Source organism: Odocoileus virginianus, chromosome 21 (genome assembly GCF_023699985.2).
Source record: "Odocoileus virginianus isolate 20LAN1187 ecotype Illinois chromosome 21, Ovbor_1.2, whole genome shotgun sequence".
NCBI lineage: Eukaryota > Metazoa > Chordata > Mammalia > Artiodactyla > Cervidae > Odocoileus > Odocoileus virginianus.
The window spans coordinates 40,989,717-41,111,612 of record NC_069694.1 but is presented as its reverse complement, the minus strand read 5'-3'; the positions used below and the strand labels follow the sequence as shown (position 1 = coordinate 41,111,612).

The 121,896-nt window shown below is 40.4% G+C and overlaps 1 protein-coding gene across 4 annotated transcripts; it reads right to left on the bottom strand.

Moving 5' to 3' along the window:
* Positions 1–898: 898 nt before the first annotated feature.
* Positions 899–120,604, bottom strand: NFKB1 (nuclear factor kappa B subunit 1). Of its 4 annotated transcripts, none has more exons than XM_020901945.2 (24): positions 120,516–120,604; positions 95,310–95,355; positions 91,493–91,568; positions 87,140–87,180; positions 82,833–82,931; positions 50,913–51,061; positions 38,967–39,130; positions 36,821–36,979; positions 35,356–35,460; positions 33,138–33,229; positions 31,284–31,422; positions 25,171–25,314; positions 23,393–23,482; positions 21,270–21,455; positions 19,662–19,803; positions 16,313–16,427; positions 10,435–10,636; positions 9,648–9,817; positions 9,223–9,325; positions 7,269–7,393; positions 5,791–5,857; positions 5,290–5,462; positions 4,311–4,482; positions 899–1,868 (listed from the first exon to the last, which is right to left on the bottom strand). In XM_020901945.2, exons 2-24 carry the CDS (start codon positions 95,346–95,348, stop codon positions 1,711–1,713), a joined length of 2,910 nt encoding a protein of 969 aa, XP_020757604.2. In that variant the 5' UTR covers positions 95,349–95,355; positions 120,516–120,604; the 3' UTR covers positions 899–1,710. The 4 variants fall into 4 exon arrangements, with proteins under 4 accessions (XP_020757604.2, XP_020757605.2, XP_070308295.1 ...); XM_020901946.2 differs by having other exon boundaries at positions 87,140–87,177; XM_070452194.1 differs by lacking the exon at positions 82,833–82,931.
* Positions 120,605–121,896: the final 1,292 nt, after the last annotated feature.

Genomic DNA, 121,896 nt, shown 5'->3' with positions numbered 1-121,896 from the left:
TCCCTGGGACACAACAATATTGAAATCAGGCCCATTAAGAACCCTTTAGTGGCCTGTAAGTGTTTAAGTGAAAAGTTACGCCTCTCCCTTTAAATCAAAAGCTAGAAATGATCAAACTTAGGTAGGCACATCAAAAGCCAAGGTAGTTTGAAAGGTAGGCCTTTCGCACCAGCTAGCCAAATTGTGAATGCAAAGGGAAGGGTCTTGAAGGAAAATGAAAAGTGCTACTCCAGCGAACACCCAAATGATAAGAGAGTGAAAAGAACGTTATTAAGGATGTGGAGAAAGTTGTAGTGGTCTGGACAGACGCGCAAACAGCTACAACATTCCCTTCAGCCAGAGTCTGCTCCAGAGCGAGGCCCTGACTCTCTTCAATTCTATGAAGACGAGGGAGGTGTGGCAGGCTGCAGAAGAGAAGTCTGAAGCCAGCAGAGGCTGGTTCACGAGGCTGAAGAAGAGACGCGTCTCCATGGCATAAAAGTGCACGGTGAGACAGCAAGGGCCACAGAAGCTGCAGCAGGTCGTCCAGCAGATCTGAGAGCCAGAAGGTACAAGGTAAATTCCTGCTGGAAGGCTTCCTGTCGCAGAGCCTCTGTTGTGCTGATGTCTCAGTGCTTCATCGCAGGAGGCATGGGGAACACACAGAGGCCTGAACAGCACATGAGGTGGAGGAAGATGAGGTGATATGGCCTACATAAAACGAGCCTAGCAAGGATTTGACAGACTGAAAGCTTTCATCTCCAGTTGAAACACTTCTGATAATTTCTGTTGTTGTTGTTCATTTCTGGATCAAAAACTTGATTCTACAGCGAGCTGTGAATCTGCAAACCAGGCTGTGGAGTGATCCTGTGATTATAAAGAATAATCTTAGAAAAGTATTTATAGGGATCAAACAAGATGAGGTCATTAATTTGCTTTTCCTTTTATTATAAAAGTAGAATAAAAAATAGCATTTATAAATCCAACATTTTTTTCCTTTAAAAGTATTTGATCTAAAAAAACATATTTACAATGGCTAAATGCAGAAAAGGGAGGAAATACCATTTTCAGCATTGATTGTAATCATGTTTAAATATTGACATGTACATGTTCCTTTCTCAAATCACATTAGAAAAAGCATTGAGCTTTTTTTTTTCCTTTTTCTTGCCACCTGGCTTGTAGAATCTTATCAATAGTTCCCCAAGAAGGGATGGAACCCGTGCCCCCTGCAGTGGAAGCTCCAGGTACTAACCACTGGGCCCCCCAGGGAAGTTCTCAAAAGACTCAGGGAAATGAGTCTTTGTATGATTTTCAAAGTCAGTCTCATTTTAAAACATCCCTTTCCATAATCCTTGATCTGAGTGCACACCTGTGCTGTGGACAGCCAGCAGGAGGGCCAGGTGGGGGTGTGACAGCTTGTAATGAGAGCGGGCAAGCAGCAGAGGGGCAGCAGCAATGCCGACAGAAAGCAGCTGGTAAAGCTCAACAAGCTACCGCGCTCCCAGCAGGGCACCAGCCCAGCCGCAGGCTGTGACTGTGGATGCTATCGTCAACTAAAATTCATTTCAGAACCAAAGAAGAAATCCACGTTTAAAAGGCCTGGAACTACACCCAGAGTGAGCCAGGCCGGCCTGTGTTCCTCGGAGCACCCTCGAGTGCAGCTCCTTCCTCTGGGCGACACGGTGGAGTTTCCGAGCTTTGGTGTCCTCGGTGTCGGAAACTGCCAGCGGGCTAAATTTTGCCTTCTATAGGTCCTTCCTGCCCGTAGTCATGGGGCACTTTGTTAAGAGTTAGCAAGGAGGTGCCGCTGGTCAGAGACTCCGTGAAGCTGAGTTTGCGGAAGGAGGTCTCTACACCGCTGTCACAGATGCTGTCGTCCCGGGGCTCGTCTGCGGAGAGAAAGCACGGGTCATGGGGCTGCACCCCGACATGGCCAGGCCTGGCTGCAGGGTGCCCCCACCCCACGGGGCTCTTGTGCGCCAGGCAGGCTCATCCCCGCAGCCCACACAGTGGGGTGGGGACAGAAAACACCAGACATAGCCAAGTGTTTTCGCCTCTCTTTCTTACAGTCTAGCCTTGTGTTTGTCAGAATCCTTTCTGAATTCTCTTGACTCAAAGTGTACTTTTTTCTTAGAAATCAGGCGTATTTTTCCACCCACTCCCTATTGTATAGCAGAGGAAATTGCTGAATGTAAGCAAAATGGTGACAGAAGTAGGAACTAAAAATGACCTCTTTGGGCTACAGATGCTATTCAACACCATATACTGCCTCAAGAACATTTTGGTAGCAAAAAAAAAAAAAGTGAAAATGCATTTCTACTAGGCAGTTAGTTCCGATTTTCCTTTGAGAAGTGTCTCTAGGGAGCTGAAGAGTATGAATGATTTCCCGTAGAGAGAGAGGGACCAAGGAAAACAGAAGTTTACCATACCCGAGTCAGAGAGCTCTTTCTTGTATGTTAAATTCCAATGCTGAAATAGTAAGACCTTCATGGCAGTGACATGGCTATGGTTACTGATGGCTTTATTCAACCACTCAGTCTTTATGGGTTTCTGTTATGTGCTAGAAACTGTGAGGTATTTTAAAAGTAACTATAAAATGAGGGCTTGATGCTTTTTAAAATAGAAGTATTTACCTACTTCTTAGTGTGGAAGGAGCATCAGGTCGTGAGACAGGAGATGAAGGTGCTTTTCTGGGGGTACCCTGTTCTCTTCGAAAGTGTGTGTAACACCTGTCCTCACTCCCCTAGGATGGCCACCCCGACAAGAAGACACTGGTGTTGAAATGGATGGCAAGAAGCAGCCCGCCAAGCAAGGACCTGTGCGGGGAAGGGGAAGAGAAGGCTCCCAGGCTCTGGGCCTGGATCAGTGTAGCGAGCTGGGGGAGCAGGAGCGCAGGGCAGGGGGTGGGAGGGGGCGTGTGAATGCCATGTAGGAAAGAGAGAACAGACAAGCCCCTGCCGCCTTCGCCTGCAACAGTGCTGGGCAGGCAGGATGCACTCGGGGGACGGGCTGAAGGGGTGCATGAACCGGAGGGCACACAACCAGAGGAACGTCATTTTTAAAGAGAATCATGCACTGCAGGTGGTGACAGAGTGACAGACTGGAAACTGGGAGACCAACTGGGAGCTGCCGCGGGAATGGAGGTAAGAAGTGGGGGTGGGCGTCGAGGGTGGTGGTCAGAGAGAGGAGGAGGCTGGAGGGAATGCTGCGAGGTGCTGGGACCAGGGAGGGTTCACGGCGTCGTGACCTCTTGGAGCACTGCCTTGCTCATGAGCGCCGTGGCAGTGCTGAGTCTGGGCGTGAGGGGCTCCGAGTCCTGTGCCGTGACGAGGGGCTCTGGAGGCTGAGACCAGGTGGGGGTGGGCGTGCCGTGCAGAAGTCCAGGGGGAGGGGGCCTGAAGCAGGAGGTGGGGGTCACCTGTGCCCCGGGGCAGCTGAGCAGGGTGGTGAGCAGATCCGAGTGGACACTGGGCCTCGTGGCGAGAGGAGTCCTGGCGCAGGGGCTGACCACAGAGGGTCAAGGAAGGACGTCATGAGGGGTGAGGAATAGCTACAGGCTTCTAGGAGGCTTGGCTGAATCAGAGAAATTGGGCTGCAGCTAAAGGGGGTGGGGGATCAAGGGATGTTTGTTTTCTGTTATTTTGAAAAGATGAGGGGAACCACACTCTGCTTGCCGGGGGATCCAGTCGGGAAGGGAGAAAAGGCTGACCTGTGAGAGGTGGGCTGGGGGGCTTGCTGGTGCAGAATGAGGGTTCCAGCTCTTTCTATGTTCTCAGCGCAATGAGGCGAGGACATTGGGTGAGAGTAAGGGGCAGGAAGGGGCGCTGGCGGTTTCGGAGGAGAAGCTGAGACAGAGGTTTTGGGAGATGGAGGACTCGTGCTTACGTGTCTAGGCGGGGTGACAGGTCAGCGTCGTGGAGGCTGGCGGGGAGAGGCAGCAGGAATGAGAGGACCCCTACAGGGAGGAGGCTGAGCAGCTGATGGGAACGTCGGGGTGTCAGCCCACAGTCGGGCGCTTAGTCCTGGTTCCACAGACATTGGTCTGCTCACCCCTCTCATAAATTTAAGCGGTGAGTGATCGGGCTTACCTTCACCACCCGTATCGTGTTGCTTTTGTTGTTGCGGACCTCAGTAATGCATGTGTCAAGGTGCCTGTGCTGGGGACAGCCCCTCCCTGAGCAGTAGCGGCGGGAGGGGAGGATAACAGCACCTGGGGTCCAAGAGGACACGGATGCAGGGACCGTGTGTTCAGGAGTGATGGTGGGGAGGACAGGCCACAGCCCCAGAGACTGGAGGCATGTCTCAGCTGCTTTCTGTCTGTTTTTCCGTACCTATCTGTGGCCTTTTGGAGGCGGGGGAGAACGGCAGCGAGTGGGCTTGGGAGGCGGTCTTGGCCGAGCTGGTGTCTGTGGTGCAGAAGGCTGCCTGGATCACGTCAATGGCCTCGGTGTAGCCCATCTGTCTCAGGGCCTCCACCAGCTCCTTTATGGTGCCCCCAGAGACCTGAGAAATGAAGGAAGAGTGTGCTTCTGTGTTCCAGCCTGTGCAGGAAATAAGCAGGCTGTAAACGCGACACCACACCCCGTCCCCCTGCCAGGCTGCCTCCTCCACTGAGACGGCCAGGGGGCATGGAAGGTCTGGTGGAGAGCCTCTAAAAAAAATCAGGGAGCCTCAACATCGTCTTTGAATCAGGTTTCCTGTTTCAGCTCAGAGACCACTCAGGAAATCACAGAGAAGCACTTCATAGTGAGCAGAGAGACTGCCGAGGCAGTGATGCTCTAGAGTGAAACCTGCACAGGCTCCCTGAAGCTCTGAAGACCACTGAGAGATGAGCAATGATGGAATTTTCAAAAGAAAGTAACTTCACCCCGTGGTTTTTCGGCATTTATTTTAGAAATTAAAAGCATCACCAGGTAATGGCTCTGCTGGGAGTGACCTCACAGCTGCTTCTGGGATGTGCTCATATGAGACCAAGGCCTGTGCTGGGGTAGAGGAGGGCACGAATGTGGAGCACAGTCTCCTGTTCAGGAGACCGGCGTTCTGTGACCATCCTGACCCTCCAAGTAGCACTTCTGCAGCACACCTCAAAGTATCTGAATGCAACCAAGGTGGGCTTCCTCCTGGCCTGGGTCACCCTCCCAGGGCACGGGGAGTGACTCCGATTTCGCTGCTCAGAGTTAGGGGCAGGGGAGGGACTGTGCTCTGGTCGGTAATGTTAACACAGTCAGATACACACAGCCCAGGGGGTCGCAAAGAGTTGAACATGACTTAGCGACTGAACGACAATGACAATGTAAGGTGACACATTACCTCGTAGTTGTCCATGAGGGTTTTGGAAGGAGCAGGACTCAGCCGGAAGGCGTTGTTCAGTATCCCCAGACCTAATTTCTGTGCCAGAGTAGCCCAGTTTTTGTCTGGATCAGGAATTTCTAGCAACTTGTAGAGCTGCAGCTTTGCATCTTCAGTCAGCTGTTTCATGTCTCCTAAAGGAGATAAAGAAGAAACATGACCATCCTAACTGATCAGAGACTCTCCAGAGGGACTGGTCACTGCCACACGGCTCCGCCTCCCACCCCGGGGAAGCAGTCGCGCTCTTGCACCAGAGAGTCAGCAGCCACCCAGGTGAGTAAGAACAGCCCACGCTGTGGTAGATCACAGCTGGACCTTCTCCGTGGCAGGACCCCCCTGCTCCTGAGAGAAGCCCCCGCCTTTCACAGCAGAGTCTGGGTAATGCCAGCTCTCCCTCAGCCCCTTTCAGGGTCAGGATGGAGGTGACGCTGGCTCGGGGCACCTGGTTCTCCCACAGCTTACCTTGTGCCAGCAAATCATCAGATGTAAACTCTGGCTCATAGGGTTTCCCATTTAATATGTCAAACACCTGTTGGGAAGAAAAGTGCGGGGGTGTTACAGGGACCACCAGAGAAATCTGGTGCTTTGTGGTAAGGAACTCAGCCCGTCCTCCTCAGGAGGGGCTCGTACCCCTACGGTGGAGTGGGAGAAGTCGGCACCCTGGCCTGCAGACGTGGCTGCCCTCTGGGGCTCTGGGCCCAGGAGGCTGTGCCCCACAAGTGCTGTCTGAGCCACATAGCAAGATCCCACCCAGCCTCACAGAGAGCCAGGCCACAGCCCTTCTGAGGGACAGAGGTGGCCCAGGCCACCCAGGCGGCCACGTGCTGGTCAGAGTCGACGGTAGATGACGTTTCCCTGAGAGTCAGGGCAAGGACTGAACCCACGCCACGCTGTGAAGCTGTGCTCCCTGGCAAAAAGGCTCATAAGAATGAGTTTTTTGAGCTTGCTCACACTGAGGTGTACAAATGCTCACAAGGCTTGAGGATAGCCTCTTGGCACCATCCACCTTTTAACTGAGGGGCCAAAAAAGCCTTAGGATAAAAGAAAAGAAAACAGATAACTAATAGGAACCTGCTGTAAGGACAGGGAAATGTAGTCAATACTTTGTAATGACCCATATGGGGAAAGAATCTAAAAAAGAGTGGACATACGTGTAACAGAATCAGTTTGCTGAAACTAACACAACACTGTATATCAGCTATAGCCCCAATAAAAGTTAAAGGAAAAAGAAACTCCCGTAGCTCTGGAGGCTCTTCTGCATTCTCTGCAGTGGTTGCTGGCTGACCTGGGTGAGGACCCCACGGGGTCACCAAGTGGCTTATTTTTGTGTTCTGTGGTAAGGCTTCTGGGAAAACCAGGCGCTCGGGGTAGAGTGCCGTGTGGTCTCTGCCAGGGTCACACGGGCCCTGAGCAGCCCTCAGGAGTTTAGTTAGTTGGGCTGGAGCTGTGTGCTGCCCACCTCCTCCTGTGGCTTCCCCTCCCTGGGCCCAAGGACCTGGTAACCGCTTTCACCTTTAGCTCTTGGGTCAGCAGAGTTCTGAGGAAGACTTTAAGTCTGTTCTGTTTACACTGATGAAAATCCTCAGAAGAATCCCCATTTCTTCTCAGGTTCAGCAGTTACTTACCGAAGTTCAGGCAAACCATGGCATGTATCTTGGCTTCAGAAACTCAGATGGGAAGGATTCTGATGTGAGTTCTAATGGGCAACACGCTTTGTGAATTCTGAGTTTCTGTCATCTCACTCTGATCTGATTAGGCGTACGCTTTTATGTTCAGAACTCTGCTGACCTAGATCTTTAGCGGATAGGCTTTTCAAGATAAATACAGCTCGTGACAAGCAGCCTGTCTTTAAAAACACCAGGTGCGGGCTTCGGGGAGTAAAGACTGAGGACCACTTGCCGCCTCAGAGGCAGCCAGCACGCTGGCGGAGCGGCACTCACCTGCCAGCTGGTGGCCATGTCCAGAGGAGTGGTTCCCGGTACAACCCCTTCGTCCTCTCCATCCTCATCCCAGGAGTCATCCAGCTCGTACAGAGGCTCGAAGTTCTCCACCAGGGGATCTGCTCCTGCGGAGCCAAGTCACACAGCATTAGGTAAAACCCACATCTTCTCAGCTCCTAACTGCCTGCAGAGACCAGATTCTATAAATATATAAAACGCATTTCCACTGAAATACCCAGAAACCTGCCTTTAAATTCTAATATATCTTGACTGTAAAGGTGACCAATGATACCTCTGTATAGCCAAGGACACTTTCAAAAACAAAGACCTGGACTGACTCTCACATTTGACTCTATAGGATGGTTGTCAGTGAGCGATGCACCTTTGACCTGAGGACTAATGGCGGCAGTTTTCAGGGCCTACCTGGTGCAGGAGATGCAGGTTCGATCCCTGGGTCAGGAAGATGGAGAAGGAGACGGCAGGAGAAGGAAATGGCAACCCACTCCCGTTTTCTTGCCTGGGAAATCCCACATACAGAGGAGCCTGGTGGGCTCTAGTCCATGAGGTCAGAGTCGGGCATGACTTAGCGACTAAACAACAAGGGTGTACCCTTAGGATTAAGGTCCTATCTGTTCAACGTGATGCCTAGCACCTCATTTTTCTCAGTGTCCTCACCTGCATGCTCAAAAGAGCAAAGCTGTTTTCTGTCTAGTGCCAACCTGTTCTGCTTTATTCCTGGGATATGGCACTGATCCTTAAATGCAAAACACTAAGAAAACCTGCTGGTAGGATGCATAGTTATTGAAAGGTTATAGCTTCTAGTCTGAAGGCATTTCATAATCATAACCAGTGACTCCCCAAACTAATCATAAACACTGCAATCACCATCTCTTGTTCATGGGAATGTTCAACTTAACAAAGAAGAAAAGAGAAGGCTGCTGCTTATTTGGGATATGATGTCAGAAAAATGTGGTGCCAAAGAAAAGGTTCTTATATTTTCCTGGTCTCAGTTGTTTTTTTTTTTTAAGAAGGTATTTAATCTGCTATTTCCTTGAATTTGTGAGGCATTTATTTTCTAAAAACAATTTAATAACCTTATAAGTAAATCAAGTATGCCAGGACAGGCTTGAGATGCCAGTTACATTAAACATGTTTGAGGTTCTAAATGTATAAGGCAGTGGAGATTCAAGGATGAGCAGGAATAATTTTCCTATATTTCACAGGATGAAAGGGTTGAATCAGAATAACAGTCTACATCCTTGAGCAAAGCAGGGAAGAGAAACATAGAAGAGTCTGGAAGTTCAAGGTGACAAGGTGTGACTCAAGCTCTGCCCCTTACTGGGGCCCGGGAACTGGGATGCAAAAGTCTCACAAGTCTGTTTCCTTGGCTATAAAATGGGAGTAGTAATGGGATTTGTCTCAAAAGGTTACTGCAGATTAAGTAAGATTAAATGAGACAGTGTGAACTATCTAGCCCAACAGAAGCTAGCAATTTTCAGGGTTTGGTACATGACAGTACTTACTCACACTGGGCCCATGTGTTTGTTCCTATCATTTTGGCTTCTCAGAGATCTTTCTTACAAAAGGAAGTCTTTAAATGCTTTATTATACCAATAAACTTTTCCTTCTGAGGACCTGTGATGGGACCTTACGGCTGATAACTGCTCTGAATTCTACAAGGAATTCAGTTCAACCTTAAGATCTCCTGTCATAGGACTCAACTTAATCCAAATCCAAAACAGGTGAGTAAAGACTAACATGACCATCAGCGTGGCACCCAGGATTACTAATACAAACAGAGCCTTCGTGGCTGCTAAGTGGGATTCGCAGCAAACTTTTTATTTGTGCCTTTCTGCAGCACGTCTGTAGGTTAAGGAGGTGGCCTGGCTGCTCGAGTGAGTCTGGGTTTGCCTTCCTGATGACATTTTCTATGGCTGACCACCAGCTGCCTTACCTGCTGCTTTGAGAAGAGCCGCCAGCCTGGTGGACCCTCTCCCGGCAGCTATGTGCAGGGGTGTAGTTCCATCATAAGTGGTGCTGTCCACGTGGGCATCACCCTAAAATCCGCCCACACAGGAAAGGGTTAGTTCAAGGTCCTCTGGCCCTTTTGTCCCCACCTCCCCTGTGTGCATGGCTCTTCAGGTCATGCTCCCAGCCCAGCTGTATTCTAGGCAGGCTCTGCCAGTGCAGAGATCCTCAGAGATGCCGGGCAGGGGAATACTGGAGGGCTTCAGCGGCTATTCTTGAAGCCTCCAGTAGATACTACACAGGTAGAGCCAACGATAGGGAGATGAGCTGTTAGCGAAGTTGTTCTTTGAAAAGATTTTCCCAGATGCCCTTTGGGAATTGAATGAGAAGGCAGGTAAGTGCAGCCCTCACCTCCAGGAGCAGGCAGCCAGCCAAGGAGATGTTGTCATGCTCCACGGCCAGGTGCAGCGCCGTGCGCCCTGACTTCCGCTCCTGGGCGTTGACATCGGCCCCCGCAGCCATCAGCAACAGCAGACACGGCAAGCTGTTGCTCATCATGGCTACATGGATGGCATTCAGACCTACGGCCCAAGCACAGGGATGGTTATGGGGACGGGAGGCTGTTGGGGGTCAGCATGTTCCCTAGTCCAGTCTGTACAGGTGCTGTAAGTCAGCTGCCCTGCACGTAAACCCCACACTCCTTTTGTGTTCTCAGGAGACAGTGTGAACACATAAACATTCTCTGAATAAAGGATGCTTTCCACATATCATGGGGGCTTCCCTGGTGGCTCAGATGGTAAAGAATCTGCCTGCAATGCAGGAGACCCAGTTTGATCCCTGGGTCAGGAGAAAGGAATGATAACCCACTCCAGTATCTTGCCTAGAGAATCTGCAGCCTGGCAGGCTACAGTCCATGGGATCACAGAGAGTCAGACATGACTGAGCAGCTAATGCTTTTTCTACATATCAAGAATGGTGTTTGCTTAGGCCTCTGCTTTTCCCTCCTAGTGACTATTCCAGATCATCTTCAAAGGAATCAGCTGCAGCCAGCAATGGAAATTTCCGTAAGAGATGATGAATTCCAGGTGGTTAAGGAAAGCACTTTTGGGCACAGATCAAACACACATATTTATCTGGCAGCTACTTATTGTTGAGAAAGCAGACAGAGGTTACACCATGATGCGTGATTGTCCCTTACCTTCCCCGTTGGGGTGGTCAATAAGCTGTGCTGCCTTTTTGTGCTTGAGTAAAATACCGAGAATTTTATCATGTCCTTCTTTGGCAGCGAGGTGCAAAACAGAGTTACCCAAGCGGTCCAGAAGGCTCAGGTCAGCACCAGCCCGCAGCAAGTCCTCCACCACAGCTTCCTGTCTGGTGATTACTGCCAGGTGCAGGGGGGTCTAGGGGGTGAAGGAGAGGCAGATGACAACACTGGTCAGTGGCATAGACACGCTGCAATAGGTGGAATCATACTGAGGGGCCATTTCTCATTCCCAGATGAAGTTCTCACCTCTGCAAATGAGTTACTCTCCATTCCATATCATATGCTAATGATATATATATACTGGACTGACATTTAGTTATCAAAATTACTTTTTATATTTACAATTCTTTTAAATTTTATTTATTTTTTTTTACAATTCTTAATAGCTTTGTTTCTCGCTACAGTCAGTTGATTTTTGACGGTTAACTCTTATTAGTAAATTTAGTTTTCTTGAATGTCTAGTAGGAGTCTTAACTTTAGCTTAGACATCATGTGTTAACGAACCAAATCAACTTATGGTTTTACTGAAAAAGTTTAAACAAACTACCCAGCAGAAACCAATTGACAAAGGTACTGTCATTCTATAATAACGTGCAAAAAAATTTGGTAAATTAAAAAATATTGTTCCATGGACAAGCTCCATGAGACCAATCAACAGAATTCTGCCACTACACATTATAAAAGGATTCTCGAAGGCATAATAGAACAGGAGAGCCACCTCACAAAGAAAGCTCAGATGGACAAACAAGCCAGGTCCATTTGATTATCCTGCCCACAAAGCAGCACCTCAGTGAATGCAAATGAGATGTTTTGAAAACTGCATTTTCGAGATGAGTAAGACAAACACACTCAAGAAAGTATCTTTCAAAGAACTGAGGTCACTGCCAGAACAGGAGTATATTTTTATACAAATCAGTCTTATTTCACAGCAGCCTGTGAAATCCAGCCTCTCTAATGACAGTTTGCCTAGACTTTCCTGCTCAGTAAGCAGTTACTGGCTGTAGCAGTGACAGCAGGTGGACCACCAGCATCCTTGTTGGGCACACCAGGTGAGAATGGGATGAAAGATACCGTGCTGTGTCATTACAGTGATTATTTAATGTAACAGAAACAAAACGGGATTCTTTCCCCCAAATTTCTAGTCTCTTTTTTTTCTACCCCCGCACCTTTTTTTTTTTTCCCCCATCCTTTAGAACTATAGCCTGGCTTGAAATGAATCATGTCCTTGGAACTTCTAGACATTATAGCTATGAGCCTTCCTCTCAAAAAATAAACTGTGTTTAGTAATCAGATATGTCATTTGGGGATATGGGGAAAGGAAAGAGAATGAGATTGGAAAAAAGACCTAAAATCACATTATACCATTCAGAGATTTAACATTAGCTGTAGTTTTAATATAATTTTTATATCATATAAAATCTCTTACCATTAGTTAAAAAATTTACTAAGTTTTTTTTTTCTCTCTCTATGGTCCCACGGAAGGTTTTCTATGATATTTTAGGCTTTAGATCCTAAACCCCAGGATTATATCTTAAGTAATTATACAATGTAGGAATCTAGGAACTTTTAATACCGTGCTTGCTGGCATGTGGACTTAGGCAGACATTTCGCAGAGCCAAGTAAACAAATACCCCAGCAACCCAATTCCTGCCTGTATATCTGAGGCACACAAATCCACAAGGACACGTGAGTGAGACTTCACTGAAGTACTGTCTGTGGAGGTAGGAAGTGAGAAGCTGGCTAAGTGTCAACTGTTGGGAAATAGGTACATAATAGAGTGAAGATGTACACAATAGGATCCTCTTCAGGGGTAGAAACAATGAACTAGTTATATACACAGGTGCATGGATAAATTCCACAAACAATGAAGGCAGAGAGATCATGACGCATAGGACAAAGCCACCTATGCAATTTAAAAATACATGCACGAAGAACTGCATGAACACACACACGAGTGCATGTAAAACTGGCAAAACCCAAATAAGATCTGTGGATTATATCAATTTCCTGGCTTTGATACTGGACTAGAGTTATACAAGATGTTATCATTGGGGAAACTGGGTAAAGGGTACATGCAACCTCCTAGTACATTTTTTGCAACCACCTATGAATTGATAATTATATTAAAAATTTAAGAAAGTTTTATGCAAAGCAGAAGCAGTATATATAATATACCATGGATTGCATGTAAGAATAAACTTTTCTAACACCATACACAAAAATAAACTCAGATGTAAGGCCAGAAACTATAAAACTCTTAGAGGAAAACATAGTCCAAACACTGTTTGACATAAATCATAGCAAGATCCTCTTTGACCCACCTCCCAGAATACTGGAAATAAAAATAAACAAGTGGGACCTAATTAAACTTAAAAGCTTTTGCACAGCAAAGAAAACTATAAATAAGATGAAAAGACAACCCTCAGAATGGGAGAAACTAATTGCAAATGAAACAACTGACAAAGGATTAGTGTTAAAAATACACAAGCAGCTCACACAGCTCAACACCAGAAAAACAGCCCAATCAAAAAATGGGCAAAAGACCTAAACAGACATTTCTCCAAAGAAGACAAGATAGATGGCCAACAAACACATGAAAAGATGCTCCACATCACTCATTATTAGACAAATGCAAATCAAAACTACAATGAGGTACTGCCTCACACTGGTCAGAATGGCCATCATCAAAAAATCTACAAACAATAAGTGCTGGGGAGGGTGTGGAGAAAAGGGAACCCTCCTGCACTGCTGGGGGGATGTAACTGATACAGTCACTATGGAGACACATGTACTCCCATGTTCACTGCAGCACTATTTACGACAGCGAGGACATGGAAACAGCCTAGATGTCCAGCAACAGATGAATGGATAAAGAAGTTGTGGTACATATATACAATGGACTGATACTCAGCCATAAAAAGGAACACATCTGAGTCAGGTCTAGTGAGATGGATGAACCTAGAGCCTGCTCTACAGAGTGAAGTCAGAGAAAAACAAATATTGTATATTTGTGCATACACATGCAATCCAGAACAATGGCAACCATGAACCTATTTGCAGGGCAGGAATAGAGACCCAAACAGAGAACAGACTTGTGGACACAGCAGGGGGAGGAGAAGGTGGGACGAATAGAGTAGCAATGAAACATATATATTACCATATGTAAAACAGATGGCTATTGGAAAGCTCCTGACAGGGAGCTCCACCCGGTACTCTGACGAGGTAGAAGGGTGGGAGGGAGGTTCAAGAGGCAGGGGACATATGCAGACTTACATATGCTCATGCTGTTGTATATGTTGCTGTGAAACCAACACAACATTCTAAAGCAATTATCCAATTAAGAATAAATTTTGAAAAAGTATATTAAAATATCTGCCTACTTTAAAGTATATATGTTAAGGTAGCAAATACCTAGGGAAATACTTATAATTGTTATATTTGGGAGTGGGGCTGAGAACTTGTATGCTGCTAGGGAGGGTAACTTTTATTCTCTAATACATATCCTTACTTACCATTTTAAAACTACGAACATAGCTATGATAATTAAAACAAAAAATAAAGGCACAAACCCCCCACTCATGTTTTATAGGAACATATGCAAATAAAATTGATATCAAATAAACTAGAGTGGTGGTTTATGTTGGAGGGAGAGGAATTGGAGAAGAGAAAATAGTTTAAAAGGAATAGATTTCAGAAATATTTTCAGAAAAATCTTAACCCTGTGTACTTATATTATTTTGAGTGTGGCTTTCTCTAGAGGGTGGGTGGAAGAGAGATTTCATCACGACAGATGGCCACAGAAATGTACTAAGATTAGTGAAAGGTATTTTGGGAGCATGTTTCAGACAATTGCCAAATAATCCAAATTACTTAGGGAACTGTATAATTTCCCATCAAGAATAGCTAACAGAGAACCTTTACAATAGAAAAATGGAAGTTTAAATATTAGTGGGTTTCTAGTTCCCAAATAAAAGTCGCCATTGGGTGTGTGTGTGACACCTTAAAGGCCAGCCAGGGGGTCCTGAATCCTTGCCCATCAATGAAAACGATGGTAAGGGGGTGCGAGAAGTGGACCTGCATGCCCCCAAGAGTCCCCATACCAGAAGGCATGGAAGCGTCAAAGGTGGTGGTTTCAGAGTTTTGTCCCCAGCACAGTGGAGAGTCTCAACAGTTGTACCCGAACGATACAGTGAGGAGTTTGGCACATAATAAATCACAACTACTAAGCCTGTTGTGCAGTGTCCTTTGCAGGTCCTATTTATAAACAGAAACACAATTCCCTGAATCTGACATACAGGCACTGAACTTAAGCACTCTTTGGAAGAGGGACTGATAAGTGCAAGGTCCCATTTCCAGTTTTCTTTGTACACTTGTAATGGTGAAAGGAACAGTTGGTCCTAGAGCCTGAGAGACTCAGGCTTTATGGGCCAAGTGACTTTCCAAACACCAGCAACACCCAAACTGGTATGAAAATGTGAAGAAGCCATCCTTTAAATATATATACCTAAAATTAGACCTCATCCTAGTTATGAGTCAGTGAAGAATTCCCCAACTTCATTTTCCGTTTGATCTTAAGTATGACGGCCAAAGACGAGGCCTAATGCCTTAATATCCAGTGGGAAACTTATTTTCCCTTATCAGGAGACACAGATCAACTTGATCTATCTATTCACAGATAAAAATCTACTGGGAGCTACATGTAAACATTTCAGAGCAATTGCTTTTAGGAAATGACTCACATCACTGCTTTAAAAATTGAGAACTGGGACAAGCACCTTCACTGTGTAAATAACTGTACATGGTGGTTGCCTGTATTTTTAGAGGGAGGGATAGGCTTGAGTCAGGCATCTGGGCATACCATGGAGGCCAGGGAGGCCTGAGAAGTCATTTTGAGTCAAGGGAAAGCAAAAACAGAAAAGCGGAGAAGGGCACGGGATCAGGAGGCTGTAGAGAAGGCTGGTGGGGCCGGGAAAGGCAGCAGGAAGGGAGAATGCCAGGGGAAGAGGGAGGGAGCAGACCCTACTCACCTCCTCCCAGCATGGTCCCTTTGCCTGGGAGGCTGGTCAGGGTCTGCCGGCTCCCTGCACGGGCATCCCAGCTTTGATTCTGACACCCTCAATCTCCTTTCCTCACCTGAAACCTGCGTGTACCCACCAGGCAGCCTCACTGAGTCTCCAGTCAGCCTGCTCTCTGAGATACTTGACGACCTCTGTAACAGAGTTCCTCAACCTGCTTTTAAGTATACCTAATTTCTGGGTGAATCTGATTTGGGCAAATCTCTTTAGTGTTCCCTGTTTTCTTCACCTTGAACATTATTATTGTATTTTGAATTTTCTGTTTTTTTGAAAGACACTTTTTCCTTTTCAAGCAACCTTTTTAGCTTTCTGTATTCTTGACTCAGCACCCTTCATTTGATAACCATTTAATCTAGATGCTGTCAACATGTTCAGCACACTTCAAAATTCTTGTAAATCACTGGCTTTTCAAACTGAAAAGTTTTTTCAATTCTGTTTTTCTCGACAGGTGTGATGTATTTATCCTGCAGTAGACTAAGTGCTTTGGCAAGTTTCTGAAGCTTCAAGTTTGCAGTCTCTCGGCAGGATGCTAAATTTCATTGTGGGGTGACTGCTATTATATCCATAGATCAAAGGATCCTCATTCATAAAAGAACATTCCTATGTGATATTACCTACAGAGACATGTTATTTTATTTTTGCTACTGTTAATATTATATGCTATTATTAATACACACACAAGCACATGTACACATCATGGATTTTTCTTCAGTCATCTCCTTGATATTTCTGCTTACCTGGTAGAGATCATTTCTCATGTTGATAATTTCATCAGAAATCAAGCCAGATGTGACTTCCAGCAGATCTCTCACAAGCTGATTATGAAGGTGGATGATTGCCAAGTGTAAGACACTGGAATAAAAATATAGTGGCAATAATCAGCTGAAGTGTTAATGGGGGAAAAAAAAGGAAAACAGGTTCCCACGATAGGATTAGATTTGTGAACTGAATTTGGCTCTCTAGTTTCCTTTGGCGCGCAAATGTCTGGAATCTACGAAACATCCTGAATCCAAGGTGAATGTGCTCTATCACCTGCTCACTTACAGAGCCTGCCTGGTCTCTGGGGGCTCAGTTCAGACTCCCTGACGTGTAAAGGAGCCTGGACTTTGAGGCAGAGATGTCTCCAAGTTCAAATCCTAGCCCTGCCTCTGTGCTATGGTTTCAGGGCGTTTTCTCCTCTAACGTTTCCCTGACTTACCTGGACGCAGACAGATGATATGAGTTAAATTCCTGAACTAGGATTTGTTCAGAAAAATGTAGTTATCTCACCTAGCCCTGCCACCTCTTCCAAAATACAAGGTGGTGGCTTTTTAAGATCTTTCTAGATCCCAAGAGGGGAGAGTGGAGTTAGGCTCTTAACTACAGGAAGAAGACTTGAAGCAAACTTCTGGAGGAAAAATGTGGTTGTATTTCTCCCCTGAATTCTTTCCTCTGCCTGGAATGGTTTTGCTCTTCTTGTCTGCCTCACCAGCGCTTCATCTTTCATGCACCAGTCTAAAACTTACATCCTTGGAGAAGACTTTCTCAGTTTCCAAGGCAGAGCAAGCTGTCCCCCACTCAAGTTTCCTGCTTGGTTGAGCAACTACAGTTTTCTGTACATCCTCTCTCTCTGTCTTCTAAGCCTCTTGTAAGGCTGGGTCAGCCTTACAGCCCTGGCACACAATTTAGGCACTAAAATAAGGATGACCTAACAAACAGGGCTTACAATAATGAGGCTGAAAATATTGGCAGGTGCCAAGCATCACTCCTAGGAACAAAATTTTTTTAATTGTTAAAAAAAATTGACTATTAAAATTAATTGGAAATGACACAAAAAGAACAATGAAAAATGGCTACTATTCGTTTAGAGCTTCTAATACCAGACTACACTAAGCATCTGACAGAGATTATCATATTAATCATAGTCTTACAAGGTAGGTAATATTATCCTTATTTTTGGTGATGAAACTGAGACATATAGGTAGAACTCAACCCAGATCATATATTAAATCCATGACTGTCTTGCTCCAAAGACATCCCTTAATTCCTTAAGGCCTCCTGCTGCAGGGGCACATGAGCGCTGCTCTGTGGAGTGGTGGTGAACATCCAGGAGGATGACCCCTCCGAGGTATGGACAGATCACGACGCAGAGCACACCCAGAGGATCCCATGGTGGCAGTACCTACGGGATTTGAGCATAGGCTGCATTTTCTCTAAACATAGCAGGTGTCATTTTATTCAGGCCACTTTCTTGGCAATAGCAGGTGTGTATTACATGGGATTAACACTGACATAGGAGAGCCTGGAAAACTAGACTGTGGCATCATTATTTGAGAGAGACTTAAATGAATTATCTCAGGGTTTCCGTACTGTCTTGAAACCTAGGACTGAAAGAAGACTGATGAAAAGGTCCTGAAGTCTGATGCAGACATGATGTACATATACCAAGAAAAAGGTCGTACTTCAAAATCTGCCTAAAAATTTCCATGTGTAGCTCAGCATTTCATAGCAGAAGTACATTCCCCCTCCCCCATAAATTTTCACACCCTCATGGGAATTTCCCCAGTACCAGAAGTTTTTATTATTTTTTCTCATTGTATTTTCTGTGATGACTAATGGCCACAGGATTCGGATTAATAGCCGAATATAATAAGCTCAGTGAAAACAAGGGACCTGAGCTATGAAGGCTCAAAGCTATTCCTGTCTGCATTCTTATGAGGACTCTTCCTCGGTTTCCCCCAGTCTCACCTCTCTGGCTTCCAGCTGCGGCATGAGAATATTTGGGGACCTGGGAGGGGACTCTGAGGATTCACTTGCTTAGAAGTGCCTGGGCAGGGAAGGCTTCCTCCGCAGCCTCTCCATATATATTCCAGGTCCTCACATATGTTCATACCTTCGCCTCCATACCCCCACTTGGATGTGTGTGCCTGTATCCCTTTCCACAATCCTCCCTTCAGACACCCGCGGTCCCTAAGAACGTCATCTGAAATACTGCTGTCCTGTCCTGCTTAACTGCTTTCTCTTGTGGTTCTATGCTACTGGATGCTAACTGGATTGTTTAATCCTGTAAAACACGTTCTGCTGCTGATGACATTACAGACTGTGCTGGTTCCTCCCCTACTGTATAACAAGGCCAGTGGTTACACCACATCCTTGGTTACACTGCAAGGAATGAGAACAAAGGTCTCTCTTTGAAACCCCGAGGCTGGCACTTTCCTAAAGCATTTGGTTCAGTGTTTAAGAGACAGCACCCATGAGCTCTTCCAGAGAGAAGGATTTCTCACTGTTGATGCTATTTTGGGGAAGGTTTTGAACAAACCACTTGACTTGGACTTGAGCGCTGCTGTCGCTTGCTATTTTTATAGGCTTTTGAGATTATTTTAGAAGTCTCAGTGAAAGGAAGAGGAGAACTGTTTTAGAAAGATGCCAGGTGTCCCGGCACATATGAGCTCTGTAACCCCAGAAGTGGGAAGCATGGTGGTGGAATGGTAGATTCCCACACCACATGGGCGAGAGCAGTCAGAAGAGTCTGGTCCAGTCACAGACTGGTGACCATTAACACAGGCAGTAGAGAAGGAACTGTTAACTGGGAGAGAATGATGATGGCCTGTTAATCATTTTGTCATTGTTGCCCTTGAGCTATCTCTATTGGGCTTTTCCTGGAGATTACTGTTATCACAGGTATGCAGTTGGGATAATAAGCACTTTAGACATTTGGCAAGACCAAACTTTATTATGTTATTCCAATAAACAAATATTATTATTCCAATAAACAAAATGTTTACTAGATATTATTCTAAATCTTATTCCAATAAATGAAGCAGGGCTTTTCAAAGAGTACCATTCCCCATCTCGGTTTTCTAACCCAGAGTGTTGTACTCTTATATGAGTAACCAGCTATTTTAGAACTCAACAGGTGGGAACCACAGGATAGAGAAGCAGATCACACCACTTAGCCTTACTGATGCATTCTTTTTCTTGAGGGAATGCTTCAGTTGCAGGATCCAGTGACTTTAATCAATTCGTCTCATCTCTAGCCAGCATGCACACAATTCTTTTCTCTCTTTGCCCCTTTAAAACGCCTTGTTTACAAAAGTCCTGACTTACCTGTCCCCGTTCTCATCCTGCACGGCAGTGAGATGGCGCTGGACCGCCAGCAGCATCTTCACGTCTCCTGTCACTGCGTAGTCAAAGAGGGCGTTGGCGTGCTGCTTGGCCAGCTGCATGGCCTTCTCCAGAAAGAGGTTATCTGCAAGGCAATGATCACAGTCACAGTTGAGTTTCCTGTACTTGCTCTATGGGAATGGCATGCTTGAGGCCAACACCATCAGCATCTGACCCTGAGACACATCGATTTAGTGGAAAATGCTCCTTTCAGGGGCTTCCCCAGAGTAGTGTGAGTGGCAGAATCCACCTGCCGACCCCAGGAGACACAAGTTCGATCCCTTGGCTGGGAAGATTCCCTGGAAGTGGAAATGGCTATACACTCCAGTACTTTTTCCTGGAGAATCCCATGGGCAGAGGAGACTGGCAGGCTACAGTCCATGGGGTCGCAAAGAGTCGGATGAGACTGAGTGAGCATGCGTGCACACACCTGTCAGTGCTTTTGGATCATGTTCACTGCGGAAAGCACAGGTGGATGCTGGCTCACTGACAAATATAGAGGTTGATCTCAAAAAACCTGTCTACAATTTTTTTGGGGGAAAGAAATTCAGAAGTCTGTTACTTTAAGGGGAATAATCAATCTCCAAATAATGCTCACTGGATTTTGCCACAATTGTAAATAATCAATCTCTTGGGGAAATAATCCTTCACTGGAATCTTACACGACTCTCTGGTTCAGCAGGAAGTGTCAAAAATCAGTCTCTGCCACAGACAGACAGACTCTATGAGCCACTGGTGTTTCTGTGTTAGGTCTTTAATTTCATCATCTGTGACTTTGTTTTACTAATTTTTATTGGGGTATAGTTGCTTTACAGCCATTGGTGTTCTTGTAAACTTTGCTTCCGGAAGGTCAGTGGGAGGAAACTTGTGGCTTGCCAGCCAAATCCTGTGTGTGGCCTGTTTTTTTGACCTCCTAGCTAAGCATGGTGTGTACATTTATTTAAAAAAGAAAAAAAACATGCAACAGAAACCCTATGTAGCCCCCAATTCTACTTATTAACTATCTCTTACAGAAAAAGTCTTCCAAGCATAATCTGGGATGACCTAGACTCGTGACACATACCCTAATGGGTTCCAAATATGCACTGTCCCTCCTAATTCTCCAAGGAAGGCAGTGACATAAAGGGGAAAGTTCTTATTTTCAGGCAAAGTTCCACCTCAGTGTGACAGTCAAGCTACAATCAGAGAAGGGAGGCTGTCAAAATTATGCAAACTGCTCTCTATTGTCTGTGGTGGAAATGATTTAGATTATCTCTCCTGATACCCTAAAACTGCATGACATGACTGGAGAAGCATATGTAGATGTCTGTACTTTATACTCAGAGATAACACTGGGCAAATGGAAACCCCAGTGTGAATAAAACAACCCAGCACAGACTTTTCAAAAGGCATACGGGGCTCTGAAGAGCACACGGAACCAGATGTGGATGTGTCATCTTTAGTCCTTAGGTCAACAAGATAAACCTGTCTTCTGGAAACAGGTTCTCCACCCAGACCTGACCCGGCCCTCCCCAGCCAGCACCACGCAGTCCCCCGTCCTGCACGGCTCACCCTGGAAGCTGCAGTTCTCTTCTCTTACTCCTACCGAGCACGTCAGGTTAGCCTCAGTGCCCCCCTTGCAGGACTCTCCATCTTGTTCTGTGGTTTCTGTTACTTGCTCGGAGAGATTTACAACCTCTCTGTCATCACTCTTGCCACAACTTTCAGGGTCATTTTTAGATGGGGTGTCTATGGTTCCTAAGATAAAAGCCAGAAAAAAAATCAGCCTTTTCTCAGTAAAATCTATTCAGTTATAATTCACTGTTTCAGCAAAGGTCAGCTAAAGGTAGAGGCAGGCTTACTGCAAAGGGAAAAAAACAGTTAATTTAAAATTCCTTTTAAAAGGATCTGTTTGCCAGGATATGTTAACACCTACAATTTCACTAACTGTTGACGTTATTTTCTATTGAAATTGTGGGACCTAGGGAGCTATTTGCTCCTTTTGTTTATTTTCATTCTTATTTTCCTGAAGAAAGAAACTTTGTATAGCCTTCAGTGCAAAGACTTCAGAGCCATTCTTTGTATTATAGTTGGTTGCCTCTTGGCTGTATAACTTCTGAGTGCAAATCATTGAGCTCTTTAACACGGTATTGCAGAGAATAAATCATAATGGGTAAAAATTGTTCAAAAAATGGTCATAAGTAAACCATTTTGAAGCTACTTTAAAGTCACTTCCAAAAAACTTTTTTTTAAATTGAGGTGTAATTGACATATAACATTGTAATAATTTTAGGTATACAGGATAATGACTATTTATATATGTTGCAAAATGATCATTACAACACATCTAGTTTAACATCTATCAGCATATATAGTTACAAATTCTTGTGATGAGAACTTTAAGAGCTTAAAAAACATATTTTTACATTTCTAAAAATGTACATCTTATCCTGTTTATTTGGAAAGGAGGAAAATGAAGTAAAGCTCTTCTAGGAATTACAAGGAAGTGGCATTTAAAAAATTCTTGAAAGCAGAGCAGCTATTTCCCCCCACCCAGTGCTCAAGCAGATTGTGAAGATGTGGTCTGAATTCACATTCTTCACTGTGGGAGCTATCCTGTGCAGTTGCTGATCATCCTCATTGAGGTCCTACTATACTATCTGACAGCTACTATGAGAGCACTGAGGTTTTACAGGCAGACCTGGTTCAAATTCTGGTTCTGCCACTAACAAATATGTACCTTCAGTGAGTGAACAGTCATCTGTGAACCTTGATGTGCTCTCTCTATAAAAACGGAGAAACTAATATTTTCCTTACAGTGGAATCAAGATGATTAAAACATGTAAAAGTATCTGACATGAAACAGGTGTTGAACACATGAGAAGACCTTTTTGTATTCTTTTTTCAATAGGTACACTGGAATGGTACATTGAAGAATTGATGCCTTTGATCTGTGATGCTGGAAAAGACTCCTGAGATTCCCTTGGACTGCAAGGAGATCAACCAGTCAATCTTAAGGAAAATCAGCCCTGAATACCTGTTGGAAGGACTGATGCTGAAGCTGAAACTTCAGTATTTTGGTCATTTGATGCAAACAGCCGACTCATTGGAAAAGGCCCTGATGCTAGGAAAGGTTGAGGGCAGAAGAGGGTGTCAGAGGATGAGATGGCTGGAAGGTATCACCAATGCAATGGACATGAACTTGGGCAAATTTTGGGAGATGATGAGGGACAGGGAAGCCTGGTGTGCTGCAGTTCATGGGGTTGCAAAGAGTCTGACACGACTGGGCAAATGAACAGCAATAACACTGGAATGGACATGTAGTATGAAGCATAAACACATGAACAACTGCTAATTAGAGGGTACATTTGATGAGGAAAGACCATGTCTATAAAATTCTAAATGTCTCAAAAGTGTAGTATTTGATAAAAAAAAAGAATAGGTAAGTTTGGTGACTTAATGTTTGAACAATCAAATCTCTCTATGCTCCTTTCTAATGTTTTTTTTCTTTCCCCTGTTCACGCCACGTACAAAGTATAAATATAAACAGAGTATCAGGAATAGAATTTCTACTGTCCACAGGAAATACTAGTTTTGGGGAAAGAAGTTATTGTCTTAATTTATTTGCATTTATCAATTTTTTTCAAGATAATGTTGTGTAAGTAATGACTGGAAAAAAAAAAAGTGCTACTTACCATGCTTCATCCCAGCGTTAGATTTAGTGGTTCCAGGATGGAAGGTAATTCCACCATACGTGGGGAATCCATAGTGGGGGAAGCCATACCCTGAAATGGCAGATGTAACAAATGAAACCTCATGACAATTTTTTTAAAAAGGCCTCAGCAAACCTCAGTGTCCCTCCGTCAGGTAAGCACAGGCTCCGGTGTGCCTGACACATTGCTTCTGTTGTGAGTTAGTAAGACGCATCACGTCATGGGGGGGTCGTGGGATCATGAACATTCCATCCTGGCCAGGCTGACAGTCTGGCCACTTGGGCAGAAGCCAGGCTCTGGGCAGTGTGCGGGAGCTCACATCTGTCTCCCACTCCTGCATGCTGGGGAGAGCCGAACGGCGAGGGGCTGCCACCCAGACTCGGACTGGCTCACACACACAGTGGACTAACCTCTGGAGAGAAAAAACCGAGCCAAACCAAATACATATCCTGACCCCTCAACAGAAACACGCCCCCACTGGTCACTCTCATGCATGTTTTGGTGGAGGCATAAGCTGGTAAAACTCTTTGGGGTAGCAGTGGGTATCAATCATACTCTGTGACATCGTAATTTCACTTCAAAGAATTGAATTTACAGAAATAAACTGGAATAAAAGAAAAGCAATGTGGATAGCGGAGTTTAGTGCATTTTATATAAAAAAAATAGGAAACAATGTTCAAGTAATTTATACTATGGTTTGTTCACTTGATGAAATATTATGAATCATTAAAATGATGCTTAAAAATTATGCTGATGTAAAATTTATATAACCATGGAGAATGCTTATGTTAAACTGTTAGGAAAAAACAGTATACATAACTCTATACACAATCATGTGAGAATAATGAGTAAGTCATATGACTAAATGGATTAAAATAATATAAACAATGAGGAACACAGCTGTGCTTGGAGAAATGTATAAATATATATTATAATGTATATACACAAAAAATTAAGTAGCTAATCTATGATGGCAGGATTTTATATATTTTCAACTTTTCTATAGTATAGCATAAATATAAAATGAAACCTTTTCAACATTTCCAAAGAATACCAAGATAACTGTATCTGCCTCCTCTGCCCCCACCAAAAAAATACGAGGTGGTATATACCAAAATGTTAAGAGGTATTCTTTGGATAACTGACTTCAAGACTTTTTTTTCTTACAGGTTTTGGTATTATCTATCTACATATTCGCAAAGAGCCAGACATGACTAAGCGACTGAACTGAACTGAACCGATCTACATATTATAAATTGAACATGTGTTTCTTTGAAAAAAAGTTTACTGGGAAATTTTCCCTTTTTTGCCATGCTGCACTGCACGGTTTACTCCGACCGGGGGTCAAACCCATGCCTCCTGAGGGGGAGCATGGAGTCTCAACACTGGACTGCCAGGGAAGTCCTGGGAAATTTTAATGAATATTAATATATCATGTTCAATGGATTTCCCTGGTGGTTCAGCAGTAAAGAAATCTGCCTGCCAATGCAGGAGACATGGGTTCAGTCCCTGGGTGGGGAAGATGCCCTGGAGAAGGAAATGGCAACCCACTCCAGTGTTCTTGCCTGGAGAACCCCATGGACAGAGGAGCCTGGAGGGCTACAGTCTATAGGATCATAGAAGAGTCGGACACGACTTAGACCCTAAACAGTAACAACAATCACATTCAGTAATGTCACAAGTACTCAATGCACAGACAAGGGAATCTAGGAGAAGGAAATCCACCCTCTCTGACGTGAAAGAACAGCCCTGGCTCATACCTGGGCCGGCACTCCCAGCGCCCCCACCTCCACCACCGCTGCCAAACATGCCCCCGCCTCCAGCTCCAGCGCCGCTACCACCGCCAAAACTGTCCGAGAAATTGGGCATCAGCTTCTGTCGTTTCCTCTGCACTTCCTCTTTATCTGCATTTAAAGGAAGGGAAACCAAAGGAGAAGAGATTGATTCAGTTCCACTACTAGCCACAGAAAGAATATTGATTCTGATGGTATTTTTAAACATCCTAAAGGGAAACAGAAAACACCCAAGGAGGAAGAGATGCCAAATTTCAAGAAGCATTGTATTTATTCCAATGAATACGAAGACCAAGAACTAGCCTCAGAGAGACCACAGAACAGTACACACCCAATTCTCTCTGGAATGGATTAAGTCCCCCATGTCACTCAAGTTAGTGAGACACTAGACTGCCCATCAAAGGTGAAGATACTGAAAAAACTGAATGAGAAGAACACTACTGAGCATTTTCACATGGTCATACAGAACAACTGTCACTAAGCAGCCAACATTTATTATGCATCTACAGTGAGCTAAGTGCTGTGGATAAAGAGAAGTATGACATCATGTCCTTGCTGTCAAGAACCCGCCAATATAATTTTAAGGTTTAGGGGAAAGACAGAGAGGACATGATAATACTATATATGTTAAATTCATGGTGCCAACTAGGGTTCCAGGAGTTTATGGGAAGACTTTGAGGGAGTACCATGAGCTGGAAATTCAGGGAAGGCTTCCAGAATCAACCTTCCATTAGAAGGGGGCAAAGGGAAGATGCTCTGGGGAGGGGATGCAGAGAGAAAGAAACAAAGGAACCAATGTACGCTGCATGCTTACGAGAACAGCAGGGCATCAGTTTAGCTGAAGTGGAAGTTTTCTATCATGAATTGGTGAGAATCAGGGCTGAATGGGACCACACTGTCAAGCCCCTGGACTGTGAACCTAAGGGGTTTAATTGACAGGCAGGAGAGCCATGCACTGTTTCTGAACTGGGGACGCCTTGTACAGGGTGGTGTTTCAGGAAGGTCTGTCACCGGTGCATAGGTGAGAAGCAGAGACAGCACAGACAGAAAGTGACAGAAGCTGTTTCTCCGTGGTCACCATGAGAATAAAAATGGGTGGATCCCGCAAAGACAACAAGAGAGGGATCTGCAGCCGTTGGTGACTCATGAAATATGTGAGGCTAAAAAGTTTAAGACCACTAATTGACTAAAATACAGCGATGCCCGCTGAGATTTTTGACAGTCCAGCTCTAGATACTATTTAGACCTTTCCCCCTCATTCCTTATGTGATCGCTCTATTTTTCTTTCGCTTCTCACCAGCCCCATGGCCCCTCTGAGTTCTGCCAGCGCCTTTGTGGTCTATAGTTGCATTCTTGTTTCTTCTTTCTGTTTCCCTTTCTTTACCTTCTCTGATTTTCCCACCATACTTTTTTTCTCCCTTCTCTCTTTTGAAACAAAGGAGTGAAGAAGCTGTTTGGGTTTTGTTTAATAGGGTATTCTTTTTTTCTTCAGTCAGCAGCGCAGTACTTAACAACTGTCCTGTTTCTGGTTCTTCAGGTCAGTTCTGGTCATTGTTTATGTTCAGAAAGATCTTCAAAATTTCTAATTCTGTGGTTGTTTCAGCCGTCTCAGGGCTAGGAAGAATGCTGTTGTTTACTGATTATCTCGTGAACATCTAAGGGCAGTTGAAAGATGAAGCAGGGGAAAGTACGGTAGCAAAGTACACTTAAAAAAATCATCTTTTAAAAACAAATCCTGTTCAGATTCAGGAAAACAAAAGCCAGCATGGGTCAACTTTGACGAAAACATGCTCCCACTAGAAAAGGGTGACTTCAAAGTGGAGAAACTTAAAGCAATTTCCTCAACAAAAGGCTTTGGACAGATTTACAAAATTTCTCCATGGAGAAATTTGTATCATGACTAACAGTCATAATTATTACTCATCCTGTAAACTGTTGATCTTACATGAGACATTAGTTCATCAATAATATGAAATATAAGAGCAAACCAGACAACACATTCATCTTCAGAAATAAATATTATCCACTGACATGCTTTCTAGCAAAGAGATCATTTGGTATTTGCTATATATTCCTTTTGACTTTTAAAACAGAGATATTCACCAGTTACATTCATTGTAAAATGGGAACTTTTAAGAGTCAATTTAAAAAATAATAACTATCCTACAGTCATTAAGATGCCAATGACAAGAAATAGATACAGTAAACTCCACAACAAGCTTTTTTAAAATAAAACAACCTGTGGTCTGAATTTCCATGGAAGTGAACATGGGGACTTTCACGCTGGGTTCACTCATCCTTGTGGTCTATTTTCAATGGTGGACCATGGGATGTACTATGAAACATCAACCTATTCTAAAAGGGCTCAATACAAGCTCTTCTGTGCAGAAGAGGAAACTGAAGCTAGGATGTTAAAGGACTTGTATGAGGTCAGGGAAAGAGTGAAGATCAGATACAAGGTGTATTGAGCAGTCCATTATGTCATCACTTTTTGGGAAACACTCTTAACGCATCTTCACTTCCTTTAATAAAGGATGCCTTAAGATAACAGCTTAGTTCACAAAATGTCGATACACCTTTTAGCCTCTACCACCTTTTGCTCTGCATGTGCCTTAAAAGTACCTCATTCTTGCTTTCCGGGTTCTAGTTTGCTAGTAAAGAAAGATGTCTGCATTCATCCCGACCACACCTTTCATAATTGAAAGATTACAATTCTAGTTCTTCCTAGTCCCCATCTTTTCAGACTGAGAAGTCATTATGGTCTCTCCTTGCTTTTGTACAACTGCGCCTCAACTATCTTCTTCCCTTGCCAACCATTCCTCTCTTGATTATTTTGATTGTTTCCTTGGACCCGACCACCTCCATGACACTTTAATGAGACACAGTGTCAGTGGCCATAAAGGATGTAGAGTTTAGGACTGGATGACTGTCTGCAACAAGTGGAGTATTACATACTGCTTTGTCTAATGTCCTACTTGGTGGCACCCAACAAGTTACTAGTGTTTTGAATAAGGATAGCAACTGAGTGGGTCAATCAGTAACTTAGGTCTCAGATCTTTAGTAAGCATCTTCTGTGTGACATACATTGTTTGAGATGTAGCAATAAACACGAAAGACCAAATCTGTGATCTCAAGAACGTTCTTCCTACTAGAAGTACAAATAAGACAACAGACACATAAATTAATAGGTAAGATAATTTTACATATTGATAAAAATAAGTGAAGAATATGAAACAAGGCAATGAGATAGGGAGTGACTCCAGGAGCTGGGGGCAGTGGAAGGTATGTTCAATGACTTCTGAGAAATGAAGACAGTGATTCTTTGGGTTGCACAGTTTGGATTTGTTTCCATATAGTTACTCTGATGCTAAGTGACCTGCTACTTTTCTGGCCAGTCACAGGTCTGGTGTGATTATATCCCCTTGTGATTATTTCAACTTGGTATTTTATAATCCAGAAGGTTTTATAGACTAAGGTAAGTTGTTATCTTCAATAAAAAAGTTCTAATCTTACAACAGGGCTTCCCAGGTGTTGGCAGTGTTAAAGAACCTGCCTGCCAATGCAGGAGACACAAGAGATGTGGATTCAATCCCTGGGTTGGGAAGATCCCCTGCAGGAGGGCCTGGCAACCCACTCCAGTATTCTCACCTGAAGAATCCCATGGATGGAAGAGCCTGGCGGGCTACAGACCATGGGGTCTTAAAGAGTCAAAAACAACTGAAGTGACTCAGACCACGCACATAATTTCACAACTCAATCCTGGTACGTGTTGGCCATTCTTTCTGTGGAGCTCAACTATTAATTCTTATTTTTCCAGGTGGCTCTTTTTATACTATTTGTATAGATGGGGTTTTTAGTCAGTGATAGCCTGGAAGGTAAGTGCTTCTTGTATAGAGGTGAAGTTTTGAACTTTCAGGAGACCCCAACCCAAGACAGCTCCTACTATAATAGAGTAGCAACGAGAGTAATAGTCTGATGTACCCCTGCTGTATCCATACACAGATACCACTGGGACTCAGGCAGCCTAGAAACCAAGTTCAGCTTTGAATATTTCTAGGCTCATACATGGGTAGGTAATCTGAGTTGCCTTTATTTAACCAACTCTCTGTATTAGAAAAATTGACATTAATTTGAAAATGTTGTAAGAGAATAAATCTATTTTTTTCCCCCTCAGAAAGTCCAAAAAATTTGCCCTGTTTCTGTTTTGTGTCTACTTTTATAGAAGGATGTTAATCCAAAGCGGGGAAGTGACCACTCCTGGGGAAGCCAAGTGGGCAGGGCTTGCCACCTCATTTTACACAGAGCTGCTCAGCTTTATACACTGGAATTTCACATGAAACTTCATGTGGAGAGAAAAAAGTCTCCTCTGCTGACAGTGTTTTCAAACCATCAACAAAATGCACTGTGAACCTGACCCACCCGTGGAGATGTCACAAGCTCAGAAAAGAAACAAGAATGCACAGAACCATTTTCTAGATGCTCCTGCCACAACACGAATTCTAGGAAAAGCAAGCCCTCTTAGAAGACCAGCCATCGCAGGCTGCTGTCACAGGATCAGCAGGCATGTGCACGGCTGCCGTGGCACCTTCGCGGGTTCCAGCCTCAGCCAGGACCTGGGTGCCTTGCCCTCCCCACTCTCACTTCCCCCTAGTCCAGGGCCTTCTAATTTTGTCTGTGCCACAGCTTCTTTTGCAGCCTGGATCTCTTCTTAGGATCATGGTTTTCAGTATGTAAAATACAAAATAGGATCACAAAGAAACCCAATTGTTTTAAAGTACATTTCTAGCCATGGACCTGCAGAGGAGTCAGTGGACTCCAGGTTAACAAATACTTTTGGGGCCTGTTATACTCATCTTGAGAGGATTCTCATGGCTGCATTTCCCATTCTGCCCGCTTGGATTCCAGTCCTGTCTTTCGAATGGCCTATTAGGAATCTGCCACAGGAACTTAAAATGCAACATGATTTAAACTGACCTCTGCCTTTGCCCACCCAAATCTACTTCTGCTCCACTGATCCTTCATCAATTCATCCACCTCACAATCTTCCCAGGTGAGGATTCCTAGGGTCATCTATGACTCCTGATTTTCTCCTTCACTTCTTACCCCAACCAACAGCTGGGTCCTCCTGACATCATCACTGCACTGCCTCATGGATCTACCTTCTCCTTTCACACCACTGCACTAAGAGCTTCACTAACCTCACCCTTTCTTACTGGGATTCTTGCATTATTCTTCTGACTCACTGCTGCCCAGACAGTCTCTTCAGGGTCTATGTAGAGAAGGCAGAGGCATCATTCTAAATCTAAACTGGCCTGGTCCTTCCCGTTTCCAATTTCAAAGCACAATTCTGTAGGCTCCAGTCATAGCACCCCAGAGCCTGGCCCTGCCTTCCTGTCCTCCTTCAAGAGTCCCTCTGGGTGCGCCTGAGCCTCACTTTTCTCTGAACATACACTAACTGTTCCTAAGCCAGGGGAACCCTTTCCTTCTCTGCGGCACACTCAACCACTGAAAGACATGCACAACTTTCATGACCTTGAAGAAGCTTTCTTCTTGTGGCTTCTTCAGAATCTAGGGTTCTCTCTCCTTGGCATTATCCTATGTTTTCGTGGCTGTTTTACTTTCAGAATTACCAAAATAATAATTTGCATTATAACAATTTAAGGAGACTATTTTCTCTCCTTCTTGGTGCATCCTTTGTGAGGAATAGAGTTCTGCCTTTCCATTTGTATGGCTCTGCACTGCACGGTGGCTGAGTCTTCTGCTCAACTGCGTGAGGCCAGCGGCTGATTCTCCTAGACAGCAAGCCTTATGTTTTCATCTCAACTGCCTGACCCCCAAGTTATTCAATAAATGATAGACTCTCAAATTCAAAGAGAAATTTTAAATGCTCAACCTCATATAAAACTTGGTGGAAACATGACCCTAAAATCACATATTCCTTCTTTCATCTCTAAAAAGAAGTACCATGGACCCTCGAACCAGTTACTAAGGAAGCTGGTCAAAGAGCGTGACTGCCTGACCTTTTCTCAACAGCCTGGCTTCTTGTTAGAACAAGTGCAAGTTTTAAACAACCGAGTTACCTTTGATTTCAGGATAGTAGAGGAAAGGTTTTGGTTCGCTAGTTTCCAAATCAGATTTCCTCCGAAGCTGGACGAACACAGAGGCTGGTTTTGTAATGTTGACATCTTTATACTTTGGAGTTTTGAAGACAATGGCAAACTGCAGGATACAAAGATCCAAATGTTGGAGTAGGACTACATTTCTTTTACAGCAGTGGTACTCATTAAATACATTCTTTATGCCCAATGCTTAGACACAGTGTATTAAAAAAATACAATGCCCTAGAGAAAGTTACAACCTTGGAATTCTATACCCATATATTTTTATTCTATTGCCAATGTGAAATTAAAATATAAGATTATGCCAATGTACTGCAAATCCTCATCAGTTCACTCATCTAAAGTTTCAAATATCTTTCAGTGTAAATAACCATGTGAATAAAATACATTGCATACATCCACTTTCCCAAATTAGCCTTAAAAGCCTCCAGGATTATTTACTGCAATATCATAAAGATATAATGGAAAGAGAGAGAGGAGGATGGTTGGTACCATTGCGGGCCTCCTGGCCAGCCAACAACCACAGCAAAAAGCTAAACCCTTAAGGGAGACACAGTGACAGGGTCAGCATACTGTGAGGGGAGGATGGCCAAGGCTCTAGACATATACAGGCATCTGTAACGCCTCTAAGACAGCCTCCTTGGTGTCTGCTAGTATAATAAGCAGATTTAGTTTTTTTTTTATTTCACCCACAAAATTAATGTTTAATCTAACAGTTATGCACAGAACCTTCCAGAGTTTCTTTATGCTATGTAAACATGAACACAGAATCTTTTTTATATACACTTTGTTTCATATCTATCTTTTAAAAAATTTCAGTATCTTTGAGATCTTTCCTTGTTAGTCTGTATTCATTCTTTTTTTAATAATTGTACAATATCCCCTCACATTTACTTAACTGACCACTAACTGATGGACATTTGGATTGTTTCCATTTTGTGTGTGTGTGTGTGAAAATTGTATTCCTCAATCACTGAGAGTAATTGTTAAGATGAGGATTCAGCATTTTCATCTCTTTGTCATATACTTAATTGTTCCTGGGAGATCTTGATTTATCATGATGATATCAGCCTCAACTAGAAGAATCCTCCTGTCAACACTTTTCATTAGAATACCCTTTTAACAGCTCTCCTCGTGTTACTCTGGGAGAATACCATTACAGACTAATTGTGTTTCCCCCAAAGTCGTATGGTGAAGCCCCCGTAGTGTGGCTGTATTTGGAGATAGGGCCTTTATGGAAATAAGTAAGGTTAAATGACATCATAAGGGTAAGGCCCTGATTGGACAGGATTAGTGGTCTTAAAAGAAGAGGCGCCAAAAAAGGGAAAAATAAAAAGAAAAGACACCAGAGGGCTTCTTCTCTCTCTGCCATGTTAGGACATAACAAGAAGGTGGCTGTCTGCCAACTAGGGAGAGAGCCCTCATCAGGAACCAACCCTGTCAGACCTTGATCTGGGACTTATAGGCTCCAGAACCATAAGCAAAAGACTGCTTATCTTTTATTCACTCAGTCTATCATATTTTGTTATCAGTCTGAACAGACGAGTGAAATATGCAACACATTTCTACTTACGGGTTTGAGGGTCACTGGCTTGCATCTAGGTGATCACATACCTGACAGCATAATTCTATGGTAGGTAACTTTTCTGGAACACTTCCAAGACACAGTGTTCTTTGATGAAAGTTACATAAATATTTATCATTTTTTCTTTTTTTATACTTGGAATCTAAGTACTGAATTTCAACAAGGCAGAAAACATAGTATCATCTTCCTTACCATCCACTTACTTATCGCCCTTATCATCACCCACTTACTTGTCTATGAACATCCGTGGGGGAAAAATCTCCAAATCCTTCCCAAATTCCACCGTTTTCCTCCTCTTCGTAAAATCGAATCTGGATGTCATCTGTAAACAGTCATGTTCAGGTGTATAATTTCACACAGTATAATAACATTCATAAATGTGATGAAAAATAAAGCTGGTTCAAGAGTCCACCTGCTATGTACTTAACCTTTTATGAAAGTAATTCATATAAAATAGACTTCTGAATTACTTAAAATTTTTAGTAAAATTTTTTTGTTACCATAGTAATGGGCCCCAAGTTTTGTTTATAAGGACAGAATTCTAGATTTACCTATTCAATCTGAGTTTTCTCTTAATCAATCTTTGAATAACTTCTCCATCCTTAAGCCAGTTCACCCTCCAGGAACATGAAAGTTAGTGAAGAATATCAGAATCCCAAAAGGTGGTTCACCTTGATACAGATTTACGTAATAAAATTTAACTTAAAGTTTACTATTTGGCAGACACTGTTCTAAGTGATTTTATATGCATATATTAACTGATTCCTTCTTCAACTCTGTGATGCAAGTGTACTATTAATATCCTCATGCTGCAGAAGAGAAACTGGAGTTCACAGAGGTTAAGTGACTTATCTAAGGTTGAACAGCTAGTCAGGAGAGACCAGGATTTGAACATGGACACTGAAGGTTCAGACCCCAGGCTTTTAAACATCCTCCTATGCTACCTCTCTACAATGCTCTAGTAGTTCCTATTGAGAAACCGCTAAAATTACATGTTGGTCTAGTCCCTTTGGGTTAAATTAGAATGTCTTAATTTCACACTTCAGTCATGGATTCTACTCCTGCAGAAATATGACAATATAACTCAGGTTGGCATCTCCCTGGCTTCACTTCCTAATTCACAGGGAGGAGTACACTATTGACTTGCAAAAACTAAATGTATATTTCTATTTAAATAGAATTTTAGAAATATTAGGGTTGAGTAAGACATTCATGGGACTACCCTGGACCTAGTTATTCAGATTCTTTAAACTAGGTATCAAACTTCTCTTAATTAGCCATTTTAATGTAATGATGATGACTAAGAGTCACATTTACAAATAAAGGTACTTAGATTGTGTTTACTCCTTGTATGCACACCCAGGAATCTGGAAATGCACACTGCTTGGATAGAACTGGTTAAAAGAAAGCTGATACCAGAATCTACAGAGAAAGTGTAAACATTCTGGGGACAAAGATATACACCTTTACCTTAAAATCTGATCTCATTTTTTCTGACTTTTTATCTGAGAGCATTCAGCCTCAAAGGAAAATTTTCTTTTTTTAAAGCCATAGTTCTTTAAATAGGAGGTACATTTCCAGTTATACAGCTGCTTGCTCTGAAAATGCTCATCAGAGTAAGCAGCTAGGTAACTGCTTGTAGTGAGTGTATCTTTATTATGGTATACCTTTTATGGTTTTATTTTTAAAATGAGTAAAGCTTGAGAAAATAACAATCTCCTGCTTATCCTAACTTATCACTCTTGTGCTATATTTAGTGAGAGATAAATGCCAAGACCTTTTCTGAAAGTGAAAATTATAAGAGAAATATGCTCTGAGAATTTCCTTATAGCCCTTATCCTTTCTTTTTCTTAAATGACATCATAATGCCATGTGAAGATATCCAGAGAAACTCTCAGTGTTGCAACAAAGCACTGTCAGAGAAAAAAATTAACAATTTTACACTATGCAAAACATTTATCATGCGTGTATGTGTAAGTGAAGCATGGGCTATTACTCATTTATTTAAAGTTCACATATCAAAGTTTAAAGCATAAAACACTGAAATATCACTGATTACAATGATCACTATTTTCTTATTTCTCTTTACAATGTGGGAGACCTGGGTTTGATCCCTGGGTTGGGAAGATCCCCTGGAGAAGGGAAAGGCCACCCACTCCAGTATTCTGGCCTGGAGAATTCCACGGACTGTATAGTGCAGGGGGTCGCAAAGATTTGGACACGACTGAGTGACCTTGACTTTCACTTCACTTCTGCTGAAAATTTTAAATGAATTAGTTGGGTTAAGAAATAACATGGACAATTTAATTTTGGAAGAGATGAAATGTATAAATTTTTAAAAGGAGTTCTACGCCAGAGGAGAGATGTTACTGGGCTCATTGCCAAAAAGTGACTCATAAACACACTCAGAATTACATTTCACATCTTGAGATCAGAGCATGTATTTACCTTTCTGAACCTTGTCACAGAGAAGATAAATCTCTTCCCCTCCAGTTACACATCCAGCTGTCCTGTCCATTCTTACTATTTTCAAGTTAGACGCATTGGGGGCTTCTGTTCACAGGAGAAAAACAACAAACATCATGATTTATCGTCAGCTTCACACGCTAACCTTCTGTGAGGGACCCTAACCAAAGCATACTTAACCAAAAGGAAGTTCAAATAGATGCTTTCACTCATATTGCTATTACAAAAATATGGATAAAAAGTGCCTTCTGAAATCCTCACAGCGCTGCTTGGGCATGGCTCATTCATTATCCCCAAAATAGATGAGGCAGAAAGGAGCAGTATTCATTTCTCCCACGAACACAGTAAGAGACATTAACAGAGAAAGAGAAAGAACTTTTCTGATGTTTCAGGAAGTTCCAAGCTAAAGGATGTGTGTAATTTCAATTAGGTCAAGACTTCAACCCCAAACTTACATCCATGGTACTGATACACCATTTACAAGAGTCCTAGAAATTTAGGAAAAGTACAGTATTCTGAAACTATTAATTTTTATTCTACAGAAAAGAAAAATGAAGATATTATATTTCCTTTTCCCAACTAAATTAGAATTCTGTGTGGTTAAGAGGTAAAGTTTTGTGTGGTAATAGTATAAAAGCTTCCTTTTTTTTTTTTATTCTAACAGCTGCATTTTAAAGTGATCTTTGGTATAGGAGCCTAAAACATTTTATAAAGCTTTCAGTTCCCTTTAAACCTGTTTAAATTAGAGAAATCAGTTAGTTGTTGTACTTGGGGCATGGAGTTTTCTACTTAGACTAAACTCAATGACCTTTTAATGAGCTTTAATTCTGCCCTTACAGACAGTTTGGAAATATCTATCTGTTTAATAAAGCCCATGCATACCAAATAAGAAATCTGCATGGTAAATGCCAAAGACCACTGTAAAACTCTTTTCAAAAACTCCAGTAACTATTCTATTTCCAGATGGAAATAGAATTTTGAAGCCACAAAATATCAAAGTATCTGTACTGCTCATTTAGTTAACCTGAAGTTCCTAAATGGATAAAGCTGTAACATGCAAGAATGAAAATGGGTAAGTATAAGAGTTATCTTTTATTAACTTCTCTTCAGAGCCCCAACTATTTTTCCCATCTAAGAGCACCAGCAATATAGCCTCATAGTAAAGAATTCATAAATAATAAGAAATTTGGCATTGCATGTAAAAGGCTATAACAAACATGAGGAAGGAGATTTATTGAGCACCTCACCATATTTCACTTTTAATCTTGACATCAACTTTTTAAGCTAGACTTCAGTATTCCTATTTTGCAGATGATAAACATGAGGCTCCAAGGGATTAAGTTACTCTCCCCAGGAACCAGAGCTAGTCAGTAACTGCCAGGGTAGGGATGGAAGTCTGTTCCTGACTTTGCAGCAAGCTGCCTCAGGTCAGCAGTCAAGTACTCACTGCTGTCATAGATGGCGTCCGACACCACGGGTTCCAGACGCCTCGTGAAGCTGCCGGTACTGTCTGGAAGGAAAGCTGTAAACATGAGCCGTACCACGCTGAGGTCCATCTCCTTTGTCTGCTGAAGAGCTGCCTGCCGGATGATTTCTTTTTCCCGATCTAGGACCAGACAACACAAGGTGTTCATGTCCAGGGAAAGGAGAAAAGTATGAATATTTTAGATCAAGTGCTTTTATAAAGCCCCAATTAAGCACATCAAGTTAAAGTAAAAGTCATTTTTCTCTTTTGAAATTCTTCATATTGCTAATAAAATTTTAAGAATTATCTACGTCATCCCAACACAAAGGCATCAGAAGGAGGCAGGCATTGTTTTTGGATCACAGTGAAAACTATCCTGTATGTGACAAATGGCCTCATTCCTTTCCTATCATCCCCTGACCTCTCCCAAGACACAAAGGGTGTGATGGAAATGGAAGGGAGTAGCTGACTATGCCTCAGTTGTGTTGAGGAATGTGAAAATTAAATATTCCAGCAGTGATAAATATATATACACTATCATGTGTAAAACAGAGAGTGGGACGTCCCTAAATAACACAGGGAGCCCAGTCTGGTACTGTGACAATCTAGAGGGGTGAGGGTGGAGGCAGGGGAGACAGGCTCAGGACGGAGGGGATATGCATGTAATGATTTGCACTGGTGTACGGCAGAAACCAACACAAAACTGTAAAGCAATTTTCCACCAATTAAAAAATAAATTTAAACATTTTAAAGGAAATTAAATATCCCCAAAGCCCTATTCATCCCGTAGTGCCCAGCACAGTACCTGGCACATAGCAAGCAGGACTCAAAAACTGCAGTTAAGGAGCCAAATAACTCAACTGCATTTGGCTCCTGTCCCCGTGACGGAGCTTTCTTATTGATGGATGTGACTGTACTTAACTTATAAAATCATAAGAGGTGATAGTTCAAGTGAAGAATATTGCAAAAGAGCTACAGTTGAAGTGATACAAAACCTCAAAGGATGGGAGAATCCAGAGGCTTTGGAGCAGAAGAGACACTGCCCTGAATCTTGAAAGGATGGTAGAACCTGAACTCAGGAAGAGAATGAATAAAAACATCCCAGGAAGAGAAAGGATGTGCCAAGGAGTGGAAGAGAGAAATCATGGTGCTTGTATGGAGCGGTTCAGTTTGACAAGAAGGGGTGTTGTGGGAGACAGTTGGAAATGCAGACTGGGGTCAGCTCTCAGGATGCCTAAAATGCCAGGGTCTGAAATTTGGATTTTGTAGGCAACAGGGAGACCTTGAATAGTGGTGATGTGCAGCCTGTAGTAAGGTCCGTCTGGTCAGAGGACATAAACCAGATTAGAAGGAGCGAGGGACACAGACAGCAACAAAAAATCGGCATGAGGAATGGAACCCCACAGAGCACAGAAGAGCTGGATCACAAACTGGATGGAGAGGCAGCAAAGCTGAGAAGGGGGTCTCAAAGATGACGTGAAGGTTTCGAGGATGAATATCAGAAGATAGAACATGTTTATGGGAAAATGATGACTGCTTTTGGAGCACCTGAGTGTGAACTGATGGCAGGATGGCTAGACGAAAGGACAACACAGAAAAGCAAAAATAGCATGTGTTGTGGGACAAACATTGGGGTTGAAAGAAAAACCACAAGGCAGGAAAATATAATATAGCATTTTTTTATGATAAAGAGGATAGCTGAATAATGTGCCTGAGAGCCCAAAGAAAGGAAGATTCCTTATGACAAGGTGAGCTGGAGGAGTTATAACAAAGGAGGTGTTCTTTGAATCTTGAATTCTGAACTGGTTTTGACAGGTTGAAGAGGGAAGGGTGGTATTTTAGGTAGAGGCAGGAGTGCATCAGTGTTTGAGGGGGTGATGGGAAGAGGTGGGTACCAGGTGGAACCTGAGATAAAGCTGGAAAGGGGGCTGGAGTCAGGCTTCGTATGCTCGGCTACGGCAGTACAGAGGTTGTTCTAGAAGTAGCAAGATGCCATCAGAGGCTTCTGAGCAGTTACAGGGCGGGAGCAGCCTGGGGCACAGATGGAGGGTGAGATGAGCTCCAGGTCTGCACACAGGGGAAGGAGGACCAGAGCGCTCACGGGACCGCGGCTGGGAGGGACACTCACCTGTGAGCTGCCGATCTCCTCCGCCTTCTGCCTGCAGATAGGCAAGATCAGGATGCACCAAAAGCCCGGGATTGTAGCCCCTTATACAGGCATCTGTCATTCGTGCTTCCAGTGTTTCAAACACTTTTTTCTTTGTCACATGAAGTATACCCAGGTTTGCAAAGCTGGAGAAAAAACAGTAACGGCAACAACAACCAAAAGTTAGGCAGACAGAGGCTGGAGTCCTGTTTTACTCTAACAAAGAGGATGGAGAAAACACGCACAGACCCTCAGTCATACTGCTATCACCAGCTGCAGGTCAGGTCAGGCTGGGCTTTGCCACCAAATCAGTCTGTGGTGAACTCAGAAAAATCTTCTGGTTTTCAAAGCTTATTAGACTTGCAAATTGTGATTCAGGGACTGGGGTAGACATACCTTAATGAGAAAGTTTCACCTAAACTCATTTTAAAGTATTTTCTAGGAGAGTTGTATAAAAGGAAATTTAAATTCCAGATATACTAACTTAACAAACTTTTAAAAAATAATACATGAAATGCTATATTTGGAAGATTATTTTTTCCTTGTGGATCGTCCTTGGGCCTTGATGGGATTTAAAGTCTACCTAGAACCCCGTCTCCTGGGCTATCTCTAAGGTTGGAATTATTTATGATCACCAGAATGTCTACTCTCCACATGCACTCAGTCTTGAGGTTCACCTTTAATCAGGGAAGGAGAACCTTTTATATGGCAAAGGCTACATATCTATAGAACAAAAATATGCTCATTAAAGCAATTCAAGGAATTTTTAAGAAAATATATGAAGTGCTCCAGCAATTCACTTTTTAAAATAAAGTATGTGAAACAAAGAAGTGTGTTCAATAAATCTAATATAACAAATAGGCTAAAAAAAAAAAAAGTGTACCAAGGAGACTCATTCAAATTCAACAAGTATTTATTTTGCTCTGTAGTGCCAGGCAGTGTCCTGGGTGCTTCTGTCAACAGTAGAGGAATCCCTAACTTCACAGAGTTCATATGCTACTGTAACATCAGAGAGAAAACAAGTGCAACAAAGAGAAAAGAAACAAGTAAGTTTTATAATTTAAAAGGTAAGAAGTGTTACCAAGAAAAACAAAGGAATGGGAAACGGGAAGGGCAGAAGTAGAAGGCCTGACACTTAAAAATTTGGAGACAGGACATGCCTGATGGTCTGGTGGCCAGGACCCTTTGAGTTCCCAGTGCAGGGGCTCAGGTTCTATCCCGAGTCGGGGAACTAGATCCCACATGCCTAACTAAGAGTTCACATGCTGTGACTAAGACTGGACACAGCAAAACAGATATTTCTAAAAATAAAATAAATTTCTAAAAATTAAAAAGTATTTTTTTAAATAGAGAGAGGCCAGAAAGGGCCTCACGAAAAGATGTCAACTGAGCCAAGACTTGGAAGGAAATGAGGGTTGGGACATGGATATGTAGAAAAAGCATGTCTAAGATGGAAGGACAGCAAGTGCAGAGACCCTGAGGTAGGACCATGGCTGGTGCCCACAAGACAACAATGGCAAGAAGGCCACTGTGGTTGGAGTGCGACAAGCAAGCACTCATCAGCATGTACAGCTGTATGTAAGTTCAGAGAAATAAGCGGGACACAGATCTTTTAAAGTCTTGTAAGCTTCCGTAAGGACCCTTCTTTTTCTCTGGCTTTTACTTGGAAGGGAAAAAAAATATTAGTAGAGGAAAGACAGAAATATTATGACAACTGGATCAAATGAAATAAAGAATAAGATAATGTTGGAAGGCCAGATAAACTAGACAAAGAAAATATATGAGGTAAAGGCAGAATGAGATGAGCACTCAGATAGAGGCTCAGAGATGAAATGAGATGGGGGTCCACACAGTGATGAAAAAATGTAGGACGGCTGAGACACACAGCGAAAAGAAAATACAAAATATAACCTCCTGGAGAGCAGAGAGATCTGGTGCCAAGAACAGCGCTTGACACTGGGTGTTTAAGAAATGTCTGTTGGATGAGTAAACGCAGGAATTAATCCAGCACAGAAAAATATGCACTATGGCAAAATGATAAATGTGGAGGAACAGTCAGATTTTCAGAAAGAGCACCTCCATATTCTGGCCTGTTAGTCCTTCCTACTATACAGGACATCTGTAACTATGGGAAAACAAGGCTAATGCCAAGGTAACAGCATTGACAAACATGGGGTCGCACTTCACACTTCACCATCCATAAAGGGCTTTTCATGTATATTATCTAATTTAACCCCTGTGAAAAAGACATCATTATCATCACATGAAGTGTCAGTCACTCAAGTCGTGTCCGACCATTTGCGACCCCATGGACTGTAGCCAGCCAGGCTCCTCTCTCCATGGAATTTTCTAGGCAAGAATACTGGAGTGGGTTGCCATTTCCTTCTCCAGGATTATTACATGAATAATGGATTTACTCTGGTAACAAATGAAACAATACAGAAGTCAGTCTTCTGCTTTAGGTAATAGAACAATGAAGACCATGTAAGCTTCTCACTTTAAACAACAAAAAGCAGTTTTCATACCCTGGACAATAGATGGCTTAGGACAGTGAACCTAGAGGAAAGGAAGACCAACACGGTGAGTCTTAAAATTATGCTTCACTGATATCGAGAGAGAGCTTCCTGGCCACAGCGTAGGGAGACGCAGCTGAAACACAGTCTGCTGCTCTCCCTGAGGAGACAGAGGAGACCAACAAGGACAGAATTCACAGGCAGATACCAGTGAGGAGAGTCCCACACAGAGGGACACTAGGAGCATGAGTGTGGGGAGATGACCCACAGCTGGGAAAAGAACCATCAGAAGCACGGATAAAGCTGCTCCTGGAGCACACACGGGGCTAGAATAATGCAAGAAGTCTTGTGAAACATGAAGGATTTGAGTGGACACTTAGAAAGACATTGCCTTAGTAATGGTTTCAAGTTAACCCTAGATTAAAGTCTGCTCTGGTCTCCCTGAAAAAGCTTAAAAGTCAGTTTAGGAAAGGCCAAACTAGTCTCAAATTTAACTTTATCCCAATGCTCAAAAATATTTGCAATATTCCCCCCAAAACCCTGTAGAGATGGAAATTATAATGTTTGAGAAGAAAAATACACTAGATGAAATTAAGAACAAATTAGACACTGTAGACAAAATGTTTAGTGAACTTGAGGACACAGTAATAGAACTATCTGAAATGAAACAGAGAAAAGTGAAAAAGAAAAAGAACAGATCATTCATGAGCTGTGGGACAATTTTAAATGGCCAAATATGCTGATACATGAGATTAATGTTCTAGAAGAGAAAAAAAAGGAGTGTACGGAAAAAGTATTTAAAAAATAATGGCTGAAAAGTTTTAAAATTCAATAAAAGTAGAAACTCAGAGACTCAAGAATCTCAATAAATCACAAAGAACAAGAAACATGAAAAATATGACACTAAGGCTTAACATAATCAAATTGCTGAAAACTAGCAATGAAGAGAAAAAGTAAAAAGCTGACAGAGAAAACACGTGATACATTATGTACAGAGGAGTAAAGATGCAAGAATGACGGGACACTGTTTTTGGAAACAATGAAAGCCAGAAGACAATGAAGTAGTGTATTTTAAGGACATGCAAGAACACCCTATGATTCTATACTCCTCAAAAATATCTTTGAAAAACAAAGACAAAATAAAGACTGTAAGATGTACAAATTGAAAGAATTTAGCAGTGCACCAGTAGTTAAAAAAAAATCAAAAGAAACTCAATACAAGGCTAAGTATAAAATATTTTTTTCCTTATTTAAAAATTTCTTTATAACTGATAATTTAAAGCAAAAATTTAAAAAAAATTATATGGTGAGATTTATATTAATAACATATGCAGATATAAAATATATGACATAATAGCTAGAAGTCCAAAAGAGGGAAAATGAAAGTATACTGTTAACATGCTCTAAGTAAAGAGGTATAGTGCTATTTGAAGGCAGACTAGGTTAAGTTAAAGATGTATAGTATAAACATAAAAAGATTGCTAAAAAATACAAAGAGGTATAAACCTAAAAGGAGATAAATGAAATAACAAATAATCAAGTAATCTAAGAGGCAGAAAAAGAGGAAAACAGAAACAAAGAAAAGATGTGACAAGCAGAAAACAAACAGCAAGATGGTAGATTTAAACACAGCCATTATCAATAATCATATAAAAATAAAAATCACTTAACACCCACTAAAAGACAGAGAGTGTAAGACTGAATAAAAAGATCCAACTATATGTAGTACAAATTTATTTTTAATATAAAGACACAAAAACACTAAACTAAGCAGATGAGAAAAACATTTTAAGCTAACATTATTCAAAAGAAAGCTGATGTAACTATGTTAGTCTCAGTCAATGTAGATTTCAGAGCAAAGAATATTACCAGGAATAAAAAAGGTCATTTCATAATGATAAAGGGATCAATTCATAAGAGGACATAAGAATCCTAAACATTAATGCATCAAATAAAGGAGCTTCACAACATAAGAAGCACAATCTTAAAGAACTGAAAAGAGAAACAGATGCATCTATGAATATAGTCAGAGATTTCAATACTCTTAATAATTGATAGAACAGTAGAGAGAAAATTAGTAAGGAGACAAAAGTCTTGAACAAACAACCTCATTGATATTTACAGAACATGCATTCAATTTGATCATGCTAAACACTCTTTTTAAGTGCACAAGGAACACATATACCAAGAGAGACCATATTCCATCCATAAAGCAAGCTTCAACACATGTAAAAGGAGTCAACTCATACCAAATACTTCCTTACCACAGTGGAACTCAATCAGATATCAATAACCAAGTTACCTAGGTAAGAATGTATTTAAATCAAGACTGGCCACGTAACAATTAATCGTTGAAGGTGAGTGATGGGTACAATGAAGGCTCATCATGCTAGTCTTTCTACTTTTGCATATGTTTGAAAATTTCTATAATAAAATGCAAAACAAAAATGAGAGCAGACATTATTATTATTAGCACATGAAACAGGAAAAACTGAGAGGATCATAAAAGTTAACAAATGAGAACACAAAAGGGTACAGTCACTTTGGAAAGCAATTCAGCAGTTTCTTACCAAGATGAATGAACTCTTAGCACAAGTCCCTACAAATCCATTCCTCAATATTTATCCAAACCAAGAAAAATTACAACTCTGTTCACACAAAAAGGTGGCTTTGTTCTGAAAAACTAGAAACAAATCAAATATTCTTCAACAGGTAAACAAACTGATACACCAACACAATGCAAAATGTAACATTGCCTAATAATTACAAAGAATAAACTACCTATGTACACAGCGACCCAGAGGAATCTGAAATACATGATGCTATGTGATATAAGTCAGATTCAAAAAGGCTACACACCGTATTATTGCATTTGAATGTCATCATGGAAAAGGCAAAACTATAGGGGAAGCAAACAGACCAGAGGTTGCCAGAGCCTAGAGTTGGAGGAGAATTGAACTCTAAAAGATCACATAGGGATTTTCAGGAGGTGATGAAACTATTCTCTACCTTGACTGTGATTACACTAGTATTTATCAAAATTAGAACTGTACACTTTAAAAAGTGAATGTTACAATATTTAATTTCAAAAATTTAACAAGGAAAAGTTATCACTGATTGGACTGGAATTACAATCCTGCTTCTTAGTCAAAATGCCATACATAATTGGCTTTCAAAGTGTACTCTCTAGGCCAGCACCATTACCTGAGAATTTATTAAAAAGCATATTCTTGGGCCTTATCCCAAGCCTACTGAATCAGAAACTCTGAGGGGTGAGGCTCAGCCATCTATGCTTCAGCAAACCCTCTAGGTGATTCTGATGGCCCCTAGAGTTTGTGAACCACTGTTCTGCACGATGACCAGGCAATGAGATCAGAATCTCTGGACACAGGGCTTGGCATCAGTATTTTTGCAAAGTGATCAAAGGTGTCTTTATTCAGCAGGCAAGTTTGAAAACTGCACTATGCCAGACGTTTCCATCATTATAATCATCTGGGAACTGCCTCTGCCCTCTGGCTAGGATCAACTCCCCAAGTCCTTGCATTGGAATTCTAAACTAGCTCCTCCATCTGGCCTCTCTTCCTCTAAAATACTGACATCACAGCAGGCCAGAGACTTAAAAGCAGCCCAACTCAACTCACAATACACACCCAAGTTTGGAAATTGGATACTACCAATCTCAGTCCAGATCTTGTCCATTTTCTCCAAATAGCTACTTTTCTGTGTATTAAGGTTGAACCATATGAAACAGCCAACAGTCAACTGTTTCTGGGTCTACAAAAACAGCAGTTTAATATGGTCTGCCTTACTTCGCCTCATTTTTCTTCTGCATTTTCTATCTAGGTATCTACTTTGAGAGCTTGCCATTGGTATATGCTGGAAATATTAGTTTAAAAAAAAAAAGAAAAAGAAAAAAACTTCACATCACTCTAAATCAGGGCTGCCAGGAAGCAAGCAGAGGGTGTGGTGATTATTGGTGAGGAAGGTGGTTTAAAGCAAAATCAAGTAATAGTTTCCATTGAATGCATATTTCAGAGAACTAAAATGTTGTTGAAATGAACTGCTGATATTTAGGATTGAAAATAAAACACCAAACTAAGATTATTTTTATGAGGACAGGCACTAAGGGCTGACTAAAGGAGTAGGAAATACTGACAAAAAGTAAAAATTAAAGTTAGTTTAAAAAGTTACAAGGACTCACCCCTCCACATTAAAGCAATCAAACTTACAATCATGACTTAGTTATCTAAAACATGAATATTTTAATATAGGTAACAAAATACCTTTGAACATAGAAATTAAATTTTATTGAGAACTCAGGCTGAGAGTTAAGAGAAACACTCCAAGGAAAGGTCATTCTTTTGGCTTTGATAATTTGGTTTTGGTAATAAAGGCTATTTATCTTTCCAGGGTCATTTTCCATATGTCTTTTTGATTATGTTGGATTGATGCTCTGCTTATGAATCTATCCTCTTAACCTAAACTGTTCCACTGGAAACAGTTTATCAGGGTTCCATTTCTAGTATTGACAAGTCTGAGGAGTAACTCTGGCTATCTTCCTAAATTTCTCTATGTGCTATTCTTACCTACAAGTTAGAACTAAATAAGAATAATCGATGACATCCTTTAAATACACATGTGCAAGTCAGTTCATGTTATTTCATAATACTACCTAATGTTAGTTCAGTATACAATTTGGATGTTAAGGGCCTGGAGGTAGATTCTGTGGCCTAACTCTCAGACTGCATAGAGAAAAAATTAATGTCCCCAAGAGGTCATGCATATTACCCCTACTCTTGCAGGTGAAGGTGACAGAATTGAAAACAGAACTCTCGTTTCCAGACCACTAGCATGAGACTCTTTCTACTAAAATGTGATATTAGAAACTTAACAAAAATTAAGCGAGACAAATGAATCATGAAGGAAATACTGTATTTTGGGAAACACTCTAGGCAAAAGTTGCTCTGTTAAAAGTCAAATTATAAAAGGAGTACCAAGGTTTCACAGCACTCTGAACAGGAGAGGGTACTGAATCTACATGGAACATGCAACAACGGACTGTTTCAAAATTGGGAAAGGAGTACGTCAAGGCTGTATATTGTCACCCTGCTCATTTAACTTATATGTGGAGTACATCACTAGAAATGCTGGGCTGGATGAAGCACAAGCTGTAATCAAGATTGCCAGAAGAAATGTCAATAACCTCAGATATGCAGATGACACCACCCTTAAGGTAGAAAGCGAAGAGGAACTAAAGAGCCTCTTGATGAAGGTGAAAGAGGAGACTGAAAAAATTGGCTTAAAACTCAACATTCAAAAAACTAAGATCATGGTATCTGGTCCCATCACTTCATGACAAATAGATGGGGAAACAATGAAAACAGTGATAGACTTTATTTTCTTGGGCTCTAAAATCACTGCAGATGGCAACTACAGTCATGAAATCAAAAAACGCTTGCTCCTTGGAAGAAAAGTTACAACAAACCCAGACAGTGTATTAAAAAGCAGAGACATTACCTTGCCTACAAAGGTCTGTATAGTCAAAGCTATGGTTTTTCCAGTGGTATGGATGTGAGAGTTGGACCATAAAGAAAGCTGAGAGCCAAAGAACTGATGCTTTTGAACTGTGGTGTTGGAGAAAGACTCTTAAGAGTCTGTTGGACTGCAAGGAGATCAAATCAGTCAATCCTAAAGGAAATCAACTTTGAATAGTCATTGGAAGGACTGATGCTGAAGCTGAAGCTCCAATACTTTGGCCACCTGATGTGAAGAGCTGACTCATTAAAAAAGACCTTGATGCTGGGAAAGACTGAAGGCAGCAGAAGGGGACGACAGAGGATGAGGTGGTTGGATAGCATCACCGACTCAATGGACATGAGTTTAAGTAAACTCCAGAAGTTGATGATGGACAGGGAGGCCTGGCATGTTGCACTCCATGGGGTCGCAAAGGGTCAGATACAACTGAGCGACTGAACACCACCACCACCCGAACCTAACATAACTCTCATGGCATCCTCTTGATTACAATGTTTTAATTTACTTAATTGTTAATTGAAGGATAACTGCTTTACAGAATTTTGTTGTTTTCTGTCAAACATCAACAAGTATCAGCCATAGGTATACATATGTCCCCTCCCTTTTGAACCTCCCTCCCATCTCCCTCCCCATCCCTTCAGATTGTTACAGAGCCCCTGTCTGAGTCAGAAGGAGAAAGATAAACACCGTATACAAATGCATAGATATGGAATCTAGAAAGATGACACTGATGGATTTATTTTCAGGGCAGCAATGGAGAAACAGACATAGAGAACAGAGTTATGTACACAGGGGGAGGGGAGGAGACAGAGGGTGGGCTGTATGGAGACAGCAACATGGAAACTTACAATACCATATGTAAAACAGAGAGCCAATGGGAATTTGCTCGTGATTACATTTTTAGTAAAAGTGCATAGTATTAAAAAAAAAATCCCAAGGGGCTATGACGAGACATCTTTATGACCATATTTATAAGTTCAGACGCTCAAACTGTTTGTTGAATGAATTCTTCCAACTACTGAACCCACTATGTCAGCACTAAAAGAGTAAGTAATGCATTTCCTCACTTTCCTCGGAGACAGGGAATTTACTTTGACTCTTGCTGTAGGCCCCAAATTAAATAAGTATTAGTTCCTTCTAAAAGCCTCAAAGACTACTAAGGCAAATCACAGAAACACCAAATTACAGACAACATACTGGAATATTTATAATAACAAACATTATTAGTAGGGAACTTCATCTATAATTTCCTCTGAAGCATATGATTATCACACAGATTAAACAGGACCAAAGAAAATAAATACTTCAGACTGACAGTAGCCTATTGGAGTAAATTTGTAGAGATACTAAGTGACCGATTTGTCTGAAACTCTTGACATTTACCCTGCGTTTCAAAGCTCTCCAGAGGGCAGTCAGGAACTGTAAGGGTATTCCAAAACAGACCATGAACCAACTGTGACACACGACAGGAAACAGACCAGTCTTTTAAGAGGATGTTGAAACAAGTTCATTTAAAGCACAGCTGAATTTTTCAAATCAATTTAGGCTTCTTCCTCCAATCTAGAGTCTTTTTTTTTCCCGGACATCAAAAGATTCAGATTTTAGTGACTTAAAAGAAAGCTCTCTCTCTAGGTTTTTCACACTTGAAAATTTTAACAGTCAAACAAAGAAATACCCAGGAACATGAAAACTCAACCTCCCCAATAACCACCAACTTGAAACCTGATCGGAATTCAAAGCCTGAAATGTTACCATCAGCTTAATTACAGTTCATTTAAACAATTCTTTTCTTTTGAGTGAATAGTTGAGATTAAATGGGATTTTTATCATAAACTATTTAAACCAGTATTAGGAAGCCCTGAAAGATATTCCTGAAAATTAGACAAATTTAATTGAAAATTTCTTTTGAATTGAATTTATTTCTGTAATACTTCATTCATTAAAAATGGCTGGTTTGGGGGCTTCCCTAAGTGGCTCAGTGGTAAATAATCTGCCTGCCAATGCAGGAGACATAGTTTGAATATATGGTCTGGAAAGATCCCACCAGAAGATTTTTTTAAAAAAGAAAAAAAATGGCTTGTTTTATCTGTCTGACCAACCTTAAGTGAATATGTCACTTTGTGTTTACATTTCAAGTCTACTGAAAGTCAAAACAAATTTGTAATCCTTGGTTGTGCACACTTTTCCAAAAAATTGAAGTATGGTTGCAATATTATATGTTACAGATCTACAATATAGTGATTAAAATTTTTTTAAGGTTGTGTGTGTGTGGTATGTTAGTTGCTCAGTCATGTCCGACTCTATGTGACCCCATGGACTGTAGCCCACCAGGCTCCTCTGTCTGTGGGATTCTGCAGGCAAGAATATTGGAGTGGATTGCCATGCCCTCCTCCAAGGGATCTTCCCAACCCAGGGACTGAACCCAGGTCTCCCACATTGCAGGTGGACTTTTTACCATCTGAGCCTTAAGGGAAGACCTTACTTATAGTTATTATAAAATATTGGCTATGTTCCCCATGTTTTACAATATATCCTTCTAGCTTATTTTATACCTAGTAGTTTGTACCCTACCCCTATCTTGTCCCTCCCTCTCATCTTCTCTCTCCCCACTGATAACCACTAGTTTGTTCTCTATAACTGTGAGTCTGTTTATTTTTGTCATACTTACTAGTTTATTTTTTAGATTCCACATATGAGTGATATCATACAGTATTTGTCTTTCATTGTCTGACTTATTTCACTTAGCGTAATACCTTCCAGGTCTATCCATGTTGCTGCAAATGGTAAAAGTTCATCCTTTTTTATGGTTGGGTAGCATCCCATTGCGTGTGCATGTGTGTGTACACAGCACATCTTCTTAATCCAGTCATCTGTTGATGGACAGCTAGATTGTTTCCACATCTTGGTAATTATAAATAATGCTGCCATGAACCCTGGGATACATGTTTCTTTTTGAATTAGTGTTTTTGTTTTTATATAACCCAGGAGTGGAATTGCTGGGTCATATGGCAGTTCTAGTTTTAGTTTTTTGATAAACTCCCATACTGTTTTTCACAGTGACTGTACCAACTTACATTCTCACCAGGAGTGTTTGAGAGTTCCCTTTTGTCCACATCCTCACCAGCATTTGTTTTTGTATTCTTTTTGATGATAGCCATTCTGATAGGTATAAGTAGTACTTCATTGTGGTTCTGATTTGCATTTCCCTGATAATTAGCCAGATCAAGCATCTTTTCACGCACTTGTTGGCCATTTGCATGTCTTCTTTGGAGAACTATCAGGTCTTCTGCCCATCTTTTCAATCAGGTTGTTTGCTTCTTTTGATGTTGAGTTAAATAAGTTGTTTGTATATTTTGGAAATTAAGTTCTTTTGTGTCATATCATTTCTGTGCATACTTTCTAAGCAGCACAGAACTGAAATAAAACCCACTGTATGAACAAAATGTTCACAGTGCAAATCTATAGTCAATAGTTTATTAAATGAATCATCAAGGGTATGATTTCTGCTATAGCTAGTTTTCTTCTAATTTGTTCATATCTTTATTTCTAGAAGGAAAATACTGCTAAAAGTGGCACAAATGCCTCATAGGTCAACTGACTGTATAATTTATCATCCAATCTGGGCTACTTTTGAGAATGAAAAAGGGTGCTATAAATAATTAGGCCAGGACAACAGGTATAAAGTGGATTGTCTCAGGGGAGTCTCAGACAAGTAGGCAGCTTACTCCTTGAGTGCAAGTGACAGCTCAAATTTTCATATGCTAAGACTCTCTGAGGTTCTTGGAAAGACCCCTAACGAAAAGGCCCTGTCCAGTCAAAGTCCCCAGGTGCCATGTTCAATCTGCTGCTCCCTTCTGAAACAACATACACCCTCACTTACCCGACCACCATGTCCTTGGGTCCAGCTGTCACAGTGCAGATGCCGTCCTCACAATGTTTTCCCACCAGGCTGTGTGCATGCAGGTGGATGTTTTTTCCATTTGTGACCAACTGAACAATAACCTTTGCAGGTCCCACATAGTTGCAGATCTATATAAGAAGCACATTTCAAAGTTAGCATATCTGACTATATCACAACATGGGAAAACGCTTAAGACAAGCTAGTAAGTAGAAAAAGTATGATATCAAATTAGGCCTATCTGTATGTATACAGCCACAGCTTGGTTGTGAAAAAATATGTGATGAACAAATGATGGGATGGGAATAAAACACTAGTGGTATTTGTTTCGGGTGTAAAAGATACTCTTCAAGAAGCAGACCATTTAAAATACATACATCTTGTTAAAGTTGGAAGGAAGAGCACATAGCGGAGGATGCTGTGGAGCCACTAAGCACCCTCTTCCTATTAACCAAGAACATATTTTCATCTGCAACCACACTGCATTTTAGGTCATAAATGCTGAGTACAAGATTAGTGAAAAGGGTACTGGGATTGACTGACTGATGGAAATCAAGAGACGGTAAGAGGTGAGTGGAAAGAGTCCTTTCTAATCTGCCATGAGATTAGGCAGGAGAGAGAGTCTTGCCCAGGGACCTGGCCGCAAGGGTTGGCCATGGACACCCAAGCCCACAGCCTGCAGTGATCTGTTTAATTTTAAAAAGTGTACTCCCTAAGTACAAATCCTTAGATCCAATACCTGTTTAAGCTCTTGTTTTATAAAATCAGATTTCTCCATTTAAAGTAATTTATATTTTAATTGTTATACCTTTAAAATGATGACAACAGTAATAGAAAGGAAATCCCATGGAGATAATGACATTTTAAGTAACAAGAGCTTGGACACTATCTCTCCTCTAGCTGGTCCTCCAGCCTCCTACAGTAGAACACAGATTCTTTCCTTAAGAAAACCCCAACACTAAAATCATACTAACAGAAAACATCAACGACCTTATTTTTACCTTCTTGAATATTATAAGTCAGAATCTGGGATAAATTCACCTAAACTGTTGGAAATGCACTCTGTCTCCTCAAAGGGTGAGCAACCATCCTGGTTTGCCTGGGACTAAGGAAGTTTCCTGGGGTGCGAGACTTTCAGTCTAACATTGAGAAGAGTTGGTCACTCTATCTAACTCGTATTATTCCTTTTGAGGAAGCATATGACTGAAATTGAGGATTTCCCAACTATGCAATCATTAGAAGTATTTTAATCTGTACAAGCAGCCCTTAGCTCAGAAGAAAAACTAAGTAGACACAAATCTCATGTGGCCATGGATCCTTGATGGATGTCTTTCTGATACAAACTTGAGGAAGAACCTATACTTGCCAGTACAATTTCTTGGAAAAGGACCGAATCCCCTTCAACTCATCTATTTCTACTATAAATACCATCTCATAGATTTACATTCCACTGAGGCATGATTTTGTTAGGATTTTTTCAGTATGGATTTTTTCCCCAATCCAATCTTCCATTGCAGGGTTGAGTAAAAGTTGATTAGAGCTGGGGTTATGCCCCAGATGCTTCTGGGAGATAGAAGTTCCCTTTCTAAGCAAAGGACAGACTCCCTGTGTGTCTGTAGTGTAGCTCCACTGGAAATACAGGGCCTCTCTGCTTGAACCCTGGCTCAGAAGTGTTGCAAATCTTGCTTTCCAACCCTTTCCAAGGAGCAAGGCGATCTGTGAGAATGGCCTCCAGTCCTTGCAGAGCAAGCTAATCACAAAGCATGTTTAGGATTAATTAGGTTTTGACCCCCTTGAAGCACAAATAAATAATTTCTTAAACAGGTAAGCACTTAAATAAGCCCCCTGGGCATAAAACCAATTATGAACTCGGTGCTTTCCCTTTTATAACAGGTAGATAGCCTTTGCCCTGGGGGCAGTACAGGGAATGAAGAGTTCTGGGTTTGCTCCAAAGTTGGCTGCTGTCCCTACATACTCCCTGGGTTGCTGATGCCAGTTCTGTGTCTTGGTATCGACATCTGAAATCAACCTTTGTTATGATGACATATTCCACAGGGACCTCTTCAACAGTAAATGAACAGTGAAAGCATTAAATAGACTATGTAATTTCACTTTTAAGTGCACTGAGCACAGGAATGCAACAGTGTAAGGCATGACGAAACGCTTCACTTGGGTGAAATCACTTGGGTAGGCTTGCCACTTAAGAAGGACACAGAAGGAATCTAGCAATTAAAGCCCAATCACAACTTATTTCAAATAGAACGACACATTCTAATTTATATTCACTCAAAACTTCAATAAACTTCCATGTATGTTAGCATCTAGTATTACTGCTAAAAGTCTGGAAAGTTTATTATCTTACAGATCTTAAAAAAATTTGAATGTGGCTTAAAATTTCTAATCCAATTCTGAGAATATAAAGAAATACTATGTTGTTAAAAAAATGAAATTCACATGTGACACAGTATTATTAACTTTTGTTGTTGTTTGGTCTCTAAGTCATGTCCACAACTCTTTGTAACCCCACGGACTGCAGCATGCCGGGCTTTGCTGTCCTTCACTATCTTCTGGAGTTTGCTCAACCCCATGTCCATTGAGTCAGTGATATCACCCAATCATCTCAACCTCTATTGCCCTTTCTCCTCCTGCCCTCAATCTAAAGTACAGATTTTGTTCAAATTTCACAAAATTTTATGCTAGTGTCCATTATTTGTTTTCATACCTTATTCAAGACTCCACATTGTATTTAACTGCACTGAGCAGCTTCAGCTGCATGCAACAAATTCTGCTGAATTCTCTTTTCATTTTTATTCTATTACAAATACTTTCTATTTCCTTATTTTAGCTTCTTAGATATATCCATCATTTAAAAGTGGACATTTCATTTCCAAATACATAGGATTTTAAACATATCTTTGACATAAATTTCTCATTCTGATATTAATTTCTCATTTAAATGCTTTCATCTCTGCAATCACCCGCTGTGTTTTTTCCATCTTTTAACTTTATTGAGGCTTTCAATTGCTAAGTCAAAGATCTTTCTTGGTAAAAGTCAAATTGCACTAGAAAATATGTGGGTTATTTTCAAATATCTTTTGATAGTTACTTCTAATATAATCCCATGGTAATAAAAGAACAGACTCTGTATGATTTCAATACCATTAGGCCATCAACTGTTTGCACTTGGTCTTATGTCTCTGGATGTGTTCCCAGGTCTCCTAGTTTATAGTCTATGGGAACTTGAATAGAATTTGTATCCTACTGTTGTGTGAAAGTTGTATAAAAAAATCTTAATTATCTTGAATTCATAGTGCTTTTCAGGCCTACTATAACCTTCTACTTCTCTGTATATTCATTCTATTAATTTTTTAGAGTTTTGCTATTAAAACTCCAACTAAAAATCTTAATTTATCTACTTAAAAAAGAATTGTAGTATATAGTGGAACTACATGTAACTTTGCTGTGTATTTTCCAAGTCTCCTGTAAATGTGTTATCATACTCTCATAATTTAAAAATTTTTTTAAAAAGCCCAATCACTTTGGATGTCTGGACCCTTCAACATTACCACAATGAAGGAATCAGTCACGGGCACTGAAGGAAAGTGGTGGGAGGTGTCCTCAAAAAGTACTCACATCTTTTTCTTGCTATTACTTCATGATTGAAGGGTGGCAAGAATGAGGAACTGGGTAGTCTCTGAGGTAAAGGGCCTGAAAAATTTGCCAATGACTAATGCGCTCTTTGATCCATTTGAAAGAGTTCAAGCCAGCATGGCATCATCTGGTTTTTTACACAGACCACAAGGCAACGGCAGCAAGGGCCCCGGGTTTTGTGGACTTTCCAAAACACGGACTGAAAGAAGAAAGCTGAAGTGTGGGGACACACGAAAAATACTATTATCAGACGCTAGGGCACATGAAGACAATGGAATTCTATCTTAGGGGAGGGAATACTTCATAAAATGCCACAATGACTGAGTGCTATTTGCAACTGACTCAGAAATTCATTTGTTCTATGGAGAATCTGATTATTTTTATTCAGTCTGTTACTTCTTTACATGGTCGTTCCCTTGAAAATTAAGTTTATAGAAAGCACCTGTATCTGCCAGAAAGAGTGGATTATTTTTGAAAGAGTCTGAGTATAGCAGGCTTGTAATAAACACTAATGGCTTAAATACAAGTTCAGCGTTCGATTAGAGAAAAGGAGATGAAGGTGACATTCAGCTTCCAGGGACAGTGTAATAGCACGTACTTGATGAACAGACTAGCTAGGTTTGAAGACAGCACCACTATCTGCAAGCCCTGTGACTTTGGGCAGCATCCAGCTCCTCATCTGTAAAATGAGGATAATAACTGGACCTCATAGGTTTGCTCTGAGGATTAAATACATTGACACGTATAAAAATCTTTAAGACCTCTGCCTAGTATGTAATAGCAGCACCCAAGTGTTAACCACTATCTTACTACTGTGATGTATTCCTCTACCCAGAGATCTTTAAATAGTACAACTGCTGTGAGGTGATTTTTTAAAAATTCTGTTTAAAGGCAGGTGGCTTGAGTAAATGACCAATTCAGGCTACTTCTATTTCTAGGCTAAGTCGTTTTTTTCCCAGAGGGACACATTTTACTGGGCTTCTTTAAAGTAATAACTACGTTATTGTAGTAACAGCTATCATTCTTGGAGGTACTCAGGAGTCCTCGGTTTCCTTGATGAAATCAAGCCTTTCTTCCAGAAGCTTTATGACTCAATACATACTGATGGCCACAGGCTAGATCTGCTTTTTGAGTAAGAAACAGAAACCAAGGGTCTCAGATAATACCACTTAGTCAAATCACCTCTTTTTATTTAAAGCAACTAACTCTGTCATGCTCTGGAAAAGTACATACTGATTCTTCAAAGGTGATTAAGATAAGTGGTCTCGAAGTTTCTAAGAATCAGATTTTAAAAGGTGCAGTTTACGTACTGAGTTAATTTGGACATATCACTTTGGCAGAATGTAGAGTCAACATGAATGTGAGACGTGACACATGATGCAGTTCTTTTCTGCCGAGTTTTTCTCATGAAGTGATGCTAATGATGATACTTGAGGGAGAGGAGGAAGAGGGAAAAATCCACACTTTTTAAAGAGAAATCTACCCTGACTTGTCTTGTGTATCTAACTTTGGCCTCTACTGTTAAAGCAGCAGAGCAATGTGGTTAAATCCAAGAGCTCTGAAGCAAGGCTGTGGGGCTCAAAATCCGTCTGCTGTCACTTATCAGCTGGGCCAGTGGGAAAGGATGGTTAAGGTCTCTGGACATCAGCGTCTCCATCTTTAAAAGGAAAGTAACAATACATCTGATTTCATAGGATTGTTTTTTTAAGGATTAAATGAGTTAAGAGCTTGGCACCTAACAGGATTAGCAATCTCAAATATAAACTCCATCTCTTATCCAGGCTATTATTATTATCCATCCAAAATGTATACATTGTTTCAGTGAGCACTTATTAAGCCCCTTTTATGTTCCATGTACTGCAGTAGGTCAGGGAGTGGAAGATACACAGTTGAGTAAAAAAACAGATACAACCCCTGTTCTTATGGAAGTTAAAGAGTAGGACCGATACAAATTAAAGACTCTCACAAATAAAGGTAAATGCATAACTATGAAACACTTCCAAAGGAATAGAGATTTGACCTCGTCAAGACAGAGAAAGCTTCCTGGGGGAGTAGTGAGGGCCAAACTCTGAAAGAAGAGTAAGAATGTAACAAGGGATGGGGTGGGCAGAGGTTGAGAAGAGATTCCTGGCAGGAAGGACAGCACATAGGAAAACTCTGTGAAGACAGTCTCATCCATCATCTCAGTCATAATTACTACCACTCCTCAGGGCTTCCTTCATGTGCTTCCCATCCCTCGGGATGTCCCTTCCTTCTCTTCTCTCTCTAGAACCACCCATTCTTCAAAGGTCCAGCCGAAATCTGAATCTCCCATGACACTCCACCACATTAGCCCACAAGACTCCACTACTGGCCCTTCCTTGGGGAATGTGATGGAATGGAGCAGGAGAACATCGCTTATTGCAATAAGAAGATGGTAAAATCTATTGGCAACTGAAGAACTTCTGTTTTACCTCTCTTGTTTGTTCCCAGGGCACATACATCTCTATTTCCTCACTTTCTTTTTTTTATTGAAGTGAAGGGCACTTGCTAACTTGTCCAGTCTTCAGCTCCGTGGGGTCAGTACCACACTCCACAGCCTCGGGAACAGAGGCCCATTAAGGGGACATAAACTGCCACCATTCCTGTAACTGGGGTGACTGGGCAGCCCTTTGAACTTGGATCTGTCCACTTCCAAAGCCCATTCATATTTTCCATTACACTGGCTTCCACTGGGCTTAATCGCTTTTTCTTCTGCATATGTCCAGTGAGCCCAATGATTTCCAGCTCTCCTTTGCGTAGCACAGTGCTGCTACACAACAGTCATCCCTGAAAAACCTGTTTGGTTCTGTTGGTGTGTATTGTGGGAAAGAAGGTCTCAGAGACAGCTGTGAGATGGCAGAAGTGCACTTGTCCCCTTGTAAGCCTTATTCATAAACAAAATCATGCCACAGACATTACTAAACCACATACTGATTCTCCTCTGCTCAAATGCAAGTCATATTATAAACAAGAAAAAGGAGAAGGAGGGCAAGGGAAGGGGAGAGGAAGAAGAAGAACAGGAGGAGGAAAGAAAAGAATATTGTTTTCATAACATACCTCCTCTTAGTAATGCAAAATAGTCAGATTTTATTGTTCCTTATCACTTATTATATGTTGATTACACAGGAAGTACAGAATAAACTTCATCAAATAAGATAGTACAGAACCATGTCTAATAGTTCCTGGCATAGAGTAGGAAGATGCTTAGTAAAGTTGGTTCCTTCTTTTTAAGCCAGGGGGTTTCACATTGATCCAATCTGGGACCAAATCCCAGCTCCTTATTCTTCCAGCTCTGTACGCTTACTCAAGTTAAATAACCTCTCTGAGCTGAAAGCACCACACCTACAAATGGGCCAATAATGGGACCTCCCTCAGAGGCCTCTTGTGAGAACCACACTGGTGCCATGGAAGCACCAGTTTCTCTCCTTTTTTTATAAAAAGGGGCTGCTTCTCTCCTAGATTTCCCAAAAGACCTTGTGAAGTAGACAGATTTGGCACTATCATCCCCATTTTGCAGATATGAAAACAGAAATTTAGACAGATTAACGAGTGACATAACCTAAGGTCAGAGAGTTAAGACCCAGAGGACCTTGGAATTCATCCTGATTCTTCCAAATGTAGGTGTAGTGTTCTTATAAGACTAAATTACATGAAAATACCCTCTTTGCCCCACTCGCTGTTGATGACACGGTTGTTTTTTGAGTACTGCTCCTGGATTTGCATTGATTCATTCACATTTGTTCACCGTTTTTATTTGCCCTACTTGTTTGACCAGCACACATCCCTTAGATGTTTGCCTGAGATTAGAAGGGCAAACTGGGCTATTAAACACAACAAAATGGGCAAAGAGGGCTTCATCAACTACAAAGGGAAGTAAAATAAAATCACAATTCAAAACTCAGAAAGTTTGAGGGGGGTGTTTTGGGTCATATTTTGACCTCTGGTTTCTTGTTTGTTTTATTTGAATTTTCAGTTTCATTACATTAAATATAGTTGTTTATAAATCATACTTCTTTCAGAAAATCAAGACACTTGCTAACTCCAGAAATTGTTGGGGATTTGTACCTCAATGGGTGTCACTACCTCATTAATAAATTACAAATAAATGTTTACCCTTTTCATGGCCCAATTATCTATGGTTACAAAATAATATGGGAAGAAAAGAAAATTTGTAATTTATGGATGAACTGTGTCTCAAATGTGTTTTCATTTATAGGCCAGTTTTTTGGGGAACCTGGCTTATAAATTTGCTTTATTCTTAAATAGGAAATAAAATTTAAAATAGTAGTATTTTGGTATCATTTCTTTTCTACATCTCCTTACCCTTGTTGCTGCACTATGTACACTGTCAAATTCTTTTTTTGAACAAAGCATAAAATACACGGTATCTAGTTAGATCTTTAAAAGATATCCCCAAACGAACCACTTCTTACTGTCTCCATCACTATCCCCTGGTTTCGTGGAGTACTGTCCACTATGATTAGTTTCCTAAGTTTTTGCTCCTAAGTTTGTGCCTCCCCCACTTCCCCACGGCCTGTTCTGGGTGATCCTGTTCAAGTCAGGTCATGCCAAATCCTGACACACCTCGGCTCAAAGTTCTCCAAAAGTGAAAGCTCTTGAAGCTGAATGAATCGTCAACGGGACTCATTACAGCATTTTGTGTATACGTGATTAAATTTTTCCATGGCAAGAAGTTAAAAAAAAAAAAGAAAAGGCCCAGACCCTCTAAAGACGTTCCATCTAAAAAGCCCAAGTCTTTACAATACCACGCAGTCCTTGGGCCATGTGAACCCACTTCCTCTGTGCTCTCATTTGTTACTACTTCTGGGCAGTCACATAACCTGCTGCCAGCGCAGCTTTCACCTGAGAGCTTCTGCACGCGCTGTCTCCTCTGCCTAGAACACTCCTTGCCTGGATACTTGCATGGTCTCTCACTTTTCAGGATTTGCAGAAATGCCACTCTCTGGCAAGCTTCCATGGCCCACTCTACCATTATCTAAACTTCTATCACTCCCATTCCTGAATTCCTTGCTGCTTTCCCTGCTTTACTTTTCTGTCTAGTCACCATTTAATATACTATACATCTTACGTGACTACTGCCTAACTTCCTCATTAGAACAGAGGCCGTGTGAGACTGGGGACAATGGTTTCTTCTGTGCCACATCACCAGTGCCCGCAGTAATATTTATTATATTGTGGGCATTCAATAAATAATTCTTTAGTGAATGCATGATTAAATAAGAGCACTAAAATGTTATCTATGGATGGTGAGATATTAAAAGAAGAGTTGTGTTAGGTGACAGATGGAAATTGGGAAACTATATTCTATTTTATCTTTTCCAAAAAAATTGGCTAGATTCTGGTGCACCCTCTCAATAGGCTATTTAAATGAGAATGTGGTTATTGACATCAGGACAGAACATTAGCCTAAGTAGACAGAGGGTGTTGGGGTGTGGGCTCTGGGCCTGCAGTGTAGTCAGAGGACTTGAACTGCTGAGGGACAGTGCCGGACAGCTGTGGGAAAGAGAAGGGAAGGTAATTCTTTGATCCTCTTGTTGGAAAATCAAGGTAGTAGCGCTCCTCTTACAGTTCAAACATCCTCCTGGATATCCCTCCTCCCACCTTAACTGCTGGCGCCTGTAAGGCATTCTGGTGTACCGAGGAGTTCTAACTCACATACTCTATTCTGCGCCGTACCATGGCACTAAGGGATCCAGAATTCACATTTCCGGTTCACCCCAGTTTCACAGTCACGCGCCCCCCAAATAAGAAGGGCCTTTTTTGATACTCACTGTGGTGACTGACAGGAATAACCAGCCCACAGAACCTTACCGTGAAGCAGTGCAGGTCTGCATCTACAAGATAGCAAACCAGTGGGCTCCCTTTCAATAAAGAGCACAGGCTCTGGAGTCTGAAGGATGGGGCTCTGAATCCTGGCTCCTTCCTCTCCTACCTACGCCATCCTGGGTATGTTACGTGACCTTTTGATGTGTTTTCTTATCTGTAAAACGTGAATATAAATCCCCAATGTCTGATTTTCCACAAGGATTAAAGGAAGCAGTTTACAGCATCTAATGCAGCACTTGATTCACAGCACATGCAAAGCATATGATGGTGACTCTGATTTTGTCCCTTCATGCCATAAGCAGTGGAGACTTCCTCTGAATTTAACAAGAAGGTAGACAGCACTGCATGTTAGGCTCTCCAGCCTCTCTTCTCCTTACTGTCTGTCACCCAGGAGCAAAATGTCCCTATTACTTTCCATATCTGCTCCTAATTCAGAGAAATGTAGGTTTGTTCCCTTTTCTAGGTTTTACCACTCTGCTTTTGCACTTAACACAATACTTACTCAAGATCTCCTTAAATCACGCTTCTTCTTCCCTCTCCAAAGGACCCTTACTCTTAGTCCACAAACCATATACTTTCTTCTCCCTTAATTCTGAACAATGAATTTTCTGATAATGATGATAACAACTGTACAGGCTAGCATTTACTGAAATCTGTGGGCCAGGCCCTACAGCAAGAAATACAGAACCATTCTTTCATTTGATCGTCTCCATAATTCAACAAGAAATGTTCTTTAAAAGTATTTATACCTGCTTGAGTGCCATTCTCTTTTTTTATCAAGTATGCAAGAAAAGCTCTAATCACCAATGCTGAAACGCCAACTTAATCTACAGTACCTTTGAAAAGTGAAAGTGAAGTCGCTCAGTCATTTCTGATTCTTTGCAACCCCATGGACTGTAGCCTACCAGGCTCCTCTGTCCATGGGATTTTCCAGGCAACAGTACTGGAGTGGGTTACCATTTCCTTCTCCAGAGGATCTTCCCAACCCACGGATTGAACCCAGGTCTCCCACATAGTAGTAGTGCCTTTGCAATTTAATTAATTCTTCTTTGCCTCAAATAAATAAGTGCCTAAAGGTCATGATTTACTCCATGTTTCCAAACTCATCAGCCATTTCTTGTTCTTCATCCTACCTGGCCTCTCTGAAGCCTAGGATGGGTTACCTTCCCTCCTCAAAATGTTCCCTTCTCACTGCATTAGACACTTCTGTTAAAGCACTCTTCCTCCTCAAAAGGAGATTGGTCGGAGATCAGCCCTTGGTCCATCTCTAACCTTTACCATAATCACTCTCGTCACACGGTCATGTTAGTCTCCTAGATTTAGTTATCTACTCCACGCAGATGACTCCTCAATTTAAATCTCATGGGTCCTTCCTTTTTCAACACCTGTAACATTTCCAACTGCTTGCAGGGCATCTTCCTGTCCATAACTTATAATCAATTTGACAACTGAAGACCCATGAATGGCCTTCCTTCTGAAATGTACTCCATCTCCTATTAAGTGAAACCACCACCTTCTAAGCAACTGCACCAAAATTTTCCTATCATCTGTTGTCTTCCTCATTTAATCAGGTACTGAATTAACTGATTCAGCCAGGTGGCACCTTCAAAAATCTCTAGTTTCTGCCCCTTCTCTCGATCCTCATTGCTCTAGTTTATCTATCTCAGCCTGAACCAGTTTAACTCATGAGGAATCACTGCAGTTCTTCCCATGTGGTGTCGCTGTGCCTTTCCCTTCCAACCCCTCAGCAGACTTCTACCAGATTTATATTCCTAAAGCACAATGCTCATTATAGAAAATCATTTCTATACTAAAACTTATACAATTTTCCCATTTTCTACAAAACGTGGTTTAAATTCCTGAGCCTTGCACAATTTGATCCAATCTTACCTCTAGCCTCATTCCCATCTTTCTCTTTCATGTACTCTTCATTCCAGCAGAATTATTCACCATTCCCTTCCAACTTCAGAGATGGAAGTCTCTTTTTGAGCCTTTGCACTCACTTTTCTGCCTCTGCTATTTTCCCTAGTTAGATTCATGTTTTCAAATTTCTACCTTTCCCTCAGGATCCCACCCCAAATGTAATCTCTGCTTTGAAGTCTTCTCTGTCCACTCCAACTAGCCGGCTCTTCTACCTTAAGGCTATGAGGTCATTCACTCTTTCATCTGAAAAATACTGCTTTATTCGGCAATTCCTACATGGCAGCTGTAGGTGCTGGTTCTATAATGGTGAGTAAAACAAACATCATCATCATATTTCAGATATTTAAGGCCATATCTCAGAGAAGGCGATGGCACCCCACTCCAGTACTCTCACCTGGAAAATCCCATGGACGGCGGAGCCTGGTAGGCTGCAGTCCATGGGGCTGCTACGAGTCGGACACGACTGAGCAACTTCACTTTCACTTTTCACTTTCATGCATTGGAGAAGGAAATGGCAACCCACTCCAGTGTTCTTGCCTGGAGAAATCCAGGGACAGGGGAGCCTGGTGGGCTGCCATCTATGGGGTCGCACAGAGTCGGACACGACTGAAGCGACTTAGCAGCAGCAGCAGGCCATGTCTTAGTTCCTCCATTAAACTGACTGGTTTTTTAGGATCAAGGCATTGTCAAGTTCTTCCATTTCCCCAACCCCCAGGATGAAACTAATCAGTATTTGCTCAAAGAATTCATGACTGAATACATCACTGGCTCCAGGCTACTCTGAGGAAGAGGGAACGCCAAGTGGTTAACACCTCCCAGGCCATACGCTGACAGCACAGCCCACCAGGCCATATTGCCTTAAGACCTGTTGAAGGGTTATAGTCACAGGACACAGTTCATCTCTCTACTACAACTGTGAGGAATTACCCTGAGAAGTTTCTAAAAATCCCTAGCAAATAGTGAGTGCATAGAGTCAATTAATTTGGAAATTCTTCTGACTTCATGGCTTGAAACCACAATTAGGAAGACCTAACCCTGGCAATATTTTTATTTCTAAGAGGATTATTTTTTGAAGTACTTGTACTCCACTGAGAAAACTAACTTCCACATGCAGACAGACTGGCTTCACACGTGCTAACACATCTCTGTGTGTGCTGTGAACACTCAGTGTGTCTGACTCTTTTGCAACCCTATGGGCTATAGGCCGCCACGCTCCTCTGTCCATTGGGCCCTGGGACTTCCCACGGACAGCCAAGAACACTGAAGTAGGCAGGGATGTTCCTGACTCAGGGATCAAACCCATGTCTTTTGTGTCTCCTGCACCGGGGAGGCAGATTCTTTACCACTGTCCTACATGGGAAGCCCAAAAACATCTTTCATTTTTATACATTCAGTTCTCAGTGAGAATTTAACCCTGACATACAATTGAACAATGGTGCTGGGGTTTGGCCAAGGCGGCAGGATGGGCAGAAGACAACCATCAGGGGCTGGGTCCAGGTAAATTGGACGTAAGGCCGGGAGGAGGGGAAGTGCTGTCTTGGCCATAGGTCCCAGGTAATCTGGACAGCTGATCTCATACTCATCATCCCAGCTCAACTGCCTGGGCAGTTGCAGGAGGGGAGCTTTCCCCATCAGCAGTTCCTTCCACTTGAAAACAGGCCTAACTTGGCAGCGTCAGTTTACGCTTCTAAGTCACTGAAAAATACCCCAGGAGTGTAAAATCCAGACGCTTTAACCTTCCCCAACTTGTAATTTATTTTCAAGTGCGATTCTAGGTTTGGAGAATACAACAGGCATGACGGTACTGCTTACAGAGTTTAATAATAAATTGTGCTTTAATATAAATGCCTCAACATTCTTAAGTTTGTAAAAGAATACCTTATATTCTTAAATTGGTAGAATATTCTCCAGAAGTCTGAACATTTTCAGATTAAAAACACGTGAGTTAATTTTTAGTGCTCCAGTAAGTGGCCAGAGTTCCAGTAGCCAGTGACTGCTATGACCTTGTGTTAAGTCCCTGAGCCTCTTTGGGCTTCTAAATTCTTCATGTGTAGAATCACAAGATAACATTTAATACATCTTCCAGCTCTAAAATTCTATGATTCCTAGTCGTATATATATATACATATATATAGAGAGATAGAGGACACACAGGACAACAAGCAAAGATCACATTTTCAAACTGAAATATTTCAAGCATATTTCAAAAAAAATAAAAGCTTAAAACCACAGAATTTCTGAGTTGGAAGGATCCTAATGGTAAGCTTAATTTTAAGAACTGTGAACATTTTAGATACATTTAACACAATTACAAACTGAGAAAACATACAATCAACACTCAATTTACCTGTTGTAATGGGGCCTCTGATAGCATGGAAAATCAAAATTTAGAGACAAAGAAAAACCTTTATGTTAGGCAAAGATTTCAACTTTTCTCAGTAAAACTGAAATTGAGTAACCAATGCATTTAGTTTCCGTAAATCCAAGGAGGGCACTGCCCTGGGTAGTTAAATCCTGATAATAAAGGACTGACTTTTCTGAGGAGAGGTCAAAAATGCTTTGACTACACAAGTAGGGGGTGGGAGAGAAATATACAAGCCAAACAAAGAATGAAAAATTTTTACTCTACAAAAAAAATTTTTTCTTAATTCTTACAAACTACATAAAAATAACTAGGAGGATTAGATAACATGTAAGGTATGGCTGAAGTAAGTGCAAAATAAAGATTTTAATTGGGGGATATATTCTTTGAAGACAAAAATTATTAATATAAGTTTTAAACAGTCTTTTAAAATAGCCTAAAGTCTCTCAGCACATTGTCTTTGATACAAATCTAATTTGAGATAATTAAGAGTATCCTCTGACTCTGTGATATTCAAATTTACTTGGAATTAAATATCACTGATTTCTTTCTGTTTAAAGGCATATAATTATCTTCATGTTATATTTTTCTTGCTGAGAAAACCCATCGTATCACCTTCACTGAAATCCACTGGGTAGAGAAGTAACTAAATAATTTGGCTCCTAATGATTGAAAGTACTCAGAGACATCATTTAGCAGAGAATTTAATTTGTACTATAGTAAACACAGCTGCTGGGTATGAGAATTTAGACCACTCTGCGAAGAAGACAATTAACTGCTCCTTCAGAAGAAAAGAACATAAGATAAAGCATTTCAGCTATTCTTCTGTGATTTCCTGTGGAAAACCCCTACAAAATTAGGAGAATTACAAGTCAGTAGAAATGGGAAATTTTCTCTGTCTGATTTCTTATTGTCACTTTACTGGTTAATTTACATCCCAGACACTGATGGGGCAAAAGAGAAAACACGATATAAGTGTCAGACTGAGGTTAACCAACATATTGTACCATCTATATACTATGATGTAAGCAAAAGGAGGAAGGGAGAAACACCAAAATTTCTAACATGGTTGAGGATAACATCAGCCAGCAATCTGGAAAAATGATATTACTTTAAACCTGCTAAAAACCCTCCCATGTGATAGCTTTGTATTGTTCAGCCTATGTAGACTAAAACACAAAGTATATGAAATAAATCATATACTTTTGTACTTAGATAAAATGTTCTGCAAGCAATTAATTTCTATTACTTTTAGAGATTTGCCAGAAAATAACTTCCCTGTTATCAAATCTTGATTTTTTTCCTTATTATGAAGTACAATTTCTTAAGAGTAAACTCTTTTGAAAAGTATATAAAAAAGGGATCTACTTCTCATTAAGCATCTTAACATAAGGTAGCTTCCCTGTCCTGCAGTATTTTAGCTTATTTCTGAACCAGTCCAATGATAATGAACTTCATCCTGAGGCTACACATTCCATCCTCAGGCAGCTCTGACTCTCAGTCTCTCCCCCAGGGCTCCACCCAGTGCTTTTGATCGCATCTTCTTGGGACAGACGGAACATATCTCATCCTTCTCTCCTATGACAGCCATCCAAATATTTGAGGACAACCAAATTTGCCAGGCTATAAGTATTCTCATGATCAGTGACTACCTCACTTTGAGGAAGGTTCGGGTTCGGTCACCACTCTGCTCTGAACACATTCAAGGTGGTTTTTAGTTCTCTACAATGGTGGTGCGAAGCAGGGTACAGTTTTCTTGGTGCAAGAGTGAGACCGCTGTCTGGTCTTAAATACTACCCTTCTACTAAGGGAGCCTAATGTACAATTATTTGTTTGGCTCTCACATCACACTGTTGGTTCATGTTGAGTCCATTATTAACTAAAACTCCTAGATTTCTTCGCCTGCATATCCCTCCCACCCTGTACTTGTAGTAATTTGTTTTCTGGAGGCATTCAGCTTTTTAAAATAGCATTGCCTAAGCAGTTAGCCCTAGGAGAGGGTGGGACGAATGGAGAGAGTAACATGGAAACATAGAAACCACATGTAAAACAGACAGCCAGTGGGAATGTGCTCTATGACTCGGGGGAGCTCAAACTGGTGCTCTGTGACAATCTGGAGGGGTGGGAGGGGGTGGGAGGGCCAGGAGGGAGGCGACACATGTGTTCCTATTGATGCTCACGCTGGTGTATGGCAGAAACCAACACAATATTGTAAAGCAATTACCCTTCAATTACAAATAATTTTTTAGAAAAAGAGACATCACAACAAAAAGAAAGTTAGCCCTCTGGTTTGATGGAGATATGGATGCTGAAAAATACTTCTGAATTTTAAAACTCAAAACTAATAAACAAATTTTATATTAAAAAAGAACGTAGCTCTTTGCCTCAGCTTTTCAAAATGAATTTGAACTTGAATTATTTGTAATCTATCACTCCGTGTCACTGCAAATTTGATAAAACATCCATTGAAGACAATGATAAAATACACTGCAGTAGCTGCAGAAAGATCCCTGAGGCTAGAGATATCCCTCCAGGTTGACATCACCAACAGGAGAAATACTGTTAACCCCTACGTACCAAACCAGAGAGCTCCAACATCTCAGTATTACACCATCCCAGAAATCCTGGTATAGAAAACAGTGAGATATATCTGGTGCGATTTGTTCTTACTAAGGTGCCTGAAATGGATACCTAGCTCTCTGGTCTCTACTTTGAAAATGCATCTTTCAAATGCCATGAGCATTCTCTTAAAAACAGAAGTTGAGACTACCTAGCCAGGAGGTGAGCTCAAAGGAAAGGTGCACTTCCCCCAGCCCTACACACCTACCTACACACACACACACACACACACACACACACTGCAGAACACCCTCTGAGGAGGCATTCCTCCAGTGAATCCCGAGTAACCTCGTGTCATCACCGTGTATGTACCTGTAGGAACTGCTCCCTTTCTGCTCACATAAGTCTGGAGGCAGAGACGATCCCATTCGAGCATGTGACCACGGCGCCCAGCACATGGTGAGCACTAGACAAGCCATGTGCTCCATGAATGAGGAAAGGACGAAGGCCAAGGAGGCTTTAAACTCTACAAGTGGAATGTTCTAGGCTTAGATGGATTCAGGTTTCTGAACTAACAATCCAGAATACAATTTAAATTAAGGCTCTGACTGATCCCTTTCCTAGGTTACTATTTTAAAAAGTAATAAAACAACGATGCTATAATGGCTTCTAAAGGGTCTGGTTAATCTCATATAAATTCTATGAGACTGATAAATATTGATATTGAAAAAATAAAATTAAATCAGTAAGATGGGAAATCCCTGAAATTGAACAAAAATGAAAAATTTGACTAGCTATACTTCTAATGGCACTGTAGCTATATAGAAGGAAAAAATTATCCTAAGAGTTTTTGAACATATTACTCTGACTACCCTCTCTTGAATATATTTGAAGGTCAGAGGACTGTAAAAACAAAACAAAACTGTATATTTGTAAGTTCATAGCTAGTACTGATATTGGTATAGCAATTCTGAAGCTATTCTGTATTTATGAAAGGACTGAGCAAACTGCGTGGGTATGCTGATGTCATTGGCAACTAGGGTTTCATTATTGGAGAAAGGCAATACAAATATGGAGCAGAGGAAGAAGGGAAGAGGCCCGTGATGTCGGACTGGAATTAAAAGGTATCAGTATGAATTCAAGATTAAAAACAAACAAACAAACAGAAACACAGGTTTCTAGCTCTGCATAATGAAACAGACTGGAAGAAATTTCTCCAATAAAAGGAACCAGAGCTCCTTGGAGACATGGTTGATTACAGGACGGGGGTAGGAAAAGTATAGTATGAACTGAGAGTATCATATTACTTCATAAATAAGGAAATATTCAAAATCAAGTAGGGACATGTCAAAAGGACATAGAATCTAGCATGAAAGACTCCTACTGGCTAAGAGTCAGACAATTTTAACATCAAAATAAATAATGATGGGAATGGCTTATAATACACTGAAAAACAAACAAAACAATCCATGAGTACATAAAGAAACTAAGTTTTTAAAGGAATGTGAAGAACAGAGATTGTTTTTGTTTTTTAAACAGAATTTCTTTTTAAACAGAATTTCAGCTAACAAAATTTCTAAAACAAAAGTGAAAAAAAGTGATATAAATACACAATCACAAATTTGTAATCATCAACTACTGATAACAACTGATTCACCAGAGAATCACCCGTGGAAGCTAAAACCACTGGAAAAAGATGTTAAGGATGGTAGCTTGTACAAGGGTGGCTGCAGTGATGACAAGTGGTTAGAGTCTGGATGAGTTCTGAAGGCAGAACCAGCAGGATGACCCATGGGCTACAGTAGTTCTGGATAACTCCAAGGTTTCTGACCTGAGCAACTGAAGGATAGAGCTGCCATTTCCTGAGAAAGGAGAGATATTAGGAGGTGTAGACTGGCAGGCAAGATTCAGAATTCAGTTTGTTAACTACCAGATACCCAAATGATGTCAATCAAGCAGCTAAGCCTGGAGCCTAGATTTCAGAGTAGAAGTCTAGGCTAGATAAAAGAATTTGGAGTCATCAGCATTTCTATGTTACATAAAGGGAAAAGATGGAGGAAATGCAGAAAGAAACCCTTCTTGGCCAAGTCTTAATTAAACAAGCTAACTTTCTACTTAAGTTTCTATTTCTAGCTAAGCTTCTAATTAGTGAGCAACAATTGACTACCCAAAGAATGAAAGAGAACTCAGTAAATATTTGTTGTACATCTCCCAATAGAAGAATATCGTGAAGAAATAAGATATGGTGCTTGTCCTCAAGAAATAAGGTCTAGAGGTGGGGAGACAGGCATGTAAGCAAGTAACTAAATGAATATGAGGAACAGTAGCGGATGCATTCAAAGATTTCACAGGCTGATTAAGGAAGAACATTCAGAAGTCAACTAACTCAGCTGGAAAAGTGAGGGCAAATCAGGCAGATTTCTGAAAGAGTGGTTACTGATAAATGCGTCAGAAAACTACATAAGAAATAAATTACATGACAAGGAGCTGAAATGATATTCCAAAGAGATAAAAATTAAATTCAGGACAAAACATCCCCACAAGTCATAAAGAACACTCAGAAAAAACTCCATGGCTATTAAAAGTCAAGTTAATAACAAAATACATTTAAAAAATATAAAGACCCTGGGGTCAGGGAGAAATCAGGATCAAGTAGGATTATAGGGCAGGTAGGCTTTTTGAGTTTGTCTTTGCCAGGAGAAAAGAGAGCAGACTGATTCAGAGACTACAAAAGACGGTTCATGTACAAAAGCAGCGTGAAAAGCAGTGTATGATGAATGAAACGCTTTACCAAGAATAAGGTAGGTTCCCAAAGCTGACATTCACAGAGCACTTACCATGCGTTGGGCACTGCTCTTTACATATACTAACTCATTTTAATCTTTCCAACAACCCTGGGAGGCAAGGGCTCTTAAGCTTCCCTTTTTACAGATGCAGAGAGGTTAACCAAGTTGTCCAAGATTAAACAACTAATAAGGGGCAGAGTTGGATCTGAACCCAAGGTAGTGTGCTCTAGAGTCTGCTACATCACTTCCCTAGAAATCTGTAAGCTGCTGAGGAATGTCCTACCAAGCTCATTAAGTGAAAAAAGCAAGAGGCGGAGTGTTTTATAGATTAACAGAATATAAGCGTGTGTATAGATGAATATGCTGTATAGTTTACATGTATTTGGATACACATGGTCCTTACACACATAAACATATATACACATAGACTTGTATATGCATGGAATATTTTTGGAAGCCTACCCAAAGAAATTCAAAGTAGTGCTTCTCTCTGGGGAGGAGAGGGATCTTAGAAAGAAGGGAAGCTTACTTTTCACTACATGTATCTTTGTATTATTTGAATTTCTATTAATTTCTATGTGACACTTTTAAATAAGTAAAAAAACTTACTTAAAAAATAAAACAAGAATGGCACACAGACTAGACATTCTCTAGTGAGGGAGTATACTTGATCATACAATTTCAGGAATAAGGGGGGTTTAGATGTCTTAGTTTTCCCACAGGGAGACGGGTGGGAAGAAATGATTGCTATCTGTTACTTTGGTCCCCTCTCTGAAGTTTACCAGCACTCCCTGTGCTTGGGGATTCAACCGCCCACCTTGGTCAACATGTCCACTGCCAGATCCAGGGGATGGAGGCTGCGAATGGTTATTAATGCGGTCACCTTGCCTCACACTCTCTGTCCCCGGTGTGACCTCCAGGGACGGGCTGTGAAACAACGACCATGAGGACCTAGAAACCTTTGATCTGGTGCCCCTTAAACCTGTTTCAGCTTCCAGGAAAGCAGACTTTCTGCTGCAGGACTTGGTGCCCTAACACGGTGAGCCTGAGACTGCTGCTGCGGCCACCTTCCAGAGCTGAAGATGGAAATCTGAATAACAGAAGTCAGAGCTGAGCAGCAGAGAGAAGCCAAATGACACTGTCAGCTCTGAATCCAGTGGGCCTTGAAGCTAGCTAGCTATTTCTTTGGAGTTCCCAACTTTTTAAACAAATAAGTTGCCATCTGCTGCTTAGTTTTAATTGATTTTTCTCTCACGGCCATGGAAAGATTCCAATAGACAGAGAAACTGAGGCAAACAAAGCCCCATTTCAACCTCAAAGTCTGGTGTCATGCCCAGGGTCTAAGTTAGAGTGTCCTAACTCACTGACTGATGGGACACAGGATTTCAAAGTCAGGTGAATGGGGGAGGAAAAGGAGGCTGGTGAGACAGTAAGAACAAGATGGAACAGCAGGCGGAGGGGAGCTTGTGATGGCTGGTTGAAGATTGTATTTCCAATAACAACCAAGGACTATTATGTCTATATAATAGTTATATAGACTATTTGTCTCTAGCATCTCCTGCACACTGACGATTCATTTACTATACAGATAATTACTGGCTACCTACTATATGCTACATATTATTCCAGGTGCTGAACATACAGCAGTAAACACAACAGGAAAAGAAAAAAAATCTCCTCCCTTCGTGGAGCTAACAAACATATTTTTTCTTAAAAATATAAAATGTCCTGAATGAACATTTAATGCTATAGATGTGCCACGGACTGTGCTAGATGTTATTATGACAATGACTTAACCCTAATACAATTCATATTTATGCAAAGTAGGTATTTTTTATTTTCATTTTATAAATGAGGAAAATAACGTCTGACGAGATTATGTGACTTGTTGGAGGTCACGCTATCTGTAAATCATATAATCTCAAGTAAAATCTAGCTTTTGCTTTCAAGTATGTTATTTTGCTCACTAAACCACAGCTCTATTTAACGACCATATGACAGATGTCATATAGCAACTCAATGGGTTTACTCAGCTCCTGCAAAGTCCCTAGGTATTATGTAACTAACACATGAATAAAGAACCTTACATGAAGTGATTTATTATCTTCTCTTGATCTGACTATTGCTCATTAGGTTAATATCCAGGATGTGATCTCATATCTGCTTTGTTTATGAAATCTTGCAGTGGTATGCTAGAATTGGCTTGACCAATTCACTAGGACTGTTAAATTTTCAGAAAATTTGCAAACCAGTTGACTTTATGTTGATAGCTTGAAAGTGATATTAGTGCAAGTATTTACATCAAGAAAATTAACAAATACTACAAATCAGGGTTTTGCTTCAATTTGCTTTTTTTTTCCTGAACAGTCAATTGTTAAGCATTTACTAGGGCACAAGTGCATGTACGGTCCACCATCTAATCAATGGAGAGATATCACAGGAATTATTCCATTAGAAAATATTCAAAATACTGGAAAACTTTCCAATTTGAAAGATTTTTAATAATAATGATCCCAGGAGGTACTAATGGTAAATGTGAGAGATGTAAGAGATGTGGGTTTGATCCCCGGGTTGGGAAGATCCCCTGGAGAAGGGAATGGCAACCCACTCTAGCATTCTTGCCTGGAGAATCCCATGGACAGAGGAGCCTGATCTGCTACATAGTCCACAGGGTTGCAAAGAGTCAGACACAACTGAAGCCATGCACATAAGAGATACCATGGATACATGTAAGTATCTTTCCCAGTGCATACTGGGCCTAAAATGGTCATTATCCCAGACTTTCAGAACCATTGCTTTGTAAGCTTAATGCCATAAGACACTTGTAATGGGTTGAATATTATCCTCCCTAAATTCATGTCTACCCAGAACCTCAGAATGTGGTCTTCTTTGGAAGTGGGGTCTTCACAGACATAATTAATTAAGATGAGGTCAGACTGGATTACGGTGGGCCCTAAACACAATGACTGTTCTCTTTATGGGAGAAAACGAGATTCAGACACAGAAAGGCAAAGGGGAAATCTGGGGAAGACAGAGGCAGAAACGGGCGATACAGCTACAAGCCAAAGAATGTCAAGGATTGCCAGCAACCACCAGAGGCTACAAGAGGCAAGGAAGAGCCTTGAAGAGCCTTCCATAGAGCCTTCAGAGGGAGCACGGCCCTGCTGACAACTTGATTTTGGACTTCTAGCTTCCAGAACTGTGAGAGAGTAAATGTCTGTTGCTTTAAACCACCTAATTTGTGGTAATTTGCTATGGCAGCTCTAGGAAACTAAAACAATACTTGTGCAAATTATCAGATGCATAATGCCTAAGAGAACACAGTTAAAGAGCCTAAAAAGAATTAAGATAAATTCCTTTCTGGCCACTTGCTACTGATCAATATTTTCATAAGAAAGCATGCATAGCATCTGAAAGTAAGCTTTTGACATAGCCTCTGTTTTCAATCTCCCACGTTCGTAGCTTTAGAAAGAAGGACATGGCATAAATAGAGTGGAAGCAATATTAATTAGTGAAGTTGTGCTGAAAATAAATTAGTGGACTGGTGAAGCTTTTGTGTAGCTCCATGGTCCCATAAACCAATCAACAAAACTGTCGTTCAATACTCAAATTAATGGATTTTGGAATACAAAAAATAGAAGCAAACTATCACTTTTAAGTGTTTACTCTGTGCCATATACTGAACAGCTCAATTCATACATATATCCTATGAAACAGGTATTACTTATTTCAACTTCACAAATGAAGAAACTGAGGCTTGGCCAAGTTAAATACTAATAACATTGAAAGTAGGTGGCAAAACTAGGAATCAACATCTTTTAGCTATGAACTGACTGACTTCAGAGCCCATACTTTAAAAAAACCTAAAAGTATGGTCCGTAAGCCACCGGAACTTTACCCTAGACTAGAACCTGGTGTAGGACCAGAAATGTGCAGCTTTATTATCTCCTTTCAGGACTTCAATTAGACAGCTTTACTCTTTCTTTTGTAATCTGTATCTCACCCTTTAAGTTTTCCTTCTCTCTGTGCTATAGTCCAGGAAATTACTTTAGTTCTATTTTTAAATTTGGTAATTCTTTCTCCCATCTCTAATCTTAATTTTAACTCATTCACTGAGTTAAGTCATTTCAGTGATTATATTTTTAATTTAGAATTCTGATTTTTTTTTTTCTTAACAATAGGTCTCGAGTATTTCCCATGTTGTGTAATCCTCATAATTTTTTAAACAGTATTCTATTCCATGGTCACACCATGTTTACCTATTCATTCACCTGTTGTTATATCTTGTCATTATATGAGTCCTTAGGAGTTATCACAGAATTATCATACTAATGAACCCACAGTGATTTAGCATGAGTGGAATGGGCCCCTGACATCTCTGCAGTTAAAATATTCTTGCGTGATTCTGATGCACATCCATGGTTGAGAACCATAGATTCAAAGAACCCCTGTAATTAACAGTATTCCCATGATGGTGAAGAGTCTGGACTATTAAATCACATTGCCTGCACCGAAATCTTGGGCTCCATGCCTGAGATCAGGGTAAGCTTTTTAACTTCTGTGGACTTTGGTTTCTTCATTTATCAAATAAGGATTGCAGAACCCACTGCAGTGGGCTGTGATGAGTAAATGAGAAGATGTAAATAAGCACAGCAAGCCATCCTTACAACTGTTCTTTGGGGCGGATGGGGACGGACGGGTGAGAGGCTTTATCTGTGAGTCTGCATGCATCTTTCAGGCCACCCACAAGAACGCTCAGCGAGGTGAGCGGGGGCTAGAGGACTCTGGTCTGAAATCCACCTGGCAGGTGGGGAGGGAAGGCTGTGACAGCGGGCTAGCTCACAGCCTCAGCTCTAGATTTGCTGAAAGTTGAAAATCGGCTTGTCTGTGGAGGAGGAGGTGTTACACGTTTGTGGGCCATAGTACTTCTGTATGTTCTTACCTTCTCTAGAAGAATTACCAGTATGTGACCTGAGGAGACCTGAGTTCTTAAATGTAATGAAAAAAGGCTATCTAATCTTCAGACTGAGACCCCTGGGGTTGGAAGAAGCCATCCGGGATTTGCTTCTGATTAAATAATGGTCCCAGGAACAATCATGTATTTAAGGAAAAGTGGATGAGAGAAAAATGGGAATAGTCAACTGAGGAAGGTCACCAAGGGGTGATGGATCAAAACAAAGCTTAAGGTTCACACTATCTGTAAATTCAATAAGCCTATTGGGTTAATAGTTACATTTTTACTATACTCCTAACAGTTACGTTTCACAGCTATGATCTGTGCTAGAAGCTTCTTCTCGTAAGTAGCTTTCTCTAGCTCATAATGTGGACTATGACTACATACCATAAATTTAGAGGGCTGTTTTTAAAAACATTCTACAAGGTAATATTTTGTTCTGGAGGTCCAAAGAAAAAGTTTTGAAAGAAAAAGATCTAGAAGTCTAGGTTATGGTTACACGTGGAAGGAGTTTTGTCTGCTTGCCAAGACAGGACCTGACACAGAGTGCTCAATAAATATTTGTTAAAGGAACTGTTTTCTCTCTTTTGGCTTCAACCTCTAATGGTTAACTTCATGCTTAATCAGCAATCCTGTGGAAGAGTAAGAAAGGAAAAGCAGTGAAGCCTACTCCCTTTTAGGGCTATTGCTACTGTGTCTCCTCGCTTCTCCACCTGATACCCAAAGTGAAGGGAGGCTTTCCTGGGACTTGTGTTGAGCCGACTTAATTGTTTCCACTCTCTAAGAACAGGTAAAAATACAAAAATGTACTTTTTAAAAAGTACAAAAGTTAAAAACAATTTAATGAGACAGCCTATATATCTTTTTTTATTAGCAATTTTTAAAATCAGCTGCTGTCAGAAAGCTAAAGTGATACACACTCTGCAGCACTGGTTCTTAACTGTGATTGAATCCTTCCATTTGAAAATCTGATGGAAAGTTATATTTATCTCCCCAGAAATATGTATGTGTATATACATATATACACACACATATATACACACATATTGGGTTAGCCAAAAAGGTTCACTTGGGGTTTAAAAACCCGAATGAACCTTTTTGGCCAACACAATAACTTTCTGCATATAAATTAAGAAGTTCCAAATCCCTCTGAAATCAGTAAGAGGGATCCAGGTTACAAAGTGCTTTTCTTCAATATACAGAGCACAGGGCTCTTGATCTAGGGGATACAGTTATTTTTCCTTTTTACATATGCAAGTATTGAACAGATTAGGGATACTGATGGAAATTTTAATAACTGCTATGAAGTAGGTTTTATGTGCAAACCTAATTGATTGTTGGTGATCCTCTTCCCTGTTGCTTTTAGTAACTGAGTCAGATTAAATTATTCAAAACTAGCACTATAAAGAGATACTTAAATTGGCAAACCTCCTAAACCAGACAAGTCCATACAAAGGAAAGGAAAGTTACACAAGGATATGTGATATCCCTAAATGCCACAAGAGATCAGCCAGTCTTCATCTGACCTTGACAGAAACTTAACATTTAGGATTTTAAAGTGAGAGGCACCAAGAGTGGAGACTTAAGAAGGAAAAAAAAAAAACCATGGGGGTCAGGGAGACAATAAACATTGTCTGTTGTTGATCTAAACATTTCAATACTTGCCTTCTGCTTAATCTGAAACACTCCGGAAAGAAAACATATGCGAGAACCAGCTTTCAGAAAACATTTGATTAAAAATAGTTACACTTACATCAGCTGTGTTTCAAGTTGTAGTCCACTGCATTTGATATTTATAACTAAAGAGAAAATAAGAATACCAACTGGTCAGCTACTCGTATTTTAGAATCAAGGTCACTGACAGCTTTCTGGTTGGAGTGGGCCAAGCTGGAGGATGTAACATCGGCTGAGGATGCATGCTTTCTGGACACTCTGCAAGAGAATCAGTGAGGATTTTTGAAGCCCTGTGGGGCTGTTCCTCTTGGCAACTTTCCACCTCTGTGAAGAGGAAGGTAGTTTGGTTAATAAAAAAAATCTCATGAATAACTTTCGGGAAAGAGGGAAATAAGCCTTCCCTGGCACTCCTTGCTGAGTCAAAAACAGGCAGGGACAGGCTTGGCCTCGAGGAAGGCACTTGTGCTTTTCTGCCAGCCTCTCCCATTCGGAGCTCCATGATGAAATTAGAACTGAGGAAACTTTAAAGGAGAACTTGGTAGGACTGTAAAATAGATTATGAAATGTTTAACAGCAGGAAAGCTTTCCTTTAAAAGGGGCAAGATACATATTTCTGCATCTGTATTTTTGCATATTTCTGCAAGTTAGTCTGGATATTTTCCCTAGATTTTCTCTAAATATTATTATTTTCTCCCTGTAGGAGTCAGAATAAATTCCACATTGTCAATGGATAAATTTTATCTGAATAATAAAGAAGAAATCAACAGAATCAAAGTGAAACTGAAAGTGTTAGTCACTCAGTCGTGTCCAACCCTTTGTGACCCCAAGAACTGTAGCCCACCAGGCTCCTCTGTCTGTGAAATTATCCAGGCAAGAATACTGGAGTGGGTTGCCATTACCTTCTCCAGGGGATCTTCCCCACCAGGGGTGGAACTGGGTCTACCACATTGCAGGCAGATTTTTAACCATCTGAACCACCAGGGAAGCCTCCAATAGAATTAAAGTGAACACTAATCTTCAATGGATCCCAGTCTTAACTCTTATTTGCCTGAAAAAAAAAAAAAAAGCCATCAGGTGTAATAGAAAATTTGAGCTAAAACCAGTAAAAAAATTTCTATCAGAGATGGAAAGTTCAGAGCAGTGATTTACCTATGAAGAACAAGGGAAACATGATCAATGGGTGGGGCTTCAGCAATAACTATGTTTTATTTTAGAAACAGATCAGAAGAAAATATGGTAAAACGGTAATACAGTTGGCCCTCTGTATCCTAAGGTTCCACATTCGTTATTCAACCAACCTCAGATGGAAAAAATATGTTTTAAATTCCAGAAAGTTCCAAAAAGTAAAATAAATTTGCTGCACACTGGTAACTATTTATATAGTATTTACATTGTATGAGGCATTAAAATAATCTGGAGGTGGTTTAAAGCATACAGAAGGATGTGCATAGATTATACGCAAATACTGCTGCATTTTATAAAAAGGGACTTGAGCATCCATGAATTACGGCATCTGTGAGGATCCTAGTAACAATCCTCCAGGATACTGACTGTCCCTATTAAATCAGGTAGTGGTATATGGTGTCCTTTACATCAATTTTTAAATGTTCTATACACATGAATTTTTTATAATTAAAACAATGTTTTAAAAAGAATGTGAAGGTTTACACAGCAAAACTCTTGAAAGCTAAATGGCATCCACTGACATGAAGGAAACATGCAGAACACCAGATGGTTCAATAGCCCTAATCCTAGAAACAATCTCAACACAGTAAGAGTGTGTCTAAGCCTAGCCTACACCCAGCTTATTGGAAATGGGGTTTAAGCATGGGACAAAATTCCAGTGGCAAATGGAGAACTGGAGTAGACTCTTAGAGTTGGTTTTAAAATGATTTAACTTTAGGTGTCATATTTGGACAATCAGCAAGAGACAAACCCAAGCAGGTTATATATTTACAAGTTCTATAAACCACAGCTGGGGGTCTGCAGCCCCCAAACCACAGCCAGTCCCCATAGCTTTGGGGCTGGCCCGCAACAGTTCACTGCTCCTATGAGAGAGCGAGTGCATGCTGAACCACCAGTGGTCCAGGGGCCTCTCCAGGACATGGTTTGCTCTCCCAGAGGCATGATGAGAAGAGAAGGAAGTGATGCTGGAGGAGAGAGAGGAAGGTAAGAGGCCGCAGAGGAGGAAAGGGCAGAGCCCAGAACATTCCACTCTTAAGCCTGAACAAATGTACTTTAATAAACATGTATCATATATAAATTTCAGAAATACCACTTCCTTCCTGTAAGTGTAAATGCTCTCCCTCCAAAGTTCCTGCAGAAATGGGATTTGGGGAAGAGTGTGGGGGCACTGTCCATGACACCTCCCTCTACAGGAAGGGAGGCTGAGACCACTGCACAGATGTTCTCACTGCTCTCAACAGCAGCTACAACAGGTTTACAGCCTTGACTGAACCCATCTCCACTTTCACTTTCTCTTCTGTAACAGTTGTAACGGAGAATCAACAGGGCTCCTACGTTAACTGCTGGGTATGCAGTTATCACAGTATACGGAATGTTTAGGATATGTTTTTTCTTCTCTTTTCTATCTTTCTCCTTAATATCCAGGCACACTAACTCAGACATTCTAAAAGAAATTATAGAGTCAACATGATCATCATCTTGAAAATAAACATGTAATAAAAGTACATATGTTTGCAAAATAATAGATGGACGCAATTCTATATAACCTATGAGCTACTGTCTTATATAGCAGAAAGTATGCAAAGAAGAAGAGTTAAGGTTGATTAGACTTTGCATCTAGATCAGTGGTGCTCAAGCAGGGTGATTCTGCCCCCAGGACATGTGGCAACGTCTGCACACACTGGCTGTCACAACTATAGCGCTGCTATTGGCGTCTAGCGGGTACAAGTCAGGGATGCTGCGGAATACCCTCCAGTGAAGCAGAAAACTTTCCAAAGCATGAAGTCTTCTCACCCTAAACACTAGTAGTGATGAGTGAGAAACCCTGATCGAGCTGTATCTGTCACACAACTTCTCTTGCAGCCTCACATGGGGCGGGTGCTTCGTGAACTGCTGCAGACATGTATGATTGTGACGATCCTCCCGATAAAGACACACGCTGAGAGCAACTCCTTCCTTTGACTAAATTTTACATGTAAGAGGGATTTATATCCCTTTGTAAACCAAAAGTTCACCCTTAACTATCCTTTGTAAAAAAGAGTATTAAAAGTGATACTGGAAGACGAGCTCTGGGAAAACTACCTCGTGGTTGACTCTTTCTTTTCTCCCCATATCAGCTCTTCTGATTAAGAGCTTCTATGATAAATAAAATTACTTCCTTTAACTATTACAAACTTTCAGTGAGTGAGGACAGGCTAAGAGAACAGTGATAGTTTGTAACAAACTCTCTGAACTGCTCTGTTTTCTTACAATTGGATTAAATGCTTAATAAATATATGTTAAATTAGTGAATAAAAAACAATTGGGTGAAATAGTGAAGCTGCAGCTGAAGGTCAATAATGACTAATCATACACATTTACATTTTGACTACCTTAGTATTAGCTGTTTACATATCTAGATTTCTCAGTAAGTATTAAACTCTTTGATACATAAACTATGATTTGAGAAAAACATCGAATATCCACTAGGTTGTTTTATTTCTAGACTATTTTGTAAACGTGAGGCATCAACCACTACATGAGAAGGATGTATGAAGACTGAGCATAATACGATATATAAAGCTTTTTCCATTGGGTAACAAATTTATAACAAAGTTACTACTATGTGTCTTTTAGTATCAAGAACTGTTACTTAGCTACAAAAGACTGGAGCAATACAAGTCAACACTTGACACCATGGTAATTTATATTTGTTTGTACAGAGACAGTCCAGGAAAAAAAAAACTCCCAGTTTTACTCTTAATGCTAATTCTTCAGTAATTACAACCATGATCAGTGTCAGTGCCCATAACATGTATCACACATATGAATACATACAGTGTTTATATACAGGACACACAGACACGTTGTTAAAAACATGTGTTGGGTTTGACTCCCTGATATCTGAGTGTCCATTATTCCTGAGCTCCTCTCTCTTGCTGCCCAGAGTTATAACTCTGTGTCTTATCTTACTACCATCCTCCCATGTCCTGTTCCCTAGGTCTCTGCCCCCAGTCTCCCAAATGGACATGTTCCACATAACAGTTCAACGAGCAAGAGTCTGCCGTAGGATGACACGCCACCAGTCCCGTGAGGACCGCAAGGCTCCCTTTTAAGAGCCTCGGTTTCCTCACAGGTATTAAGACTTTTTACCTACCAGGGCTGTTATGAGGATAGAAAAGATAATGTATGAGAGTTTTAGTTCAGCTCAGTTGCTCAGTTGTGTCCGACTCTTTGCGACCCCATAAACTGCAGCATGCCAAGCCTCCCTGACCATCACCAACTCCTGGAGTCCACCCAAATCCATGTCCATTGTGTCAGTGATGCCATCCAACCATCTCATCCTCTGCCGTCCCCTTCTCCTCCAGCCCTCAATCTTTTCCAGCATCAGGGTCTTTTCAAATGAGTCAGCTCTTCGCATGAGGTGGCCAAAATATTAGAGTTTCAGCTTCAACATCAGTCCTTCCAATGAACACCCAGGACTGATTTCCTTTAGGATGGACTGGTTGGATCTCCTTGCAGTCCAAGGGACTCTCAAGAGTCTTCTCCAACACCACAGTTCAAAAGCATCAATTCTTCTGTGCTCAGCTTTTTTTATAGTTCAACTCTCACATCCATACATGACCACTGGAAAAACCATAGCCTTGACTAGACAGACCTTTGTTGACAAAATAACGTCTCTGCTATTTAGTATGCTGTCTAGGTCGGTCATAACTTTCCTCCAAGGAGGAAATGTATGTAAAGCACTTGGCAAATCTTTGGTGCCTAATATACACGAATTCCCTTGTTATATTGCTGTTCTTATTTCCTCATTCAGATTCTAAAGGATCAGAGACCATATATCTGTGGCTAAACCCATATTTATCCTGACTAATAATCCTGAACAGGAAATACATCTTTCATTCCACACAAGAGCTTGGATAGTAGACTTAAAATGCAAACACAATGGATAGGACTAATACTACAATATTACTCAAGAGGTAAAGAATCAAGGATTTTGTTTTGGACCAGGGAAAAGAAATTAGAAAGGCCTGAGCCTAGAAGTGGGCTATGAAGAGAGGGAGGGAACAAAATGCAAGGCTGGCAAAACCAAAGATCAATTTCTTTGATATCACAATTTTACTAAGGGTCTGTCTTGTACAAATGAGAATGTTTATAAAAGATGAAACTGCAATATTTGACTGGTTTACCTGCAAAACTGTTAGCAATCAGTCTATGAAACATGACATCACATTATAAAAATAAAAAACTCAAGCTACCTCAGCAGAAGATATTCTCAATTAAATATAAAGAAAGAAAAAGAACCTGAAGAAGTAGAAAAGGCCCAGCTAAGCCCACCACAGCATGTCATGAAGCAGTATGTTCCAAGGACCATCATGTGTAGACGAATAGCTGCTCAAGCAGAGGCCCCTTTGGACCACTGAGGTGCATTTGCTCATTCAATCTTTAGAAGACTACCAAGCACAGACCCTTAACAAGTCTGCATTTTGCACATTCAGGTACTGAGGTTTAGAAGTGCTGGATGACTCAGTCAAAGGCGCACAGCTGGTAGCAGAGTCTAGATCAGAATTCATGATCCGAGGTATTCTACTATATAATCCACACAGTCTTCTGAGTCTTATTTTTTGCTAGATCTCTAAAGAGCTGAAATTGAGTGCTCTCTCAAAGCATTTTTCAAGTCTTAGGAAGTATACAACTAAACAAGTTTTTTAAGATAATCAAGAAATAATAAAAGTTTTGTTAATGTTGAGATAATTTGTACTAAATGGAAATATTGCCAGTTTTAGAATCTGTCACTTCTATTGCTATGAGACACATTTCTACATAAACATTATAAATAATCAGGTGAACACTTCAGCTTATAAGCAGAGGCAAATGGTAATTATTGAAAGCATTCCTTTCTTTTGCTCTGAGGACACCAAATCTTCCAGAATTCACATGGAAAGACTTCACAAACTCACTTTGACCTGAGGGTAGGACTTCTTGTTCTTTTCACTAGACGCACCGGGGAGTCCTCCGTGGGAGGGGCCTTCACACACATAACGGAAACGAAATCCTCTCTGCAAAGGTGAACGCAAGGTGAACAAGTTTGAGGAATACTTACTAAAAACTTATAGGGACAAAGTTGCACCAAATTTTAAATTCTTGTGTGTATTAGAGGAGACCCAAACTGTGAAAGAGGACTGTATATGAGAACCACTTCTCCCCATAACCTTATCATGACTATTGATGTTAACTGATATTTGCACCCTGAGCTGTGGCTTAAAAGCCAGGTCCCTGGCCCTGAAGAAGCTCTCCTCCTGTGCTATGTGGAGAGTAAACTGCTGCAGACTTTAGGCCTGAGGACTCGACACGTTACAGCTTGCCTGCATCAGAGTTTCTTCATCTCACATTGCTGCTGCCAAGCTCTGAAACTGGCCACATGACTCAAAGCTTCTCTGACTCTTATTTAAAGGCATTCCTTTACCTACTCTGATGACAGTGGGTTCAGGAGGGAATACAGAAATGTCTTGTTAAATATACCCCACCAGAGTTACAGAACACACCCTATGCAAGGCCCCACATCTGGTCAGTAACTCTCAACAGTTCAGAAGATAAGAAGTTTCGATTTAAGATTATTAGTACTATCAAGTTCAAGTGGATATATTAACTGACCTGAATGAATCCAAACCCAGAGAGTCCCTTTATATATTAACTCAAGAAATTTTACAGACACAGTAATATCAACTAGGAATTAGCAAGAAGCCTTTACTATGTGGGCTGATAAACACCTGAGTTCCATGTATTTTTTTATCTATGCACGTAAGAAGATTAGACCAAACCATATTCAAGGTCTACTCCAGTTTTAACATTTTATGACTTAAAAAGCTAAAAGCTGTAATTGTGCATATTTGCATACAAAGAATAAAACAAAGACATTTATGAGAATGGCTCTCATCATATTAAGGGAAACTTCAACAGTTTTCCTGAAAGACTCAGCTTTATAAAGATATCAAACTATTTGTGGTAGTGTTAGTAGTTTATACAGTCTCTTGACCAGATGGTCTTCCGTTTTTCAAATAACACCCTTTAAAGAAAAGAATATGTTAATACACTTTAAGGAACATTCTCACCTTTCATTTATTTTATTGTGGGACTGACTTCATATAAACAGTGCTAGATCCTTAGGCCCTCAGAAGCTCCGCACGCCACTACTTGTGGGGGAGCAGCTTTCTACTCTGCACGCTGGGTAGTGGAGCTCAGTGAATATACAGGTTTTGACGGCTTTAAGCTAATGGACTAATGTAAATGTCTGCCCTCCTTACACTGTACATCATTTCACTCTGCCTCATAGGGTCTTGAAAAACAGCCTGAGAGGTTTAGGGAAAGCACCTGGAATTGCTTCTAAATTCTGTGAGACTTTTCTAATTGCCAAAGAAGACCAGTCTAAAGCATATTTTATGGGACCAGTGAGACATGACATAAATTCCCAAGGGGAGGAAGCTACTGCATGTCACACCTGGGCCTGGGGTACATGGTCAACTCATTAAAGTGGGGCCTAAGACAACTCTTGAAAAGGGCTCCTTAGGTGACCCCAAACCTCAACACCCGGAAAGCCTTCTGAGGTAAGATGAGTGATTTGCAGGTGACTCTCCTTGTTTTGCTTCTCATAAAATTCGAACTAAAAAATAAATTACAAATTCAGCCATATACCTTTTATAGTCAAAGGCTGTTAGCTTATTTTCAATAATTAAGTGAAATTTCTAAAAGCATGAAAAGGCAACAGTCAGCCTCCAGAATTGGCTAACCATAAAATAGGGATTTACTTGACTGCTAATCAGTTTAAACACAACTTCAGCTTTTAAACAATATTAGATAATTAGCTCTTAATAATATGCAACAGAACTAGCTGTCCTAAAGATCAGTAGTGGTCTATGCTATGACTCATCTCTGCCAAAGCTGGGGAAAATTGTGGCAGAGGCGCCAAAGAAGAAAGAAAATTTTTCTAGATTTTATTTTTAAAACAATAAAGTAATTAATTATCTTTAATCATAAAGTTACTTTAGGACAGTTGGAGAAACATATACTATTATATCTTATTAGGAGTGGCATTCAGTAAAATATGAGTAAAGAGACCTGTCTTAATACCTTGCTTATCATTTGAAAAACAACATATATCATTCATAGTTGGATAAAAGTATCTAAACTTCTATGCAAAGGAATTTATAACCTGAAGATAGAAATTTATTATTTTTTAAAAGGAAACTAGGATGTCTTCAAATGCATAGTCAGGATGCATTTCAGATTCTAAATTTTTGAGGTTAAAGGTTTGCCAATCCACAGCCATTCATCTCAGTAACTCCACTTGCTTAAAATGAGTCATCAACCTCAAAGGCAAAGCTCCATCCATCCGGTCAGAAAGTCTGACTTCAATACAACCTTCTTACTTTCACTGGAGTCAGACATCACAATATTACAGTTTGGTAAGCAAGCACATTGATTTGCTCAGATAAGCTTTAACACATCCAACAACAGTGAATTAAATTTTGAATTTTGGAACTACATAACTCACCCTTCAGGTAAATCATAAATGTCAATTTTTCCTTATGACTATTGACCCATAGTAAGAAACTGCATTTTAAAAACCTTATGGTAGCTCTATGCTTATGAAAATGAATATTTGAAAAACACATTTTGCCTAGTATGCAGACAAATAAATTTTAGTTGATTTCTTGGTTTCATGGATTATCCAGAAATTTCCCAGGAGGCCAGGTAACACTGCACAGGATGTTAGGGGATAAACTTCCACTGCGAGGGTCCTTTGAGAAAACTGGCGGCCTCCTGTGAGAACTCGCCGCTCTGATAGGGAATTGGGAATGGGGATAAAGCAAAGTCATGTCAGCAGCCTGTGGAGTCAGGGTGTGTCACCTGTGAGCCATTAAAACAATGTCCCAAAGTCTCATATGGTATTCCAGTCCCCACACCAAGAACTTTTATCAAAGTTCAACCTTGTAAGTGTAGTCTATTTGGTCATAGATAAGATATTCATATCCTTTATATTCTAACCAAAATCCAAATACATATGTAATACGAGGATTACAATAACCACATGTATACCTTAAGATCTTGACATAGTTAGCATTTGTTAAGTGTTACAAATACAAAAGTGTTACGCTTACTTGCCTGAGCTACTAAAAACATTTAGGGAAAGTACTGGGTGATACAGCTGCAAGAAAGCAGGCACATGCATCCTCAGTCTCACACAGGTGTGATAATATGTATATACGGTAAGAGATCTCCTAACTTTGTCCTCATTCTACAGAGGACTATACCATTACTTCATCCCTTAATAACTATGGGAAGATATTAAAGATTCTCTTCCCTCCTCTTTCATAGCACTGGTCCCATCCAATTTCCAATAAATATTTATTTACCCATGTGGACATGGTAAGGAAGCCATTTCAATTCCCAGGTATCCTCTCTAAATAATCGTAGTAAGAGGAAAGTGAAAGTGAAATCCTTCAGTCGCATCTGACTCTGCGACTGCGCAGACTGTGGCCCACCAGGCTCCTCTGTCCATGGAATTCTCCAGGCAAGAATACTGGCGTAAATTGCCATGCTATCCTCCAGGGGATCTTCCCGACCCAAGGATCAAACCCTAGTTTCCCGCATTGCAGGCACATTCTTTACTGTCTGAGCCTCCAGGGAAGAGCACAATAAAATAAAATGCTCCTCTCCCGGCTCCGAAGAGGCCAGACCTAAAGCTAAGACCCGAGAGAACTCGACCGTCTATTCTAGGACTTTATTGACACCCTACTGGTACTATTAGTAACTTAGGTTACATGTTACAAATAGAAAAGGCTGTAGCTCCTAAGGATGGAGAAAGGCTCACAAGTACTGATGTGCAGGGACATGGAGGAAGCATCTGACTCAGTGATGTGAACTGCATGTATGTGTATTTCCTTATAAATGAAAATGAGTGGAGATAACCTACACCTCTTCTAGGAGTGACTGGTAAGTCAAAGTGTTGGAGATCATGGGATGCCATGGATCAATACTTAAGTTTTATAGAACTATGTACTGAGGTTCAGGACAGTCTGAACAGTGACTAACAGAAAAGGAAAGCCAATGATACAATTGTTACATAATTTGGCAGGTTGTTGATCTTCTAGATAAGCTACTTCCTTTGTAAAATTCATTTACTATTTTATTCAGTGCTTGAGGTATTAATATTAGACTTATGGATCTAACAATTAAAGAGAAAGTCCCACCCCTTTAGTCTTCTTACCTGTTTAGGTTGCTCTAATATTTGAAGGTATGGGCCATCTGCTAAAAACAAAACAACAAACAGAAACCAAAAGAAACTGTGAGGCTTCTCAAATTTGGTAAAAAAAAAAAAAAATATATATATATATATATGTATGTATGTATATATATACAAAGCAAGTAAAAAAAACTGAAATTATGTTTTTAAACAGAGGCTTCAAATAAATGTCTTAGCTAAAATTCCACAAGGCATATCTTCTTCTTCTGAATATTAATTTTACCTTATTTAGTAACAGTTTTACACCATTAGAGAGAACCATACTGTAGAGACGTCTGTTGAATAGTGATGGCATCTTGCACAACCCAACAAAAGGCATGATGTCTGGCAAGAATTACGACGTCAACAACCTTCACAGTCATGTCCACTAACAAAGCATTTTTAATAATGACACAAATACCAATTAAAAGCAGCAACCACTTCCTGGTCACTGTGAAATTTTCTTTTGCCATCACAGCATCAGACACTGACTTCCATTCTTCACAAGAAAACGTGCTTAATGTGAAATTACAAGAGACTGAGCTAGCAACCTACATGTGTGAAACACACAGATAACGATCTCAGGCTACCTGCTTTTCATTACACCAAGTTTTGGGTTCCCTGTCAATACCTGAATCCATAGGTACTGCCCTCATTCCCTAACTGGCTAGCTTGTTCCTCCTCTTTCCCATAGTTAATTTGGTCTATCAGACATGGTAGATTCTTCTTATTAACTCATAGCTTTTGATGTCTGTGTACAATTTTTGAACATTGTACTTTCATATAAACTCTGTTCCAAAATAAGTGTTTTATAAAATTCTGAAAATAATTTAGATGGATGTATACCAACTAATAAGAACAAAGATTACTAGAAGCTTAATGATAGCCTGACTATACCTGAGTTTAGAAACTCAAAGGAAAATAAAAACCTCTGACAGTATAAATACAAATTTATTCAATATGAATATTCAATATGAAGCTTACTCCCTAAGCTTCCCAGCTGGTTTTTATGTCATATCAAAGTATAATAACCCATAGCTCTGTGATACATAAAGGCTCATAGTGTTTCTCACTTGTTTGAATGTAAATTTAAATGGTACTAAAAAATTTCTAGGAGGATCCTTCTGTGTCCATTTCAATCTTCACTGTCTCTAGGCCAGAAGATCAAGACTTATTATTTTAGATAAATAAGTTTATGAAGAAGAGCTGAACTTTCAGGTTGAAATTAAAAGTAAACTATAAATGAGAGAGGATTTATGTTTATTTTCAGCACTATGATGAATCAGGATAAGGCAGAGAACTGTAGGAAACTAAGGTATAATTATTTCCTGTTATTATTCAAGAAGTTTACAAGGAAGTCAGTTGAAAAATAACTGAATTTGAACTGAAACATACACAAGAAAAGAAAAAAGGGTAGGGACTGACCAATGCTATATAATTTAGGTAAATTACCTTTTCTTTTCTGTCTGAAATTAGTTCCTGGATATATTCAACTACTTTTTAGAAAAGGAACTGTTAGAATTTTAAAATTCAAAAAAATGACTAGAATTTAATTTCTAAGGAGATAAAACTGATTAGAAACATAAATATTTTCACACTGCTAAATAAGGTCTATACAACATTTCAACAAATCTATTCATAAACATTCTCTCTAGAAAACTAAATGAACATATGAAGAAGTGAAATCTTTAAGAAAGCAACATTTGACAACAAGGTCCTACTATATATAGCACAGGGAACTACATTCAATATCCTGTGATAAACCAAAATGGAAAAGAATATGAAAAATGTATACATATGTATAACCGAATCACTTTGCTGCACAGCAGAAATTAACACAACATTGTTAAATCAACCATACTTCAGCAAAAAAAAAATTAAGCAACATTTGGATATCATGGAAAATACAGAGGAATTGGAGCACATTTATATCAGACTTCAAGTCTCTCACTTCTTAGTAACTCTTTGAAAAATACTTGAAGTTTTGTTATTATTTTTGCTGTATGGTTTAATTTCTTCTAAATACATGAAATATTGAGGCTTGGTAGTTCCATTAGTGAAAAGGGACAATTTTTCTCTTTCAGGGAATACACTAAAACGTTAAATCAACTAGAAAATGAGATTTGCTATGCATATATTTGTTTTAATGCCAATTTTCTTTGGCTGCATTTCCATGCCATGAATTGACATCCTACTGTGCAGAGTAATTTAAATTACAGCATGATATTATAGACCTAGCAGTTGTGCCATATCCCATAGAGTTTTCAACAAGTAGCACGGTATTAGATTTCAAGAAATACAGAAGGTAAAACAGTCCATATAAAAATTACAAGTCAATATTGGTTTATATAACTTCTCCATTCCTTTAAAATGTGAATAAAACATCCATAAATCTTGGTTTATAAAAAAAACTGAAGTATGCCATTGCAATGCAGAGGGAACATGTATGTGACAATAAAAAACAATGAGGTAATAACTGGAAAACACAGTTTTGAGTATAATTGTAAAAGTTTTTCTAATGGTGCATGCATGCCAAGTCGCTTCAGTCATGTCTGATTCTTTGCAATTCTATGGACAGTAGCCTGCCAGGCTCCTCTATTCATGGGATTAACCAGGCAAGAATACTGGAGTGGGTTGTGATGCCTTCCTCCAGGGGATCTTCCTGACCCAGGGATTGAACCTGCATTGGCAGGCAAGTTCTCTACCAGGAGTGCCACCTGGGAAGCCTTTTTCTAATATTATGGCTAAATAATTCCTATAACATGAAACTCTGACTACAGAATATTTACTGAGCTGGTTCTTTCAATAATCTTATTTCTATCTCCTTATTTCTATTTCTCCTTATTTCTCTTATTTTCTATCTCTTAATTTATTTCATCAATTAACTTGATGAAATAAAAATATTAGGAAATCCTTTGCATCAGGATACTGTTTGGCATCTATAAGCCATTAAATGGAAAAGTATATGTTTCCTGAGGGCAGTAACTTTTATGTTTTCAATAAAGCATCAGAACCAAGAAAAAGACTTTGACCCCCAGAATAAGAAGATCACAGAAAACGCAGAAGCTACCAAGACATTTAGTAACTCACAGGAAGCTGATCTAGAGCTTATTTTGGACAATACTTGAGGACATCTCAGCTATGATCTATAGAGTAAAGAAAGGACTCAGCAATACACTTAGTGAAGTTAATAAAGCTGAAGGTTTAGCAGGTCTATTTTTTCCCCTTGCATGAACTTCTAGAAATAATAGATATAAAAATGCAAAAGAACACCTGATATAAAAAATGAAAAGTAAGCACAAAGTAATAACAGCAATTTTAAATGACAACAATACAAATTGCATGAAGTCTCCCATTGATGATAAGCAAGTCCATAGTAAATAGAATAGCTAATGTACTTCGGTAGTTACAAAACTCTCTTTTATATACAACTTCCAAAATTTAGTCACACAGCTTTTGAACATCTGTTAAGTCCCTCTGGTGATGTGAGGAACACATAAAAAGAGCTATCACAGCAAGCTTACATAAAAAGCAATAAATAAAAACAGAGACTGATTTTTTAAAAATCATTCATATGAGATTAAATAACTTGTTGATGGGGATACTTAACAGTCATGTTAGAAGGATAGATGATTATCATGAGTTTATCCAATTGGTCACAACATAAAACAAGAAGTTTTTTAAAAAGTAATTTTTCTACCGAGATGACTTTTATGACTTTTGTGCACTTTATGTTCCCGGTGTGTGGTATACTAGCTGGCACACAGTAGGTACTCAAGTAAGTGTTTTGGGAACAGATCTGAGAGTTGAGACTGCCTCATGTGCCTGGGGCAAAGGAAACGGGAGTTACAAAGACCCTAGAGATAACAAGATTGGGTGAAAGGAGAAAAATCCCACACAGTAAAGAAGTTCCTTTTGAGCTGTGCTAGCAGATATGAGCAACAATTATCAGTCATACAATGGGCTGCTGTTGCTGATGCTAAGTCGCTTCAGTCGTGTCCAACTCTGTGCGACCCCATAGATGGCAGCCCACCAGGCTCCTCCGTCCATGGGATTTTCCAGGCAAGAGGGCTGCAGTGGGTTGCCATTGCCTTCTCCGATACAATGGGTAACTCGGATCAAACATGTTTGTGCAAATGTAGTCCAAAAAAGAAAAAAAAAATGTAGTCCAAAAAAGTATACTGAAAACTGACTTTTAAAACATAAATCACCATTTCCTTTCTAGATAACCATTTACTTTCTAGGTAACGCACTGACTTCATATAAGAGTGTATAAAAAATCAAATTTTAAAAAAAGCAAAAGCAAAATGATAGGCAATAGATGAAGAATTTTCTTACCTGCTGGCAGTGGCATCTCCTGTTGAAATAATTCTGGACTAAACATTGTATGATTCAGAGGATCCAGATGAAACATCTACAAAAAGGAAAATTTAAATATTTCAATCATTACTTTTCCAACACTGTATTAGAAATCTGAAAAACCTAAAACTTAATTACAGTAAGAAAAACTAAAAAACAAAAACAAAGACCTGAAAATATTTTAAATCAGAATTTTAAACATATGCTCAGGAAACCTAAGTTGTCATGTGTATAGAACTTTACATGGGGTTGGGCTATGGTTGTGTGACAAAGGGATTTCAGAAGAACAACCCAGGCGTACAGTCCACGGAGATAAGGACCTAGTGTAGTTTGCTTACTGGTATATCTGCAGGGTCCAGTGTATATTTATCAGAGTAGGTACTTAAATATTTGTTGAATAAATGATTTAAGGCTTATACTCTCTTAGAAATATAAACATGAGAATATAATCCTAGAAATCTGTATTTCTTTTATAACGGTAAATTAACTCCTACTCTAGCATCCAATTGCAAATCCCGAAAGATTCAGACAGTGAGCAGCCCTGGAACAATTTATAGAAAAACTCAAAATATAACTCAGTCCAAAAAGCAGATTAACTGAGCACTGAGCTCCCTCATCTTTTTTTATTTCTCATCTTCATTTACCTGGCATAATGAAAATACCTGGAATTTAGTGGGTTTGATATGTTGAATAATGGCTCCCCCAAATACACCCACATCCCAACCCCTAGAATCTGGAATGCTATCTCCTAATGAATACAGAGATGGAGAGATTAGTCTGAATTATCCAGGCTGGGCCTGATAGAGGGATGCAGGAGATCAAAGTGAACGGTAGGAGATGTAACAATGGAAATAGGAGGCTAAAGTGATGGAAGGGGTGGGTCACAGGCCAAAAAAGGCAAGCAGCCTCTAGATATTCAAAAAGGTAAGGAAAACTTTCAGAAGCAACACAGCTCTGCCAAACCTTGATTATGGACTTCTGACCTCCAGACTGTAAGAGAATTAATTTGTGTTTTTTAAGCTGCTAAATTTGTGGCAATTTGTTACAGGAGCACCAGGAAACCAATACAGTGTGTAAACAACATATTGTGATTGAATTATAATCTATCTTGAAATGCTACTAAAAATGACTTATCCCAAGAGTAATATTTCCTTCCTACTTAGTTCATTCAGGATTTAAAATTTGTATTTCTGAGTTTTGTATTTATTTCAGTCTAAATAAGTCATCCATGAAATGTCTGTGGACAGCACAGAAATCAAACACACTTCAGTTTTTATAATACACTAGTTAGTAAATGTGCTGGATCAGGCATTAAAACTAAACACCAATGTTTTACTCCTTTTCTTTACTAGTATATTATTGGACATTCTTGGGTACCTAAGAATCTATCAATAGTATGTCTAGTTAAATCAAGACTAAGAAACACAGTATTTAAACAAAGAACGCTTCAGATCCAGTTTTGAGGTATGCAAATTTTCAATTGAGCAACAATAAATGTGTTTCACATCTATGCTCAGGAGTAAAGTTCATTTACACTATTCACTGTTTGCTGAAAGGGAAATAAAGGGAAAAAACGTGTTGTTATAAAAATTGGCCCCGTCTTAGAGCAAGAATTTACCAGTCTCAGAGCAGAAGAGATGATCTAGCAGAACAAAAAACTTTCCTGCAGTCCTGCAGGAAATGACTGGTTAAAGGGCAAAAACTCTGATCTCAGGAGAGACACAGCCCTACTTCAGACAAGGAGAGCAAAGCAGTGGCATGTGCTGCAGCTTACATGTGCATTAGGCTAGGGGTGGGGAGTAGATCCCAGAACACATTAAAACATCGAGGACCTCACTGAAGACATGCAAACTTCAGGAAATATAAACCATTAATCTTGAGACAAGGGGGAAAAAACTCAAACCTCAAGGACCTCTCTCTTTAAAAATGGAAATATCAGAACATGTCCCCACCTCTGGTGCTGACAAAAATGCCCACAAAGAAAAGCTTTCAAAATTACTATTTTCAGCGGGTTTTACTCTTGTGTGGCATAAAGGACCATCTCTTGCTGATAGGATTTCCTGTGCATAGACAGGAAAGCATGGTTTAAAACCAAGCTGACCAACCCTCATGTTGGTTAGTGTTTGCCTTTGTTAGGGACAGCATACTAAAAGTGAAAGGTAAAGCACAGGTTTTTGATAATATGAGCAGCCAAATGTTTGTCATGCTCTAATCAAAGAAAATGCTGCTAGATTTATCCTGTATCATTTGTACAATAAAATTTAAAAGAAGCATCTTAATATGAAAAGTAATGCATACTCATTCTTTCTAAATCAATGAGAACATTATGAAGAGTAATGAATGTTACATAAGTATTTTATTTAAAGAAGTAATACTAGATCCCTCAAAAAACATTTCATTTTTGGTTTCCTGACCAATTCTTCACATGCATAAATTTGAGAAATACATTTTTTTAGGTGGCTAAAGTGTGAAATGATTATGAAATTTGGACCAGGATATCCTGGTACCTACTGCTCCCTCTCTTTGTCCAGCCTTTGTCTAGCAAACTTGTTTGTCTCTGTCTAGCAAACTACACCTTTCAAATCTCAGCTTACACAGACTGCCTTTGGAATGGCTCCATAACCATGCCCTTCTTCCCTCTCGACATTTGTGTCCCGCTGCATGCAGACTACTACTACAGTCCTCATTACCACAGGGAGACTATTCATGTCTCTGTCCCTCATGCTAGAAAAATGGCAGCTTCCTGAAATGTGTCACATTTTTGCATCCTTCCTTAGCCAATGTTCTGGTACACACATATATGTATAAAGCAAAATATTAACAACCAACAAAGATTTGCTGGACTATTCAACATTTCTATCGGCTTGAAATTGAAATTTTTCAAGTATGACATTAGGAGAAAAAAAAGGACACTAGTATCCCTTTATAATTGCTAATATAATTATAATGAACAGTTTCATGTCCCCAATCACATTTATTGCTCATTTAGTCTTTTAAACACCCCTGTATGTGAGCATGGTGTGGGGTGAGGGTGGGGGTGCTAAGTGATTTCTCAAGTTTTAAGAGCAGTCAGCACTTACTTAAGATCTTTGAATTCCAAGTCCTTTTCACTATACCAGTCTGCCTCCTCATTAGATAAGTTTTAAATAAATACTTTGGCCTCCCCGCAAGATGATATGTTCAAGTCCTAATTCCTAATACCTGTGAATGTGACCTTACTTAAAAATAGGGTTTTTGCAGATGTGATCAAATTGAGATGAGGTCATCCTGAAGAATGGGCCCTCAATCCACTGCCTGGTACTTTTATAAGAGAAAAGAGGGGGGAGATTTGGGTATGGAGATACAGAGGAGACAAAGAGAAGAAGGAATGTGCTGGAGAGGAGCAGCTACAAGCCAAGGAATGCCAAGGACTTCCAACAGCCACCAGAAGCTAGGGGAGGAACACAGGTTCTCCTTCAGAACTTCCAGAAGGAACCAATCCTGTCGCCATCGTGCTTTCGAATTTCTTGCCTCCAGAACTGAGAGGGAATACATGTATCTGTTGTTTTAAGTCATCCCGTTTGTGGTCATGTGTTACAGCAGCCATAAGAAACAGCTATCATTTGACCAGCTGCACGTGTAACTTTCATGCTCCAATAGTGTGACAGCAGGGATACTGCTGTTTTACACAGCATGTCCTCTTAAGACCTTATGTAAATGGACAAGAAAAACAAAAGAAATTTTTACCACTTTTAAGAGTTTTCCTGATAGTTACTGTTGTTATAAAAATTATTAGCAAGATTATACTACTACTTACTTGGTCATGCCCTCCCAAATATGGGTCGTCTTCTGCCATTCTGGAGCTGTGCATCAAAAGAATACAAAACCGAACTGTTAAGACTGGAATGAACCATAAAAATTCCACTATGAAGGAGTAAACTGTATTATTCCAGTAAGACCAAATATAACCACCCCCCTCCCCCTTCTTAAGACCTTAGGAGGAATTACTATGTAGTTCCTCTTGGGAATCTAAGTCTAACAGTAGAAAGATTGCATCATCAAGGAATTACCAGTTACGTATAACCCACAACCCTTATGTCAACCTCACAACAGTGTCCTGGAGTTTGGCACAGCTAGCCTTCATCCTTTGTACAGAAATCACGCCATTAGATTTCTTAGAGGCCACTTCTTTTTGTTGCCACCCAGACTTCAAAGATTCACTGAGCTCTTTGTGTAGGTTGTTTTCCAAGCCTTCGTGAATTCTGTCCTGGCCCTAGAACTTTCCCACCACTTTCTACGTGCCACTTGAGTTGAGAAAGGCAGAGGGAGCCGTCTGGCCATTCAGGGCCGGGTCAGTGCTTTGTCCAGCATGAGGGGAGGACAGCCGCCGTGCGCAGCGCTCTGTCCTCCAGAACCCTCCGCTGTCTCAGGCCACCTCCTCTCACTGTCAGAGCGGTGTAGAAACACTGGCATTAAATGTGCAGTCAAAAGGCATGAACGTAAGAGCCTTTTATTATCAAGGCTAGAGTCTCAGATTTACTCAACCCAGCCAGATGTCAATACATCAAAGGCCCTAGCAATCTTCTGTTACCCAAAGGCCCTGACAAAAATGAAGAGCCACATGACCAGATAAAAAAAGTGTTTAAAAATCACACACCATTTTGGATTTCCTTAAGAAGTACTCATTATTTTAAATATGTATAGGTTAACTTTAGTTAACTGTAGTTAAATTTACTTAGATCAAATTTTAGACATATTCCCTGAAAAAATTAGAAGATTTAAAAACACACAGTTGAAAGTATTAACTTGAGGCTAACTTTTCTTTTTTTCTTCATGAAGTCTATAGAGCATTCAAGGGCACTTGAGATGGGGGCTGCCCTAAAGCTGTCTGCGGTCCACCAGAAGCTGTCCTCTCCTTTCCCGCAGTAATAGACTTGTAGCTGGAAACAGGCTCAGTCAGAGTACACCCCACATGCCTGTGGAGTTAGGGACGGTCATTTGAAGAAACGCTTGCCAGTGGCATGTCAGAACTATTTACTGTGTGCCATTTCCAGGTCTGGGCTTAAAGCTCTTGACATCCTTCCTCAGTGTTTTTGTTTCTTCTCTTTCCCTCTGGATAGAATCTAGATATGGAAAAGATCTGGCTTCTACCACCTACATAATGATGAATGGCAGCTGAATGACGGTGATGTGAGAAAGGAATCAGCTCCCCTGTTGCTTAACCCAGCGTACCATCGGGTCTCTGTTAAAATGATTCAGCCCTCACTCTAAGGAATATATCATTCAACGATCCAAAATCCGCCCAAGGGGACCCCAAATTCCAGTGAGATCCTCTCCTACTACAGTGCTGTGACCAGGCAGGGGTTGGGGAGCATTGGAGGGTTCCTTGCGGGTTGCAGAATACGCCCAACTTCAGCAAGGGGGAAAGAGCAGCTCTGAGTTCTCCACAGCAAGAACTCCTGCAGATTTGCAGGAAAAATATTTGTTGAAAACAAGAAACTGACTAACAAATTACAAACAGCTGTAGTTGATTAAGGCCAGCTAAAAGGGGGAAAATCAACCTGATACAGTGAAGAATTAAGTCATTTGAAAGTCAAGAGTTTTGCCACTGCTGGGTGTGTAACTTTGGATATACAACTAACCTACAGTGTCCTGTGTTTCCTTATCTGCAATATGAAAGATTTTGATGGGGGATGGGCCTTTCAAAGAAAGAGAATTCTGCTCAGAATACGTTAGTCAGCTAATAAATGCTTATTCAAAGAACAAATCACCTACATCAGAACTCTATCTGTAAGTGCGGATTTTTAATATGGACTTCCATATATATCCAAATTAAAGATTCATTAGCATGATTTTCAGTTACATAAAGAATACTAGGGACTTTCCTGGTGGTCCAGTGGTTAAGATTTCATGCTCCAGTGTAGGGACCCAAGTTCAATCCCTCGTCAGGGAACTAAATCCCACATACCACAACTAAAAGATCCCTCATGTCACAACTAAAGATGCTGCAACCAAGACCCAGAGCAACCAAATGTGTGAAAGTCACTCAGTCGTGTCTGACTCGTTGCAACCTCATGGACTACACAGTCCATGGAATTCTCCAGGCCAGAATAGTGGAGTGGGTAGTCATTCCCTTCTCCAGGGGATCTTCTCAACCCAGGGATCGCACCCAGGTCTCTCGCACTGCAAGCAGATTCTTTACCAGCTGAGCCACAAGAGAAGCCCAGCGCAACCAAGAGTTCCAATAGATAAATATTAAAAAGAAGTAAATAAATATTAAAAAAAAAAAGAAGAATGATAGCAAATAGTCTTACACTGAAACATAGGGCTAACACCAGTTACAACATTCTATGTGAAAAATTCTTATTCTCAGAACACCACAGAAGCCTTAGCTTCCAAGAAAAATATTAAGACCAATTATTTATTTATTTTGCCTTTAATGTGGGCTCATCACCTGAATCCTCTAATCTTAGCCCACAGTCTTCAAAAGCAAAAGGAGGCTGCTGGTTTGTTAAACTGACAAAACCTGTTCAGAATCTCAATTACACTGATTTTACATATATATTTAAGGCCTGGCGTGCTGCGATTCATGGGGTCGCAGAGTCAGAAACGACTGAGCGACTGAACTGAACTGAACATATATATTTAAACCTGTGGATGGCTTCCTGACCTTTGATTTAATGTAAGGTGGGCCTGACCCTAATTCTAAAAATGCAACTAAATCTACTTGATTAGAACTGATGCAGAGTTATTATCATGATCACCACTGTAGTGAAAATCTCAAAGATCTCTAAATCAAACCATTGGAAAAACACCCAATTACATACAGTCCTCCCTCCAATATCTTCCCTATGATTTATGTACAAACCTGTACCAAAAGATCATAGTTTCAAAAGCCCAAAAGCAGTCCAAGAGATATGGATGATGGTTAAAATCTGAACTTGGCCTTTGTAAGACAGTTCCCTGTGAAGAGCTGAGGTAACAGTACCCTGGGAGTGATGTCACTGTTAATTCATGATTTAAAAATAAAATGTCAGATGAAACCAAGAATTATTTGGAAAGGATGAATCACTGAGTAATATTTGCATTAATTGTAAGAGCAGGTTTTATTTCAAAATTCTGAAATACCAACTAAGCCCTTGGAACTGAAGGATTAGGAAAGACCAGGGAAAGTCCCTACTTCCTTCCTGCTCCCCCAGCCCTCCTCTCACTTTCCCTTTGCACATAGTTCTGTGCTTTTGAGGACGGACCCCAAATCAGAAAGGGAGACACTGAAATGTGAGAAGATGGGCCTAAACTCTGCATCTCTCTCCCTCAACAGCAAGCTTTCAGGAACATTTTCACACCATGGAAAGGGAAATGGAAAATGTAGCCAGTTAGCAATAAATAAAATATCTCCCCCAGTGAACTTTTTTTTCTCACATTGAGAGGCTAATGTTATAACTGGATAAGTTCTGAATATGTGATGAGTTCTGCATGAAAGGCCTGATGGATTATTTTCTGCACATCTCTGACACTTCCACCACCGATATCAGAGGCTAACACAAGGAGGTCTCAGTGAGGGCTGCAAAACCAAGGTTACAGGGTTGCATCATTAAGGGTAGAGTTGGTGGCACTCCCTTCCTTGTAACCAGGGGAAAGGTATATTCACACCCCTTGACCAGAGCCCACTGTAAGAAAATACATTCTATTTGATTTAATTAAAAAATGACAATTTTTCATATCCATTAAAATGACTTCACAATCTGCAGTTTGAAAAACAGAATCTTAGATGCCATTCAGAAGATGTGGTTGGGAATCAGAGATAGAAAGTGTCTCCACTTTCAAATTTATTTTCAGTCATAATAGACACTATTGAGGTGTAATTTTAGTACCTCATCTTGGATGAAATAACAAGAAAAAGAGTGGCTTTTCATCATCTCTCTGTTGGATGATTAATTAATAAAAAGAATACACTGGAGCTTCTTTTCATGGAGGGATTTTTTGGAGGAAACATGCTACAAGATATACACACTATATATGTGAAATATCATATATGTACTACATATAATGTGAAATATTCAAATAAAAGTGTCCTTTCATGCCACAAACCTGTATACAGGTCAAGAAGCAACAGTTAGAACCTTACATGAACAACTGTCTGGTTCAAAACTGGGAAAGGAGTATGAGAAGGCTGTATACTGTCAGCCTGTTTATTTAACGTGTATGCAGAGTACAGCATGTGAAATGCCAGGCTGGATGAAGCACAAGCTGGAATTAAGATTGCAGCAAGAAATACCAACAACATCGGATATACACATAATACCACTCTAATGGCAGAAAGTGAGGAACTAAAGAGCCTCTTAACGAGGGTGAAACAGGACAGTGAAAAAGCTGGCTTCAAACTCAACATTAAGGAAACTAAGATCATGGCATCCTGTCCCATCACTTCAGGGCAAATAGAAGGGGAAAAAGTAGAAGCAGTGACAGATTTTCTTTTCTTGGGCTCAAAAATCACTGTGGATGGTGACTGCAGCCATGGAATTAGAAGACGCTTGCTTCTTGGAAGAAAAGCTATGACAAACTTAGACAGTGTATGAAAAAACAAAGATACCGCTTTGTCAGCAAAGGTCCATATGGTCAAAGTTATGGTTTTTCCAGTAGTCATGTTTGGATGTGAGAGTTGGACCATAAAAAAGGCTGAGCACTGAAGAATTAATTGATGCTTTCTAACTGTGATGCTGGAGAAGACTCTTGAGAGGTCCTTGGACTGCAAAGAGATGAAACTAGTCCATCCTAAAGGAAATCAACCCTGAATATTCATTGGAAGGACTGATGCTGAAGCTCCAATACTTTGGCCAGCTGATACAAAGAGTTGATTCACTGAAAAAGACCCTGATGCAGGGAAAAACTGAAGGCAAAAGGAGAAGAGGGCAGCAGAGGATGAGACGGTTAGACAGCTAGATGGTTAGACAACAGATGAGATGGTTAGACTGGGGGCTGCAGCCCAGAGAGGTGCAGGGTCCGACACGACTTAGCGACTGAACAACCACACTCACTCTGCAATTCCACTTCTAGAAATGTGTGCTGAAGAATTACACGGGCAAGAGTGAAAAAAAAATTACAAGACTATGAAGTGAAGTGAAAGTGAAAGTCACTCAGTCATGTCTGACTGTTTGCGACCCCGTGGACTCTACAGCCCATGGGATTCTCCAGGCCAGAATACTGGAGTGGGTTGCCGTTCCCTTCTCCAGGGGATCTTCCCAATTCAGGGATTGAACCCAGGTCTCCCACATTGCAGGCAAGTTTTTTGCCACCTGAGCTACAGCAAAAAACTGTAAACAATTTATATGTCCTTTGATAGGAGATTGTTAATTATAATTAAGCTACATTCATCTAGTTATACATTACACAATTGCTAAAATGATAATTCAGACCCATATATAGTAATGCAGAGACTTTTATTCCTTAAGTTTGTTTTAATTTTCTAACTTAATTATGTAATTGGAAATACATATTTTAATAGCAAAAAAGGAAAATAAAACCCTGTCCTGAATTTAAAGTTTAACTCTGACATCTTTAACAATTAATGATTACACTGAGTAAAACATAAAATGAATGAATCAAAAACTTCTGGACTCTTCTTTATAATAAATAGGAAAAAATTTATTTTAAAGGGGCTATTTATTTATATCTTCTGATCATATATTGATAGGGAAGATGAAAGTAGTGAGTTTAGTTTTCTCAGAATTGCTGATTTTTTTGAGTTTTTGAGAAAGAATGAATATTTGTGTCCTACCACATTTAGATTTGTATAAACTCATTTTCTGTTTTTCCACTCCTCCATTTCATTTTCAGCTCCCTACTGTTTGAGTTAGGTGCAATTCGACCAATTAACAGGTAGAATAGCTAACTAGTACGTACAACTGCCTAGTAAGTACTGCTGCTGCTAAGTCGCTTCAGTCGTGTCCGACTCTGCAACCCCATAGACGGCAGCCCACCAGGCTCCCCCGTCCCTGGGATTCTCCAAGCAAGAACATTGGAGTGGGTTGCCATTTCCTTCTCCAGTGCATGAAAGTGAAAAGTGAAAGTGAAGTTGTTCAGTCGTGTCCGACTCTTAGTGACCCCATGGACAGCAACCTACCAGACTAGTCTGTCTATGGGATTTTCCAGGCAAGAGTACTGGAGTGGGTTGGCATTGCCTACTCCACTAGTAAGTACAAATGAAATTAAAAGACGCTTGCTCCTTGGGAGAAAAGCTGTGACAAACTTAGATAGCATATTAAAAAGCAGAGACATTACTTTGTCAGCAAAAGTCCATCTAGTCAAAGCTGTGGTTTTTCCAGTAGTCATGTACGGATGTGAGGGTTGGACCATAAAGAAAGCTGATCGCTGAAGAATTGGTGCTTCTGAACTGTGGTGTTGGAGAAGACTCGAGAGCCCCTTGGACTGCAAGGAGATCCAACCAGTCAATCCTAAAGGAAATCAGTCCTGAATATCCATTGGAAGGGCTGATGCTGAAGCTGAAGCTCCAATACTTTGGCCACCAGATGTGAAGAACTGACTCATTTGTAAAGACCCTGATGCTGGGAAAGATTGAAGGCGGGAGGAGAAGGGGACAACAGAGGATGAGATGGTTGGATGGCATCACCGACTCGATGGACATGAGTTTGAGTAGACTCTGGAAGTTGGTGATGGACAGGGAGGCCTGGTGTGCTGCAGTCCATGGGGTAGCAGAGTTGGACATGACTGAGCGACTGAATTGAACTGACATTTTCAGAAAATAGAAACTCATTTTCTATGTTTTTCCACTCCTCCATTGCATTTTCAGCTCCCTACTGTTTGAGTTAGATGCAACATGACCAAGTAACATGTAGAATAGCTACCTAGTACATACAAATGCATTGTGCTTGAAGCTGGTATAAGATAAGGTCCTTGTTCACAACGGAATACCAATCTGACACAACATTCAACTATTACTGCATGCAAAGCTTACTAGTACAGTTAGTGACACATAGCAAATGCTAGCCATTTTATGTAGCACAGTAAACAATATGTTTATAAAAAATGATGGGAATAACAGGCAGTAAAAGTTTTAGGCACTCTGAGAAGAAACAAGTGTTTTCATTTCTTTCCCATCCTACATTTATGGATATATTGCCACATTCCCTCCCCATCCTTATCACTGCTGAAAAAAATGTTTGCATTTTGCCTGCAGGGACATTTGGCAATAGCTGTAGACATTTTCATCTGTTACAACTGGCAGATGGTCCTATTGGTATCTAGTGAGTAGATGTTAGAAATGCTGCTGAACATCCTCTGATGCACAGGACAGCCCCTCACGATTAAGAAATATGCAGCCCCAACGTCAGCAGGGCCAAGGATGAGAAACCCAGATGCGTGGCATTGTGTCATGACAGTGCGTCGCTTCACATGAAGAAAGAACTAAACTTTACTGAGTACCTGCCGTGAGCATGGAATGAGAGCTAGTACTTCACATATTTCACGTAACTCTCAAAATAATTCTGAGAAATACTACCCCAGATGAGAATACGGAGGTTTGTAGAGAGGAAGGCATCCTTAGATGGACGGAGTAATGCCAGCTAATCTGACTCCACTATGATTCAATCACTTTCTAAGAGGCAGAACTGAGTTTCCTCCTGGACTCACAACTTTAATATAGCATCTTAGCTCCAGGTCTCCTGAATGTTCAGTTTGAAGACAGTCTACCCTTAGTATATAGCCTGAAAACTGGAAGAGGATTGTGACAATACACAGTACTTAAGAGAGTTCTTCCGAGATAATTAAAAATGAAGGTAAAAATACCAGACATTAATGCAAATGGTAGTTGCCTTTTGCTTTGTTTTGCTTTAAACATCTCCTTTGATCAAGTTCAAAGGCTAGAAGGAGAATAAAGAGATTCTCTCTGAAACATGCCCATAGAAAACACCATTCTAACTAATGGTATGATGAAAGTATAAAATTAAGGTATATTGAAATGCTCCTTGAATGCTTCCTCCCTACATTAATTTAGTCATTCATTAAAAAAATATTTAGGCCTACTATGTGTCAGTTGCCAAAAACACCAAAGTACATAAGAGTGATGCGGTGCCTGTACTCACAGAGCTGACAGTTGTAGCAGATTGAAAGCAACGACCCAAAATTCTTTGCAGCTCCACCTGACAAAAGGAAACATCTATTTCTCCAACCTTTGAGTCTTGGTAGGCCTATTACTTACTCTAACAGAGTAGACAGAAGTGTGAGCTGTAAACACAGGCTTCACGGCCTTGCAATGACCATTCTGCTCTCTTTAAACACAGCTGCCTGTGAGTAAGCCTGGGCCCTCCCACTGGAGGCCAAGAGACCACACACGGAGCAGTGAGGGGACATACGCCCTGAGGACCCCGAGACCACACAGCGCCAGCGAAGCAGCCAGAAGGTTTCAGGGATCCGCAGATGACCTGGACAGCCTCACTAATTGAGAGGAATAGCAAATGCTTGTATCTCAGCTTTGTGGTGATTTTTTGTTTTTATGCAGCAAAGGCTAACTAATGCAACAGTTTAGTAAGTCGGAAGGCAGGCAAAAGCAACGCAACATAAGTGTCATGGGAAATGGAGGGCATGTGGGGCATAGGTTAGATAGATTATCTTGGTGATTTGGTAGTTACACTTTGTTAGGGTCTTATTTAGACCACCCCCTTTGTACTCATTTTACTTGTTGGCCTATTCAGTTTCCAAGTGAACAAAAGAACAAGGACAATAGGCAAAACCAGCACAGCATAAACAGAAATAAAAGTAGTACTGTTAAAACCTTCAAAATATAAATATTAATAAACTGCTGCCTGGAGAATCCCAGGGACAGGGGAGCCTGGCGGACTGCCGTCTATGGGGTCGCACAGAGTCGGACACGACTGAAGCGACTTAGCAGCAGCAGCAGCAGCTTTAAGCAGATACCATTATGTGCCAAGTCGTTTCAGTTGTGTCTGACTCTTTGCAACCCCATGGACTGTAGCCCACCAGGCTCCTCTGTTCATGGGATTCTCCAGGCAAGAATATTGGAGTGGGTTGCCAAGCCCTCCTCCAGGGGATCTTCCCAAAATAGGGACTGAACCCATTCTAAAACAAATTAATAATATTTTTAATCCTTTTAGCTCTCTACTTCTTGTTATTTAGTTGCTAAGTCGTGTCTGACTCTATTGCAACCCCATGGACTGTAGCCCACCAGGCTCCTCTGTGCATGGGATTTTCAAGCAAGAATGAACACTGGAGTGGGTTCCCATTTCCTTCTCCAGGGGATGTTTCTGACCCAGGGATCGAACCCATGTCTCCTGCATTGGCAGGTGGATTCTTTACTGCTCAGCCAGTAGGGAAGCCCAACTCTCTACGACCTAACACCAAATTTATCATTCCTATGGTAATGAGCCCCATTCCTTGACTTTCCAGCTTTTGCCAATGTATAATTCTCTCATGTACTCAGGGGAAAAAATCAGCCAACTTTTTCTCCTTTTCCCTCTGCCTATCTCACACATATCCAGTCAATAATCAATTTCTGTTGATTTTTTCTCTGTATTATTTCCTGTTCTGCCCCTCCTTTCCACATTCCTTTCACTGTTACATTCCAGTTAAACTTTCACCACCTCACCTCTGAATGACAATAACAGCCTCCACCATTCTCCTTTACTGTGGTGCTTTTTTCTTTCTTAAGCATCTTTCACATTATGGCCTTATTTCTTAAAAGACAAAGTCAAAAGTACTCAGCCATTTACCATATCACACTATAAGCATCACCCTTAACAGAGTCTTAATGCTTAAGAGGTAATGCTTATCATATAATATGCTGACTGGTTGAGGGCTTTCACTACATCCTAACTAAAACCTCTATGAGAGGCAGAACTGATCATTCAGAAATGCCTTGCTGGATATGTACACCTATAGTTAATTCATGTTGATGTATGACAGAAATCAAAGCAATACTGTAAAGCAACCATCAGTCAATTAAAAATAAGCAAATATTTTTTAAAATGCCTTGCTGGGTGCCCGTGGTGGGTCAGTGGTAAAGAATCACCTTCCAATGCTGGCGACATGGGTTCGATCCCTGGTCAGGAAGATCCCACATGCCTTGGAGTAACCAAGCCCATGCTCCACAACTACTGAGCCTGAGCTCTAGAGCCTCGGGGCCACAGCTCAGCTACTGACACCCACGTGCCCTGGAGCCCCTGCTCCACTGGAAGAGCAGCCGCGGCGAGGAGAAGCCCACGCACAGCACTGAAGAGTCGCCCCCAGCCCACCGCAACTAGAGAAAAGCCCGCAGAGCCACAAAGGCCCAGCACAGCCAAAAAATTACACACGATTTTAAATGCCTTGATCACCTTTATCTTGTATTCTTCGCTCACAGTACGCCCTGCATCCTACAATACCACCTTTCCTGCTTAAATATTACCCACTTCTCAAGCTTCTACTGAAATACAACCTTTGCCAAGAAACTCTGCATTTCCCCTGTAACCTATAGCTCTACAGTGCATGTTTAAGGGCTCTAATACTTCTGTGTATTGATTACTTCACACTTGACAACACACTATTCTACTCTTTATCTTTTTTTTAAAAAGATACCTAAAAATAGATACGGGCTTCCCTGGTGGCTCAGTGGTAAAAGAATCTGCCTGTCAATGCAGGAGATGCGGGTTTGATCCCTGGGTTGAAAAGATCCCCTGGAGAAGGAAATGGCAACCCACTCCAGTATTTTTGCCTGGGAAATCCCATGGACAGAGGAGCCTGGTGGGCTACAGTTCAAGGGCTTGCAAGAGTCAAACATGCCTTAGTGACTAAACAACAACAACAAAAATAGATAAGAGTTCTGCTTCTTTGTATTGCCAAATTAGTAAATAAATATTTTTAAAAATTAATTTTGCATTAATGGTAATAAATAGTGCAATTTCAGATTTGTCCAAATGTGAACTTTTGGTTTCAGTCATGACAGACAAACAATTACTAAACTTTCCCTCGTTGCCATAACCAAATGTAAAAGCTACACAAAATACCTAAAGCAATAATTTAAGACACTAGACAAGAGACAGTATGAGACAATATACTGTAAGAGAATGGAAAACACTTGAGGTGTGCTCCAAATTCATGTTTTGACTGAGGGTGTGTTCCAAACTATGACACAAGGGAACAGAACCCAAATAGATAGCAGCAATCTCATTGGGCAGAGTTTCAGAAAGGAGAGAGATACACAGAGAAAGAGGCTCATAAATCTGCATAGGAGTCACTTCTGGTCATTGGCCAAATACTAAACTGTGCTAGTGCAGGACAAGATTCTGCAAAGTCTACTAAAAACAGCTGCTGGAGATCCAAACCCAGACAAGGGGGAACAAGAATAAGCTGAACTGAGATTCCAGAAGTTCCTGGAACTTCTGAGACACTCTGAAGCTCTAATCATCTAGGGGAAAGAGAGATCATTTAACAATCTTAACATTCAGCTGTGACCTCATAAGACCATGCAATGAGAGTAAGGGACATATCCTAGAATAAGGGCTACTCTAAACTCATCTTAATAAAACCCAGTGATCCATGAGCAAATTTATTGCCTGTTACAACAAAATTCAACAACCTTTAAATGAAAACAAAGATCCATACTCTCTACAATGTGGTGTTCAGAATGTACAACAAAGAAATGACAAAATATGCAAAGAAGTAAGAAAATATGACTCAGAAGAAAAAAAATGACACAAATGATGAAATTAGCAGCCAATGCCTTTAAAACTGCCAATAGCAGTATGTGCAAGAATGGAAATGGAAACATGGATACAGTAGATAAACAGGAGACCTTGGCATAGAAATTAAAACTATTAAAACAGAAAACGATTGATAAAATCCTAGACTGAGATGAAGTTTCACTAAGTGGAATTAGAATATTGAGCAATGTAGAAGAAAGAATCAACAAACTTGAATAATGGTCAATAAAAAAACTAGTCAAAGTGAAGCACAGATTAGAAAAAGCAGAAAAAAACACTTTCAGTGAATTATGAGACAACATGAAGTGGTCTTATATATGTGTAATTTAGAGTCCCAGAATGAGAAAAAAGAGAGAAAAACTATTTGAATAATGGTGGGGAGTTTTGCAAACTTGATTAAAAAAAAAAATGAATCCACAATTCAAGAATCTCAAAAGCCCCATGTTGGATAAACACAAATAAAACCATGGTCAGTCATATTACAGCCAAACTGTTAACAACTAATGATACAAAAAATCTTAAAAATATACAGGGACAAGAGGGAACAATGGTAAGTATGATAGCTGACTTCTCGTCAGAAACAATGATGAAAGTGCTGAAAGGAAAAAACCAAATCAGTGAAAAATTCTATATTCAGCAAAAATATCCTTTAAAAATAAAAAGTGAAATTGACATTTTTCAAATAAACAGGAGCTGAGAAAATCTGTCGTCAGCAGGTCTGCTAAAAGATGTTAAAGAAAGTTCTTCAGGCTGAAGGGAAATGGCACCAGACAGAAACCTGGACCTACGTGAAAGAATAAAAAACACCAGAGGTGCATAATAGGTGGGTAAGGATAAGACTTTTTCTTGTTTGTTATTCAAAACACTACATTTTGGGGTTTATAACCTTTGCAAAAGTAAACGGTATAACAACAGAGAAGGGAAGAGGACAAATGGAAGTAAACCACTATCAAATTCTTACATTATATATGACATGTTACAGTATTAATTCATGGTAGACTCGAGAATTCATATTATAATCCCCAAAGCAACCACTTAAAAAATAGCCAATGAAGGAGATAAAAATGAAACTTTAAAAGTATCCCTGATTTATTCAAGAGATGGTAGGAAAGGAGGAAAAAGAGAATGAAGAACAGATGGCACAAATGGATAACAATTACCGAGACAACAGACGTAAGCCCAACCATGTCAAAAATTACATTAAATAGAAATAGACTGGAGTCAACAATACAAAAACAGAGATTGACTGTTGGACACAAAAGCAAGACTCAGGTATAAGTTTGCATGAGAATTACAGCAGCACAATTTACAGCAGCTAGGACATGGAAACAACTTAGATGTCCACCAGCAGATGAATGAATAAAGAAGCTGCAGTACACATATACCACAATGGAATATTACTCAGCCATAAAAAGGGATGCATTTGAGTCAGTTCTAGCGAGGTAGATGAACCTAGGGCCTGTTATACACAGTGAAGTAAGCTGGAAAGACAAAAACAAATTTCGTATATTAACACATATATATGGAATCTAGAAAAACAGTCCTGACGAATCTAGGTGCAGGACAGAAGTAGAGATGCAGACCTGGAGAACAGAGTTTGGACCCGGTGGGGGAAGGGGATGGTGGGATGACTTGAGAGCAGCACTAACACATATAGACACCGCCATGTGTAACACAGATTGCTAATGGGAAGCTGCTATCTAGGCTCAGGGAGCTCAGCCTGGTGCTCTATGAAAGCCTAGAGGGGTGCAACGGAGTGAGGAGACACATATGTACTTGCGGCTGATTCATGCTGCTGTATGGCAAAAGCCAACACAATATTGTAAAGCAATTATCCTCCAATATAAAAAAATTAAAAAAGAATTACACTTCAATATTAAAGACTGAGTTTAAAAGTACAAGTTATGCCAGTTACACCATGGAAATCCTAAATGCAAGAAAGCAGGTTGTATTAAAATATCATATACTGTAGACCTCAAGAGAAGGATGACTACCAGGGACAAAGAGGAACATTTCATAAAATGAAGAGTCAGATCATCATTGAGAAATAATATTGTAATGTATATGTACATATTCACAGAGCTTCAAGATACATGAAGTAAAAAGTGGCAGGACTAAAAGAAGTGGAAATATTTATAATTATAGTTAAGATTTTTAACACTCTTCTCTTGGTAATTGATAAAAGCAAATCAAGAGAACATCAGCAATTTTCATAGAAAATTTAGCAATACCACCCTGAGCTGAATTAACCTAAGTGCATATACAGTATAGAACATTCAACAAATGACTGCAGAATATACATTCAAGTGCACATGGAACATTCACCAAGAGAGACTATATGTTGGATCATAAAACAAGTCTTGATAAATTTCAAAGAAGTACACAAAATATATTATTCAAACACAATGAAATTAAGTTAAAAACTAAGATCAGGAAGATATCTAGAAATTCCTCAAACATATATGATTAAGTCAATATGTTAAATTGGAGGTGTGTCTTAGAATCAATAAGCATAGTAAATACAACCTCATTCCTCTGTATGAAAGAAGGATCTAAATTCTCACTGTATCTTGTCCACTGAAATCATGGGGGACAGGATTTTCTGAGAGAAGTGATTAGAACAAATTCCAACGCTTTCTATAAGAAACAAATCTTTGCCTATGGTGTTTTCTTAATCATAACTGACTGAAATTTATAGGATCAAAATGTTTTGGACATTTTTGAATATTATAATTAAATGTCAGGTATATCAAATGGCTGGAGAAGGGCATGGCAGCCTACTCCAGTATTCTTGCCTGGAGAATCCCCATGGACAGAGGAGCCTGGTAGGCTACAGTTCATGGGGTAGCAAAAGTGTCAGACACAACTGAGTGACTAAGCACATTTCAAATGGCAGATTCCATTCTAAGTAACATTTCTTTTTGTTTGCACTATAGCAGGATAGAAATCTGGTGAAAATAACTTTGGGTAGCTAGAGAAGTTCTCTAAAAATTATCGTAAATTATCTAAAACCTTACATGTTATAACTGAAGTCACTCATGGAATATTGCTGCCTTCCATTTCCCCATTAAAACCAATTGAATATTGTAAAGTAATTAGCCTCCAACTAATAAAAATAATTGGGGAAAAAAAACCAATTGAATATACGTATTCAAAGTTTATGGTCTTTCATACACATGGCATCAAAAAGGGATTTGACTTATTGGATTTTGTTCTGCACTTTTTGCTTCTACATTTCTATTTCTACAGATTTTTTTCTCCCTGAAACTAGAGTATGATGGGGTGGAGGATGCATGATGAGACAGAGCACAGAGGCTTCTTAGGACAGTGAAATATATACTCTTGTATGAAACCATGACGATTCCGTTCAGTTCAGTTCAGTCGTTCAGTCGTGTCTGACTCTTTGCGACCCCATGAACTGCAGCATGCCAGGCCTCCCTGTCCATCACCAACTCGTGGAGATTACCCAAACTCATGTCCATTGAGTCGGTGATTCCATCCAGCCATTTCATCCTCTGTCATCCCCTTCTCCTCCTGCCCCCAATCCCTCCAGCATCAGGGTCTTTTCCAATGAGTCAACTCTTCGCATGAGGTGGGCAAAGGATTGGAGTTTCAGCTTCAACATCAATCCTTCCAATGAATATTCAGGACTGATCTCCTTTAGGATGGACTGGTTGGATCTCCTTGCAGTCCAAGGGACTCTCAAGAGTCTTCTCCAATACCATAGTTCAAAAGCATCAATTCTTTGACGCTCAGCTTTCTTCACAGTCCAACTCTCACATCCATACATGACCACTGGAAATACCATAGCCTTGACTAGACGGACCTTTGTTGGCCAAGTAATGTCTCTGCTTTTTAATATGCTATCTAGGTTGGTCATAACTTTCCTTCCAAGGAGTAAGCGTCTTTTAATTTCCTGGCTGCAGTCACCATCTGCAGTGATTTTGGAGCCGCAAAATATAAAGTCTGACACTGCTTCCACTGTTTCCCCATCTATTTCCCATGAAGTGATGGGACCAGATGCCATGATCTTAGTTTTCTGAATGGACACTTGTAATTATACACCTGGCCAAACCCACAGAATGCACAACACCAAGAATGAACCATAATGTAAACTTTGGACTTTGGGTGATTATGATATATTAATGTTGGTTCATCAGTTGCAACAAACACACTGCTGTGGTAGGAAACACTGATTATGGGGGAAGCTATGCATGTGTGGGACAGGCAGTATATGGTAAATCCCTGTTTTTCCCCTCAATTTTGCTGTAAACCTTAAACTGCTCTAAAAAACTAAAATCATAATAAAAATAGAGTATGACTAAATTTTAATTTCATAGATGGCCTTTGTCTTGAGTACTGTTATGGAGTATTTATATTTTCTAATTGAGGAGGAGGAGACTTCACGGATTACAAATTAGAGATTAATATTGTTTTTTATTTTTTTGGCCATGCTGTGTGGCTTGTGGGTTCTTAGTTCCACAACTAGGGAGACAAGGGATCAAACCAGTGCCTGCCTGCAGTGGAAGCATGGAGCCCTAACCACTGGACCGCCAGGGAATTCCTAAGACATTAAAAATATTCTTTTGATCAAATATAGAGAAACGGATCACATTCTCTTAAATCTGATAACTTTAGTTTGGATTTTCATTTTTTACTAATTATCCAATATCAATAAAAATATGTCCTTTATGTTTTAAGAGAAAAGGATTCATCATGTGAACCAGCAATACTTACTTCTTTGCATACGGTGACAACTGTCCTAGAGGGAGAAAATGGTTTCCTCAAAGAAAAAAATCATAACCACCTTCCAAATACATACACATAATGATTTGCAGGCACCAAAATCAGGCCTTATACAGAGGACTGTTCACTTCCAGAGTCTTGATGTGAAGGCCTTTTCACAATGACCACTCCCATAGGTAAATGCTTCAATATATGCAGATGTCAGTGTATAAAATGAGTAGGGGGGGAAGGTTAACCACCCTCTCTCCTATGTCTGAAAAGATCTGACGCAAATAGTTCTTTCTCTCATGTCTCTTTGTCAGTGATCTTGAATACATGGCAATAAACAAAATATTTACTCAGATTCATAATTGACAAGTTAGTGTGAAAATGTGATTTGTTTTATGTTTTTATTTATATACTTTGTTTAGTGAGGAAAATCTGAAATGAATTGCCTTTAGGGCTTTTAACCATAGGAGAACTCAACTTTTGTGAATCTCACTGTTAGCACCTGGAAGTAATGAAATCATTCAGTCAACTCTCAATTGTATGTGGATGAATGAGTCATGGAATCAACACATATGTAATCCAACAGTCATTAATGAAACCTTTTAAATGAGAGTGAAGGGTAGGAATCTTGACTAAGAAGGAGCAGAAAGGGGGCTTTTGGTGTGCTGGTAATGTTCTATTTAACACTAAATGTGTTCACTTTGAGATAATTCATTAAAGTCATACCTTTGTGATTTGGGCAGTCTCTTAGTTATGTGATTTCCCCCCTTTTTAAAAGCTATTATAAAAAGAAAAAATTTTAAATGAAAACATTACATGATCTAATAAGCTCCATGAAATAATGTATTTGTCTTGTTCAACATTACATTCCCAGTGTACCTGGCACATAGGAAGGACTCAAGATATATTCAAAAGAATTAATGGTTAAAAAGAAATTCTACAACACACAAGTGGAAGAGCTTATATAAAAAGCAAAGGTTCTTTTTCAGCGTGATTAACTTTTCAACACTCTTAACTTCCTCTTTTTGGTTTTCCTGGGTGTTCTTTTCATATCTCCAAACACTGTGCTTATATCTTTTTTCTTAGTTGATCAAGTTTAGACATTGTGGCCTTGCTATGAAAGATGAGGACTCAGCTCATACCACTACCACTTACCTATCTTCTTCCTCCAAATATAGTTATAATTAGTGAGACCTTGAACCAATTCAGAATCAAAATACTGAATTTTACATTCAATTTCTGTATCATGTTTGCCTTCAATTTCTTTGGCAATATGAACATTGAGTAAAGAATAATTAACAACAAAAAGATGCAACTCCAGAACACCCGAATGTCAGGAAGAAGCTGGACTGGGACCATAAATGATAACTCAGAATACAAAAATAGAGAGCTCCTCATATTATCCTCATATGATAATCAATAATTGTCTTTGTACCTTCTCATGTGCATCTTCCTTAAGTTGACCTATCTCAATAAGGCAAGAAAATCTGAAATCTCCCAACAGTACTATTATAAGAAAAAAATAATTTCAGAGGGAGAAGCTTAGTCTAACCTCTCTCTTTTTTTCTTTTGAAGAGAGAAAATGAGGCCCAGAGAAATTAATTTGCCCCAAGTCACACAGCTTATCAATAGCAGTCTACCAATATTTTGTCTAGTTATTTATTTATTCATTCAGCAAACTTACCGAGCGCTGCACACATAAAAAGCAAGATGAAATCCCTGCTGTCAAGATATCTTCTGTCTAGAAAGTATAGGAAGTCAAGAGTCCATGGACTGGGAGCACAAAAGTCTTTATGGGGAAGTCAGGAAGAATGGATAGAGAAGGGACAGAGAAATGGTGATGTGCACACGTGCCTGAAGGCTGCATAGTGAGTGCAATGGCTAGGAAGGAAAGGACACTCCTCACCCAACGAGTGCATATGCAGAGGCCTCCAAAGTGAGAAAACATGGTGGACAGGAACTGAAAAGTGATCTGGTGACTTGAGAAACAGAGGATGGGTGAGGAGTAGGGTTTTGAGGTGAGGAGTGCAGGAATCAGCTTGTGAAGACAATGGAGATTCATTTCAGTAATACAAAGATTGTGATATGATCAGACTTGCCCTTTAGAAAGCTGACTTTTATGCTGAAATGAAGGATGGACTAGAAGCAGGAGATTATGCATCAGGAGACAACGCAAAAATGAAAGCTAGAGATTCAATGAGGAAGGGATGAATTCTGGAGATGAGAGGAGGCTGAATTGATAGAATTTGGTGATGTACTGGAAGAAATGAGTGAGTGTTCATGAAGAATGGGTTCCTAGATTTCCGGCATGGAAAACCTACTGAGTGGGCCATAGTGGGCCAACAACTGTATTCCCTAATGTGCTGGGAAAAGCAATTTGGTGGGTGGGAATGGTGATAAATTTGATATTGGCATATTGATGGGGACATCCATGTAATGACACTTAACTGCTTCAGCAATAAAATTATTTTCTGTGGCCTGCCTTGAATGAATGGACTCCTTCAGTTTAACACAGTTTTAGTAGGTATAGCACAACTGCCACTTGCTCCCCAACCCACCCCCATTATGAATCTATTCCAACTTGGACTAATGCCTATTTGACCATTATGGTAGACTTTCTAAGAGAAATTGGAAACTTTTCCTGCCCATCATAAAAAAAAAGGTAAATGACTGAGAAGGCAATGTTTTAAAATAGTCAGGAAATATTAATATGTCCCAAGCTGTGCTTGTTACATTTAGTTAAATGTCTAAAATGGGAAACTGGGTAAACACATGGAGAAATCATAAAGGCATTATATCAAATGAATGGTATGATATAGTATGGGAGAAAGGAAGTACAATTAACTGTTGTCAAATACCAGGCTTTTGATTTTAACATCCCACATGCACTGAGGTCTGCTTAACACAACTGACTTCAGAAGGTGTGAGAAATGACCATTGATTTCAATTAATCAAAAGGAGGATAAGCCACAGTGAAATATCTACAAAAAAGTTCTATTCAAGGACAACCTTTCCCTCCTTCCTTTCATTGTGACCTTCTTCTTCTCATCCATAATATACAGAATTTATCCTTTTCTCTGTAATTGTGATTCACTTCCTAGATTTTTATTTTTCACATTTAAGTAAAAAATAAAGTTCAAGATCTAACTTCACAGAGGATTCTCCCCAAAACTTTATCTATGCTTTCATTATCCTTTGTTTTAGCCAAAGTTTTCAACATTAAATTTAACTTTTATTCTTTAACTTCATGTTTTTTCCTACTTTAAATGCCCTCTGTATGAACAGCCAATCATCCTCCTTCCATCCTTGCATATTGTCTTTAACTTTATAAGTCACACAGGTGTTCATATTATATCAAGAGCATCACACCAGATGCCATACATTTTTAGGGATTCTTTTCTTCTGACCTCAAGACCACACCTAGCCCCCATTTAAAAGAAAAATACATTCTTTATAAGTCTTAATGATCAAACACCAATAAATGGTTAACTTAGAAAATAAACCTACACCTAAGTTAAGAACTAGTAGACAAAGTTCTTAAAACATCAATAAAACAAGAAGTCAGGGATTCAGGTTAAAACACCAAAGAAAAAAAAAAGTCATTTTCTCCATTCCTAAAATTCTTGTCTTGGAAGACATATTTTCCAAGACAATTAAGCTGTTCAAATGAACTGCGGGCAGGCTTGAACCTAGAACCAATGAATAGACAGATTAGAGAATCTGTCATCACTTTTAATTTTTATTCTTTCAAGCTTAATATCATTAGAATTGATTTCTGGAGATAAAAATGAAGGATCCATTTGCCCTGACACTGAAATATAGTTTGATGTGTTTAGTAAAAGTACACAATAGATAGTAATAAAAATGATAATTTTGTAAAATAATTATTTTGACAAAGTTCATTTTAGCAATTACTTCCTTAATGTTAATTCAACTCTTATTATAGATGTATGCTTAAGTTTATGTAGGTTTTGTAATTTTTTTAGTTCAAGTTAGCAAAAAAGAAATAGCTCATGTACAAGCACTAATGTAATGAATCTCATGTATCAAAAGGCTTAAATCTAAGAAAATTCCAAAGTTTTATTTTCCAGTAGGAAATGTTTGAACTGTCCATATAATTTTTGACTACTCCAGTGAAGACTGTGAAACATTACAGCTCTGTGTTTTGTTTATGCCCAGAAATTATGAAAAAGAAAATTCTGACTGACGGAGCTTTTGTAAAATTCTTGATGTCTTATTCTTTAAAAGGAGAGGAAAATAACTATCTGAGAAAATCAAAATTCCACAGTTCCAACTAAAAAGAAATTATATCCAATCTATACTGGCAAATATCTGACACTTTGCACTTATTGCTACACAGAAAGCACTCAACAACTATTTGTTGAATGAAAGAATCCCATAAGTTTTGCTCCATTTTGTTTGCTTTTAAAAAAGGCAGCCGTTTTCTGCAAAGAATAAAAATTATACTATTTTACCTTGCATTCTGGGAAGAAGTAAAAAACTAGTTCTTGCTTCCTAAATACTATATTCATCTGAAATTCACTAGAACAATAATTTATTAAAAAGTACCCCGTATGGGTCAGAATAAAAGCTGGTTGTAAGATTTTGGGTCTAATGATGAGATGTAAATGAAAAGTAAAAAACCAGTTTGTAATGGGGAATTAAACCATCTGTTTCATTATTCTAATGTCAAATAGGCAAGAAATTAATGCAGCTGAAACTTGTACCACTGACAATTAAATCGATCAGCTACTGTAAAAAATACAAGAGAATAATAAAAAACTAATTTATTTTTAAAATTTAAAATACAATGTCAAAAATTTTAAATACAATGATGTTTTTAGGATTAATATTCTAAATGCAACAAATATTTTTATCCATAATCTACAATCTTGAAGAGTCTATATACTCTTTAACAAATCAAATTGTGTATCACTGTTGTGTAAAACTTCTTAGGTTTAATTTTAGTCAAGCAATAAGATTTCACTTTACAACTTATTTTCTAAGCTATTAGTTGATGTTCAAGAGTAGGTCTACCAACTTCACCTGAAAATATAAAAGCGTATTAATTTGCATTCAGGAGCCCTCACTAAAACAACAGACACCAAAGGTATGAAACAATGTCATCGTTGTGAAAAGAATGTTACTTTTTTTCATCTAACAGAGAGGCACTGGATACTAATTAATGAAATATTGCCAAGATAAGTGTCTTGGTAATATGATCTTAACTACTAACTCCACTAGATTATCTGGTTGCAAATATTAATCTTTTTTAAAAGGAAAAAACAAAAAATCATGCTCAAGGAACTAAACTGACTTGCTAAACTATGTCGCAAGTCCCAACTTTTCTCTCTGAACATGAATGAATGCCTCTATCTTTAAAACTCTCAGTCTCCTAAGCAGTGACAGGGTCAACTAGGTATGTTTCTGATGACTTGTTTGTTCACCTCTAAAAACACTCTAGGGGAATTTAGTATTTATGGGAGATACAAGACAGCAAATGAGAAGTCATTCCCAGAACTCAGGGTAAACTGCTTCAATGTGGTTTTCTGGTCACCAAGCAGCAGCCGTCAATGAACTCTGATCAGACACAAATGCAGACACAGCAGCAGCACATTTAAAAGTGTCCCCCAGCCTGAAAATTCTGTTCTTTCCCTTCCTCATTCTCTTCTTAAAACATAAATCATGCCACCTTCATATGATTTATAGTATAAACAGAAAACCAATCAGTCAAAGAAAACAACCTCCCTACTAAAAGGGAAATAAAAATTTTGCATAGCCATTGATTCTTAAGTATCCACTCTTGGTAATGTGTTTCCTAGTTAATATGTAGACTAGAAGAGTATAACCTGAATATTCCCTCTTACTGGTTAAACTACTCTGCATTTCCACATACACTTTCTACAGCAGTCATTTCTGTGCTCAGAACAGCACTTCTACTAATAAGTTCTGAAAAAGATATTTTGACTACTTTATAAAAAATCTATGCAGAAACTCAGATATCATTTTTTAAATGTATTGTTTCAAAATATCAACTACTGTTCTTACTTCTCCCAAGTTCAAACTAATTGAAGGTTATGAAGTAACCACTTCCCCCAGAAGCCAGAACTTTCACCTCTTCTGAACAGGGGAATACCTCTCATAAATTAGGTAAAAATAAGGGCTTGCTGATTGAATGATAATCCAAGATTCCTGTAGCTGCCAATTCCTTATCGAGGCCTTCCATCTACCACAATGAGCAATCCCTGAAAGTTAAGTTAAGGTAGTAACTTTCTTCATCAGTTATCTGGAAGTCTGAAAGTAGTAGTAAAAACAAGCTCCATAGATACCAGTTTCTCAACTAGTGTCAATTTGTTCCAAGGAACATAACAAGAGAAATATGAGGACTGTGATCACTAAATCTAAAATTCTGCCTATTTCAGACCGATTGAGCTTTCATTAAGGGCAACTCAGTCATTACAGATGATCTTGTTTAAGAGGTAGAAGAAGGAAGTGCAAAGATCAAAGGAGTGCTTACAAAGGGGAACAACTATTTTTGTACCTATACTCCAGTATTTACTAACGAGTTTGAAAAACAGGGGCGTTTATTCAGCCTATATAAATGCCATCTGCAGGACATAAGATAAAATTGAAAGTTTAAAACTAAGATAACAGATTTTCAAATGCCACCAACCCCTAATTGGATTATAGCATTTTCCCGAAAAAGTCTTTCAAAGTTAGAAGTGGTTTTCTGTTCACAGCAAGCAGTATTTCACTGCCAGCATTAAATCTACACATAATGAGTCTTTCTTTGTGTTCACATTTGCCAAGTAGGCCGTGGCTTAGGAAGACATTTTATCTAAATAAGCTCCAGAGGGCTTTGAGGAGTTGCAGGTATGTCAATATGGATAAGTAAATTCAGGAGATCTCTGTTTGCTATATATGTTCTTCTCACTTTAGCAATTTAATTACATGATCAATCAATCTCTCTTTATTTCCTATCTTCTGAAGTTTACAAGCTCAAAAAAATGCTTTGCTTTAAGTTATTTACATGATTTCTTTAGCGCATCAAACAGTAAAAGGATTCATCTCTAGAAAGCACAATGTTAAAATCAGGAAAACAACATGCTTCAGCTGAGGGCTTTATTTTAATCAGATCCCCTTTTAAAAGTTCTAGCAAACACAAATGCTATTTAAACTACTCAGGAATATTCACTTGAGGTATTTTGCGAGAAAAATAAGCACTGAATACCTCAATCCTAAGCTTCAGTGTTTACCAAAGATCACTAGTTTGTAGAGGAGCCATTTCTATGCCAGAGTTATTAAATGTTTTAGTAATACCATAGTCATTTTCGCAGATTACGGGCTTTAAAACAAAATCCTTAAGTTAAATATAGTTATTTAGTTAACTGCAATGCTGAAAAACCCTACTTAACAAAGTCCATGAAAAGATCTTAAATCTTGATAATCAGCAAGGTCAACCAACCAACCAATCATCCTGCAAACAACTCTCCTAATTTACTACAGTAAGTTAATGAGAAATTTTGCCTAGCATTGATTTTCAAACAACACTCCCAGCAATTTCATTGCTGTTCAACCTATAGACTAACAGCACACAATCTGAACATTTACTCTATTGGTCAAACTACTCTGCATTTCCAGATACACGGTCTATTGCAGTCATCTGTATGCTCAGAACAGGACGTCTACCGACAAGTTCTGAAGATGAGAAAGATAATATTTTGACATCTTTATCAAAAATTTATACCAAAACTCAGCTATTTTTAAAATGTATTATTTTAAAATGTCATAATAGCTTTGTTTATATCATTTTTGTTTGAGAAGTCATGCACAACACACGGTCCGAGTGTTTCACATAATCAGACTGTCTTAAAAGTGTCCTAAGTGGGCATCTCGCTTTCAAATGCCAGTCCCTGTAGGATCAGTACCAGGCCCGCCTTGCTTTTTGAAAGGTACACACAGGTCCTATAGTAGGTAAATATATTCTGTCCTGGCTGTGGGTGGGGTGGTGTGTGAGAGAATGTGAGTGAACTGGGGGCTTCTTTCGGAAGGAGGAGTTCAGGAATAAGGCTGTCCGATCAATCTGGGGGAGTCGGGGAGGGCTTTCCCGGCTGAAAGGACTGACATGCACTTCTGCTTTCATTTTATGAAACGCCCTTAGGTGAAATCTGGTTCGGCACTGCACCAACCACCTTCCCCTCTCTCCTCCGCGCCCAAGCGCACCTCAATCCTCAAGCCAACCCCCGGCAGGGAGCGGGGGGTGGGTATAAAAAAGAAAAGTTGCCCCGAGTTCCCCTCCGCGTCCCGCTCCCGCCGGGCGGAGGGGCAGAAGAGAAGGAACTGCCCGGCCGAGCAGCCGCGGCCCTCCGGCCGAGCGGCCCGTGCTCAGTCCGGATGTGCCGGGCTCCCGGCTGGCCGAGCCCATGCGCCTCTCCACCACTGTCAACCTGCCCCTCCGGTCTAGTCGAGCGGTTAGCGCAGGAATGAGGAAGTCCGAGCGGGGCTGGAGGGGTGCGGGGCGGGCGGGTGGCCGGAGCCGGTCCGGCGCGGCCCCCACTTGCCCGAGTTCGGCTTACCCTGCTGGCAGGTCCGCGCTCGGCCTCCCTGCGCCTGTGGCTCCCGCTCCGGGGCGGCGCGGGCCTGGGGGCCGGGGAAGGGAGAGGCGACGGCCGGCCGGAGCCGGAGCGGGTCCGGGTGCTGGGTGGGTCGGCTTGGGTCCGGGCCGGCAGGCGGGCAGGCGGGCGGGCGGGCGCGCGGTCTCGCCGGGCCAGTCAGCGCCGCGCCATGTCCGCAGCGCGGGAGGAGGGAGCGCCGGGCGCGGGGTTGCGGGGCCGCGGCGTCGCCGCCTTCCCGGCCGCGGCGGCTCCGGCCTGGGCTGCGCTGGGCTCTCGGGGCCGGGCCGGCGGCTGCGCGCAGGCCGAGGGCGGCGGCGGCGGCGAAAGGCCCGACCGACGGGAAGGGCAGGGGAAGCTGTCAGCGCGTCGCCGGGCCGCTCCGGTGGCGAAACCTCCTCTTCCTGCCCCGGCTCGCTGGTGCACTTCTCTCTCTTTCTCTCTCGCTCACTCTCTCACTTCCTGGCTGGAAATTCCCACTGACGTCGAGAGAGTAGACAGACAGACGGACACACGCGCGCAAGGCGCGGGGGCGGGAGGTGGGGTCGCCGCCGGGGGTGGGGAAAGCCCGCACTCCGGGGGGACTGTGCGCCCCCGGCCCGGCCCCGCCTGCCGGGTCGGCGCCCGCCCCCCGGAGCCGCTGCGGGGCGCAGGCGAGGGGCGCGCACTCGGCGGCCGGGACGCCGGGGTCCCCCGCCGGCGCTCCCGGAGCCGCGAGGCCAGTAGCGGACGGGGACGCCCCCTGCGAGCGCCTGCGGGGCCGAGTCTTCCCGAGAAGCGCGAGGCGCGGAGGCGGCGGCCCTGTGGTTGTCCGGAGTCGAGCGATCCAGAGCCCCTGAGGACAGGCCCGAGCATCTGGAGGGGATGATGGGTCGGCATGGGGCCAAGCACGCTGTGTATAAAAATAAATCTCCTCGGTATATTCCATTTAAGTGCTCTCAGTTACTCTCAAATCTCTTCACAGATTAAACTGGAATGTCTATAGCATAACTGATTTCTGTCCAGGAAGGTCTGAACACCTACTGGTTTGGGGTGAGGTCTCAAATCTCCTGGTTTTGACAGTTATTCAGAACTTCCAATTACAGGACATAGTCAGGCCTTTATGATAATTACTGTGGGTGGAATTATAGTGATGATGGTAGAAATGGTTTTGGTTCACAGCTCATAAAGAAATACTGATCCAGCAAATGGGAAATTTGTCTCTCTTTTTTTTTATGGAGAGACCGAAGATAGAAGTGTCTGAGGGGCCTCCCAGTGATCACCATTCACTAGCTTCTGAACTTTACGTGCCAGGCACTGTGCTAGGTGTGGGCAGGAAATCCTTTGGGGGTAGATTAGTTCCCCT

Excerpts from the sequence above, each read along its gene's own strand:
- NFKB1 (XM_020901945.2), bottom strand. The coding sequence starts at position 95,348 with ATGGCAGAAGACGACCCATATTTGGGAGGGCATGACCAA. Across the intron at positions 19,804-21,269 it reads AGAGAACTGCAGCTTCCAGG|ATAACCTCTTTCTGGAGAAG; the intron begins GTGAGCCGTGCA and ends ATTGCCTTGCAG. Across the intron at positions 10,637-16,312 it reads TGAGAAATGATCTCTACCAG|ACCCCCCTGCACCTGGCAGT; the intron begins GTAAGCAGAAAT and ends TTCACCCCCTAG.